The sequence below is a fragment of the Lissotriton vulgaris genome, chromosome 5 (genome assembly GCF_964263255.1).
Source record: "Lissotriton vulgaris chromosome 5, aLisVul1.2, whole genome shotgun sequence".
In the NCBI taxonomy this organism is placed as follows: domain Eukaryota; kingdom Metazoa; phylum Chordata; class Amphibia; order Caudata; family Salamandridae; genus Lissotriton; species Lissotriton vulgaris.
Genome location: NC_141693.1, coordinates 5,487,242 through 5,631,420, shown reverse-complemented (window position 1 = coordinate 5,631,420; position 144,179 = coordinate 5,487,242). Strand labels below are relative to the sequence as shown.

The following is a 144,179-nucleotide window of genomic DNA, read 5'->3' as shown; positions in this document are numbered from 1 at the left end:
AACCGAAAATCCGCAAATTCGCACGCAGCGGATTTTTTTGCTTGGTGATACAATATTGTGGCGTGCGGCGTTCACTTACCGTCATTCAGCGTTTGCCGTGTTGGTTTTCTCGATATTTTGCAAGTGCTGCGCCATTTTGGATCTTGCTGCGGGATCCCTCGGGAGTTTGGAGACGCATCGCGAGAGTTCGCAATTGCGAACATGTAGATGCGGCGGGCAGCAACAATCTCGCACTCGCGAAATTACAAAATGTGCAATTCTGCACAAGAAATCCACCAGCAAACAGCATAAACCTTCGGAAAATGATGATTTTTATCAGAATAACTCCTCAGGTTGACCTTTGCCTGCACTTTTTTGGATTTGAGGCCTTTTTGACTTTCTTTGGATCACTTTTGGATTAGAAATCAACTTTCATAAGTAAGTTTGTTTGGGGCATTACAGTTGCTGTTCTGCAGAAAAACGAGTTTTGCAAAACTGAAAGCACTCAGCAGGTGCAAAAGTTCACTCATCATTAGGAACCATTCCCTGTAGTGCTTCCTGAGGGGCCCCTCCAGAGTTCAGTTGCCTACGTTTGTTTGGGGCATTACAGTTGCTGTTCTGCAGAAAAACGAGTTTTGCAAAACTGAAAGCACTCAGCAGGTACAAAAGTTCAAAGTCATCATTAGTAACCATTCCCTGTAGTGCTTCCTGAGGGGCCCCTCCAGAGTTCAGTTGCCTTCTTGCAACTATTCTATGACCCTGCTCTGACCCTCACAGCAGGCTCATAGAATAGCTACAAGCACTGAAATCAGGCAAAACCGAGGTATTGAGCTTTGGAAAGGACCTCTCTTTTTAGTCCTAAGATTGGTGGCCACCTGAATTCGGCCAACTTCCATCGCCAGTCACAAAGGTAAAGAATCTCGGAGTTAGTTTTGACAGTCAACTGACCTTTGAAGGGCACGTAAATGCAATCACGTCTGCTTCCTTTTTTACCATGAAACTAATAAGATCTTCCCCTTTACACCGAAAGATCTGCAAAAACTGGTAATTTCTGGGTTGGTAATTTAAAAAAATGAGACTACGCAAGTGCTCTATTGAAGAACATTAGAAAGAAAAGTCTCAAAACATTGCAGATCCTACAAAATTCAGCTGCTCGCCTTCTACTTGGAATACCTAAAAGAGAATCAATATCAACTGCCCTCCCGCTTCTCCATTGGTCTCCCATTAAGAAGCGTATACATTTTAAGGCCCTTTGTATCGCTTTCAGAGCACTTCATGGGGAAAGGACCTCAATTTTTTAGGCTAAGTTTTCGCTGATACATCCAGCCACGATCCCTTCGCTCAGAATCAGTGATCTGAAAGAGACAATTAGTTATATATTCCTTACCTTTAGAATTACCCCCAGGCGTCAGACTGGATCCTAAGAATTTTTTCGTCAGCAGCACCCTTGCGCGTCGAAAGGTGGTGTCCGTCGGCTCCGCATTCGCCGTTGGCATCATGGTCGTCGGGATGACATTGCGGTAGCTACTTATATGACACCCTCGCAAGCGGACGTCAGTTCTTTCTTTTTCCGCACCAGCCAGCGCAGATTCAGAGACAGCCGTACCGCCAATCACTTTTTGACTGATCTTTTGCGACTGTTGCCGACCTCCTTTTTTGAGTCTTCGACTCCTGGTTCACTTAGGGATGCCCGGTTTCAAGGCTTGGGAGTCATGACGAAAGCGGAGGTCGGTGATGGATCCGCATTGCATGTGCCTGCGGTGCCTCGAGCGTGACCACGATCTCAAGTCAGTGGGAGGTCGAGGGACTGGTCGCGAAGTCACCACCACTCGTCCTCGAAGTCTTCGCACTCCTCAGGTAAGTCGAAGCACAAGACGTAGAAGAAGCATCATCGCTCTTTGACTTTTCCCCGTCTGTCAGCCGACGAGACGAAGGATGTGGATGGTGCCCATCCCCCGGCTCCGTGTGCGGAGCCCGAAGGGTCGGCTCAGAGTTTCCCTCCCTTTCCAGGACCCGGAGCGACCCCTGCCCAGCTTTGAAGCTATAACGAAGCGATGTGTGCCATCTTTGGGCTGCCCGACTCGGCTGGTGCCCCTTCGGGCCCCACGGACTCCGCTGGGGGGCCTGGGCCTTCGACGCAGGCAGCTTCAGCCTCGGCACCGCAGGGCCCCCTTGTATTCAGAACTGGATCCAGATCGGTGCTGGTCGACCTGATAACACCTCCCCAGGCACCACGTCCGCAGCCAACGCCGGTTGTGACCCCAACCAGCGTCGACCCCGGCCTAAACCCTGACTTGGACACGGAGCCGGACCGACACCGGCTCCGGTGCCGATGGGTACTTTTGTACCCCTGTTCTACCCTGGTGTTCCTCTCAGGCCAGATTGGCAACCAGAGGATGGGTGAAGAGAACTGGGAGGGGTCTGGAGACCCTTTAACTCACCATTTGGAAGAACCGGACTGGGAAGAGGAGTTGGGGGAAGCCGATGGTCTGGATACCTCCCCAGATCTTGGTATGTTGTCTCCTCCTACCACGGATACAGAGGAGGCAGCTTCTTATGCAGTGGTGTTGCGTAGGGTGGCCGAGGCTCTCAACTTTGAGCTACCTACGGTGACAGTCAGGACTAACCTCCTTACAGAGGGGCTTTAAACGGCAGTGAGGTCTTCGGTGCCCCTGCTGCCGTTCAATGAAGCCCTAACTGACATCCTTTTGGGCACGTGGTCCAGGCCCAACACAGGGGCTCCTGTGGATAGGATGATTGCCCAACACCACCACCTGGCTCCAGGCGACCCCACTTTCCTCTACCAACACCCCACCCAAGAGAGATTGGTGCTTGTAATGGCCAGATTTTCTGATTAGATGGGATCAGCCCCTAGGGGCCCCTCCAACCCAGCCAGAACGTAATCACATCCCTCCTCAGGACCAACTATCCAGGCACCTGGGTACCTACCTGAGGATGGGGAACTCGCAATATACAAGCTCATATTATTAAAAACACCACTAAATCTATAGGGATACTAAGAATACTCACTGATTACTAGGGATATCCATACCCTACACCACACTTATATTCACATCAGTTGGTCTCGCGGCCACCCCGACCCAGACCGGTCTACCCTAGGGCAGATATGACACACAATCCTGTGCGTCTACACATGGGCCTGCAGAACCCAATGCTCTCCTTTCCAAACGGTTCGCAATCCGGCAAACCTCCACGCCAGTCTCCCCCCTGACGCTCTCACTTATTCAAGCCACAATCCTGTGGGTATACACGCTGGTCTCCTACCCAACGTTCTCACTAACGCTGCATATCAACGACGACCACATTCCTATGAACACCTATATATATATATATATATATATTGGGAAGTCTCTCTCTCTCTATTCACTAAGGGCTTGCTACTACAATGTTAGGAGTTAGCCAATTAATATAATGTACCTCTTATTCTTGGCATCATAGGTCCACTCACTCCCTATTTATGTGATCACCACTTACCTGATTGGGATTACTCATCCATTCATGTACCTAATAAACACCTAGGAGATACATTTACCTAGATTGAACAAGGATACAAGGCGCATTTTAGTTTGCTACAAACTGGGGGTTTCTTTAATCACAACAATATAGATACATACACAGATCTGTATTATAATTAACACATGTAACTGACAAAGACTATAGATAGAACACACTGCTGAAAGAGAAAAGATTAGCAATGCAAAAGCCTAGGGAATAAAGATAAGATTAAGATGCAAGTGTAAAGTAAATTAATATAACAGGAACGCCTTCACCTGATTAGTGTGAAGTCTTGTTCTAGCTGTCATCTGGGTTCCTCTCTCGTCTGTGCCTTGGCTCATCTCAGACTCTCTCTCTCTCCTGCACTCTTGGGTACACTTCTGCGCTGATCATTTTGCACTGGACTCCTCTCCCCCACGAACTGTCTCCACCTTCCAGCTTCAATCTAATGGTTCCTGCCGCTCTGATCACCGTTCATTCCACTAGCTTGTTCACTCTGCCTCTGCGCCAATGTCCAATTAACTCCCTCTGCTCCCACAGGTTAGTCCACGATCTCTCCTCCGTCTCTTCTAAAAGGCATTACTTCAGACTCCAGCTATTCACACCTCCTCCTGATAAGTAACTGCTTCTGACCGCTTCCTTCAGTTCCAGCTCACTGACTGTCTGTTTGTCTTCTCTCTGTTCTCCTTCAATTCAAGTCAGCTCTCTCTCTAGCTTGAACCCTCTCTGCTCTGCCAACTCCACTCGACTGCTTGGTTCCGCCACCTCCACACGACTGACTGGCTCCGCCTCTGCACTTCACTGATATAGAATGCTGTTTCCTCATGGAAAGTTCCAGCCATCAGCCTGCCGCCCACCAGGTCTCTGCATCACCTCGCATCAAGGACACACACCCAGCCGGCCGGCCTTTTGTTGTGTCTTCCACACAGAGAATAATACAGCCTACCGATAAGGGCTGGCCCAGACCGGTTCTCTCCAAGTGAAAAACAGCCTTAACTATAAACTTTGCCTTTACCCTGAAAAGCCTCTCAGCTTCATCAAGATGGAGTCCCTCTAGCTCTAGGCCTGTAGGCCTGAAAGGGATGAAATGCCCCTTAGCTCTGCCAGAATACCTACATAAACCATACCAATGTGTCAAATATGTCAAAGCCAATATGCAATAGACAGGTTAGAGTCAAGAATAAAGGATCTATCATCATATTAAGCAGCTATCCTCTTCTAGGTCTGGAAAAAAGGGCTTAAAAGGGCCAACACAGGCTAAGAATACCTATCCTAGATGTGAGCAAGACTAATGATCTATATCACTGCTAAATAGAGCCAGAAAACCCTGCCATAACATTCCACCCTTAGATCCTTATCTTGCGAACATCAATAAACAACAACATCCATATAAACAAACATCAACACAATCTATCAACAAATCAAAAACAAAAAAACTCTCTAAAAAGAAAGACAACTTAAGGAAATTCCACCTGAAACTCAATTGTAGGGAATACAAATCTAACAACCAATTGAAAACAAATCAAAGCACCCTTGATTCGAATGCTGAAACATATCTGAGATTGGATCTGATAACAACAGAAACTAACCAAAGCATCCTCAAACTAAATGTGCCTCAACTTCTAGTGATAACTGGTGAAACCTAGTGATGTAGGGACTTATGTGTTGAATGAAAACAGCAAGGGGCCTAAATGGGGCCTACCTACTTCGGACAACTTAAGCCTAAATGAGGCCTACCTACTTCGGACAACTTAAGAACTAAATGTGTTTCAACTTCTAATGAAAAAAACAACAAAGGGCCTAAATGAGGCCTACCTACTATGGTCAACTTAAGCTAATGATGGCTCATGAAATTTAGTGGTGTAGGGGCTTGTTTGTAGAATAAAAATAACAATGGGCCTAAATGAGGCCTACTGACATTTGTCAAGTTAAGGAAACATTTTAGTGAAATCTGAGAAATAGACATGACAAATTATTTTCAAGGTCTGGGCAATCATTAATACATAATCATACTAAAAGACACACCTCCCAGGACAACCTAAAGTCTATGGTAACCACCCATTGATCAATCAAGGTGAAAATGTAATAACAGTAAAAAACAACCCCATTTCTACAAGATAGCTGGTGTAACACCAAGCCTAAAACAGCCATTTTACATCACACTGTGGAACACATGTGTGCACCACCATTAAAAAAAAAAAGTCCTTCATTGGCAAAAACTGTTTTGAAGAAAACAGGAAAACTATAATAGGTGACATGTTTGTGTTTTTTTTTAAAAAAGTGGGGCCTGCTCGTAGTGGTTGGAAACATGGGAATAATGCAGGCCAAGGAATTACGCAACCAAATCCTTTTGCGAATCTGTCACAAATTTAAAAAAAAGTGTCTTAGTTTTTCATCCAAAAAAAAAAAAAAAGTCCAATGTCAATATTGGGTAATCAGTGTAGGTCACCACCCTGCATCTTCGGTATCCGGACACTTCCTCCGATGCGGCCATCCACCACCCTTCCGGTCTGGTCTGGTCTGGTTCCATCTTCCAAAAATAATAAACTAACATAAAAACATGAAAGTAAAAAACTAAAACAATAAAGGGAGTGGGGGGGGGGCGACCCACGCACCGACACCACAACCCAGCAATCCTAGGGACAAGAAAACAAGTATCATTAATCTTGCATGACAAAATTTTCCATTTAAAAAGCACCCCGGGTGCCTTTCATTATTGAAAAGAAAATATCCTAATTAATTAAAAACATTCAAAATCTAACTTTTAAGAATATGTAGCAGGGCCTAACATACCCTAATCCTCTGTGAGACACCCCTCCCTTCAGAGCAGGAGCCAGGCTACAGTATGAAGTAATTTGAATCACTGCCAAATGATGATCTCACAGCAGGAGCAGGGCACTGCAAGCCTCCATTTCCCTGATCAGAGAAGCCCGCCCAGGCCTACTGCCAAGGGCCAAGTGTCTGCAAGAGTCCCTTATCAGCAGGCAATGAAGCTGCCTGCGTCAACAGCCAGGAAGAGCGAGTTCCCCCACCCTTACATAAACAAGCCGTCCGCGGAACAAAATTGGATTATGGCCAATCAAAAACAGGACAGGCTGCAGCCGAAGCCTGCAGAGGAAAAAAAAACTCGTCTTCACAAACCAGCTGGTCTGCCAAGGTCGACAAACAAATTCCTTGTAAGCTTGTTCCCAGGCCTGATTTCACTAACTAACGAAAGCTAGCATTTTAAAAAAAAAACAATTCTATTACAATGTACTGCTACTTAAAAGCTCCAGTTTCTAAAAAGACTTTTGTCTAACTAATGCAGCTAAAGGCAAGACATTAAAATATGGGCATTGATTTATGCATTCTGCATTTGAAAAAACGAATTATCATGGACCATTGTCAGCTGTTGAAAGAGAAATAAGTTTAAAACAACATAAAATGCAGACACATTTCAACATTGTATTATGTTCAACCAGGGGCATCATGTAATTATGCATTACAGTGTAATTAAACATGCAAGCCATTTAATCCAACCTAATAAAAGGGCCACTTTCATACATTAATAAACAGCCAATTATTTTCTAACTGAGTTGGTTAACTGACATATATCGGTGTAGCTGCATACATTCACATTTTAAAAAAAAGTTCAGTTTGCATTTGGGAAAATAATAATGAGAACACACATTTGTTTTCAAAAGCACACGGTTGCCTTTCACTAATTAAAAGCACATGTTACCATGCACTGTCGGGCAAGATTGATTATTCTCAACCTGTGATCATTGCAACCAGCACATTCCTTTCTAAATGGAAAACCCTCAAAGAAATAATTAATGAAAACAGCCCCGTAGCGTGCACTCTAACAGGGCCATCTTTTTAACATTTCACTCATTTTAAATCATGCATTCAAAAGAACACAGCTCTCTCCGTGCAAACCCTTATCTCAATCCGACTGGTTGATTTATAACCGCATCAGTTCCAAGGCAAACCCACACAAATTCGTAGACGCATTTCAAAAAGAATGTGAAATGAACAGAACCCTTCGCAAAGCCCAAGATGTTACCTTTCCGTCAAGAAGCCGACAAAGCACATAGGCAGACCAAGGAATCAATAAAAGTCAAAATCAAACCATCAAATAATCCACTGACTTTTATAGTCAGGTCAGATAACCATGCGTGTTAACAGCATGTGAAAAATAAAGACTGCCATCTCAATTCAAGATATTAACCCTTTGGCAGCTCAAGCACAATCAATTCCCAATGACTGCAGATACATGGGAAAATCATGAACACATCTCTTCACGTTTACAGATAACACGTACACACATTTTCAAAACGTTATCCCCAAGCACCCGAGAGAGATCCAGCTCTCTCCTGCCTAACGTAATGATAACATGCTCCATCCAAGCCATGACCACATGGCGCTATTCACAAGCCATATTTACAAGACAAGCTCTTCACAAACAACACATCCAAGGCGCAATGCACAAGGAACACAGCAAATCAACATAAGGACATGCACCTCACAAGCCACAATAACATGGCGCTATTCACAAGCCATATTTACAAGACAAGCTTTTCACAAACAATATATCCAAGGCGCAATGCACAAGGAACACAGCAGATCAACATGAGAACATGCACCTCACAAGCCACATTAACATGGCGCTATTCACAAGCCATATTTACAAGGAGCTATATTCAAGGAACTCCACAGATCATATAACAATGAACACATTTCACATTGCACAGCATAAGCAGATGCAGCAAGCAATTTAATGGGCAATTTAAAAGCATTTTTTACACACATTTATACAATTGGACCATCACAAAGATGTAACTGGCTCCCTCATGTAATGCCATCCTTCAACCCTGACAGTTTAAACACCAAGATGAAAACCATTCTTTCCACCCTGAATAAACCAAATGCCATGATGTAATGCAATCTCCTCACGCTGCAACTGTTCAAGCCCATAGGTCACTCAGGCTACATAAACTGCAACATTACGCCAGATGGAACCGGCGTTCAGGGCACTCCCTCACAACACATGGGAAAACAATCTAAGCACACGGCCAGGTCACACAGGATTCGTAAGATGACGACTACGCCAAATGTAATGGCCAGATTTTCTGATTAGATGGGATCAGCCCCTAGGGGCCCCTCCAACCCAGCCAGAACGTAATCAAATCCCTCCTCAGGACCAACTATACAGGCACCTGGGTACCTACCTGAGGATGGGGAACTCGCAATATACAAGCTCATATTATTAAAAACACCACTAAATCTATAGGGATACTAAGAATACTCACTGATTACTAGGGATATCCATACCCTACACCACACTTATATTCACATCAGTTGGTCTCGCGGCCACCCCGACCCAGACCGGTCTACCCTAGGGCAGATATGACACACAATCCTGTGCGTCTACACATGGGCCTGCAGAACCCAATGCTCTCCTTTCCAAACGGTTCGCAATCCGGCAAACCTCCACGCCAGTCTCCCCCCTGACGCTCTCACTTATTCAAGCCACAATCCTGTGGGTATACACGCTGGTCTCCTACCCAACGTTCTCACTAACGCCGCATATCAACGACGACCACATTCCTATGAACACCTATATATATATATATATATATATTGGGAAGTCTCTCTCTCTCTATTCACTAAGGGCTTGCTACTACAATATTAGGAGTTAGCCAATTAATATAATGTACCTCTTATTCTTGGCATCATAGGTCCACTCACTCCCTATTTATGTGATCACCACTTACCTGATTGGGATTACTCATCCATTCATGTACCTAATAAACACCTAGGAGATACATTTACCTAGATTGAACAAGGATACAAGGCGCATTTTAGTTTGCTACAAACTGGGGGTTTCTTTAATCACAACAATATAGATACATACACAGATCTGTATTATAATTAACACATGTAACTGACAAAGACTATAGATAGAACACACTGCTGAAAGAGAAAAGATTAGCAATGCAAAAGCCTAGGGAATAAAGATAAGATTAAGATGCAAGTGTAAAGTAAATTAATATAACAGGAACGCCTTCACCTGATTAGTGTGAAGTCTTGTTCTAGCTGTCATCTGGGTTCCTCTCTCGTCTGTGCCTTGGCTCATCTCAGACTCTCTCTCTCTCCTGCACTCTTGGGTACACTTCTGCGCTGATCACTTTGCACTGGACTCCTCTCCCCCACGAACTGTCTCCACCTTCCAGCTTCAATCTAATGGTTCCTGCCGCTCTGATCACCGTTCATTCCACTAGCTTGTTCACTCTGCCTCTGCGCCAATGTCCAATTAACTCCCTCTGCTCCCACAGGTTAGTCCACGATCTCTCCTCCGTCTCTTCTAAAAGGCATTATTTCAGACTCCAGCTATTCACACCTCCTCCTGATAAGTAACTGCTTCTGACTGCTTCCTTCAGTTCCAGCTCACTGACTGGCTGTTTGTCTTCTCTCTGTTCTCCTTCAATTCAAGTCAGCTCTCTCTCTAGCTTGAACCCTCTCTGCTCTGCCAACTCCACTCGACTGCTTGGTTCCGCCACCTCCACACGACTGACTGGCTCCGCCTCTGCACTTCACTGATATAGAATGCTGTTTCCTCATGGAAAGTTCCAGCCATCAGCCTGCCGCCCACCAGGTCTCTGCATCACCTCGCATCAAGGACACACACCCAGCCGGCCGGCCTTTTGTTGTGTCTTCCACACAGAGAATAATACAGCCTACCGATAAGGGCTGGCCCAGACCGGTTCTCTCCAAGTGAAAAACAGCCTTAACTATAAACTTTGCCTTTACCCTGAAAAGCCTCTCAGCTTCATCAAGATGGAGTCCCTCTAGCTCTAGGCCTGTAGGCCTGAAAGGGATGAAATGCCCCTTAGCTCTGCCAGAATACCTACATAAACCATACCAATGTGTCAAATATGTCAAAGCCAATAGGCAATAGACAGGTTAGAGTCAAGAATAAAGGATCTATCATCATATTAAGCAGCTATCCTCTTCTAGGTCTGGAAAAAAGGGCTTAAAAGGGCCAACACAGGCTAAGAATACCTATCCTAGATGTGAGCAAGACTAATGATCTATATCACTGCTAAATAGAGCCAAAAACCCTGCCATAACAGTGCTCCAAGCCTCGACGTGCAAAGGTGCGTTCCCTACTACTCCCCCAGATAGGGACTCCAAGAAATGGAAAATTTTTGGAAGAAGAGTTTTCTCCCTCCAGCTTGGGACTGCGGTCAGGAAACCCCACGTGTCTGTTGGCCCATTACACCCACTACGTGTAGGATACGGTAGCGCAGGTGCTGACCCCAGTGCCCGGAGGAGGCCCGGGCCATGCTCTCCCATGCAGTCGCCGAGGGGAGAGACGCAGCCAAGTTCACCATACGAAGTGGACTGGACACGGCCGACTCGCAAGGCAGAACGATTTCAGCATCGGTAGCCCTTCGACGCTATGCTTGGTTGAGCTCGACTGGCTTTTCCGGGAATGTCCTCGCTACCCTGATAGACATGCCCTTTGATGGCCATCGCCTGTTTGGCGACAAAGCAGACAACACGCTGGAGAGCTTCAAGGACTCTCGGGCTCTGGCCAAGTCCTTGGGTCTCTCCACCACCCGCCCTGTGCAGACTTCTTTTCGCCCTTTCGTGGCTACGGAAGGGTTGCCCCGCCACGTTCCACCGAGAGCCACAGACCGGCGCAAGTTGCTCAGCCCCTGTGCGGCTGGGGATGTGGGACCCACCACCCTGGGGGTCAGCGAGCGGGTCAGTCCACCAGTGACCCCACTGCAGCAGCCTCCAAACCCTCCTAGTACCACCTTTCAGGGCCACTGTACGGGTTCGGGAGTGGTGGAGGAAGCAGGGAGTGAGTCGGAGACTTGAAATAGAGATTTTAAGGATGGCTTTATTTTTAGGTATGCTCTTCGACGTCTATTAGATTGTCTTAACCGGGCAAACTTGTCCGGTTACGTCTTTACGCCTCTAGGGAATACAGGTTCCAGGATGCTTCTGCCACGCAGGGTATGGGAGCCCGCCAGTCCTCTGCTTCTTGTGATGGTTGTCGGGGCGATGGTATCCTCCCGGGCAGCAGGAAGAAAAGGAAAAGAAAAGGAGGAATCAGTCTGGGGTACCTCAGAATTACTCTTAGGGGGCCAGGGAAGTGAAGGACACCAAGTGCTTTAGTGAGTCACGCCTACACACGCTCGGTTCTGTGCCTTACTGTGCTCGTGAGGGAAGGGGTTTGCGGAGACTATACACTATGTACACTGGCCTTTTACACGTTCGGTTGGCCACTACATGCAACCCAGCCCACCACTTTGCCCCGTACCTATGTGAGCCACGCTCCTCCCGCGGGAACGTGGCGGGGCGAGTCGCCTGTCCGTTGGCCTCCTGGCTTGCAGTCCACAGCTGGGCTCGTCAGGATCTCTTCCGGGCAGTACTCCGTCTCCGTTTCAGCTACCGGGTCTCTCGCGCCTTCTCCTCCTCGGGAAACGCCGTCCGACGACTTCCTGATCATGCCTCCTTTTGGCTCCGTGACGAACCAAGGGGGCGGAGCCTCGTCCTCCTTGACGCCGGAATTAAAGGGACCGTGTACCTTCTGTGCTGGATTTCCCCAGTGGGCGTCACTGTCCGTCCGAGGCCAGTCCTCCGGCCAGGAAGTGGCAGGCTGTGTTGCGGAGACAGAAAGGGGTGTAAGGGGGGGAACATCCGACCACCAGTCCACATCATCATTAACGTCCATACTGTGCCGTGACAGCCACCGATCACCAGTGGGCTGCAGAATACGCCATCACCCCCCCAACGGTGCACTATCACGTTGAACAGGTGGGTTTTGCAGATAGTCCGAAGGGGCTACTCCCTCCACTTTGACACTACCCACTCCCCCAGCCATGCCACCTCAGTACCATCGCATGTCGGAGGATCATCTGGCCCTTCTCCAACAGTAAGTTTTGCCTCTCTTGGCCAAGGAAGCCATTGAGTGAGGTCCTGCCCCAGAAGTAGGTCATGGTTGCTATTCCCACTACTTTCTCGTGCCCAAGAAGGACAAAGGCCTGTGTCCTAACTTGGATCTCAGGAACATCAACCGGTTCCTCCAGAAGGAGATGTTCAAAATGTTGACCCTAGCTGAGGTCCTGTCGGCCCTCGGCCTTGTAGACTGGATGGTAGCATTGGACTTGCAGGACGCTTACTTTCACATTCCCGTCCTGCCGGCTCACCGGCATTACCTGCGGTTCACGGTAGGCCACAAGCACTTACAGTTTACCGTGCTGCCCTTTGGCCTTACCAGCCTCCCTCGGGTGTTCACGAAAGTGATGGCGGTGGTCGCAGCACATCTGTGCAGATTAACGGTTCCAACTTCCCCTATCTTGACGACTGGCTGTTGCAGGCGGGCTCATCCCAGGCAGTCGTTTCCCACTTCCAGACTACGGTGGGCCTCCTGCATTCGCTGGGGTTCACTATCAACGTGCCGAAGTCACACCTGACTCCCTCTCAGAAGCTCCTTTTCATCAGAGCAGTTCTGGACACGACGCAGCTTTGGGCTTATCTTCCCGAGCAGCGAGTCTGGGATATTCAGGCTATGATTCCGATCTTTCAGCCTCTATCGTTGGTCAGACTGACCCTGAGGCTGCTGAGCCTCATGGCCTCCTGCGCCTCATGGCCTCCTGCATCCTTCTAGTAGATCATGCCAGGTGGCATATGCGGGCTCTGTAATGGGACCTGAAGTTCCAGTGGGCACAACATCAACGGAATCTGTCCAATTGCGTTTAGATCTCGAAGGGCACTGCACGACAATTGCAGTGGTGGCTAATGAACCAGGATTGGGTCAACGGCAGATCCCTCTCCCTTCCCCAACCGGAGTTCACAATGGTGACGGATGCATCACTTCTAGGGTGGGGCAGCCACATGGGAGAGGTGGAGATCAGAGGCCTCTGGTCTCCTGCAGAGTCTGGGCTCCACCATCAACCTTCTGGAGCTCTGGGCGCTCAGTCTTGCGCTGAAAGCATTCCTTCCCTCCATCCGGGGAACAGTAGTGCAGGTATTCATGTACAACACCACCGCCACAATGTAGTACTGCAACAAACAGGGCGGGGTGGGGTTGTGGACCCTTTGTCAAGAGGCTCTCCGCCTCTGGCCATTCCCATTGCAGTTTGAAGGTGACGGCGGGTCGAGAGACACGGCATCACGGATGATGGCGATATGAAGTAACACCTGTTAATATTGCTAACCCAAGGTGTACCACCTATCATAGTGGTCACCAAAAATTAGAATTTGGATTACATTACAGAATTTGGAACTCTGAAGCCCGAATACGACACGGTTTTCAAGTGACTATGGACTCTTTTAACTAAAGTCAGATAGAAACTGAAAGACTACGTTAAGAAGATTTGTGTTTGTGGACTGAATACATACTGAGTTGAAAGTGTTTTTGGAAGTAATAATCCGAGTACCTCTTTGATCATCACAGGATCTGAGTTATTTGTTGAATGCCCTGAGGAAGCCCTAATCAGGGCGAAACGCGTTGGCTGCACTCTGGGTGTACTATTTATATGTGGTCCAAGAATCCATTAAAGGATCATGCCTAACCGCTTTTGAAGAGTCCAGATTGATTCATCTACTGTGCATTTGTGCATTTTGAAATGTTTATGTTGCTTCTCTGCTTTTTCTTGTGTCTCTGGACATGGCTGGAACATCAGGGCATATCCCTGGTGGTTCAACACCTGGCAGGTTCACTGAACGCCAGCGCAAATTCAGCTGCAGGTGCAGGATGGATCACGAATGGCGTCCTTACTTGGAGGTGGTGCAAGGTCTCTTTCGACAGTGTGGAGAGCCTTGGTTAGATCTATTCGCCACCAAAGAGAACGCGCAATGTCAGTCATTCTGCAGGCTGGAATTTCCTAGGCGACGCTTTTCATCAAGAGTAGAATTGCGGTCTTCTATAAGCCTTTCCGCCGATCCTACTTCTGCCCAGAGTGCTGATGAAGCGTGAGTGGGTCCAAATCATTCTTGTGGCTCCGGATTGGGCACGAAGAGTCTGGTATCCCGCGCTGTTACACATGGCCATCGATCCTCTGATCAGACTGGCTCTTCGGAAGGATCTTCTATCGCAGCAGCAGGGGGCGGTCCTCCACCCGAACCTGTCCAGACTCCACCTCCTTGCATTGAGATTGAGCGGTGATAGTTGACAGCCTTCGTCCTTCCTCCCGAAGTCTGTGATGTTATCTTGGCAGCCAGGCGTCCCTCCACTAAGACGGTATACGCCTGCAGATGGAACAAATTCAAGGCATGGTGCGCAGCAAAGGCTGTGGATCCCCTTTCTGAGGTTCTCTTGTTCCTTTCTTTCGCCCAGCATGGCTCTGCTCTGGGCACTCTTTAGGGCTATCTCTCATTTCAGCCTTTCTTAGGCTTCCTGATCAGCTTTCTCTTTTCAAGTCCCCTGTTGTAAATCGCTTTCTTAAGGGCATTGCTCATCTTTTTCCTCCTGTTCCTTTCGTAATGCCTCAGTGAGACTTTAACTTGGTTGTTACTTTTCTTATGTGAGCTCCCTTTGAGCCGTTCAGACCTGTCCTCTCAGAGTTCTCACTTTAAAGACTACTTTCCTGGTTGGCATCACTTCTGCTCACAGAATGAATGAGCTCCAGGCTCTTTCTTTGAAACCTCCTTTTATGGCGGTTCATCCGGACAAGGTTGTCTTTCGAACTCAACCCTCTTTTCTTCCTAGTGGTTACTTCTTTCCACATTGGTCAAACCATCACTTTGCCCACCTTCTTGCCGTCCCCGCATCCTTCTAAGGAGGAAGAGAGGCTCCACCGTCTGGATCCAAAACGTGCTCTTTCCTTTTATTTGGATCGCACCAAGCTCTTTGTTGGCCCCATGGGCGCCAAAAAAGGTTGAGTCGTGCACAAACGGACCATCTCTAGGTGGGTTGTTTTTGTGCATTAAAACTTGACACTCTATGGCAAAGGAGCCTCCAGTGGGATTGCGCGCCCATTCTACCAGGGTGACGGCAGCTACCACTGCTTTGGGACGGGGAGTCCCCCATCAATGACATCTGTCAAGCAGCTACCTGGGCATCTTTGCACATGTTCAGAAAACACTACTGCCTGGACAGCCAAGTTCGGAGCGACGGCTTCTTCGGGTGTTCTGTTCTCCAGGACTTTCTGGTGTGTACTTTACGTCTGGATCTGCACCTAAGAGGTCGCTCCACCCACGCTCCCTGGCCACAGAATCTGCCTGATTTCCTCGTCTTTGAAGCGCCTCTGCCGAATTGGACTCGGTATCGTACACACAGCGCTCTGGTCACGATAGCATTACACTTAAAAATCATAGCGCATTGAATTGACACAGCGCCGAACCTTGCATGCAAATTCACTTTTGAGCGCAAAGTTGTTTGTTTTAACTGTAACTACTGCCGCCAGTGACCCTATTTATAGTGCAGCTTTACTGTGTGCATTTATTTCAGCAATTCCGCCTTAGAGTAATCTGCCCCCGTTTCTCGTGCCATCCTCAATTTTAGCATCCTGTTTGTTTGTTGTTGACCCCTTGGCCCGCCTACCCTCCCCTGCTACCGCCTCCCAGCTGACCCTCCCACCCACGAATACAGCGCTCACCTCCTCCTGCTCGCAGCTGTGACCGTCTGGATCTGCATCTAAGAGGTCGCTCCACCCACGCGCCCTGGCCACAGAATCTGCCTGATTTCCTCGTCTTTGAAGCGCCTCTGCCGAATTGGACTCGGTATCGTACACACAGCGCTCTGGTCGCAATAGCATTACACTTAAAAATCATAGCGCATTGAATTGACACAGCGCCGAACCTCGCATGCAAATTCACTTTTGAGCGCAAAGTTGTTTGTTTTAACTGTAACTACTGCCGCCAGTGACCCTATTTATAGTGCAGCTTTACTGTGTGCATTTATTTCAGCAATTCCGCCTTAGAGTAATCTGCCCCCGTTTCTCGTGCCATCCTCCATTTTAGCATCCTGTTTGTTTGTTGTTGACCCCTTGGCCCGCCTACCCTCCCCTGCTACCGCCTCCCAGCTGACCCTCCCACCCACGAATACAGCGCTCACCTCCTCCTGCTCGCAGCTGTGACCGTCTGGATCTGCATCTAAGAGGTCGCTCCACCCACGCTCCCTGGCCACAGAATCTGCCTGATTTCCTCGTCTTTGAAGCGCCTCTGCCGAATTGGACTCGGTATCGTACACACAGCGCTCTGGTCGCGATAGCATTACACTTAAAAATCATAGCGCATTGAATTGACACAGCGCTGAACCTCGCATGCAAATTCACTTTTGAGCGCAAAGTTGTTTGTTTTAACTGTAACTACTGCCGCCAGTGACCCTATTTATAGTGCAGCTTTACTGTGTGCATTTATTTCAGCAATTCCGCCTTAGAGTAATCTGCCCCCGTTTCTCGTGCCATCCTCCATTTTAGCATCCTGTTTGTTTGTTGTTGACCCCTTGGCCCGCCTACCCTCCCCTGCTACCGCCTCCCAGCTGACCCTCCCACCCACGAATACAGCGCTCACCTCCTCCTGCTCGCAGCTGTGACCGTCTGGATCTGCATCTAAGAGGTCGCTCCACCCACGCTCCCTGGCCACAGAATCTGCCTGATTTCCTCGTCTTTGAAGCGCCTCTGCCGAATTGGACTCGGTATCGTACACACAGCGCCCTTGATAGCATTACACTTAAAAATCATAGCGCATTGAATTGACACAGCGCCGAACCTCGCATGCAAATTCACTTTTGAGCGCAAAGTTGTTTGTTTTAACTGTAACTACTGCCGCCAGTGACCCTATTTATAGTGCAGCTTTACTGTGTGCATTTATTTCAGCAATTCCGCCTTAGAGTAATCTGCCCCCGTTTCTCGTGCCATCCTCCATTTTAGCATCCTGTTTGTTTGTTGTTGACCCCTTGGCCCGCCTACCCTCCCCTGCTACGGCCTCCCAGCTGACCCTCCCACGCTCCGCCCCCTCCACTGTCCATTTATGTCTGATGTCCACACGCGCAGCGGCCACGCCGAAGGTGCGCCAAAGGTAAGCCCGTCTACGCCCGTCCGCGCCTGGACCGCGCCCAGCGCCAGACCCCCTGGTCCTTGTACCTCCCACCCCACCCGCATTACATACGATGCCACCACCCTCCTAGCCCTTAACCCCGGCCGACTCCCCCACTGCATCCAAGCCACTCCTGGACACACCCATGGCCCCTTCTCCTGCAAATCCTGCAAATTCGACGGCGGAGAGATCAACTCTTCATCCATGGTCACAAACCAGATATCTGACTCCAACTACCTAAAATGCATCCTGCTCAACACCCGCTCAGTCCACAGACACGCCATCGAACTTTGGAATCTACTAGACACCATCTCTCCCGACGTCGCCTTCCTGACAGAAACATGGATGAACGCCTCATCAGCCCCTGACATCAACATTGCCATCCCGGAAGGATACAAGATCATCCGTAAGGATCGCATCAACCAAACAGGAGGAGGCATCGCTATCGTCCATAAGAACTCCATCCGCATCTCAACCAGCTCAGACGTCAACCTCGCTAGCGCCGAACACCTTCACTTCCAAATCCACACCGACCCCAAGACCACACTCAGAGGCACTCTCCTCTACAGGCCTCCAGGACCCCGTGCAACATTCAGCGATGTTATCACTGACTTCATCACCCCACACGCCCTCCCCTCCGAGGAATACATCCTACTGGGAGACCTCAACTTTCACCTGGAAAAGAGCAACGACAGCAACACCACCTCCCTTCGGGACAACCTCGCCAACCTCGGACTCAAACAACTTGTCTCTACGCCCACCCACATCGCAGGTCACACACTCGACCCCATCTTCACCTCCAGCAAACATGTCTCCTTCAGTCACACCACTACCCTCCAGTGGACGGACCACAGCTGCGTACACTTTTTCTACAATAAAACCACCACTCACAACCGACCTCAACCTACTCTACGAAGAAACTGGAACAAAATCACCATCGACCAGATCTCCTCATCGCTTCTTCAAAATCCACCTGCCCACTCCTCAAACCCCGACCAAGCAGCGTTTAACCTCACCCAATGGCTATCCAACAGCGCCGACATCCTAGCACCGCCGAAAAAACGTCAAATCAAACTTGGCAGCAAAAACGCCTCCTGGTTCAATGATGATCTTAAGAAATCGAAGAAACTCTGCCGCTCCCTCGAGAAGGCCTGGAAAAAAGACCCAAACACCAGCACCAGGGACGCCTTCAAAAACGCCACCCGCATACACCACCAACTGATCCGGACTGCCAAGAAAGCTGCATTCAAAGACCAACTAGACAACAACGCCCACAACCGCAAGGAACTATTCAACATCGTCAAAGAATTCACCAACCCCTCAGCCAACTCCAACGACATCACCCCCTCTCAAGCCCTATGCGACTCCCTAGCCTCATTCTTCCACAACAAAATTGCAGACATCCACAACAGCTTCGACATCCAACCCGGAGACCATCCCACCCAATCTTCTGCCGTACCTGCACCCCCCTCGAACATCCTTAACGACTGGAACCCAATCTCCACAGAGGACACCATCCGCCTGATGAACTCCATCCACTCAGAATCCCCCACAGACCCATGTCCTCACCACATTTTCAACAAAGCAGACTCCATCATAGCACCACACCTCCGAGACGTCATCAACTGCTCCCTCAACTCCGCCACCTTCCCGGAAAGCTGGAAACACGCCGAACTCAGCGCCCTTCTGAAAAAACCCACAGCGGACCCCACCGAACTCAAAAACTACCGCCCCATCTCGCTCCTTCCATTCCCGGCCAAAGTCATCGAGAAAGCCGTCAATAACCAGCTCGCCGCCTTCCTCGAAAGCAACAGATCCCTCGACTCCTCACAGTCCGGCTTCCGAGCCAAACACAGCACGGAGACCGCTCTCATCGCAGCAACAGACGACATTCAAACTCTACTAGACAACGGAGACACAGTCGCCCTCATCCTCCTCGACCTCTCCGCAGCCTTCGACACAGTCTGCCATTGCACTCTTCTACAGCGCCTCAAATACATCGGGTTCCAAGGAAAAGCACTGGAATGGATCACCTCATTCCTCACCGGAAGAACCCTGAGAGTTCGCCTCCCACCATTCAAGTCCGAGGCCACTGAAGTCATCTGCGGCGTACCCCAAGGTTCCTCACTCAGCCCCACCCTCTTCAAAGTATACATGAGCCCCCTCGCGACCATCGCTCGCCAACACAACCTCAACATCATCTCCTACGCAGACGACACCCAACTGATCCCATCACTCACCAAAGACCCCAACACCGCCAAAACCAACCTACACGAAGGTATGAAAGAAGTAGCAGAGTGGATGAAGCACAGCCGTCTGAAACTGACCTCAGACAAAACAGAAGTCCTTATCTTAGGCACCTCCCCCTCCGCTTAGGACGACTCTTGGTGGCCAGAGGCCCTTGGAAAAGCACCCATCCCGACGGACCACGCACGAAACCTGGGCGTCATCCTGGACTCCTCTCTCTCGATGAACAGACAAGTCAACGCAGTCTCATCTTCATGCTTCAACATCCTCCGCATGCTCAAAAAAACATTTCGCTGGATCCCCACCGAAACCAGAAAGACAGTCACCCATGCACTGGTTACAAGTCGCCTGGACTACGGAAACACCCTTTACGCCGGTATCACCGCAAAACTCCAGAAAAAACTCCAACGCATCCAGAACGCATCAGCCAGACTCATACTAGACATCCCACGCAAAGACCATATCTCTAGCCACCTGAAAGACCTCCACTGGCTCCCCGTCAATAAGAGGATTACTTTCCGCCTCCTAACCCACGCTCACAAAGCACTCTACGAACTTGGACCCGAATGCCTCAACACACGACTTTCCTTCTACACCCCCCCTCGCCAGCTACGATCTTCCAACCAAGCCCTTGCTACCATTCCTCGCATCAATAAAACCACCATGGGAGGTAGATCCTTCTCCTACCTCGCAGCTAAAACCTGGAACTCACTCCCCACCCACCTACGTCTCACACAGAACCACCTAGCGTTCAGAAAGCAACTTAAAACCTGGATATTCGACAAGTAATTCCCTTCCCCTCCTCAAGCGCCTTGAGACCCTCTGGGTATGTAGCGCGCTATATAAATTTCTGACTTGACTTGACACACCTCCGGGTTTGGTATTGCTGGGTATCTATTCTAAAGGTAAGGAATCTATAACTAATTGTCTCTTTCAGATGAACAAGTTACTTAGCTTCGGTAACAATATATGTGTAAGAGACATAGATAAGTTATAGATTCCTTACCGCCCCACCCATTCTGATAGCTGAATTCTAGGGTCAGTGAATCCCCTTCAGGGCCCTAGTTTTGTGCACCAGTGGTCAGTGTCTTGCATGGCGCTGCGCTTCTGGCGTGGAATGTTGTGTAAAAAGAACGGACATCAGCATGCGAGGGCAGCGTCTCAGTCGCTACTGAGACGTAATTTCGGCAACCACTACGCCACCTTTCAACATGCAGGGGTACTGCTGACGAAAAAATCTCTGGATCCAGTCTGACGCCTGGGGGTAATTCTAAAGGTAAGGAATCTATAACTAATCTGTCTCTTTCAGATATATCGTTACCGAAGGTAAGTAACTTGTTCTGTAACAATATTGTCCCTAGAGCAAAAAGAGCACAATGGGGCGGGAGAAGCTTCATACGTAGCACTTCCTGCAACAGCCTCCTTTACTTTTAGAAAAGGAAACAGACCTCCTCCTCTTCAGGAAAAAAACTGAAAACATGGCTCTTCAAACTATGAGGTGTCCTCTCAGCCTCGGCCAGCCCTGTTAGCAAGCCCATGCGCCTAGACACCCTCGGGTAGTAGTGCACGTTTCTATAAATCATCATTTCATTGAATCACTCAGCAGTGCTATGTTGTTTTTTAATCCTAGCCCAGGGAGGGGCCAATAAAGTTACTTGCAAGCCCTGTAGCTAGTTTTACCCATCACTTTCACTTGCTCTGATATCCTCACCACCCCCAGTTCAAATAGCTGATATTTAGTGTAACTCTCTGTGGGAAAGTGACCCTTTTGCATGGTTGCCCCCTATTTTTTGCCTGATGTTGATGCTATTTGGCTATGTGTGCCCTTGGTTCATGCTAACCAGGCACCCACGGCCTATATTCTTTCCCTAAAACTGTACCTTTGCACCCCCAATTGGCACCTCTCTGGTCACATGTAAGTCCCTTGTAAAAGGTACCATGGGCACTGTGACCAGGGAAGGCCTCTAAGGACTGCAGCACATATTGTGCCCCTCTAAAAGGTCCTAAATAAAATAACACACGCACACAGATAACCCCCCCCCCCTTGCAGGCTGCTTGTTATGGTGCAGAGAAAAGTGAAGAGATGACATGGCACACATGCCTGTGTGCCATGCCTATGACCAATCAATCAACAGCATTTGTAGAGTGTACTACATTCCTGTGAGGTCTCAAGGCGCAGAGGGGGGGGGACTAGGGGGTGCTACTGATCGAACAGCCAGGTAGCCTCCTGAAGGTCAGCAGGTCTTGGGTCTGTCGTAGGGAAAAGGGCCTCCCGCCTGTGGTTTTCCATCGGAAGCGCTGGATGGTGGCGAGTGCGAGGTCGGCGGAATGGAGCTGGCGGTTGGGGGTGTAGAAGGGAGAGCAGTCTGCTGAGGTAGGCTGGGCCCGTCTTGTGGAGTACCTTGTGTGCGTGGGTGAGGAGCTTGAAGGATACTCTCTTGTTTATGGGTAGCCCGTGCTTGTTTCTCCGTTGGTGTGTGATGTGGCCGTGGCGTGGTAGGTCAAGGATCAGTCGTGCTGAGGCGTTTTGGATGCGTTGCAGTCGTTTGATGAGCTTGGTCGGGGCTCCTGCGTAGAGGGTGTTTCCATAGTCGAGTCTGCTACAGACGAGGGCCTGGGTGACTGTTATTCTTGTTTCTGTCGGGATCCACCTGTAGATTTGCGGAGCATGCGGAGGGTGTTGAAACAGGAGGAGATGGCATTCACTTGTTTGGTCATGGAGAGCCCACTGCCTGTGGTATAGGTAAGACACCCCTCTAGCTGAGTGAACTATACCACTGGTGAGGGTACCAGAACAGGTACAGATTGAAGCAAAACAGAAGGTTACTCAGAAAACAAGAGAAGTGCTACTCCAGAAGGTTAAGAGAACTCCCGGCAGGAGAGAAGTCTGTGTGTTGAAACAGTCAACACTTACATCAAAAATAAAGAAATGTATCTTGAGGAGGTGGGAACTCATCGAACAGGAGGAGGACTTCAGAACAGTATTCGTTGACAAACCAATCTTTGCATTATCAAGATCTAAAAATCTTAAGGAATTACTGAAACTGAAAGACAAGGACATTTTGAAAGAAAATACCAAAGGCATGCGAAAATGCTTTAACTGTGGACATTGTGGAAACGTACAGGTGGGAGACACTATTGCACATCCACATACAGGGAAGCAAATAAAACTGAGACACACCTCTGATTGTAACACCAGTTCTGTAATTTATGCCCTTATATGTCCGTGCGGCCTAGTTTATGTAGGCCGCACCACTAGAAAGATCAAGATAAGGATTACAGAACACAAGTCTAACATAAGGCTAGATCAGGAGAAATCTAGTTTGGCTCAACACTGGAAGGAGAGGCAACATACTATTCCCCAGTTAAGATTTACTGTACTGGAGCAGGTGTTAGTTGAACCCCATGTGGATCCTAACATTAGAATAGCTCAGAGAGAAACATTTTGGATGAGATATCTGAATACCGTAAAACCTGGTGGGCTAAATGACAAAATTGAATTTGCGTGTTTTCTGTAATAATTGGTTTAAATAACAGCATCTTTTTAAAATCTGTGGTAACATGTTGAGTTGTCAATACAGGATTGAGCTTATACTGAAGTATCATCAACGATTGAGTACGTAGTGAATTTACAATTAATTTACCTCTCTAGCTTATTTTTCGCAGTAGCGATTAGGAGACACAAACATTGTTCGTTAACAATACAGTGTAGAAGCAGGTAGAAGAATAGCACAAGTTGAAATGGATGAGAGGTAGTTAGATTAGTCCTCTTTCCATAACCATGGAAGGTAGTTGCACGTAACTCATATTATTTTATTTTATTTAAATATCACTTTAAAATAGTGGTTACTGGTGTACATTAGCGTACGTGGTTACATATTTTTGAACTTTCACTCGCAAATGAGCTATTTAGTTACGAGTATTTGAAAAACATTAGTAACCTTCAGGGGGCGGGGACGCCTGTCCCGTATGGATGACGGGTTTAAATAGACCCCGGTTAGACACGTGGCCACATGGCGTTGTCAGTGTTGTTGGAGTGAGCAAGGTGAACAGGGCGTACGCATCAGAAGGAAGGAAAACGGTAAGCGTTAGAACGCGTAGCACCCCAAGACATTGAGTACGCAGTACGTTAAGGTTGTGGAGAGTAAAAGAATTTTTGACAGTGGGTTCCTTTTTGTGCTTTCAGCATTCAGCGCAGTGCACTTAAAAGGCTCAAGACTTACACCAGAATATTTAGAAGTAAGTGATATACTATAGTGATGTTGTAATGAAAAGCGGTTAGAGAGAGTGTGCACTTACGTGAAATCTTGATGTTGGTTTGCAGGACTATTGGCTCAATTCACAGCAGTTGAAGAAAGTACTTGTGCTTGAGTTCAGGGTATGTTTTTTCCCCTTTATTTCATTTTGTAGGTAGTTCAGTACTCATATTATACACGTTGATTATACTTGGTTAAACTCAATAGCATGTATAGGGAATACCACAGTGGAAATGAACATTGCTCAGATAGCTGGTTGTGTTTGATCAAATAACATGTTCAAGAAATAAGTACTGTGTTGTCTTATGATTAAAAATGGTAGTATGCGAGTAGTAGATGAAAAATTGATAATATGGTTTCAATATTCTTATTATTTATTTATGCAGTGATTTCCCCTGACGAAGAAGCGAGTGCATCGAAATGCATTGGGAACCGACACAAGCACAGATGAAAAGGGTTTCCTTTTGTATTAACTTGATATTCGCCACATGGAAATTGTATCAATAGTAATAACCAATTGCTAAATAGTTTGAAATATGCGTTTTGTAGAATGTTGACATGTTTTTATCAACTGAAGTAAAGAATAAGGTGTGAAGATACTTAATTTGTGGTTTTGTTTATATTAACGACACTGGTAGAAAATGTGGTTTGAAAAATAAGCATTTGAAATGTACAATGATTTACTATGTTTGATTACTTATGAACAAGAGTCATACAGAACGGACTGCACCTGAGCAAATTTGAACAGTGCATTCCTGCACGTGACACAATTGTGTCGGTGTGTGCAGTTCGTTTAAAAAACCTGACAGGGGTTAGTCAGGGTAAGCAGGTTTGCACCAATTAGTTTAAGATTAAATTGAACTATGGTTTAGAAAACTAGATGGTGTCCAGGCTACACATGCAGTTGTAGTTTACTCATTTTCCCCACACGTAGACCAGCACCCATACATCAAAGACAATGAATTTTGAGGAGATATCGAATCTAACTGCTAATCAAGCAGAGGTGAAAGGTTACACGGAAGAGCAAGCAACGAGCATTTACGCCCTAATTAAGGAGACGAGGGCTTTTCAAGTAGCCCCAGGCACGACCAGCAAGATTCTTAAGCAATTACAATACACACTTCGAAAAGAAGTTAACCAAAGGCTTCACGCCTCCACGCTCATTCAGTACCACCAGGTTAAGCGGATTCCGCGAGGGCTCAGGATCGCTTTAAAACCCATGCTGTTCAAATTCAATAAGCTGTTCATGGTGAAGTGGTACTCAATTTTAAATAAGTGCTCACTTGATCTTATACTTTTGATAATAGAAGAATTATCGGACATTCTCAAAGAACTGGCAACAGAAATTCAGGATTTAAAACCAAACTTAGAAGCCCAAATGTCTAAAGAAGAGTTGGATCAGGCACTCAAGGACATAAATGAAATAATTGACGCGCATGAAAAGGAGGTACACGAAAGAAAATTGAGGAAGTTTCGTAGAGATACGATTGACTATAAGCTGGATGAGGTGTACACGTGGGCGGAGGTGTACGCCCAAAGACGTCCTTTTAAAAAAACACAGGCCTCATCGGAAGAAAGTGTGGCAACAGAACAAGATACCCTCCCAAACAGACCACCAGTATCAACTACGGGAACTACATCAACGACTGGCAATACAGCATCCACCAGTGGGTCGAGCAGGGAGCTTTTTTTAGAGGCAGGCCAGAGGAGCGACCATCCTCCTCAAGAGGACGAAGCCAGCAGAACAAGCGCGTTAGAAGGGGACAAGGCTCAACAACAACAAAAAAGGTCCAAGCCGAAAGGGAGAAACCGGTAGAGGATCTCGTGGTTAACATTTCGAGCAAGGTATTAACGGAAAACCAAGTGACCTAGTTGTAGGACACCCCCGCGCCGCACGGCCACCAGCTGCTGCGTGTGCCCCCTTGCCTTGACTGCCTCGCTGCCTGCCTCGCTGCCGCTGACCACGCCCCCTCCTCCGAGCGGCGTGGTCCGTGCTCGCCTGCCGGTTTCCCCTTGTGACTGTTTTGTTAGTGCTTTGTTTTTTCCTTCCTTAGTCCCTGTTTTGTAAATCTGTGCTCGTAATTGAGTTTCCTTCCTGCTTGCCCGCTGTCTCGCCGCCCTTAGTACTCCCTCCCCGCTTCCCGCCACCGCCGCTAACCCCGCCCCTTTTTCCCTTCTGTACCCTCCCCGCTCCCGCCTCCCAGCTGCTCCGCCCCCCCGCGCACTTCGCCATATATGGCGACCGTGCGAACGTGCAGCGGTCACGCGCAGCGGGCGCGCCGATTGTGCGCCGAAGGCGCGCCAAAGGTAAGCCCGTCTACGCCTGGACCGCGCCCAGTGCCAGGACCCCTGGCCCTCGAAGACCCCGCCCGACCCACCTGACGTACACCGCCGCCACCCTCAGCGCACTCAACGCCGGTCGACTCCCAGGATGCTACCACGCCACACCACGACGCACCCACGGACCCTTCAGCTGTCACGCCTGCAAGTTCACCTGCATCCGGACCTGCATCGCACCAGCACCCGCCAAGTCGAACTCCAGCAGCACCCACCTCAAGTGCATCCTGCTCAACACCCGCTCCGTCCACAGACACGCCATCGAACTCTGGAACCTCCTCGACACCACAGCCCCTGATGTTGCCTTCCTCACGGAGACCTGGATGAACGCCTCTTCAGCTCCCGACATCGCCATCGCCATCCCAGAGGGCTACAAGATCACCCGGAGGGACCGCACAGCCAACCAGAGGGGAGGAGGCATCGCCATCATCCACAGGAACACCATCCGTATCACGACCAGCACCGACAACACCTCACCACCGCCGAACACCTGCACTTCCAGATCCACACCGACCCGAAGACCACCCTCAGAGGCACCCTGATCTACCGACCTCCGGGACCACGCACCCAATTCAGCGAGGACATCGCCGACTTCGTCAGCCCGCACGCCCTCCCCTCCGCTGACTACATCCTCCTGGGAGACCTCAACTTCCACCTGGAGAACAACAACGACCGCAACACCAGCACCCTGCTCGACAACCTCGCCAACCTTGGACTCAAGCAGCTGGTGTCCACCCCCACCCACCTCGCCGGACACACACTCGACGCAGTCTTCTCATCCAGCAAAGACATCGCCTTCAGCCACGCCACAGAGCTTCAATGGACGGACCACAGCTGCGTCCACTTCACCTTCAAAAGAACGATGACCCACCACCACCAGCAACAGGCTGCCCGCAGAAGCTGGAACAAGATCACAGCCGACCAGCTCGCAACCTCCCTGAGCCAGCACCCTCCTGCCAGCTCAGCGAACCCCAGCCAGGCCGCCGACAACCTCACGAAGTGGATCAGCAACTGCGCGGACGAGCTCGCCCTGCTGAGCACCCCGCCCAGCAGACCCGGCAGCAAGAAAGCCCCATGGTTCACCGACGAACTCAAGAGCTCCAAGAAGAACTGCCGAGCCCTCGAGAAAGTCTGGAGAAGGGAACCAACACCGGACAACATGACCACCTTCAAGCTTGCCACCCGGAAGCACCACCAGCTGATCCGCGCCGCCAAGAAAAGTGCATTCAAGGACTGGCTGGACAACAACGCACACAACTGCAAGGAACTCTTCAACATCGTGAAAGAGCTATCCAACCCCAGCGCAGGAAACAACGACATCACCCCATCGCAAGACCTCTGTGACTCCCTCGCCTCATACTTCCACAACAAGATCGCGGACATACACAACAGCTTCAACAACCAACCAACGCACACCACGACCGAACCACCACCCCCCACCACCACCCTCCGCGCCTGGACTCCGATCGGCACCGAAGACACCGCCCGCACGATGAACTCCATCCACTCCGGATCTCCGACCGACCCTTGCCCCCACCACGTCTTCAACAAGGCCGACGCTGTCATCGCACCCCACCTGCGAGACATCATCAACACATCCTTCGACACCGCCACCTTCCCTGAGAGCTGGAAGCACGCCGAACTCAGCGCTCTACTCAAGAAACCCACAGCGGACCCCACCGAACTCAAGAATTACCGCCCCATCTCACTCCTCCCGTTTCCAGCCAAAGTTATCGAGAAGACCGTCAACAAGCAGCTGGCCGCCTTCCTTGAGACAAATGGATCCCTCGACCCCTCACAGTCTGCCTTCCGAGCCAACCACAGCACCGAGACCGCCCTCATCGCCGCCACCGATGACATCCGAGCCCTGATGGACAACGGAGAAACAGCGGCCCTCATCCTCCTGGACCTCTCCGCGGCATTCGACACTGTCTGCCACTGCACCCTAGTTCAACGCCTCAGCAACGTCGGAATCCAGGAGAAGGCTCTGGAATGGATCATCTCCTTCCTCGATGGAAGAACACAGAGAGTCCGCCTACCACCGTACAAGTCAGAGGCCACCGAAGTCATCTGCGGCGTCCCTCAAGGATCCTCGCTGAGCTCCACCCTCTTCAACGTCTATATGAGCCCCCTCGCGGCCATCGCACGCCAACACAACCTGAACATAATCTCCTACGCCGACGACACCCAGCTGATCCTCTCCCTGACCAACGACCCCGCCGCCGCCAGAGCCAACCTGCACGAAGGGATGAAAGAGGTAGCCGAGTGGATGACGACCAGCCGCCTGAAATTGAACTCAGACAAGACGGAGGTCCTCATCCTGGGCTCCTCCCCCTCCGCCTGGGACGACTCCTGGTGGCCTCCAGCCCTGGGCACCGCACCCAAACCGACAGACCACGCACGGAACCTGGGCTTCATCCTGGACTCCACCCTCTCCATGACCAGGCAAGTCAACAACGTCTCCTCGGCATGCTTCAACATCCTTCGCATGCTACGAAAGATCTTCTGGTGGATCCCCACCGAGACCAGGAAGACCGTCACCCAGGCCCTCGTCACCAGCCGACTGGACTACGGCAACGCCCTCTACGCCGGTACCACCGCCAAGCTCCAGAAGAGACTCCAGCGGATCCAGAACACCTCAGCCAGACTTATCCTCGACATCCCACGAACCAGCCACATCTCCGGACATCTGAGAGACCTGCATTGGCTCCCCGTCAACAAAAGAATCACCTTCCGCCTCCTCACCCACGCACACAAAGCCCTACACGATCGAGGCCCAAGCTACCTCAACAACCGAATCAACTTCTACGCTCCCAAACGCCACCTCCGATCAGCCAACCACGCCCTCGCCGCCGTCCCCCGCATCCGAAGAGCGACGACAGGAGGAAGGTCCTTCTCCTACCTGGCCGCCAAGACCTGGAACTCCCTCCCGACCGACCTGCGCCTGACCCAAGACCACCTCTCCTTCAGGAAGAAGCTGAAGACCTGGCTGTTCGAGCAGTAACGGCACCCCCCTCCCCCCAGCGCCTTGAGACCCTACGGGTAAGTAGTGCGCTCTATAAATGTCTTTGATTGATTGATTGATTGATTGATTGATTGATTGATTTGATTGATTGATTGAAAGTTCTTAACAAAGGGATGTCTTTCGTACCAACATATAATACCAATCCACTGGAAACTGAAATATCTCTGTATAAATTCACAAGGAAACTTCGTTTGAGATGGTTTTTTCATAATATACCACAAGAACCCAACACAGATACCACTACTCGAATGTTTAAACCGAAAAGCACGTTCATTCCTCCAACTTCACATAAGACATTGGACTTATTTGAGCTACTAGTAAAAAAAGATTTGGTGGAGACACATAAAAATGTACCAAAGCACATGAACTTGACGAGAAAGGATTTGACAATTTTAAAGACACTAAGGAGTGATCAGGATTTAACATTTCAAGCGGCAGATAAGGGCGCAGCCCTAGTGGTAATGGACACCACTTACTATAACCAAAAGGTTTCGAACCATGTGGGGGACAACGACACATACATTGCCCTGGATACAGATCCTACTGTGACTTTTCAAACAATACTAAAAGACATCTTAAAGAAAGCCAAAGATTTATGCTGGATTAATGAAAAGACATACAGATACCTAATCACAGAATATCCTAAGAAACCACACATCTACATGTTGCCCAAACTGCATAAAGATGCCAGAGACCCGCCTTTCCGCCCTATTGTGGCAGGATGTGGCTCATTACATGAGCCCATAGGAAAATTTTTGGATCACTATTTGCAACCCTTGGTTCAAGGATGGGTATCGTACATACAGGACACTACGGACTGCCTAAATAAACTTGGCAAAGTCGAAATATCTAATGATTCAGAGACATGGTTGGCCACAATTGATGTAACTGCACTCTATACATCAATCCCCCATGGGGAAGGAATAGAAGCGGTGGAGTGGATGCTGTTAAAAAGTGAATATGAGGAGTCATTGAACATTTTTCTATTAGAAATAGTACAATTTTGCCTGTACCATGGATACTTTTCTTGGGATTCCAAATTTTATCTCCAGAAGACGGGAACATCAATGGGATTCACGGGGGCGCCGGCATACGCGAATATTTTCATGGCAAAGTTTGAATATGAACACATTCTTGAAAATTTGAATTGGACAGAACATCTAAAACTGTATGCCCGGTACATAGATGACATCCTAATAGTATGGCAGGGAACGAAGAAACAGTTGGAAGAGGCAATTGCGGTTTTGAATAGTTGTCATCCCATGATAAAATTCACCAACAATATTGATCAGAACACCATCAATTTCCTGGACATAACAATAAATAAGTCAGGTGATCGAATGACAACGAAAGTGTTCAAGAAACCAACTGATCGGAACAATGCATTACATTACTCGAGTTTTCACTCAATCAGTCTGAAAAACCATCTGCCATTCTCACAGTTTACTAGAATCAAAAGGATCAGTAGTGATGAAACACAGGCCTTGGATGACATAGAAGAAATGTCTCAACAATATAGCAGAAGAGGATATCCAGAACAGGTACTGATTGAAGCAAAACAGAAGGTTACTCAGAAAACAAGAGAAGTGCTACTCCAGAAGGTTAAGAGAACTCCCGGCAGGAGAGAAGTCTGTGTGTTGAAACAGTCAACACTTACATCAAAAATAAAGAAATGTATCTTGAGGAGGTGGGAACTCATCGAACAGGAGGAGGACTTCAGAACAGTATTCGTTGACAAACCAATCTTTGCATTATCAAGATCTAAAAATCTTAAGGAATTACTGAAACTGAAAGACAAGGACATTTTGAAAGAAAATACCAAAGGCATGCGAAAATGCTTTAACTGTGGACATTGTGGAAACGTACAGGTGGGAGACACTATTGCACATCCACATACAGGGAAGCAAATAAAACTGAGACACACCTCTGATTGTAACACCAGTTCTGTAATTTATGCCATTATATGTTCGTGCGGCCTAGTTTATGTAGGCCGCACCACTAGAAAGATCAAGATAAGGATTACAGAACACAAGTCTAACATAAGGCTAGATCAGGAGAAATCTAGTTTGGCTCAACACTGGAAGGAGAGGCAACATACTATTCCCCAGTTAAGATTTACTGTACTGGAGCAGGTGTTAGTTGAACCCCATGTGGATCCTAACATTAGAATAGCTCAGAGAGAAACATTTTGGATGAGATATCTGAATACCGTAAAACCTGGTGGGCTAAATGACAAAATTGAATTTGCGTGTTTTCAGTAATAATTGGTTTAAATAACAGCATCTTTTTAAAATCTGTGGTAACATGTTGAGTTGTCAATACAGGATTGAGCTTATGCTGAAGTATCAACAACGATTGAGTACGTAGTGAATTTACAATTAATTTACCTCTCTAGCTTATTTTTCGCAGTAGCGATTAGGAGACACAAACATTGTTCGTTAACAATACAGTGTAGAAGCAGGTAGAAGAATAGCACAAGTTGAAATGGATGAGAGGTAGTTAGATTAGTCCTCTTTCCATAACCATGGAAGGTAGTTGCACGTAACTCATATTATTTTATTTTATTTAAATATCACTTTAAAATAGTGTTTACTGGTGTACATTAGCGTACGTGGTTACATATTTTTGAACTTTCACTCGCAAATGAGCTATTTAGTTACGAGTATTTGAAAAACATTAGTAACCTTCAGGGGGCGGGGACGCCTGTCCCGTATGGATGACGGGTTTAAATAGACCCCGGTTAGACACGTGGCCACATGGCGTTGTCAGTGTTGTTGGAGTGAGCAAGGTGAACAGGGCGTACGCATCGGAAGGAAGGAAAACGGTAAGCGTTAGAACGCGTAGCACCCCAAGACATTGAGTACGCAGTACGTTAAGGTTGTGGAGAGTAAAAGAATTTTTGACAGTGGGTTCCTTTTTGTGCTTTCAGCATTCAGCGCAGTGCACTTAAAAGGCTCAAGACTTACACCAGAATATTTAGAAGTAAGTGATATACTATAGTGATGTTGTAATGAAAAGCGGTTAGAGAGAGTGTGCACTTACGTGAAATCTTGATGTTGGTTTGCAGGACTATTGGCTCAATTCACAGCAGTTGAAGAAAGTACTTGTGCTTGAGTTCAGGGTATGTTTTTTCCCCTTTATTTCATTTTGTAGGTAGTTCAGTACTCATATTATACACGTTGATTATACTTGGTTAAACTCAATAGCATGTATAGGGAATACCACAGTGGAAATGAACATTGCTCAGATAGCTGGTTGTGTTTGATCAAATAACATGTTCAAGAAATAAGTACTGTGTTGTCTTATGATTAAAAATGGTAGTATGCGAGTAGTAGATGAAAAATTGATAATATGGTTTCAATATTCTTATTATTTATTTATGCAGTGATTTCCCCTGACGAAGATGCGAGTGCATCGAAATGCATTGGGAACCGACACAAGCACAGATGAAAAGGGTTTCCTTTTGTATTAACTTGATATTCGCCACATGGAAATTGTATCAATAGTAATAACCAATTGCTAAATAGTTTGAAATATGCGTTTTGTAGAATGTTGACATGTTTTTATCAACTGAAGTAAAGAATAAGGTGTGAAGATACTTAATTTGTGGTTTCCTTTATATTAACGACACTGGTAGAAAATGTGGTTTGAAAAATAAGCATTTGAAATGTACAATGATTTACTATGTTTGATTACTTATGAACAAGAGTCATACAGAACGGACTGCACCTGAGCAAATTTGAACAGTGCATTCCTGCACGTGACACAATTGTGTCGGTGTGTGCAGTTCGTTTAAAAAACCTGACAGGGGTTAGTCAGGGTAAGCAGGTTTGCACCAATTAGTTTAAGATTAAATTGAACTATGGTTTAGAAAACTAGATGGTGTGCAGGCTACACATGCAGTTGTAAGTCCATTCTTAGACATTGATGCCAGTGTGGGATTTAATGCAAAATGCACTCAGGGGGCATCTTAGAGATGCCTCCCAAAAACATGACCTAACTCTAGTGTCCTGGCTGAGTGGCTGCTCGTCAGCTGCCACCCCCAGAGATGTTTTTGAAACCCTGGGTCGAGAGCCTCCTACTCTTGGGCTCCTGAAACAAAGCATATCCTGTGCAGAGGTGCCAAGCGTCCTACCCTAGAATGGGCAGGGTCCACGAAGGGGAAGCTTCAAAGGCTTGCCCCCTTTGGGAGCTGACCCAGCCATTTGCTGCTACAGAAACTGACCCCACTGGTTCCAACCCCCACTTTGGGAGGGGGAATCACCTGGAAAATCAAGATAGGAGGAGAGGTGTGTCCACCTTTGCCAACTCCACCCCTCAGGTGAAGGAGGCAAGGCACAACTCTCAGTCTCTGCCATCTTGAAGATGGGGGAACCCAGTCAACCAGAGAGAGGCTTATGCCCCCCTCCCACTGGAGGATGGCATAATAGGGGGTGTACCCACCTCAAGGGAGGGACCCATTGGTCCCAACCTGTACCTACCTGAAACGCCACTAAATTTAGTACTTAGGGGCAACCCCAAACCTTGCCTCCTCAGACACGCAAGAAGAAGGACAGAAGAGCTGTGCTGAAGGAAGAAGAGGAGGACACCAACCAACTGGCTTGGACCCAGCCCTACTGGCCTGTCCCGACCTCGACCTGCTCCAGCGGAATCCTGGGGTGTCCTGCAGCCAGAAGCCCCCTGAATCCGGAAGACCTACCTTGCCTTCCCTACAAAGACTGTGTCTCCTGTGAGCACTGGACTTACACAAGAACCAGACTCTGGCTCCTGTCGAATTCGCAAGTCTGCACCACCCTGCACCCGACTCCTACGGCCCAACTTCGAGTGGCCCAACACCACGAGGAGGTCTCCCCAGCGATCCTGACCTGGGATCTGGTGATCCCGGACCTACCTCAAGCCTCCCGAGGACACCTGCAACCTCTATCTGGAGGGTACCCCCGACCAGAGCTGCTAAGGTAACACGACGCCTAAACACCCCTGCACCCCACGGCCTTGGGTGGCCTAACGGACGGTATCCAGGCAATCCCCTGCATCCCAACTTATTTCTCCAACCAGTGGTCACCTCCAGGAAGCCTTCCTGCCCGAACCTGCCGTGTTTGTTCCGACCGGAGATCTCCCATTGAATCCAACAGGGCACCAGACACCAAGTCAGCACACTGCACCCGGTCGCCCCTGTGCCGCTGTGGGTGGACCCTATGTGCTAACTTGGATCCCCCTGTTGCTCTGAGCTTAACTCTAGGAGCTTTGCTCCCTAATCCCTGTGGGTTGCCAGAAAGCAGCCACCAACAGTCAGCTTCCTTGCCCCACATTTGGCTTCAGCACTCTTCACCCGGCTGCCCTAGTGACACTGAGGGTGCTTTTTGAAATCATCATTGACTCAGGGGGAACCCCTGTTCTAACCCCAGGAATTCAACCCTAATGACCGATAGCTTACATGCAAACCGATGATCTAATTTTTCTCTATAGGATTGCATTGACTGTTTTTCCTTTGACAAAGGTTTAAGTGTTGAGTTGTGTTTGTATGGAAACCTAAGCAACTGTGTTTTAATGCAAAACTGTTTTACTTACCTTTTTTCTAGGAAATATCCCAGCGTGATATCTAGGCATATCACACTGAGTAGAAAAAGTAATTTAAAAAGTACTCTAAAGAGTAATCTGAAAAGTAATCACAAATCCCTATTGCCTTTAAATATTTTACAAAACTGTAACAAAGTCAATTTCATCCAGCTTGCTTGTTTTGATCAACCGGTCTTAAAAAGTACAAATCTACTTACCAGCTCCAAGTACCAGTTTAGCATAATATTGCTACCCAAAGCCAGCAGACCCGCCAAGCCCTATTGTAATCAATGAACTAGGACATTACTGGATGCATGGGACGTAACTGCTCTCACAGGGGTCTCATTTCGTACTTATCAGCATACACTCCCATTCATTATAATCCTGAATTTTCAGCGGCCCTACAGGGGGAACTAGGTAAGATGGCAGGAAGGATACTGCTGTAAATTACAAGATCTTTATGATAAATATGAGATAAGATGGTTTGAGAACTGTATGAAAACATACAAGTTCCCAGAAGACAAGAGATGGACACACTACCAAATAAGAAGTTGGGCAATTTGCCTCCCAAAATAACCTAGCTGCAAAAAGGCAGTGGGGGATTCTCAGGAATCAAATGGATCATCCCAACCCTCTATGCCATACTGCAAACACCTTTTCAAACTATAAGCGGCCATTACATGCCATAAGGGGGAACACTCGCTCGTGGTGAGAAAAAAGAGATCATGCTTTCTGGAACACATTCTTGAAGTGTAGAGTGAGAGAGAGAGAGAGTCTGGTATGTCATGCAATGTCTTGGAAAGTGGATTCGAGGAGAGACAGTAGTGATTTTACTCACTAATAAAGAAATTCCTGAAGGGAGCATGATAAAACATTGTAGTTGAACACAATACATAAGAACAAATCGTCCAACATACAGAATCAGCAAACAAAAATGCAAGAGAGTGGTATGTGACACCGGCTGTGATCAGTCTCATGTACAGGGGAGCATTTGACAGATGTTGTCAGAGGTGTGACTGTACAGGTGATCCTATTCATGTCTGGGCATGTGATGCCCTCGAAACACAAAAAAAGACCATAGAAGAAATCTGATGTCAATCAGACAATTTGGATTAGTAGAGCGTGGGTAATCACCCGCAAGGGTATCTAGGCACTAGGCTCTTGCTGGGATCAGTCAAAGAGCCAGGTCTTTCTGAACTCCGGGAGCAAGGATGCTCTCCTGTGGTGAAGAAGGGCGTTCCAGGACTTGGCGGCGAGGTAGGAGAAGGAACATCCTCGGCTTTGGCGGATTTTAGGAGTGTGTGCGAAGGCGAGGGAGGCAGAGCGCAGGTGTCCGGAGGGTTTGTGAAAGTTCAGGTGGTGGTTGACGTATGCTGGTCCTATGTCATGTAGGGCCTTGTAGGTGTCAGCATTTTGATTTGCCATCTTTTCTGGATGAAGAGACAGTGGAGGTAACAGAGTTGGGGTCGATTAGTAAGCTCATTCCAAAGATTCCGTTTTAACCTCTCCACACTTGGGCCGGTTAACAGGCTTCGCACACGGTGGTCCCTCTGATAACTATTTGCGTGTGATCGAACGGAAGGAGAGCCGACTGGCTCAACCTGGACATAAAATAATGAAAAGCAGATGCCTAAAAACACTTGGAACGAAACACTCAACACAATTTACAGAATCTACAGAACCTCCATCAAAAAGGCCAAGAGGGTCACAATGCATCTAGGATACTACTTATGCAACAAAAGAGCTATTCCGAATCTCTAGTGAATTCCTTAATGCTACAAACACTTCAAAAGATGAAAAATAATCATGTACTCTTAAATACCTTGGCAAATTAAATCATCAAGCAAGTCATCCACATCATTACTTTCTCTCAAAATAACTCACATCATCTAAAAGCCTCCATCATCAAATCAAGTTTCTTTCGATTCTCCTACCTGCACCTTGAACATTCAATTTTCTATCATAAAAAGAAGCCATCCATCTAAACAAAGCACATGGCAAGGTCTCCAGCGAGAACTTACCTGCTAAACATTTCTAAATCAATCCTCCTGGAGTCCTGTTCCTGCTCAACGATGAGAGCTCACCAGCTCCTGCCTAGAAAGTGATGAATTCCCAAGAGGCCTGAAAAAATTCACATATTTAATTCTGCAAATATAGGGAATTGACCATGCTGACCCAGCTAATTACCAACCAGTAGCTTCCAAACGGATTTTGGGTCACCTCAATGAAATGACAGCCTTCAACCAGCTATGAACGTTCATTGCAATAATATAATCTAAGACCCAGAGAATTGATTCAGACAAGGAAGGAGTACCGAATCAGTGCTGATCGCCATCAGGGACATTGGTAAGAACGCTTTCAACAGTAATGGGTTTGCAGCCCAAACCCTCCTACTTGAGCTGTCGTCCTCTCCTGACAGACGGCCATCAACTATCAGCCCAAAGGTTATAGGACACCAGGATACAGGGCACAGTAGATCAAATCGATAAAAGCCTTCCTAAAGAAGAGCTCCCAAAATGTCACACTACCACTATTCAATTCTTCAGCAAACTCAGTTCAGAGGTGTCCCCTGGCCTGCACTACTGCACCTCTACTCTTCAACATGTAGCTAGAGCTTAAATGGATGAATTATTTCACCCACACCTGAGATAACTATGCGAATAAAACTCCTGGTGTTAAAACTCAAACTTTTCTAACTGGTCCAAACTTCAAAACTCAGCAGAGACCCGTCGGTTGTGGAACAGTTCATGCAGGAGATACATCTCACACTCGATGCTGAAACAGAAATACTACCCTGTTGATCATGAAAAAACCATAGCCACATATCCTCTTTGTCTCAGGAAACAGGACAGCACCGACCAGGGTGAGAAGCCTCAGAGACTTTGGACCCCACCATCTCTTCTCAACCTTAAGCCAAGAAAGCAACGAGAGACTCTACATTATGAGAATCGTCCCTACCCGGGACTCTTACACCGGATGCTGGCATCACTGCGGATAGCGGTATCAAGACTGGATTATGGAAATGGACTCGGTATTGGTCTCATTCGAAAGTTAATTGTCAAACTATAATGAATACCGAGCATAGCAGCTAGACGAGTCCTAAACCTAAATAGAAAGGACCGTATTACTACTGCCCTCAAAGCACTACACTGGATCCAGTGGCCAGAAGAACATCCATCATAGCCCACTGCATTGCACACAGGTGATCAATGCATTGGGAACTAGCTACTTGCAATCAAAACTCAGGCAATACAACCAACGGAGAAACCTAGGATCACGGCTCCACTGCTCATTCCTACGTAACATAAAAACCCACTGAGAAGGTAGCGGCTTCTCAACCCAGACATGCAAAATATTTAATTAAAAAATCACAGCAATCAACCGCGCAAACCAGAGGAGTCAAAGGTCTGTTTCCTCCTTAACTAGAACTCTATTACCTCTGAGGCCACAATCCTGACTGGTTTGTATAGGCTTCTAGCAAACATATCTTCACAGGCAAAAAAAAAAAAAAACGGAAATCCTATCTCCACTGTACCAATAAGTCCCAAAAAGCCAATTTTTTTTTACTACATGTTCTAGCCAAATCCTCCTTGGATATTTCGTATAGGGACGTCAACCGGCCTGAGTGTGTTGGTGCAACAGTGTCTACCCAAAACTTGCAGATTTGTCTTCTTGCCAAAAGAATTGCGTAAAAAAGAAAGTATCTTGCATGGCCGAAGATATTTTCATCTTTGCCAAAAATAATTAATGGGAGAGTAATATTCAGTGATGTCTTAAGAATAGAGTCCAGCGACGACTTTACTTTCTTCCAAAATAGGAAGATGGGGGGGCAGTCTTTAAACATATGCACATTAGATGCTTCAGGCAGATTACATTTATTGCATGTCTTCCCTAGCTTGAATTTTGATAGCCTTCGGGGAGAAAGGTAGGCACGGTGTGCTGTGAAGAGCTGATTGCGCCTCAGCCATGCTGGTTTAACAATTTTATACAGAAGGGTGAATGAATCCATCCATAACTGTTCACATTGGAGACCCAGCTCCCCCCCACAATTCATCTGGGAGAATGAAATCCCCATCAACTTCCCCCAAAATACTCCAGTACCAAAATGCAACCTCTTTACCACCCCCTTGCCTTACCACCAACTGGTATTCCAAGTTGCTGACTTTCCCCAGGGGGACACCTTTCCTACACAAAGCCTGAGCCCAACTATCAAGCTGCATATGTTTAAACCTAGATAGGCCGGGGCCTACCCTATCCCGTAACTCTCCCCATGACATCATTGAGGCCCCTGCCAGCAGATCTCCCCACCTCGCAATCCCGGCATCCTTCAGGGGAGTCGCCAGACTGTCCTGAAAACAAGATGGTAAACCTGGAGAGTCCCACAAAGGTGCAAGAATTGAAAAGTAAGAAAGCCCTATTTTTTTTTTTTTTTGCACCCATGCTCTAGCCAGAGATTGAAGAATTTTTGTTTTGATTTTTTTAAAGAATTTTTGGTCCCCGAACTTAAACAGAAATCCATCAGTTGGTAGGTCGGCCCCTACTAGCGTGGCCTGAAACATTGTTCCTCTCGGTGAACTGGAGGGTGTTTTCAAAAGCATTCTGGAATGCGACAGCTGAAAGGCCCATGCATGGTACTGCAAGTCAGGAAGTGCCAGCCTAACCTTTTCCCTCCTCCGTCTCAACACATTCCATGCCAATCTAGTGGCTTTATATTTCCAGATAAAAGAGTTAATCTCCCGTTGACTTTTGTCTAGTTGTTTCGCTTCAAAGGCCAAGGGGATGGTGTTAAAAAGAAATATGTATTTAGGAAGAATAGACATCTTCACTAAGTTTATCCTCCCAAGTATGGATAGTGGGAGGTAGGGCCAGGATTTTAGTTTTTTCTGACATTCCTTGAAGACCCAGTCGATATTATTTTGTGCGATTTTCCCAACCTCTTGAGTGATTCGAATTCCGAGATACTGCATGGAGGAGGCCACGTCAAGTTGTGTGTTAGTGATATTCCAGGCCATTATTTCAGTTTTACTTGCGTTTACCTCATACCCAGAGACCCGGCCGAACTCCTCCGCCCGCTTAATAACTGTAGGGAACCCTAAATCCGGGTCAGATGTAAGAATAAGAATATCATCTGCATAGAGGACTACCCGCCTTTCCCACCCTCGAAATTTAAAAGAAGGAATGTTAGCCTCTTCTCTTAAAACCTGAGCAAACTGCTTGATGTACAGATTAAAAAAGAAGGGGGGGAGAGCGGGCAGCCCTGCCTTGTGCCCCTTGTGATCTTAAAGGCCTCCGTCAGAACATTGTTGACAAGCAGTCTAGCTGCTGAGGCCTTCTACATGAGAGCTATAACCCGACAGAAGCTATCTCCAAGATAGGGCCAGTTCACCCTATCAAAGGCCTTGGTTGCGTCTAAAGTAAGGGTGGCCAAAGGAAGAGAGAAGGTAGAGGCGATATCTATGGCCCCAACTAAATCATGCATAAGATCAGCTAACTGATGCCCTTTTATAAAGCCTTTTTGATCTTGATGAATAATTTAGCCCATTACATTCCCCAACCTATTGACATAATGGCGGCAAATATTTTATAGTCATTGTTGAGGAGTGAAATCGGGCGATAAGATCCACACTCAGTCGGATCTTTCCCTCGTTTAGGAATCAAGACTATCGTCGCTTCACTCCCTGACTTTGGAGGGTCCTCCCCCAACAAGAGAATACTGTTAAAAAGGGTCGTCAAAGTTGGAATAATAGCTTCACTTAAAACGCGATAAAGTTCTCCTGGTAGACCGTCGGGGCTTCCCTCGCTTCACTTGTCCGATGGCATTACTCACTTCTGCTTCTGAAATTTCAATCTCCAAGCACCTTCTTTGCTCATGTGAGAGAGTGGGCAAGGAAATTATATTGAGCCAAGAATCCCTTGCGGTATGGTCATCGTGAATATCCTCCTTATAAATAGCCTAGAAAAAATCCTGAAAAGCACTCCCAATATCGGAATTTGAGGTCGGGGCAGATGATTCACCTTCCACCCTTATCTCTCTAATATAGTTTTGTGCTTGATCTGATTTTATTTTCCAAGCCAGAACCCTACCTGCTGCCTCAACAAATTCAAAGTGGGAGATTTTACTCGCCTCCCATCTCCTGGCGACCCTTTCTTGTGAAATACTTTCAAGTTGTTTTTTTAACGCAACCAGCTTCTCTTGATCATCTTTTGAGCCTAAAAGGATGCCGAACTTTTGTTCGATGGAATTCATTTCCATTTCGAGATTGTCAATCTTCTCCCTGTATATCCTCCGTCTATGAGAGGCTCTATTAGCAATGCAGCCTCTCCAGAAGGCTTTCAAAGCATCCCAAACGATCGAGATGTTTGCAGAGTTACGATTAACCTCCAGAAAGAGTTTAGACTCAGCTAATAGGAAAATAGGTTCGGCCTCCTCTAATAAGATAGTCCGGTCAAAAGACCATGAGGCATGTCTAATCTGCTGGCCAGATTTTAAGATGAAAAGGATAGCCGAGTGGTCGGAGAGGTGAGAAGGGAGATATACTATCTCCACCAATGAGTCTTTGAGACAATAACTAAACAGTGCATAGTCAATTCTTGACTTATGCTTGTATTTAAGATTTCGGAATGAGACCCCCAGTTTATTGCCTGCCCTTTCCCTCCATATATCCGCTAGCCCCAACTGTGCCATTATTGACACAAGAATTTGCCTTGATTCAAAGAACACACATGCTCTAGAGTTGGGAGACTTAACAAGTTTAGGATTTAACAGAATATTAAAGTCCCCAACCCAAATAACAGGGTCTTGGGAGGTTACCAGGTGGCTTCGGATAGTATCTAAGTAAGAAGGATCATCCTGGTTAGTAGCCCACCAGTGAGCAAATCGAACCGCCTAATGATACTCTTAGTAGGAGCCATCTCCCACTGTGATCCTCTTTACACTCCAGTATAAGTGGGCCTTTGCTTGTTTTAAAAAAATAAAGAGGACCCCTCTTATATTTGCAGTTTGATCTGTACACACAAATTTATCGATCCATTTCTGTTTTTTTAATAGATCGATATTCTCTGCTTTGAGGAGATGTGTCTCCTGTATGGCAATGACCAAATATGGCAATGATATATATATCAAATATTGAAGGATTCGGTCTCTTCTACCCCTCATGCGCCTGTGGATGTTTGGTGCCTTTACCCCGCCTGCCTTTGCTTTTGGCAGCCTGTTTTTTGCCCATGCGCTTGCAAACATTGGAGGGGGCACCCACAACCCTACTCTCACCGTCCACTTCGCCAGGATAGTCAGGACCGTCCTGGATCAACGCCATGCTTGTCGGGGGCTCAGACCTCCCCTCAGCAGGGGACCAGCCACACGAAAGAAGGTGGAGATTGCAGAGCAGTTTCTGACTGTTGCACTTGTTCTGCCACCGCCGGTATTCCCCCGTAGGAGACCGCGAGCCGCTGCTCTGGGGCCTCGCCTTAGCTCCACGGCTGCTCGTTCCCACCGCGGCACGAAGGAGGGGTGGAGGGGCCGTAATACAACCCCGAAGCACATCAGCGGAGTGAAGAAGACAGACACCCCAAGCTGGTAAAAAGAAAAAAAAAAAAAAAGGTCTCCCAAGTTGTTCCTCTGAAGCGTGTTACTGTGTTGCCATTTCCTAGCAGTAGTTGCGCTATATTTTACATACTAGCTGGTGCAGCAGGGGGCTCTGCAAGGACGTGCGCACCGCTTTAGTCTGCGGGCGCCATGTTTTCCTCCATCTGGCGAGCTCTCATGCCTCAACGATATAGAAATCTTGATGTGCAATGCAATGTGCAGTAGCAATAGTTATGTGTCTGCAACAACGGTTTTGAAGTTTCTGTTCATAATTCTAGCCATATAGTGGTTGAATCTGTAATATGTAATGTTTAAAAAAATAATAGCAGTGGTGTGACTAACCATCAGTCAAGGGACCTTTTCCTCCCAACTATGGATATTAAATATAAGGTAATATGCGGCTCTGCTGTTGGTATTTTACAACATTTAAGTTTCTGTAACTTATAAGAGAACTCCATTAATGTCAGGCATGTTTGACTCTAATGCATATTCTAGATTTCCCCAATATGAAAACATGCCACTATGCATAATTATTCTGAAATAACCTTGCAGGGTAGATTCCTCGGGTCCTGAGAAAAGTATTCGAAGGTACCTGGAACAGACACCCTGGCCAGATCAGAGGCAAATCATTTATTCAGACATTCAAGAGTAAGCATGAGAGCCCGCGACTGTCACCAGTATCACTATGTACATCTTGGTCAGAGGTTTGGTAACAGAGCCGCGGAACGTCCACACCACAAAGATACAGTAGACAGAACCAAAGATGGAGGCGCGGGGTGCAAGGTCTTGCGTTGTTGCACAATCCACAGCCAAAGGAAAGACAGACAGGACTGGAAAGGGGCACATAAAAGTCCTCTGCTCACAGGAGGGATCTGCAATTCATCGGGATCACAACCTCTGGCAGAAGAAATAGAGTAGGACTCTCTTAAGTGGCCGGTCTTTAGTCTGGGGTCAAGCTCCCATTCTCCACACATGGAATGCGAACACCAAACTCTCCCCGTCCCAGAATGCCACGATACATAAACCTAAAGATGGTTTAGCATTCAAGGTCATAAGTTCAGCCATTGGACCTCAGAGCACTCTCCCCGCTGTCTGAACGGAAGGGGGTATTCAGGGTGTTTTACAGTCTGTGCTCTCAGTAACCTTCTCTGGAGCAGTCTGGGTCTTTCCTCCTATTTCTGAACATATCTGTAAAGACAACAACAGAATGACGCTCTCCGGACGTCACGTGGGAAGGAAAGAGGCAGTACAACAAGGTAACACCGGCGAAGAGTAGCAGGACAGGAGACACGTTTTACTGGCATAGAACTATGTTGAGTGGCCGAGGTGGTGGGGCACCCGGGCTCCCTGTCAGTCTCGGAGTATGGTGGTGAGTTCTTCCAGAAAACGCCAACACGTGGAGAACCAGATGCTCACCTATCTTGGAATCATCATTCTCGCAAGTGGTCTTTTGCTGTAGTGTGTTTGTGTAGTGTGGAATGGGAATGTCACTTTCAGGATCACATTCTTGTTGCATAGAGAGGTACTGGCATCTCGTGTAAATTCTTAGAAAGGGGCTTTGGGGAAGCCTGGGTAGTGATTTTACTGGTTCCGAAAGGCTTGCAGCAGTATTCCTGGGAGCGTACCACTGAGGTGATAATATACATCCTTTTTTTGCGAATTTCTGACATTTCATCCAAATTCCTGTAAAGTATGAGCTGCTGCATATTGTGATGTCACTTCCTGGGAGAATGGCGTACACAGTCAGTTTCTGGAAAGCGCCGTTACTGCCACATCAGAAGTTGGGCTTGTGCTTCTTCACTTCTACCATGAGATGGTGAATGTTGATAAGCTCGGAGCGGACCGGCAGATTCTTGAAGGGCGCCTGGGACAGTACCTTATGGAAGCGGTGATAATACTGGATCAGCTGGGTCAGCGCTCCCTGCGAGATGGAGAGAACAAACCACATGTGAGAGAGGGAAGTTTATTAAATCACCATGCACACAGCCAATAGAACCTTCCCTACCCAGCAAAATGACCATCAAGCTGCAGTGGGATACAGACACCAAATGGAGCCCACCCCCTATGTGCTAGATCACCAACAGCGTGTAGAGGGCTAACTGAACGCATCTGCTACCCTTAAGATAGACATCCTGAAGAGGGATAATGGAACCCACCCGCTATCTGTAAGATAATCAACAACCTGCAGGGGGCTAATAGAACCCACCCGCAGGATCACCAACGCCTATAAGAGAGCTACAGACATCCAAAAGAACGCACACTTATCCACAAGACAGCCATTAAGCTATGGTGGGATACACAGAGCAAAGAGAACCTGGGCTTATATCATCAACACAGTGTAGAGGACTAATAGAAGCCGCCCGCTAGACCGAAGATCACCACAACCTTTTACAGGGCAACAGAGAACCAATGGAGCCCACCCCTACATGTAGATCATCAACACCATGTGGAGGGTTAACAGAACCCACATGTTACACGCAAGATCTCCATCAACCTTCTGAGAGCTACGCAGAACCAATGGAGCCCACCCCTACCTGCTAGATCTACACCACCATGTGGAGGGCTAACAGAAGTGTGACTGAGATCTTGCGTGTTCAGGTGGGCTCAGAGTGCTACGCAGAACCAATGGAGCCCACCCCTACCTGCTAGATCATCAACAGCATGTATAGGGCTTTAGAAAACAGTGGTCCAGCACTCCATTTAACAGTAAGAGGTGTATATAGAGACAAATTCTCAAAACCAGAAAAAGCAGGTTGTGATATAGTTCCTTTATTCAAGATTCTTCTTTAAAAAACATTTTGTAGTCATAAAAACATGAAGCAGCCAACGCGTTTTGTCCTTACGGAGCATGTATAGGGCTAACCGACGTGTGACTGAGATCTTGCGTGTTATTGGTGGACTCTGTTAGCCCTCCACATGCTGTTGATGATCTGGCAGGTATTTCCACTGGTTCTCTGTATCGCTCAGAAGTGTGGTTGAGATCTTGCTTTGCTTCCCAATGGCCTTCAACACTGGTCTGGATTCCTTACCATGTCCCTGTGACGGAAACTCAAGGCAAACAATGTTGCACTTTACATTTTTCCGAGGTTTTTATGTTATGTACTCAAAGCACTTTCTGATTCCCTTCCTAAGGAAACAATGTATTAAGAACTGGAGGGATGCACTGAATATGCTTTTTAATTTGGTGGATGAGGAGGAGACCATTCTTTTGGGGGGCTCTGAACAGACGCAGTCGCAAAGTGAACACTTTATAGATCACCAGAATGGTCTTAAAATCGCAGACTTTGTGTTTTATGCACTTTTCGTTGGGAGGGTAATTTTAACGACTGGATGCTTTTATACGCATTTGTTTTTAACATTTTAAATAATCTTTTATTGTATGTACTTAACGGCTTTGCGCTTCACTTTTATGAGTACAACTTGTATTTGAATAAAGTAAATTGATTGATTTTTTTTCCATGTCTCTTTCGGTTCCTAACCCGAGGCCTCGCTATTCCAGAGCATCAAAATAATCACAGAAGTGGACGCTAGACATGGCCGATGGATCAGACCCCGCTCTCCGCCTTTCTTCTACACTGTTCTGCCCTTTTCCCTTGTAACAAGACCCTGAGGCCAGTGAAGCACCACAAGGATGCCTCTGGATGCCTTTCCATCTCTTATTCCTTGAGATGCTGGCGGTTGTGTCACTTTGTTGGGTTGTTCTATTCAGATAAGGAACAGCGCAGACTCCCACTCCTATGGCGCCGATTCATTAACTGTTCTTAGCATTTCTTTTAAGCTGTTGGGTACAAAGATGACTGTATCTTTTTGCAGCGCAGAAATACACCTACTGGTTCTCAATCTGTACTTTTCCTATTTCCAGTTTATTATGTGTGATATCAAGGTTGTCAGATGGAAGAACCTCCGAATTTAGCAAGTCACAAATCTCCTTCCCTATCAAGGCGAGCACCCCCTTGGCTGATACTGGTCTTCCTGGGTACGACTATTTTTAATGAGCGATTCACTCGGTTCATGCATGTATTCACACATTCCATAATTCCATAATGAGTGCTTGCACTCTGCATTCAGCAGCACTTCTGCTCTAGCCCTCTCTCCGGTACACCCAAGGGGGCCTGCTCTCATTGATGAATGGGCAGGTTTACCATCACCTCCTAAATGGCCAGTGTTTCTCTTTTTTTTGTAGAGTGCGACACATCATATAGTGATGCAGATATGAGCAGCTGGTTGTGAGGGAACCTTCTCTCATCACTTGGGATGAGCTCTCTGTACCTCATTCAGAGGAGGAATCCCTCACTGGGGGAAAAATGCAGGCATTCTCGGGCTCCCCACCGCCCCCCTCTCCTCTATCCACTTCAATGGTCCAGTCTCTTATGGCTCTACCACCTATAGGAGTGGCTGCCACAGGTCTGACTTGAAGCAAAGCGTGAGATGAACTCCACACCAGCCAAAGATCATGAGGGCCATCTTGGTTAAACCTTCAAGGGGAAAAACAACAGTTGATGGACATACATTCACCCCAGTCCTGAGATCCGGGCCTAAATCCATTGTTTCTTTGCTCACCATGCCATTCCAGTTTGAACCTAGCTATTTGCAAATCAGTCTGACCCTGTGCCTCATGGGAACAGTCCAGCCCGAACTGCTAGGCCATGTCTTCCCGGGAGTCCTGCGCTCTCAATGCCACTGGAGTCCAGCTATCCCGGCTAATGAGGGCTGAAAGCCCGAAACCGGTCCTAGGATGCTTGAGGACCTTGCTTGGCAGTTCGGGCTGGACTGTTCCCATGGGGCGCAGGGACAAGACTGATTTGCATATGCGTAGGTTCAAACTGGAATGGCATGGTGAGCAAAAAAACGATGGATTTAGGCCCAGATCTCTGTACTGGGGGGGAACGTATGACATTGTTCTGCATTCTGTCCATCAACTGTTGTTTTTGCATTTGTCACCCCGAGTGGGACGGGTATGCTCAGACGTGAGTCCCGTGCTCCCCATGCCACTGGAATCAAGCTATCCTATGCAGTGAGTTAGTTTACCTGCCTTCAAGGGGATGTCTAGGGTGTCCATAAGACCCTCTTCACCCCCTCCAGAGGGCTGTCATCAGGGGGTGCACTGTCAGCACACCTCTGGACAGCTTCTTTACCTTTGCACTGCAAGCTATAATATGACCAGGATGCAGATGCAAAGAGATTCCCTCATTTGCATGAGGCTTCCACCCACCCAAATGAAGGAACGCCCTCGAATGATAACGCTGGTGCCATATGTGCACCTGCACTATCTGTATTACAAAAGGGGCCGCACAAGCTTCAGCGGCCCCTTCTGTAATACCCAAGTGCCAAGGGGTGTGCAAAGCAGGCACAAAACATATTGTGCCCCCGGGAAACTATGAATAATATGGCCTCCGGTGCCTTCTACCTGTCTCTGAATACATGTCTGGGATGGGTGACAGCTGGACCCTGTGCATTCCCACCAGACAGCCACACACAAAGGGAACGTAGGTGTGACTTATGGGCCATCCTGGGCAGGATGGGAGGGAGGAGCTGAAATGTACACCTAAAGGGGCTGGGGTTTGTCCCCACACAAAGGGCTGCAGAACCTCCTGTTGTGAGTCTGAGGCCACAGCAGGAAGGGCAGGGAAGTGGAGGAGACATCAAAGAGAGGGTTTTGAAGAGCAAATTGGCACCACTTGGTATAGGTACTGGACCCTGACACCACCAACACAGTACAGTTCTAGACCTGTGGATACCCTGCCAGGAAGAAGGACTGCTATGCTACTGAAAGGATTGTCACTCTGCTGGAACCATAGTACGGTTTCAGAGGGCCACGACTGATCCCTGTATCTGACCCCCGCTCTATCGTGGTCCTCCTGAACGTTTGGATTTGACCTGGTCTAGCACAACCAGATAGCCCCAATGGGCACTTAATGCTTTTAAGCACTCTGTTTCATGCTATTCTCTAAAAATTCATAACTCTGGATCTACTTATTGGAGTTTTGTTGTTTTGGTCTTGTTTTGTTCATTACATTAAGCTCTATTTTTCTACCCAGGTATGGTATCTTTTTGTGGTGTTTTCACTGTTTTCCTGTTTGAAGTGTTGCACAAATACTTTACACATTGCCTCTTAAGTTAAGCCTGAATGCTCTGTGCCAAGCTACCAGAGGGTGTGAACAGGTTCATTTAGGGTGTACATCTGACTTACCCTCAAAAGGATTGTGGTTCCTGCTTGGACAGGGTGCCAACCAGAAACCCAATTTCTAACAGGCATCCATGCCTGGACAATGACGGTATCCATGACCTGCTCCCCACTGCTCCTGAAACCACAGCTGGAGTGCGGCACCTGTACTAGGGACGGGTGAACACCATCTCCGATCCCTCAATAACAAAGTGCCAGTGCTCAGGGCCCTAACCTGGTTGATACGGGTGCATACAGTCATTATTACCCCCGATCCCTCGAGAACGAGTGCCAGCTCAGCGCACTCACCTGGATGATACTGGTGCACAAATTCACTACTGCCTGCGGTTGCTCGATGACAAGTACCAGCGCGCAGTGCCCTAATCTGGATGATACCGGTGCACACAGTCATTGCTGCCCGCGATCGCTCAAGTACGAGCGCCAGTGCCCTCACCTGGATGATACCGGTGCACACAGTCATTGCTGCCCGCGATCGCTCAAGTACAAGCGCCAGCGCTCAGTGCCCTCACCTGTATTATACCGGTGCATTCATCATTACTGCCTGCAATCCCTCGATAAGTAGTGCCAGTGCTCAGTGCCCTCACCTGGATGATACCGGTGCCATTCTTGAAGTTGGTGAAGGAACGCATCACATCCTGGCTCAGGTTCTCAACTGACTGCTTCCAGGTGGCAGCAAATCCACGGACCAGCTGCACTACGCGGCCTAAGGGAGGTGAGGTGGTGTTACTGTACAAGCAAAATTAGGACTTTTCAAAGCGACATATGATATTATTGTTCAATGGGCTCTTTTCCACTTGGTCCAAAACAGAAGACACAGGGATAGACTATCCCCTACTTAAAAGTAACACAGAGCGTTGCATCAATTCAAGAGAAGGACTGTATTACAGTCCTTCTCTTTTAAAACGAACATGAGCGTTTCAAGAGAAGGATTGGAGCACACCCTCCCCTCCCTAAAAATAACACAGGACATCAGATTTGTTCAAGGGCATACTCTTCCATCCTTAAAACTAACATGGACTGTTTCAAGAGAAGGACAAGGGGCACACCCCTCCCCTCCTTAATCCTAACATAGGACATCACATCCATTCCCCTTAAAAGTAACACAGAGCATTTCAAGGGCAAGACTAGGGCACACTTACCTCTCCTTAGAAATAATAGAGAGCATTTCAAGGTTAGACTTCGACACAGTCATTCTTCTTTAAAACTATCCCAAGGCATGACATCCATTCACAGGAAGGAAGTTGGGCACACACAAACCTTAAAACTAATACAGGGCATTACATCTGACCAAGAGAAAGACATGGATACACTCACCCCTTCCATTCAATGGAGAAACACTGTTAAGAGCTACCTAGGAGCAGACTCCAGAGGTAAATGTTTAAGAAAAGAAAGAGCAGTGGTACTCTATCCACCGACACCACTTGGAGAGAAACAGGATGTTGTATCTTACCCATGATGGAACACGGGGCTGCAGACAACGCGGTTCCTATTTGAAAAAACTGCAGCCCCACCTCTCACCGGACCCTGCAAATCCTTGCTGTACACCACACTCCTTGGAGAAAAGGTGTTATACTTCACCTTTTACACTAGATCTGAAACGCGCCCATCACTTAAGAAGTGTTCCGCCACCTCCCTAACAAACCCAGAAAGCTTCGAGAGAACGAAAAGGTTGCGACTGCTAGACACCCCACAGAACAACCAGCTTCCTGGAACCAACAATGAGGCAGCCGGTCAGTTGCAGGAAGTACTGACAAGTAGCCGGTCAGAAGGTAAGATGGAGCAGACGGACTAGAAGAGGGAAAACCATGGAGTCTTGGGCCCGAATGTGATGTGACCTCACCTTCTTCATTCTTCAATCGGTCAAGCTGCCCCTTCTCAATCAGCGACTCCGACTCCTTCACAAAGGCCATCATTCCACCAAAGGGAGGTGACAGGATCTCTTCGATGAATTCCTGCAGGAGAGCAAACAAGATATTTAGCACTTGACAACCAAAGTCTCCTGCAGAAGGGCATACCAGAAGCTTTCAGCAGAGAATACCACAAGCTTACAGCGAAGCATACATGGGGCTTAGCTTGTGACATCAGAGCATCCCTGCAAAAGAGCATACAAGGAGCATAGCACAGGCGGCCTGCAGGAGAGTATCTAAGGCGCTTAGTATGAGTGTATAAAGGGCCTCGGCACAGGAATTTGGAAGGTCCTGTGCACAAAGATGGAGCTTAGCACAAAGCGCATCCTTCTCCCACCTGGCGGAACACCCCGGAGCAGCTCCATCGCTCCAACAGGTCAGGAGGGACTTGAGACCCGCACGGGTGAAGTGGTCGCGCTATACAAATCCTGGATGATTGAGGGCTCCTTTAAGAGAACCTGCGGGAACCAACACAGGTAAAGAGAACCCTACAGGAGCGCATGCAAGCAGCTCAGCACAGGCCCGTAAACAATTCAGAGCAGCTACCAAATCGATCACACAGGCGGATGGTACAAAACCTCAGAGCCCTCCTGAGGGGAGAGGGCGGGCGAAGGTAAAAAGAGGTTAAGCAGGTAAGAAAGCTACAGGGAAGATCATGCAGAGAGTCTCCAGGAAAGCATCCAAAGAGCTTAATCCAAGAGATCAGAGACGTTCTGGAGAGGCGTTGATGGAGTTTACTCCAGCAGAGACCTTCTGGCCACAGCACTGAGGGGGAGCTCCTGAGCAGAGCACCTGCTGAGTCTAGAGCAGAGAATAACATACATTTATAGATGGGTAAAGTGCTCGTTCACTCTTTTTGCCATCTTGGTAAAGAATACCAGATATATTTATGTGTTCGAGGCATGTGGGCTGCTGAATTCATATCTGTGCATAGATCGCCGCCTAGTGTTGGGTCCGGATGATTGCACATTGTTGTCCTGGAAGAGTCTTTCAAGTATCACGAGATAGGTGGCTTCTCCCCCGGACTACAGTGCGCATGGGCTTCCTCTCCATCCTCAGATTGTTTTTTTCCGCCATTGGGTTCGGATGTACTTTTCTTTACTCAAGTTCGGAAACTTTCTAAAGGCCAAAAGGCCTTAGGGGTCGTCGGTATTGTTTCGATCGGTGCCGAGTTCTTGTTCCAGTTTTCTTGAGCAGGACGTAAAAGAGAGCTGCGCGGCCTTTTCGACACCGGAGGCATGATCGTCGATGGAACGGAGCCCGTTCAAACGATGTCCCCTTTGTAACTCCAAGTACCCGCACATCGATGTACACCCGGTGTGCAACAAGTGCTTATCACCGGAGCATGACGAGAACAACTGTCTAGCTTGTGCTCGATTCAGGTCGAAGAAGATGCTTAGACTCCGACGTGCAGCTAGGCAAACGTTGTCGAAGCCAGCGCCCGACCCGGTGAATATCTTCGATGAAGACGACGATGAGGTCGTCAACGCAGAGGATCCAGAACAGCAGTCGGATCCCGGTTCGGAGCATGGCTCCGACTATTATGAAGAAGACGAAGACAACGCCGAGTTGGAAAACGTCGTCGAGGTAACGGACAACGTATCCCCCATCGGAGCAGTTGATGACGACTCAAGCGATGAAACAGGCCCAACAGTGGGTACAGGGCCCGAAACAGACACTCAAAGACTTTCAAAGGCTCAGGTCGAGGCATCGCCAGAAGGCCTTAGCCGAGATCGTGAAGAACATTCTATAGCCCCGCGTCAAGGCCCGGCTAAGAAAACTGTGGTGATGTCTTCTTTAAGAAGAGAACTTTCTGATGTTTGTGTGACATCATGAAAGATTCTTTTGCAAGCAGTTGAAGCTGAGGGTCACTGAAAGCTGTATCTGAATAAATACTTTTTCAATTTTACCAAGTTTTAAGTGTGATTACTACACTTTTCATGGCGACGAGGACAACTGGATCAAAATTTGTGTCTAATTTTTCTGATCTGGTTGAGCCGATGAGGGCATTGTTGAAAAAAGGTATTGAATTTGAATGGAATCAAGCTTGTGAAGAGGCGTTTAAGAAGGTCAAAGATTCTTTGATTTGTGCTCCTGTGTTGTGCCATTTTGATATTCGTAGAAAAACTGTGTTGACGACAGATGCTAGTAATGTAGGTTTGGGTGCCGTCTTGACACAGTATGCTGATGGAGAGGAGAAAATAATAGGATATGCATCGCGTCGTCTACAAGGTGCTGAGAAATCTTATTCAGCAATAGAAAAGGAAGCATTGGGATGTTGTTGGGCAATGCCTCATTTCAAGTTTTATCTTTGGGGTTTGCCTTTTGTGCTCAGAACTGATCATAAGCCACTATTGTATATATTTAAAGGTGGTAAAGGTCTGGAAGGAAATGTGACTCCTCGAATTTCTAGATGGCTATTATCGGTCATGGACATGAACTTTACAATTGATTTTGTAAGAGGAAAAAAAAATATTGTAGCAGACTGTTTGTCTCGCATGCCGATTGTGGAAGAGGAAAAGATTTCTTCTTTTGTTGAAGTTGATCTTATGGCAGATGGAAATGGAGTGGCCTTGAGTAGTGAGGAGTGGTGTGTGGCTTTGGAAGGTGATGAGTTGTATGAATATTTAAAGAGTGCTATAACTAATGGATGGAGAAATATGTCAGATTTGGATGAAGATCTGAAACTATATGTTAAGGTGAAAGATCAGTTAAGTATCCACTCTGGGAAGGTATTAAGATGCAATAGGGTTGTACCGCCAAAGATGTTGAGACCAAGATTGATTAAACTGGTGCATGAGGGTCATCTTGGCAGGAGTATGTGTAAGAGAAGATTGAGGCAAAGTTTCTGGTGGCCAGAAATGGACAAAGAAGTAGAAATGGTGATTAAAGACTGTTATGCTTGTAGTAACAGTGACAAGTGCAAAGTTATACGTGAGCCACCCTTGGGATGTGTGAAGGTTCCTGACCGTCCATGGGAGAAATTAGCCTTGGATTTTTTGGGTCCTGTGGAAAGATTGGGTTCTAGGAGCAGATTCTTGATGGTCTTAGTAGATTATCATAGTAAGTGGTTCACCATTAAGCCGGTTGAGAATATCACAGCAACAAAAGTAATTGAGTTTTTAAAGGAAGTATTCATGGAAAAAGGGATTCCTAGAACACTGGTTACTGACAATGGAGTGCAATTGGTGTCTAGCATGATGAAAAGATTCCTTGATGATTTTGGGATTGAACATGTTCAAGTAGCACTGTTCAGACCACAGGCTAACAGCCTTGTTGAAAGGGTCAATAGGATTGCAATGGACAATATCCAGTTATCTCTGGCAAACGGTCTAGCTTGGAGGGAAGAATTAAATAAGATGATGTGGGCTCATCGGGTAACTTCTCATTCTGTTACGGGAATTTCTCCTTTCATTGCATTGAAAGGGAGAGAACCAGCCACTAAAGAATCACCAATTTGGCTAAGGAGGAAAGATCAAGTTTGGGTGGATCGTGAGTGCATGGCTGAAAGGATGGAAGATTCTCATGCTAGGAACAAAGAAAGTTATGATAAAAGAAAAGGAGTGAAAGTTGTGGGAATTGAGAATGGTGATTGGGTTGTTGTGAGGAAGTCTGGATTTGTTAAAAAAGGAGAAAGTAAATATTCTCAACCTCAAAAAGTAATTAAGGTCATGGGGTCAGTTGCAAAATTAGACAATGGAAAAATCTGGAGTTTGGGAAGTATATGTAAAATTAATCCTCGTTAATCCTCAAGTTGTATCTTGAACATCTGTTTTATCAAATTGTATGCAATGTTGTTAGTATCATCTTATTATTATGATGATTTAGGAAGTTGTGTATCTTATTTATATTTTATTATGAGGGGGAGATGTGTGGTGATGTCTTCTTTAAGAAGAGAACTTTCTGATGTTTGTGTGACATCATGAAAGATTCTTTTGCAAGCAGTTGAAGCTGAGGGTCACTGAAAGCTGTATCTGAATAAATACTTCTTCAATTTTACCAAGTTTTAAGTGTGATTACTACACAAACATTACATGAGCCATCGGTTCCAATACTCAAAATCGAAACCGAAAGCTATCGAGCCCATGACGAAACCGAAAGTGCTGAAAACAGTCCTCGGATCGAAAACCTCGAACCCATCGGAGTCGACGAAAAGATCAGGTGTCGACAACCCTGCGGGGTCAAATGTAAAGAGTGTCGAACCGAAGATCGGGGCGCTGAAGTCCGCCATTAAATCCAAGCACGTCGAACCGAAGACGTCGACGTCAATGGACAGCAACATCAACAAAGGACTCGAGTCTCGGAAGGGTCTCGATCCGAAGCATCAGGTCGACAGACCCCAGCTTGTCAAAGGCCTCGAGTCGAAAGTCAGAAGCGCCTCGAAGAACTACGTCGAGTCGAGGTCGAAAAAGCGCGCCTCCGACGCCACAAGCACCGAAGTCGGCGCACGCCCAAAAAACTACAGGCGAAAGGGCAAAGTCGGTCGGGCCTACATCGACGCATGCACCGAAGAAGGTCAGTCTGTCTAAAGACACTATCCCACCGATAAAATTCGGACTACCACCGACTGCACGCCCCAAGGCGCTCGATCAGAAACCTAGGGTCGAAACCCCTAAACAGGTGTCATTGGGGAAGAGGAGTCATCCTCCGGAAGAGGACGTTATGTACCAGGAGCCCTCATATGATGACCAGTCCAAGTTACATATAGACTCAGAATCTGGTTAACTTACTATTTATCAGAGGAAAATCAGATCTTGAAATACTTTGGAATTATACAAAATTCCACTCAAAAAGAAAATGGATTCTGCAACTTCACCTGTCCTTTTTGAGACTGTGCGGTACTATGGCCAGGACACTTCGGCATATTCACCCACACCCACTACCGAAGATATTGGTTATGATGATGAGGAACAATATAATTATCCTGTGGACACTGATCAGGATGACCAAACTCTAACCTGGGCAGACCCTGCTGACCAGGGAGAATCACAAACTATTCCTGATACTCCCTCTTATCCTGCAAAAACTTCACCAACTGAAGATACGGCTGCGTTCAACGCTTTAATTGAAAGGGCAGCACTAAATCATGATGTGGTCATGCATGCTGACCCAGTTGAAGAGGACTTCCTGTTTGACACTTTCTCCTCTTCAGAGAAATCTGTAAAAACTTTGCCAATGCTAAAGGGTGTCCTTAAACACGCAATGGACATCTTCAAAGAAACCACTAGAGCAAGGGTTATTAACCCCAGGATTGAAAGGAAATACAGACCGGCGCCTGTGGACCCTACATATATTAAGGGACAGCTGCCGTTAGACTCCTTGGTGGTCTCCAATGCCCGTAAGCGGGCCTACTCACAAACTACGGGTGATGCTCCTCCTCCAGACAAAGAATCTAAAGTACTGGAAGCTTCTGGGAAAAGGGTGGCTGCTCAAGCAGCTAATATCTGGAGGATTTCAAATACACAGGCCCTATTAGCCAGATTCGATAGGGCACATTATGACACTCTAGAGCAATTGCTACAACATTTGCCTGAGGCCTACAAGGAGGGAGCAGAGATGCTAATACGGGAGGGTAAACTCATTACCAACGCATCCATTAAGTGTGCACTAGACGTAGCAGACACTGCAGCAAGGGCCATCAACACAAGCGTCATGCTCAGGAGGCATGCTTGGTTGCGCATCTCGGGATTCAAACCTGAGATCCAGACCACATTACTAAACCAGCCTGTGAACCCAGATTTTCTTTTTGGTCCTGATGTGGACACAATCTTAGAAAAGATTAAAAAAGACACTGACACGGCCAAATCCATGGGTGACCCTGCAGTTGCAACAATGTAGAGGAGGTTCCTTTCGTCGCTCCAGTAACAGAGGACCTACACGAGGCCCGGCATCGCAACAGATCCCATACAATAAAGGGAGCACGCAAACCACCTACAATAAAAATAATAGAGGTGGATACCGTGGCAACAGCAGCAAGGGCAGAGGACGGGGGAATAACAACACCAGATCCTCCGCCAATACTAAACAGTGACGCCTTGTCACTGCCCCCGGTCCATGTAACACCAGTCGGGGGGCGATTACAACAGTTACTGCCAGTCTGGGAGAGCATTACCACAGACAGGTGGGTGAGACAACTTATTCAGTACGGCTATTGTCTAGAGCTAACCTCCACTCCACCCAACATACCCCCAAGACACCGTCCTATGTCAGCAGAGCACATAGACTTATTGCAGCAAGAGGTAATCAGTATGCTGCAAAAAGGGGCCATAGAACTCGTCCCTATACAGGAACAAGGTACAGGGGTATACTCGCTGAACTTCTTAATCCCCAAAAAGGACGGGTCTCTCAGGCCAATACTGGACCTCAGGCCCCTAAACCAATACATCTTGTCAGAACATTTTCACATGCTCACTTTCCAGCAGGTTCCTACCATTGCTCAGTCAGGGAGATTTCCTCGCAACTCTAGACCCAAAAGACGCATACTTCCACATACCAATACATCCTGCACGCAGGAAGTATCTCAGGTTCACCATACAAAACCAGCACTGCCAGTTCAAGGTCCTGCCTTTTGGGGTGACAACAGCACCCAGGGTGTTTACCAAGTGCTTAGCGACAGTGGCGGCGCACCTAAGGAGAAACCATGTCCACGTCTACCCCTATCTGGACGACTGGCTCATCCAGGCAAAGTCGGTCCAGCAATATGCCAGCCACATGTCGCGCACTATTCACCTCCTACACAGCCTCGGATTCTCACTAAACTACGCAAAGTCTCATCTCCAACCCGCTCACGTACAACAGTACCTGGGTGCGACAATACACACTCTGGTAGCAAAAGCACAGCCAAACTCAGCAAGAATCAGCGGTATTCAGTTGCTGATTCAGAAATTCAGGCCCCAACACTCGCTCCCAGCACGGGTGTTTATGCAGTTGATAGGCATGATGGCCTCCTGCATCTTCATAGTCCCTCACGCGAGGCTACACATGCGTCCGCTTCAAGAATGCTTAGCACGGCAGTGGAACCAGGCTCAAGGACAGTTAAAAGACCTAGTGTTGGTGACCGGTCGTGCATACCACTCTCTGCATTGTTGGAACCCACAAAACCTTTGCAGGGGACGACCGTTCCAAGAGCCTGTACCACAAATAGTGCTGACAACGGACGCATCTCTCCTGGGCTGGGGAGCGCATGTCCTCCATTACACGGTGCAGGGACTATGGACTACACAGCAAAGGAAGATGCATATCAACCTGCTGGAACTGATGGCGATCTTCATGGCGATGAAGGCCTTCAAAGTACACCTGTGCAACAAAGTCGTGTTGATCCGGACGGACAACATGACTGCCATGTATTACATACAGAAGCAGGGAGGGACACACTCTCCACAGTTGTCACATCTAGCGCAAAGCATGTGGAAGTGGGCCATTCAGAGGAACATCTTCCTCATGGCGGAACACCTCCCAGGCAGGGACAACCAGATGGCGGATCTGTTCAGCAGACACAAAAAACCAGATGCACGAGTGGGAGATATATCCCTCGGTGCTGCATCCGTACTTCCAGCAGTGGGGTCACCCAGAGATAGACCTGTTCGCCACAAGGGAAAACGCAAAATGCCAAAGCTTCGCCGCCAGGTTTCCACATCCGCAGTCGCTGGGCAATGCGATATGGATGAACTGGTCAGGCAGGTGCGCTTTTCCCCCAGCCCCGCTCATACCACTAGTGGCAAGCAAACTGTGACAACACTCCATAACACTCATCCTAGTTGCTCCAACGTGGGCGAGGCAACCGTGGTACACCACGTTCCTAGAACTTTCCGTGGTGCCTCGTCAAAGGCTGTGATTAACACCCCGTCTTTTAACGCAGAGCCATGGAGACATTCAGCACCAGATCCGCAACAGTTGAACCTTGCGATCTGGCTCCTGCAGTCATAGAGTTTGGTTACCTGAACTTGCCTCCTGACTGTACGAACATTATCAAAGAGGCAAGAAGACCTACGACCAGAGCTTGCTATGCGGCGAAGTGGAAACGATTTGTCATCTATTGTACCAATAATGACATAAATCCGCTAGATGCATCTACTCAAAACATCATATGTTACCTGTTACATTTGGATAGATGCAATCTAGCCTATAGCTCCATATGTATACACTAAGCTGCGGTGGCAGCTTATCTTCAGAACAGGCAACACCTTTCACTCTTCAGAGTACCTGCTATTAAAGCTTTTATGGAGGGACTCAAATGAGTGATTCCGCCAAGACACCCACCTTCACCTGTCTGGAACTTGAATGTGGTTCTAACCACACTAATGGGACCACCTTTTGAACCTCTACACTCGTGTGAGATACAGTTCCTAACGTGGAAAGTGGCTTTCCTAGTGGCGATTACATCACTTAGAAGGGTTAGTGAACTACAAGCCCTAACTATTCAGGAGCCATTCATACAAATTCATGCAAATAGAGTAGTACTGCGTACAAACCCTAAATTTATGCCAAAAGTGGTATCCGAATTTCACATCAATCAAACTATCGAACTGCCAGTGTTCTTCCCAAATCCATATTCAGTGGTAGAAAGAGCTCTACATACCCTGGACATTAAAAGAGCTCTCCTGTACTATATAGACAGGACAAAAACTTTCAGGAAAACTAAACAACTGTTTGTTGCCTTCTCACCACAGCACAAAGGCAACCCCATTTCCAAATCAGGTATAGCCAGATGGATTGTTAAGTGCATACAGATCTGTTATCAAAAAGCTAAACGCACATTAACAGTTCCCCCAAGAGCGCATTCCACACGCAAGTTAGGGGCATCCATGGCTTTCCTGGGAAACATTCCTCTAGAAGACATATGTAGAGCAGCCACATGGACTATCATACATATATTTACCAAACACTACTGCGTAGATGTACACTGCAAGCAGCTGTAGGACAGGCTGTACTCCGGACTCTTTTTCAGGCTGCTGCAGCTGGCACAGGCAACCACCGCTAGGGGGGATACTGCTATACATTCTATGCACAGATATGAATTCAGCAGCCCACATGCCTCGAACGGAATATGCTACTTACCAGTTTGCATCTGTTCTTGGCATGTAGGGCTGCTGACATTCATATCGCCCTCACTCCTCCCCGGTGCCTGTCGCAGCTGTAGCACTCAGAATTATTCTTAGCATGGACATTACTTACTGGATCATACTCCATCCCTGCCATAATGGCGAAAAACAATCGGAGGATGGAGAGGATGCCCATGCGCACTGTAGTCCGGGGGAGGAGCCACCTACCTCGTGATACTTCGAAGACTCTTCCAGGACAACAATGTGCAAACATCCGGACCCAACACTAGGCGGCGATCTATGCACAGATATGAATGTCAGCAGCCTTACATGCCAAGAACAGATGCATACTGGTAAGTAGCATATTTGATATGGTATTCATATAGCACAAACACAGACAAAAGGCAACAGTGCACTGTATGGGGTCAAAAGCAAATATGCAGTCAATGAGTGATTGGAGATGTAGCTGGGTTCTGAGAGTGGAATTAGATTGGTACTCTGTTGTGATGTAGTGGATTTAAGGAGTTTAGGCTTCAGCTCTTTCCTCAATTGCAGCAGCGCTGGGGCGCACATCACACATATGGGGATGCTGTTCCATATTCTGAGTTCACAGATTGTGAAAGTCCTTTGCCTTTTGTCTTTTTTACACTTCTTAGTTTCAAGTCTATGGGGTCCCAGTTCTGGTTGTGTCAAGAGCGACTGGAGGTGGCGAGCAGGTCAACAAGATAGGCAGGGGAAGGATGCTGTGCTGGTGACTTGTAATGATGTATCTGGATCTGAAAATCTTTATTACTAAACTCAATGGCACTAATTTTATCAACCTCAGAAAGATGAAAAGCTGAGTGGACAGGCTGGGAATACAACCTGTGGATAGGAGGTCAAGCACACATTCTTGAACCGATGTGTCACACGCAGGACACAGCTACTGTTATGGAAACAGTGGTTCCGGGACATGCTTAAAACTTGCTGCTAATAGGGGCAATGTCAAATGTACTCCATGAAATCACATACTTTATGTAGGTTTGTAAGGTTATTAGGATTCTCTCTTGTGTCAGGTATCAGTAATTTTATTACATTGTGTGAACCCCCATTTGATTGCAGAACGCCTTATTTTCACATATTCAATCATCACAGAGCTGTTCATTATGCATATATTAATGTAGGAAACTGGGTTTTGTTGCAGTAAACCCCCATTGATTTCCTGGTTCTTGATGCAACTTTGATTGAAGTGTACTGGACTCCTGCTACCCAGGTCCCCAGTCACAGTGTTCTTTACCTAAAACTGTACAGTTGTTTCCCCAATTGGCAAAACCTTTTGCACCCTCTGTAAGTCCCTAGTAAATGGTCCCCTGATTCTAAGACCGGAGGTACTAAAGAGGCTCCCTAGGGGCTGCAGTACCAACTGTGCCACCCTAAGGGACCCCTCACCAAGCACATCCACAAATACCTTTGCAGACTGGGTGTCTTGGTGCTGACAAAAGTAAAAACACAACAGGTCACACTTCCCTGTGTGCCATGTCTCTTACACTGCTTGTGATACTTGTAAGTCACCCCTACAGCAGGCCTGATAGCCCTAAGGCAGGGTGGTTAGTATTACATGTGAGGGCATAACTGCATGAGCAGATATGCGCCTGTGCTGGTCAGTTCCATTACTGGCAGTGCAACTGACCAAGGAAGCCACTTTAGAACACGTGAAAAGGATCTCCCCCAGTTAAATGATGGCTTCACTAAAGATAGGGATGTTTGGTAACAAACATCTCGTATTGGTAAACCCACACTGATGCCAGTGGTAATTTACCTGAACATGCACTCAGAGGGCATCTTAGAGGTGCCCCCTGAAAACCTACCAGCCTCTGGTGGGCTTGCTGACTGGTTTCTGGCAGCCTGCCTCACAAGACGTTGTTTTGACCTCCTAGGATGAGAGCCTCTGCTCTCAGAAGACCGAGAACAAAAGTCTATCAGAGAAGAAGGTGTAACACCCCCTCCTACAGGATGACCTGCTGATTAGTCTCCTTTGGTTCGGCCGGCAAGCTTCAAAGACGCTGCTGCCTTTGGAATGCGAAACTGGCTCCCCTCAAAAGAGAGGAAGGCCTCCCTACCCCCTGTCCAGAGCCCAGTTGACACCTGAAAAGGGGGTGGTGATGAACAGAGTGTCTGAATTAAGCAGACCACTCTTACCCAGTCCAAAGATCAGGGCTTGATCCATCACCGTTATTTATCTCACTGCACCATCCCAGCTCAGAACCTGGCTATATGCAAATCAGTCTGTCCCTGGCCCAGTGCATCATGGGAACAGGGCAGACTAAACTACCAAGCCAATTCTTCACCAGAAAGGAGACAAGCTACCGGGGACCGGTTTCTGGCATTTCAGCCGTCTTCGGCCCGGCTTGCTTGAATCCTGATGGTGCAGTGAGAAAGGGACTCATGTCCGAGTATACCCTGCCACACCTATAGTGGCCAAAAACGATTCAGAAAAGGGGGTGGTGATGAACAGAGTGTCTGAATTAAGCAGACCACTCTTACCCAGTCCAAAGATCAGGGCTTGATCCATCACCGTTATTTATCTCACTGCACCATCCCAGCTCAGAACCTGGCTATATGCAAATCAGTCTGTCCCTGGCCCAGTGCATCATGGGAACAGGGCAGACTAAACTACCAAGCCAATTCTTCACCAGAAAGGAGACAAGCTACCGGGGACCGGTTTCTGGCATTTCAGCCGTCTTCGGCCCGGCTTGCTTGAATCCTGATGGTGCAGTGAGAAAGGGACTCATGTCTGAGTATACCCTGCCACACCTATAGTGGCCAAAAACGATTCAGAAAAGGGGGTGGTGAGGAACAGAGTGTCTGAATTAAGCAGACCACTCTTACCCAGTCCAAAGATCAGGGCTTGATCCATCACCGTTATTTATCTCACTGCACCATCCCAGCTCAGAACCTGGCTATATGCAAATCAGTCTGTCCCTGGCCCAGTGCATCATGGGAACAGGGCAGACTAAACTACCAAGCCAATTCTTCACCAGAAAGGAGACAAGCTACCGGGGACCGGTTTCTGGCATTTCAGCCGTCTTCGGCCCGGCTTGCTTGAATCCTGATGGTGCAGTGAGAAAGGGACTCATGTCTGAGTATACCCTGCCACACCTATAGTGGCCAAAAACGATTCAGAAAAGGGGGTGGTGATGAACAGAGTGTCTGAATTAAGCAGACCACTCTTACCCAGTCCAAAGATCAGGGCTTGATCCATCACCGTTATTTATCTCACTGCACCATCCCAGCTCAGAACCTGGCTATATGCAAATCAGTCTGTCCCTGGCCCAGTGCATCATGGGAACAGGGCAGACTAAACTAAATACTCAGATGTGAGTCCCTTGCTCATTGCACCATCAGGATTCAAGCAAGCCGGGCCGAAGACGGCTGAAATGCCAGAAACCGGTCCCCGGTAGCTTGTTTCCTTCCCAGTATAAGAATTGGCTTGGTAGTTTGGTCTGGCCTCATCAGCCAGGCTAGGGTCTGAACTGGGTCTGAAAAGTTTCAGCGCTCCGTCCATCATCTCCTTGTGTTTGCTCTGATATCTTATGGCTGTTCATGTGTACCAATATAGAGTATGTGGCTGGATTAAGTGCATTTATTATACTGTGTGTCTGGACCCGTAGCAAATTTTAATTAAGTACAGGACCCATTCCCTATATTCAGATTATCCTATGCCCCTGTCTGAACTTCTAGGTGGACCCTCCTTTTTGAGCACAGAAGCCTTAAGAGGCACAGGTGCAGGAGTGAAGTGCCCACAGTAACAGAGGGCCATGTTTACAGGACCTGTGGCCTACTGACAAGCACATGTACAGGGCCTTCGGGCCACAGTTACACATGTACATGTTTGCAAGACCTGCAGGGCCCACAGGCACACAGGTACATGTTTGCAAGACCTGCAGGGCCATAGGCTTAGGACCCACAAGGGCATCAGACACAGGGGCATGAGTACATGAACTGCAGGGGCCACAGAGAGGCAGGGACTTGTTTACAGGACCTGCAGGGGGAGCAGACACACAGAGAGGTGTACAGTACCTGCAGGGTTCACACACACCAATGGGTATAGGTTCAGGTCCCTCGGGGGCATCAGACACACAGGGGCAAGAGTACATGAACAGCAGGGCCACAGAGACATGTACAGGACCTGCAGGGCCCACAGACACACTAGGGCATCAGACACACAGGGGCATGAGTACATGAACTGCAGGGCCACCGACAAACAGACGCGTGCAGGACCTGCAGGGCCCACACACACCCATGGGCATAAGCTCAGGACCCTCAGGGGCATCAGACACGCAGGGGCACAAGTACATGAACTGCAGGGTCCAAAGACAGGGACTTGGTTACAGGATCTGCAGGGGTCCAGACACCAGAGACGTGCACAGGGTCAGCAGGGTCCACAGACACACAGGGGCATAAGCTCAGGGGCATCAGACACACAGAGGCATGAGTACATGAACTGCAGACAGACATGGACTTGTTTAAAGGTCCTACAGGGGGACCAGACACACAGAGAAGTGTACAGGATGTGCAGGGCCCATAGACACACAGGGGCATGAGTACATGAACTACAGGGCAACAGACACCTAGGGGCATGAGCACCTGAATTACAGGGCCACCGACACACAGGGGCGAGTTGGGTAGACTTCTAAGACGGTAATCTGAGACTTGTACTGACCTGGGTGCGAGCGGTGAGCAGCTGCTGGAAGCTCTCCACCTCTTTACTATCATCAGCTGCACGCTCCTGTGGAGGGAAAGCAGAGCATGAGATTAAGACGCGACCCACACAATGAAGCCACAAGAGCGTTGAGATAAACTATAACAAGCCTATCATGACATGAACACGCTAAGGCAGCACGGGCCTTCAGTCAGCATTGAAACGCCACACAGCAGCTCCACTGAGGCGCCCCAGGAACCGTCTACCAAAGCGGGGTGAGCAAGGGGGGTCTCGTAACACCACCTACATACTCTGATTAAGTATGCCAGCCATAGGCACGCTCCCCTTCAGCACTGTCAAATAGGCTTACAAGCAGTCCAACAATTCACATCAGCACCCTCAGTCCACCCCAACCCTGCCAGCACCACTGGATGGAGCCAGCCAATGCCCTTGGACCAAACTCAACACCTGCCCCCACATGTGCCTCACTGCCAGCCTTGAAGGAGACTCTGCACCGCCTCCCCTGGGCAGAAACCTAACTACCAGCCAAGACAAGACTCTTCATGGCCTCCACCCTCCCCTTCAACAACCCTGGCAGACAACTCGGTGCCCAGCACACAAGAACCTTAAGGCAGACTCCACGCCAGCACTTCACACTCACAACATCCCGATTCACTTCGCCCTCCACTTTCCTCCCAACACTTACCATAAGCACACCGAGGAGCATGTCATAGTTATTGATGAGGAAGATGAGCTGCTCCTTCCTGGATGAAAACTCTGCGGCCACTCGGAGGACAAAATTCTCAACCTCCACCTGCAAGAAAGGAGTGAGGGCCATGGAGAGCGCAAGGATGGAAGGAGAGATACGACCAAGCAGGCAGAGGAAGGAGAAATGAGAGAATGTGAGGGGTGGAAGGAGAAATCATTCAGTGAAAGAAAGGTCAGATCAATCAAGGGTGGCAGGAGACATAAGAGTGCCATGGTGGGACAAGAAATAAAGTGTAGAGTGGAAGGAAAGATGAGACAAAGAGAGGGTGGAAGTAGTAAAGAGAGTGATTTGGAAAGAGAAATGAGTGTGAGAGGGGGGAAAAGTTGAGGAAGTGGAAAGGTAGAATGAGAGAGAAGGATAGCAGAATTAAGAGAATGGCGGGTAGAGACAAGAGAGGGAAATCAAGGAGAGATTAGATGTGTGGACAGAAAACAAGCAGCTGGCGTTAGAGATTGAGTTAGACAATTACAGGAGGGAATTAGGTTAAGTACAGAGCACACTTGGGCTCATAGTTGGATATATTCACTCCTCTGCGATGAAGTGCACCCCTTCCAGGCCTCTCATGACCCACTGTCCACCCCTTCGATATCCCCCAATGTTCTCTCACACACCATATCCAACTGAGAGCGCCTATGAACTCTTCCAGCCACTCTCAAGCCCGTGTTCATCACTGTAATGCGGTGCCCCTTCAGGAATGCGCAAACATCCCCTCTGTCTAGCATGCAGCAGACAAAGACCTTTCTGCCTCGTTAGAAGACCCCATGCACACCCTCTGCTCTCACAACGCACCTGAAGTTGAGCCAGCAATGTATTTGTCTTCTCGTTTGGGAATGTCTGGTTGATGCTGACGATAGCTGAGGAGAACTCTGCGTAGCGCCTCGTGATCTACATAAGATGAGAAGAGATAGGTCCAGTCAGGAGGAGACGGAGCCAATACACAGAGATGGAGTGAAGTATTCAGGTGCAGGGAGAGGAGGTGAAGGTACATAGGAAGAAAATAATTGGGTGAGATAAGGTACCGAGAAGTAGAGAGAGGGTGAGGATTTGGAGCGAGGTACAGAGCAAGGAACGAGTAGGAGGGTGTCTGTGTGAGAGGTAGGAAGAAAGAGAAAAGAAAGCAGGCAAGAGAGATAAGGGGGACTCAAAAAGGAGGGTTAAAGCTTGATGAGGTCATGAACCATTTCCATAAAGCAATAGATGGAGCCTAGCCGTCAATGTTATTCATTTAACACTTTTAAAGAACTCTCTCCATTACTAGATATAGAGAGAAGTGTAGCTCCTGCTCCTTCTAGTAACATTGGTAGATCACAAGCACCTCATTGCGGGTACCATGTTCATTTAAGCGGGGAAGGTAACTCCCCATTACCTCTACCTCCAGAGTTACCGGTGCACGTGGTATCACTTCGGGGACAGACAATGCTGGATTCGCAGGGCACTTACAGGAGGACAGCTGGAATGGGACACAAACCCAGTTCCTGGATGCTCAGAGCAAGGATCCCAATACTTGGTTGAACAACTTGGCCAGCCAGGGCATACAGAGTAGATCAGCCCAGTCATCTGTCCAGTGATCCGGATGCTGTATTTTTTCGTGGCAAGGTATTCGATTGAGCTCATCAGGGGATACTCCCCCGCAGTAGAGGACACAAGCGAAAACAATCTCATTGACCCAAATTATGCACTGTTCAAACCCGGAGGACACAATATATTCTCTTCCTTTATCATCTATTAAACTTCATAGGCATCAGGGATGAGACAAATTAATGTAAGACCAGAACCGCAGACCTCAGACCACGAGCCCATCTAAAAAGGATGCCAACCAGGACTAGTCGTTCCTCCAAGAGAGGACAGCGCTGGAGCAGCCGGAACTAGTAAAATAACCTAAAACGCAGGCAGGCAAACCCTTCAAACCAAAGAGCAGTCTCCAGGGTACAGCCTCTTTCAAAGTTAAACAGAGTCCATGCGTTTCTACTGTAAAGAAAACTGTGACTTATACAACATTCACAACTGAAAGACATTGATAAATTTAGATACAGTGTGTTACAAAACAAACAACAGAAATTAAGGAAGAAAAGACATTAGAAGGTCACTTCTAAGAAATAAGATACAAATTAAAATCATAAATGACACCTACTGGTGATCTGAAAAGATAGGTGAGGGAGTGGCAGTGCCCTACCCTAGTGTGAGACGTCACTCTCTACATTGCTGCCAGGCCCAATTTGATCTATGACACAGTCAGCTAATTCTAGCTTTGTAGTTAACAACACTTTGAATGTTCGGATTTTCGAGCCCATAGTAATGAAAAATACAAATCCTAGAAAACAACTTGATGTTGCTTAAAACCCCAGGATAGCTCACTTTCTCAAAGAAGACACTAGAAAACGCACCTCCTATGTTTGTGGGTCAGAAGTACCAGGTATTCGGGAAGAAGTGCATTTCTCTGGTGGGGAGGGGTTGTCTGCTGATGTCACTATTGGGGTCAGGACAGGGCTCTAAGGACCACGGTGTTTACCGGTCACGCTCATGAAAAGTCACCATAGCTATCAGGATTTGTATAGCGTTCTACAGATGACCATGCCAGCAATGCGTGATTCTGTTATTTAAAGGCTCTTTGGCATTCATTCATTAATCCTTTGGCATGTTGCATCAATCCACTCCAGACCTTACCTGAAGTGTCTCAGGGCCTACTCCTCGCTCTGTGGGATGGCATGCAACCACGGGCGCTGCATCAACACCCCGCCCAGATCAAAAACAACTGCACCCCTCTTGATCACGGCCGTCGCTTCCAAAGCAGAGTGCAAGGTAAACCAGGGCAGGAAAGAACCACAGACGGGTGTATATGGCACTAGGAAAGAGGGAGGAGCCGGAGCCAGGGCACAAGGGCGGGGCCACATGAGCTGGGAGGAGTTGCAAAAGCAGGTGGTATGGGTAGGCGGTGTGGGCAAAGTTCGAGAGGCGGTACCATGAGGGTATGACCACGTAGAAGGCGTGACCAGAGTTAGGGCTAGTGACAGTGGGCGGGGCATAGGATCTGTCCCTCCCGGAACCAAGGCCGTTCCTCCACCCACCCCCCCCCCCCCCATTCCATCCTCCCCTTGCCCTGTGAACCCCGGGCAGCGCGGGCAGTCGCGCAGCCAGAGACATTACAGAATTGGGCGGCTGGGCAACACGAATGGGATGGGTCAGATCTGGGCAGCTACCAGCGGGAGCAATCACATGCCCACCTCAGACCAGGGTAGAAGCGCTATACTCTGTGAGATCAGGATACTCTCTGTACTGGGTATGTTTCCAAATGGTTTAATGTGGAAGTCCCAACAGGTGATACGTTAACACATTATTAGCTACAGTTCAGTTGGCATCCGCAGATTTTAGAATGCACATGTTGGAGGAGTGTTTTTTGCATATGTAGCAGTTGAAATGCATTAAAACAAGGCAGGAGTCAATTTCCTGGAAATGCAGGCTAAAGCTCATGATCAATGAAGCCTTCATGCGGCGCAAAAAAAGAAAAACGCCCGCAAGTGGTGCGCGCGCGCCACCGCAAGCCATACGTCTTCAATTATTGCGCCCGTGTCTGGGCACGATAATTGAAGACATGTGGGTTTTGGAGCGCATAACAGACACCAATAGGCCATGGGCGGAGCAATGCGCCCGCCTTTGGCCTATTGCGTGCTCTGTTAAAAAAACACACGCACACAAAGCCCAATAGCGGAACCCAAAAGGAAAAGCACACGCACGAGCTTGTGCGATTCCAGGGTCCGTTTCTAAACCCCCTACAAAACGGCTCGTCTGCGCGAACAATGCTGCACAGTGCATCACAAGGGGCGAGCCCTTAAAAGGAGCCCTGAAGAGCAAGAACGGGGGGATGGCTGGTAGCAAGAAACGGCTACTATAAATACTCCAGTTGCAAAGCATGCCAATATGGCTCCCACAGGACGACATATCATACTGCTTTTAGCGACAGGGTACAGGATATAAAACCGCATCTTACATGTTGGCCGGATTATGCAATCTATGTTTTGCAATGCAGTTGTAACTTAGCATACATAGGAAGCACTAAATTATCTCTTCATAAGCGCATTCTACAATATATAAGAGCTATTAATAATAATGACCCTAGTTACCCCTTAGCAAGACATTTCAAGTCGCATCATGACAGCAGTTGCAACACTTTAAATATTTTGTTATTGATGCTGTCCCGCCTTAAAAAAGAGGCGGGGATCGTGAATTAAAATTGAGGCGCCTGGAAACAAGATATATTATGGAACTTGACACTAAATATCCAGCACATCTTACATAGTGCGGCCGTGTGTCCAGGGAGCCCAGCTTCTGGGGGTCCGTGTTGCGAATGCTTTGGATGTTCAGCTCCAGGATGAGCTCAAACCGGGGCCAGAGTATTTCAAGGAGAGTGTCCCAGTACCTGCGAGGAAAAGGACAAGGTTAGGACTCTGAGCACATGTTCACTAAAGGAGGGAGGGGAGAAGCATTGTATCTCCTCCCAGCTCCTACTTGTAGATGACCAGAGAGTAGGATGCATGTAACAATCTGGCCTGAGGACCACTCATGCAGATTCTCTAAGCAGATTATGAGGAACACACTCACTAACACAGAACCACTCTCATCCCATCCTCTTTGTACCAATCCCTCGCTGCACAGAAGGGAAAGAGTCAGACCATAAAGGAGGGCTCAGAGACACTCACGCCACGTAATTGCACCTTGTGTCTTACTCGCCCAGTACAGAGCACAGCGTCAGGCTGCAGGTCACACTCACTTATCTTCGGCTACAGTCACTCTTGTCATGGGTTCTGTGTACCCAGTGTATCGCTTTTGCCAAGTAATAAGACTAGGGGGCTCACATGCTAATTTGGCGTGGAGTACAGTCACGCTCATCACGTGTTCTGTGTAGCCAGAGTGTCGCTCTTACCCACTAAGGATGGTGCTATTTATTAGGCCGCAGGCTCACACACTTTTGGTGTCAGGGATACTACAGCTATTGCCCTGTATCCTAAAAACATGTACTATTTCTAACCATGCAATTACAGATATGCCACCACTACGGTGCCGTGCCCCAAATATCCATTTGTTGTCCCACCTACTAGGTATAGTGCACATAAGCACACACTCACTTGTCTGCGGCAGGGATGTTCCTTTTGGCCATGATGCCCTTAAACCGCAGAATAATATGAATGCAGAGAAAGATGGCGATGCTATCGTAGCAGTCCGAGACATAGGTATCCATATGTTTCTGAAAGTAAGAGCAAGAAGGTCAGTTTGGAGTCCAAGAGACTAACTACCTTCTACAGGGCTTCAGGGGCGCAGCAGGCCATATAAGGCATGAGATCCTGAGATGCAGCAGATGGCAGCATGGAGGTCTTCTTGAGGCGCAGTGGGCTTATGTGCAGAGTATCATGAGATGCAGTGGGCTAAGCATGCAGGGCATCATGAGACGCAGCTGGCTGAGCATGCAGGGGGATCATGAGGTTATCTAGATTAGCATACAGGGGATCATGAGGCGCAGTGGGTTTAACATACAAGGAATCATGAGGAGCAGTGGGCTTAGTATGCATGGGATCATGAGGCACAGTGGGCTTAGTATGCAGGGGATCATGAGGTGCACCGGGATTAGTATGCAAGGGACTTAGCATACAGGGAATCATGACGCGCAGCAATCTTAGCATGCAGGAGATCATGACGCGCATCTAGCTTAGCATTCATGGGATCATGAGGCACAGCGAGCTTAGCATGCAGGGGATCATGCGGTGCAGCAGTCTTTTCTTGCAGGGGATCGTAAGGCGCAGCGGGCTTAGCATGCAGAGGATCATAAGGTAAAGCATGATTACCATGCTGAGGATCAAGAGGCGCAGTGCTCTCAGCATGCAGGGGATCATGAGGTGTAGAGGGCCTAGCATGCAGGAGACCATGATGCACAGTGGTCTTGGTATGCAGTGGACCATGAGCCGGCATTATTAGCATGCAGAGGATCATGGGGTGCAGTGCTCTTAGCATGCAGGGGGATCGGGAGGTGTAGAGGGCTTAGAATGCAGGAGATCATGAGGAGCAGTGGTGTTGGTATGCAGGGGATCATGGGGCTCAATTGGCTTAGTAAGCAGGGGATCATAAGGCGCAACAGGCTTAGCATACAGGGAATCATGAGGTGCAACGGGCTTAGCATGCATGGGATTATGAAGCACAGTGGGATTAGTATGCAGAGGTCATGAGGTGTAGCGGGCTTAGCATGCAGGGTTTAAGAGGTGTAGAGGGCTTAGGGTGCAGGAGGTCATGAGGCGCAGTAGGATTTGCATGCAGGGGATCATGAGGCGCAGTGGTGTTGGTATGCAGGGGATCATGGGGCTCAATTGGCTTAGTAAGCAGGGGATCATAAGGCGCAACAGGCTTAGCATACAGGGAATCATGAGGTGCAACGGGCTTAGCATGCATGGGATTATGAAGCACAGTGGGATTAGTATGCAGAGGTCATGAGGTGTAGCGGGCTTAGCATGCAGGGTTTAAGAGGTGTAGAGGGCTTAGGGTGCAGGAGATCATGAGGCGCAGTAGGATTTGCATGCAGGGGATCATGAGGAGAGTGGTGTTGGTATGCAGGGGATCATGGGGCTCAATTGGCTTAGTAAGCAGGGGATCATAAGGCGCAACAGGCTTAGCATACAGGGAATCATGAGGTGCAACGGGCTTAGCATGCATGGGATTATGAAGCACAGTGGGATTAGTATGCAGAGGTCATGAGGTGTAGCGGGCTTAGCATGCAGGGTTTAAGAGGTGTAGAGGGCTTAGGGTGCAGGAGATCATGAGGCGCAGTAGGATTTGCATGCAGGGGATCATGAGGCGCAGTGGTGTTGTTATGCAGGGGATCATGAGGCGCAGTAGGATTTTCCTGCAGAGGGATCATGAAGTGGAGCAGGCTTAGCATGCAAGGAATCTGAGGGGGAGCAGACCTCAGCATGCAATCATGAGGTGTAGATAGATTAGCATGCAGAAATCATGAGGTGCAGAGGGCTTAGCACGGAGGGGATCTGAGGTGCAGCAGACCCCAGCATGCAGGGGCAGCCGTCCTCAGCATGCAGGGGGCCTGCGGTGCACAATTCTTAAGGCATAGCATCCATGAGAAAAATGGTTCCAAGATGCAGGCTGCTCAGAGGTGCCGAGATATTGACTCAAAGTTGGGTCCTGAGGCGGCATGCCATCCTTAGAAGCATAAGGAGGTTCAGTGGCACGCATAAGGACGGGGTTCAGGAACAGAAGTGGCTCTGATACAAGGGATGCTCACCAGGAACATAGCCAGGGTTTTGCCCATGATGCAGTTGAAGAGGTCCTGGGCGGAGTTTCCCATCACCAGGAAAAAGTCACACAGGAACAGGTACTCCCTGCAGCTGTTGTCCAGGAGGGCATAGTGCTGGCTGCGAAAGAGGGACTCAAATGGGTACTGTGGATAGAGGGGAAAAATGAAGGAGACGGGTGTTCAAACAGTGATTCACAAGAGGGAGACGCACAGTAACCAAGCCAAACAGAGAAAGTGAAACGCATGCACACACATCTGAGAGTTTGGTTCCCCACACAGACCAGCCTTCTCTATGCCACAACTCACAGTCACGTGGGCAGGATAGGCCTGGTTAGAAACGCCACCATTTACATACTCACATTTCTTGAGCTGCCTTCTCTTTTACACACGGATGACTTTTGACATACATTTGCATGCGTGACAATGCAGGATAACATTTCTACTTTGTAGGCACGCTATCACAACACCTTGAACAATTAGTACAAGGGATGAAGTTCCCTGCACAAATGTCATCATTGTTATTGTCCGGTAGACGACTCCACTATTGAACTAAAATAAAATGGTGGCCTGTCAGGGGTTCAGAGATGGCCACATGAGTGCCGTTTACTATATATACGAAGAATCACTTCCTTGTTGAGGCAGAGGAGCACTCGGCTGACACTGCAAGGTCACTGCATGTCGGAATTCCTTCTTAGCCGATTCCTACAAAACGAGAGATGTCCAGATCTACACCAAGACAGACAGCCTGATGACCCTTACCCGCAGGTAATGAGGAGTTAATCCACCCGGTGGGATGTGGCAGATCAGCCCCCGACAAACTAGGTTAGGGAGTCGTAGGTAGGAGTACACTATAGCACAGTACTTACATGTCCGCATATATTCACCAACTTAGCAAATTGGCGGAGACGTTCATCTTTTTCACAGGTTCTTGTATTGCTAATTACCTAATCTGTTTCATTCTATTGATTATCACAGCACACATTTTATACAAGAATCACAATGCTTCAATAAATCTTGATACGCCTTGCTGACTATTGCTTGTGTACTTCTTTGGGTTTGCATGAGTAACCAAACTAAAGGGTTGTACATCTGCTACCGCGTTTTCTTGGGAGGTCAGAGTTGACATGTTCTAAGGTTTCACACACATTTGTTACCCTAGGTAAGGAGTGCAGATGGTGCACTGTGGCTAGCAGGGATACACATTTCCTGAGGGAGTGCATAGAATCAGTCTGGCACAATCCTGACATTTATTTTGTCCAACTAACACACAGTTTTACCGATCGAGGTACAAGCTGTACAACATCACGAAGCCCAACTCCTGTGAGTACCATCGGAACACTAAAGGATGGTTGGCCCCACTGTACACAGGACAGGCGAAGAAGGCACTCTATATTTCACCTTTCTAATGGTAGACGCTCCCAGTGTTACAAGATTCAAAATACCATAAAACACTGTGCGATGGCATGGGTGTGTGGTACTAGATCTGCTCAAAAATACCTTCTTCTAACATCAAGAGGTTCCAGAAGACGGCAGAATATTAAGATACAGACACTGATTAATGCATAGATTGACTCTCGTCACCCAAAAAAAGAGAGAGCAGTTGCAGGTGCCTGCCAACATGCCCGACACATGAAAGGAAATCCATTGCTTTACCAGGGAACTTTGTGAGGTGGTAGAAAGATGTATGCTGTGAGAGAGGAGAGATTCACAGCAGCCTTGACACACAAAGGTGATGGATCTGCTGAATGCTGCCGCTCTTTCCAGGTCCAGCCATACTAGCTCAGCTAGCATTGACCGCATACCAGGCGTCACTTTACATGCTTGGTGTACCATTCCCCCCCCCCCAATCACACTTGCTCCAGGAGTCCAAGACGGACACTTTGGCACATACAACATTCACAGAACATTATGTCAGAAACACCGTGTAAGACATGCTATTTACAAAAAGCTGGCCTCCCCTGCAAAGCTGAGAGACGGCAAGAAACAAAATCTTTGGGTTACAGGCATGGAACAATTGGTGAAACAAGCCTGTTTTAAAGAGCTCATGGGGATCAAGGAGTCATGTTGACAATGTGAGGCTAGTGGCAAGGAGTCACAAGGATAGGAGCTTGAACAGAGAACCATCTGCCGCTGTACCGGGCTAAACGAATCTTGAGATTCCCAGATGGTGAATGGCACAGCCAAGAATTGTTAAAGTTGTATACACGTTTACAAGGGCATTGAGAAAAGAGGGATCATATGGAAGAATATTAGCCGAATCCATAGCATCTTAAGCACAGTTATACGATAATAAATACGCTACCCATCAAATGAATGAAGGAAAAGATTTGTAAATCACCCAACTACCTACTACTCCTTTTAGCACTAGGAATAAAAGGTTGCACGTCAGAGAAGAAACAGAAAGTAGTTGTGAAGTAAAGGAAGAAGGAAGCAGAGATTTGAGTTTCTTCGAAAGGAAAGCAGGATGCCAGGTCCAGTGTTAAACCGCCAGATAGAAATAAAAAGAGCCTCCAATACTGGTTTACTAAACAGCAAGCTAATTGGCTGCTGATGGCTGCATAGTAAAGACTCTTATACTTCCCTAAAGAAAGGTGCACTGACGTTTAAAGAGTAGTGGAAAAGACAGCCCAAAATAATCTAATGCCTGGGAAAGAATACAAATCATCAACTGACAGATGCACCTAACCTTCTCATCCGAGGAGCATAAAAACAACAACGCCGTGCATAAAACTGAGTAAAACAGTATGAGCAAGGACACAGAGAAAAAAATCCATGAAAAATGAAAGGAGATTATACAGCAGAAAAGAATGTTATTTTTAAGATAAGGCTTGGACACTACAATACAGGCCCTCAACTTCAGTCAAGCGATCAAAAGAACTGTACTTATAAAAGCCCAAAAGATTTGAAACTTGACATGGTCAGCTGTCCAAACAAACAGTTTGAATGGCCCAAACGTTCACTCACTTCATAGGACTGGTGCACACCCTTTCTCTCTTCCCCCCCCTATCTAAAAACGAAGGTCATGCTAATACCGGCCCTAACCCTCTTCACGGCTACCTGTAGCCAAAAGGATCGGTTTATACTTGTGAATGGGGTATAAATGCCTAAAGAAGAAATGCTCCATTATCTGAAGCTCATTGCACCAGCTGCAGTGAGAAGGGGACAGTAGCTTTGCTCTCCTGCCCCTCTCAACCCAATAACTAATTCTCTGCCCAAAGACATTGAATCAAACTCCACCCTCCTGGGCATCAGAGGATCAGCCAGAACACTTACCTTCAGTTACATCTGTGCTCATATTGATGCTCTGTGATGGGCTAGAATTATTGGTTTTATCTTTGCAGCCAGTCTATCCAGAGACATCTCATTTTGTGGTGCGTGCTAAATAAATAAACAATATAAATATTCCTATAGTGAGAACAAAAAAAGGGTTGATACTCCTGGATGGTAGTGGCGCTACACCAAATATCGGCAATATCAATATTAGTTGTTCTATTATCTTAGGCGTTGGGTTCCTCGGTATGGGTCATCATTCCACCCCACAAATGATCCGTAGATCTAAAGATACTTATGAAACACCTATCACACCAACTTAGAACATTCAACAAGAACACAATGTCACAAGTTAAATTCACATGGTCAAAATCAGGTTGAATGAATGCATGAATCTTTTAATCCACAAGGCTTTCTCCAAGTCCAGCCAAACACATGTTTCGTCGTATGGGCAGGTACCCACGACTTCATCAGGGCTGATACTGAATCGGTGGTATACTGTGTGCCTTCTGGCTGGTTATACTTCCGACCCAGCCTCACACAGCTGGGTAGATAAACTTTCAAATCACGGGTCTGTCCTTATTATCACGCTTTAAATTGGTAATGCAATTATACAGCCCGTGAAGCGACCAAGATCAAAAGATTGTATCCGAGACGTAAATGGTATAGGTTTCAATTGTTCCTCACGTGGGTAATAAATATCAATGCCGTCACACCAGCTTCGTATTATGAAGTTCTGGGAAAAACAATCACCGCAACAAGTAGAGCCGGTCTCTCCGTTATTTGGAAGATATAAAATAACGGAGAGACCGGCTCTACTCGGAGAGACCGGCACTACTCGTACTCGTATCGGATACAATCTTTTGATCTTGGTCGCTTCATGGGCTGTATAATTGCATTACCAATTTAAAGCGTGATAATAAGGACAGACCCGTGATTTGAAAGTTTATCTACCCAGCCGTGTGAGACTGGGTCGGAAGTATAACCAGCCAGAAGGCACACAGTATACCACAGATTCAGTATCAGCCCTGATGAAGTCGTGGGTACCTGCCCATACGACGAAACACATGTTTGGCTGGACTTGGAGAAAGCCTTGTGGATTAAAAGATTCATGCATTCATTCAACCTGATTTTGACCTTGTGGATTTAACTTGTGACATTGTGTTCTTGTTGAATGTTCTAAGTTGGTGTGATAGGAATATTTATATTCTTATGAAACACCTATCTGTTCTTAAGGCTACACCACATTTTTTTACAGCTCTCCATCATGTATGTGGCCCAGCCCCTGATCCCCGTGTTGGTGCTGTGCCCAGGGTCCATTTCTGTTCAAAGCTGTGTCGCTGCCACTCCACCTCAAGAGACTCCAGCGCCTCTTGGAGCTGCCTGAAAACTCTCCTGCTGTTTTATCTCCATATGACAAAGTGGCCTCTTCACACTGGGCTTCCAAGTACTTTAAAGGCAACTCAATCAGTGTGAATACCACTGGCGATTGGCTCAGGGCCCTGGTCACACTACATGCTGCCAAACATACAAAAGATGATGGTAGGAATGCATGCAAATAGTCTAACGCTTGCAATCGCTCTGTAGCTTTCCAAACTATTGTGTTTTTAGCCTACCATGCCACCGGGGCTTAGACCCAGCCACATGCAAATCAATCTTGGTCCTCCTCCATAAGAATAGTCCACCACGCCATGTCCTCTCCCAACCAGCCAGTTTTTCCTCTTCAGTCAGGTGTAGCTTGGTCACAGTGGCACAGTGAGTTGTGTCGCAAGTGAGTGAAAATACGGAGGACGATACTGGCCTTGGGCGTGTGGCAGGCAGATGTCCTACTCTCTCCTACTGCTGATGAGAGACTGTGGCCTTCTGAGTAACCCTTCTGATCAGTCACAGTGCTCTGCGTTTATACACCCTTGTTTGGGAGACCGGTCGCTCTTTCATAGGCTCTCGTTGTGGGCCCCCAAGTGCTGGTAAACTGTCTGTGTCAGTGTTGGGAGGTGGCGAGGGTTTGATTCCTACTCCAATCACACTTGACTATCATAGGTATGTTCCTTCTTAAAGGCAAGCACATCTGGCCTGCATAGCCAAGATGCAGTCAGGAAAGGATGCACAACAGAGGCACATTCTCACACACACAACTCACAGCACTTTTGCCAGAACGCTTAACACTGAACCAGGATGGCCCCGGCCCACTTAGTAGGGACACAGTTTTAAATTCCAATATTCCCCTGCAGTTATGAACTCCTATAAAATAGACAGACATTCACTCCAGCTTTCCAATCACTGGCAGAACTTATTATAGATAAATCGCCTATTACTCCTCACAAATTACACATGCAGCTCGTCTTACCTCAGATTCATCCTCCTAACAGTGACCCTCCATTACTGAACAGCAACAACCTGGACAGATTTCTTAAATGCATATTTGGAGGGGCCACTTTGCTACCATTTAACGACTTAATGCCTTTCGGATGGCAGTGCTTGTTTAAATATAGGACACCTTTTTAATAAATATTTATAGACTTTTTATATAGCGCAAACTTGACATGGTATTGGGTATCAGATCGCTTTACATAGCACCAGTTGCGTTACACAAGGACACATTCATTTTTGTTAGGCACGGGGAGATTAAGTGACTCGCCTAGAATCACAGGATGTTCAGCGTCATTGCCGAGACTCGAACCCAATTCCCCAGATTCGAGGGCGACCGCCCTAGCCGTTAGGCCACCTCCTAGAAAAGCGAGAGGCCTGGCAGTCCTTGGGGAGTAATATCTTCAGCTCAAAGAACAGACACGTCAGGTTTCCTGTAAATGGATGCCTAGCCCATCTGTAAGAGACCTCACACAGCGCATATCCGTCAGTGGCTCATGGGCACTTAACTGCAGATTTAGACCGTTTTCAGACTTGTTCTAGATATGTCCGTTTTCTAGGACTTGCTGATGGCTAGCACTACCACTGCTTGCCTGGTTCCTCTTACCTGGGACTGTGTGACTGTACGTTCTGGACACCTTGAGGCATCATCAGGTGCTGCCTCTCCCTGAAGGGACAGGGACGCTTTCATCCCATGGTTTATACTTCAGACTTTCGCACATAGGTTAAGGACACCGCTGCAGGGGCTAGGACCTATTCCTATCGTCTCCACATCCCTTCAATGTAACAGACCCATTCTTACAATCTACGGACATGCATAGCCTCTCTCTGCAGCCTTAACTCTAAGAGGCTGTGCACAGACAGCTCAGCCACAGAACCCTTCAAACTGGTCCTGCATGGATTTTTTCTGGATTTCTCTCCTTCACAAGGATGCCTTTTGATTCACACTCTAATAAACTAAAGAGTGTTTCTTCTACTTTTCATCTCCACACGCAGGAGTTCATTGGATTGTTCCCAGTTCTGGACATTGCAGCAAGGGACGTTAGATGCAATGTCCTAGCTGTGTCTGAAACTGTGCCACCATGGACGTTATGTAGCAAGAAACAAGGCCAAAGAGTAAGAGGACATGGAGGGCAACACCGTGACAGAGAAGAGAGGCTCAGTCACAAAACTAAAACCAGCATCCCTTCAGAATGGGATGAGACTAAGCGGTGACACCGGAGCAGGGAGGAGACCGTGCAAGAGAGGTACCCCATGCAAAAAGACAGAAATCAGGAAGACAGATGAGACAGTCTAGAAAAACAGCACAAGAAACAAAGGAAGTGGTGAATTCTCTCCCATCTATAGACATTGCCACCTGCTCCTAAGCCACCCCATCTTTCTGCAAAGGAACTAGCAGTGTGGTATCTGGAACCAAACAGATCATATAGGGTGGCGCAAGCCTAGGCAGGTTCAAGTCACGCCTTTGTGCTGCACACTGAGCACCACTTTGCCCTTCTATCTTTCCAGCTACCATCCTCGTTCACATAACTCCCTCAGCACACCTCTTTCCCATGCTCTCCATGTCAAAATGCTCCAGGACACAACCACTTTCTCACTCTCCGCCAGAACTGCTTACCCGGACATCGCTTTTTTGCGCAGTGTGGGGCACCAGGATAGGAGCCTCCAGCTCGGTGGAGGAGATCACGTTGCCACGGCTGCCCAGGGTGAAGATGGTATTCCGGTTTTTTAGGGAAGGCTTCGAGAAGAAGCGTCAACCAGTCAAGGAGGAAACAAAAAGGAAAACAGAAAAACCAATGCAGTTTGCAAATTTTTTATGGGGTGTAGATCACTGGGCGGTGACCGTACACTGCGAAGCACTAAACTATGGAAATCTACCTTGCACCCACAGCACCTTCTCTGGAATGAAAAGCTATGGGATGGAGTCTGTGAGAGGACCAGGCAGTTGATAAAATGGAACCCTCGTATAGAAGATGACCCTCTGCTCGAAGGACAAAAAACATACATTCCCCCACTGCCAAAGCACTTCCAGGACGGCCCGGCCCCACTGACAACCTGATGGAGAGCCAAGACCTAGGGAGAAATGGTCCAGTTTAAGGAGGCAGAACAGCGATTCGTAGAGTAGAACCATGCGCTTTCTTGAGGGGCGTTGCTTGTTTAGCCCCATCTACGCACACCTAACAGAAGTGAGTCAAGAACAGAAAAGATAGAGCCTTAGCAGGTAGTGTATAGACTAGACCATATACAGGGAGGCCTTGGTATGTGCACCTGAAGTGACAGAGTCAAGGCAAGCAGAGTAAGTCTCCCACTTAATAACAGTGCACATCTGGCAAGCAGTGGAGAAAGACCAGCTGTCTGAGAGCAGGCGCCCCATACAGTGGACAAGATAGACACGCCTCACAACCAACGTACGCAATTTTACCCTTCCCAGGTGGAATGCTCATTCTAAGAGCCCATCAGCCTGGCTTTTACCCCATCCACAGGCTTTTTTGTTGAGAGAAGTGGAACTCTGGATCAGGGCATGTTAACCCCCAAACACTCTAAGTATTAGTTCCCTTGACTGGTAAGCACCTTCCCATGCAATCTCTTCTCCCCAGGTAGCATTATCTGCAGTCGGCTCCTCACCTCCTTCAGTTAGGACTTCCTCCGCAAGCTCATATGCCCCCCTTTACAAACCCCAATAACACTCTTAAAGGATATCTTTCTTGCCCGTGTCTTCCACTCCCATTAGGTCATCTTTCTCAGCCACCTCTTCATACTGGAGTTAGGGGACAAGAGAGAATCCATTTATTAGCCACGGGCCAGAGTAGCAGATCGCCCCACGCTGCTACACCTCTTCCTGTACCACACATGGGCACTTTCAGTCAGAGGACTTCTATGAAACAGTTAATGGATCATTATACCACCGCCTCTTCCTCACCTGCACTTTCATGAGGCGACTGGTGTAAGACTTGAAATAGGACAGGTAGATCTTGCTCATGGTGTCCACGTACTCGTCTCGGATCTCTTTCGCCACCGAGCGTTCGTTGGCCAGAAGGAACTGATAAAAGAATCTGAGGATAAAACACGGACAATACTCAATGAAGTGAAAAAACTGAAAAGAAGGGCAAGCTTTATAAAGAATTAATAAAGAGTGCTGTAAAAGGGTGACAACACCATATATGAAAGCATTTATGTATCTACTGCTGTCTAAGAATACCTGAAGCCACTGTATCTTAAGATTTACTTACCTGCACCCAAGTCTTGCTAGATTATTTTATTAGGGTGGGGGGGGGACCTTTGTCTTCAACGGAATTTCAGAGCCCGATTCTCAAAGGAATTTCCCCAAAGTACTTCAATCTTCGAAACTGACCCTCCACAAAATGCGAAAAACACAAATGTGTGTCAGAAATTGTGATCAAATTGGCTCCCCCATCATATTGTGAGGGAATACCGGAAACCGCAGCACTATCGAACCAAACCTGAAGACTTTATCAATAAGGTGATGAGCCTGCCTATTGTTAAAACTGCAAAGTGGTGTGTGTTGACTGTATGAGGAGATGATACAACAACAAAATACCCCAAATTGTGGATTGCGCTGGATTTCGTAGTGGCAAAGTGAAATATAGTCAGACGATGGGGGACCCTGGAGGCTCCAGAAGCATCAGAATGGGAAAGAAACATGGACTGGTGCATGCAAGAGGAGAAGGTGGTGTATGTGGGTAGAGGCTGCCCCAAGAAATTGGGGAAAATTTGGTCAGCATGAAAGTTCTATTGGGGGCTCTGACCTGGAGCGGCTCCACTAACTGCCTTGAAGGGAAATACACCAGGTCACATAACCTTAAATGTATAATTGGTAACAGATTTTTACTGTTCTGGTTGTTAAAATCAATAAAGAGATATAAAAAAGCATCTCAATCTATGAAATTGAGGTAAAACTGTCAACGTACAGAGCATGATCAGAGTAATAAAAAGAAAATAGCAGCGTTGAGAAGCAGCAGGGAATACATCATCAAAATAAAGAGAACATGTTATACTGAGAAAGGAACAGCAGCGCAGTTATAGCGGTCAGTTGTATAAACGAGGGAACAACAGCAGTCACACAGACCTGTATTTAAGGAGTGCATTCTGGGGGATTTGGTAATTAGTCATTGGCTTGCGGAATGAGTAAATTTTCTGAAGGATAAATTCTCGAATCTTTGTCACCGCCTAAAAAACAAGACATCAATCAAGTTATGACCAATTGCAACAGAAGGCAGCACTTCAGGATACAATCAACAGAGGAAGAACAAGTTACATTCAGCAACAAGACGTTAGATAGATCAACAGGAAGGGGGCCAGCTTAAATTTAAAAGACAGGTCAGGTAACAGCTAGCGTGGGAGGACAGTTTACAGTGAGCAGGAGATCAGGTTACAGACAGCCAGAGAGAGGCAGGTTACAGACAGCCGGAAAGAGGCAGGTTACAGACAGCCGAAAGAGACAGGTTACAGACAGCCGGAGGGAGGCAGGTTACAGACAGCCGGAGGGAGTCAGCTTACGGACAGCCGGAGGGAGTCAGCTTACGGACAGCCGGAGGGAGTCAGCTTACGGACAGCCGGAGGGAGTCAGCTTACGGACAGCCGGAGGGAGTCAGCTTACGGACAGCCGGAGGGAGTCAGCTTACGGACAGCCGGAGGGAGTCAGCTTACGGACAGCCGGAGGGAGTCAGCTTACGGACAGCCGGAGGGAGTCAGCTTACGGACAGCCGGAGGGAGTCAGGTTACGGACAGCCGGAGGGAGTCAGGTTACGCACAGCCGGAGGGAGTCAGGTTACGCACAGCCGGAGGGAGTCAGGTTACGCACAGCCGGAGGGAGTCAGGTTACGCACAGCCGGAGGGAGTCAGGTTACGCACAGACGGAGGGAGTCAGGTTACGCACAGCCGCAGGGAGTCAGGTTACGCACAGCCGCAGGGAGTCAGGTTACGCACAGCCGCAGGGAGTCAGGTTACGCACAGCCGCAGGGAGTCAGGTTACGCACAGCCGCAGGGAGTCAGGTTACGCACAGCCGCAGGGAGTCAGGTTACGCACAGTCGCAGGGAGTCAGGTTACGCACAGCCGCAGGGAGTCAGGTTACGCACAGCCGCAGGGAGTCAGGTTACGCACAGCCGGAGGGAGTCAGGTTACGGACAGCCGGAGGGAGTCAGGTTACGGACAGCCGGAGGGAGTCAGGTTACGGACAGCCGGAGGGAGTCAGGTTACAGACAGCCGGAGAGAGGCAGGTTACGGACAGCCGGAGAGAGGCAGGTTACGGACAGCCGGAGAGAGGCAGGTTACGGACAGCCGGAGAGAGGCAGGTTACGGACAGCCGGAGAGAGGCAGGTTACAGACAGCCGGAGAGAGGCAGGTTACGGACAGCCGGAGAGAGGCAGGTTACGGACAGCCGGAGAGAGGCAGGTTACAGACAGCCGGAGGGAGTTGGGTTACCCGGAAGGAGTCAGGTAACTGGTAGTGGCAGAATGTCAAGTAACAACCAGGAACAGGAGTTCAGGTTCCATTCAGCAGATCAGTTTACAGACAGCAGAAGGTCAGGTTAAACACAATAGCAGGAGGTCAGATTACACTCTAAAGGTGGTCACATTAGTCAGAGGAGGAGGACACACAAGGACAGATCAGGCTAAGAGCAAGTAAAGTTTTCACACCTTGATTCTGAGCCGGTCTAGGATGTCTTGTACGTCGGCACACGCTGCAGTCTCCCGGAAGGACTGCTCCTTCACATAGTTAATCTTGGTATTCAGCTCATGCAGCTGCTCCAAGAAATCCTGCTCTGTTACGGGTGTGTCCAGGATGGTACTGTGGGGTCGTGGAGAAGGATAAAGGAGGTGCCAGAAATATGGAGAATAAAGAGAAACACATCAGAGTCTGAGCTGGACTCACTCCGATCTACCGACTAACCTCCATCCCTCAAAGCATCATGAACTGCACCCAATCATGGCATTTATAACAATGGACCCACCAAGATCCTGGGCTCCCTTCTAACCAACAGAGCTAAAACGAATTATACTCACATGCACCCATAACGATCTTCATTGAAGAATATAGAAGAATGGTTTCTACTGCCCCCTACACACTGGTGGCCACCGTCCCTGCTGATCCTAATATTATGGGGACAGAAATCCTCGCCTACACAACTGATCACATGGTTGCTTACTTTGCTCTCAGAGCCTGGCATTACAGGGATATGGGCCCACTCCTCACCCACTACTACAGTGTTACCCTTCTCTGGTGCCAGCATTATGGGCCAGAGACGCCGCTTCTTGTGCATCTATGGTGCTGCCCACCTCCACCAAACCTCGAGCTTTAACGCGCAATGACACAGCCCTGACACGCACCTGATCATGGCATTGGGAACCACCAGCTCATCCACCAGTTGGCTAAGCTCGCTGCGTACAGACTGCCGGTTCTTCAGCTTGATGTTCATGGTGATGGACTGCTCCTGCAGGGTCTGGATCTCAGAGCTGATGCTGCTCAGATCGCACTGGAAGGAGCTGAGCATCTGCTCCATGCGCTGCGGGAGAGGGTTGAAGGGCACAATATGAGATCAAGTGCTGCGAACCAGGCAGAAGAATGCATAATAACTTTTTTTTTTTAAAAGCAGGTGCACATGGATAGGAAATTACTAAAGTCTCTGGGCTGCCTATGTACCACTGTACAAGTCTATAACCATTTTAGTGTCTCATTGCAAGGCCCACTCTCCTGGCTTCCACTAGATTTCCCACAGCTTAAAAACGGCCCTATTCCCAGTGCCCAGCCCCTACTGCACCCTCACAGCAGAAAAGCACAAGTTACAATAATACACCAAATACCGGCATTGCACCGACACCCAGGCTGTGCCAGGCGGCCAAGTATCTGGGACATCAAGCTCAGGATCTCCCAAGCTCGTCATGGTTGGTGCTGCTAAGGACAAAGTCTGCAGGGCACGAACATTTGCTGATCTATCAGCACACCAACTTCACAGGGCGCCCAAGCACCCCTGTGGCTCTCCTGAATTTTAGATTTGGGGCCCACACTGAGTCGTCTGCCACCACTCCTGCTTAATTAGCTCTCTTATTTTCATTTTCAAATTTCTATAGCCTACTTATTGTTTGTTTGGATCCATAGTCTGCTTCAGACGCTGCTTTAACGTGCTTCCAATATGAATATGTAGACCTCCACCGGGGGTTTCTGGAAGTATGCGCATCTATCCCCCTTTGCTTAAATGGCACCCTGCTCCTCTTCCATCAAGGTTCCTTGTTGCCAGGTTATAGCCTTCCCAGGATCCACTCAGTGACGTATTTTCAGTCGGTTTAGCCGTAAAGCTTTCCAGTGTCTTGGATGGGTTGTGCCCAGAGTTTCATCTGAAAGTTTTACTGCACCGTACTTTGCAGCTACAGCACCGACTCCTGCTAACTTTCCCCTTGGGTTGCACAATAGATGCTGTTTTATATATCTATGCTGGGGGGTAAACAAAATCCCTATGGGTCATAAGGCAATCCTAGTCTTGTGATAGTAGGATGGCTTATCTTGTGCACATCAGGTAATATGGTGAGAATACGCCCTACTCACGGACTCGCCTCTCATGCCTGGGATCCTTGTGAACCTCCGCTCCGTACTTGACAAGAGGCTTCATGCTTACAGTTCAGTATTTTACACACTACTCTAGACAGCAGCCCTAGGCATGTTTATTACACCTATCCTGATGTACCCATCCTGCTGAAGCTGAAAAAAGGCCTGTTCTCCCAAAGTCTTCAGCTGCTGGAGGCGATTCCACTAAAGACACCCCAAGTTGATAGACAATTAATGGAAAGAAAAGCAATTACAGGTGGCTTGCAAAATGATTGGCTGTTAAACTAGGAAGGACAGAAGGGCCACCTACGCCCTCGAACATTGCACTGTGATGGAGAGAACCAGCCTCGTTTTAGGGGTAGAAAATGGGGAAGCACGAATGACTGTTTAGAGTAAAGCTGGTGATCCGGACAGAAGACATCCATGAGGCCAACCCCTGACAAAAAGAAAGATGTTTATAGGTCATAAAAGAAAACAGAGGTAGTGCAGCAGCCAAGTGATGCGGCCTGTGATATATATATATATATATATATATATATACTAGCAGCCCGTCCCGTCGTTGTCCGGGTATGAATTGCTGCTAGCCAGTAGTATATTATTTTGTAGGATTTTGTTTTGATAGCATTTCTTGTCTGTGACAGGCCTGTGAAACTCTCCGATTCACAGTGCACTGCTGATGCTCTTAAGAGTGCGCGTTCCGTAGTGTGTGAACTCGAGTTTCCCTACTTTATTTTTCCTTGCAATATTATATAGCGCAAACTCGACAACATGGCATGAGCACAATTTACATTACAGAAGAACACATTCATTTGTGGTAGGCACGGGGAGACAAAGCGATTTGCCTGAAATCATAGGATGTTGAGCTGATGCCGAGATTCAAAAGTAGCTCCCCAGCTCTAAAGTTCGCAATTCTAGAACTTGTGGTGGGAGGTGTGTCTAAAAGTGTATGTTGATGCTGGCCATCAATGAGAGAGACCTGTGCATTTTTCAAATGGGTGGTGAAAAAATATGAGTATGTTGCTGGAGATGTGGGCCGCCGTGCCACCAATGTACTTACCGGGGGAGGTAAACACCCATTATTCCGCAACTTTCTTTCCGCATACCATCACTCCGCATATACTTTCATTACGAAAGTACCATGACTCTGCAATGCCATTATAACGCATGGCATTACATTTTATATGCTTTTACCACGCATACATTTACAACGAAATTTGTTGTAAACGCATGAATGGTAAAAGCATGTTTTTTATAATGTTTGGATAAGGTAAGTATGGGTATAGGGGTATATGTTTTGGGGTACTCAGGTATATGTTTTGGGGTGTTTGGGTATTTTAAGTATTCAGATATAGTTTTGGGTTATGGGGTATAGGGGTAGGTTTAGGGTTTAGGGTTTAGGGATAGGTATGGGTTTTGGGGTACAGGGGTATTTTTAGGGTTCAGGGCTAGGTTTGGGTTTGGGGGTATAGGGGTATTTTTAGGGTTCAGGGTAGGTTTGGGGTACAGGGGTATTTTAAGGGTTCGGGGCTAGGTTTGGGTTTTGGGGTACAGGGGTATTTTTAGAGTTCAGGGCTAAGTTTGGGTTTTGGGGTACAGGGGTATTTTAGGGTTCAGGGTAGGTTTGGGTTTTGGGGTACAGGGTTGTTTTTAGGGTTCAGGGCTAGGTTTGGGTTTTGGGGTACAGGGGTATTTTAGGGTTCAGGGGTAGTTTTGGGGTACAGTGGTATTTTTAGGTCTCGCGACCTATCGATGCGCGCAAGCGCATCGAGCGTAGCGAGAATTCATGTCGGCGAAAACATCTTCAAACCAAAGGGCTTTCAGCCCCGCGGTTTTCATGCAGTGCCCGTGTACATGCACGCGCACTCCTCCCACACCAGCAACTCCCCCCTCCCACACCAGCACCTCCCCTCTCTTTCCACGCAATCACAGCCTCCCCCTCCCACACCAGCACCTCCCCCCTCCCACACCAGCACCTCCCCTCTCTCTCCATGCAATCACAGCCTCCCCCTCCCACACCAGCACCTCCCCTCTCTCTCCACGCAATCACAGCCTCCCCCTCCCACACCTCCCCTCTCTCTCCACGCAATCACAGCCATGCACTTCAGTTCCGCCTCCCCCTCCCACACCAGCACCTCCCCTCTCTCTCCACGCAATCACAGCCATGCACTTCAGTTCCGCCCTGAGAGCATGGTATGGCAACATTCGTCGTAGCAGAAGGGCAGTGACAGAGCCGGAGACCTCGCAGCTTGTGGCGGTCCGTCCCTGGTTCAATTTTTCCTCAGTCTTCCCCACTTTTTCTTCTCTCGTGATGTCTGTTGTTTTCTTCGTCGTGCTCTCCTCCCTCCTTTTCTCCAATCATGTATTTGTTCTTCCGGTATCTCTCAGCCTCCCCGCGCGCCCTCCCTCCCTACCTCCGAACAGCAGGCTTCAGTCACAGAGGGCAGACCTCACTTTCTCACCCATGCACGTTCACAGAACATTCAATTATGGCTTTTTCCCCACAGCCTCACACCTCTTCCCACATACCTAACCCGGGCATCGCCGTCTCCTTCCCTCCCAGCGACTGCAAGAGGCTGGGCGGCGCCACAGCTTCCGGGCGGGAAACCTCAGCGACAGAGCCGGAGACCTCGCAGCTTGGGGCGGTCCGGGGTCCAGCGGGTAGGAGATAGACAGGAAACATCGGACCGGATGTCCATATTTATAGTTCAGGGCTACAACATCTATGTGTTTTCATTTCCTTTCCCATCGTCAATATATAGGCATCAACAGATGGTCTATGTACTTTATTTGAATCATCTTAGCCTTGCCGCTGCGCTCATTTTATTTCCTTTCTTCCCTATCAAAATATCTTCCTTTCTCTTTTCCCCTCCATATTTCTCTCCCTGGTTCAATTTTTCCTCAGTCTTCCCCACTTTTTCTTCTCTCGTGATGTCTGTTGTTTTCTTCGTCGTGCTCTCCTCCCTCCTTTTCTCCAATCATGTATTTGTTCTTCCGGTATCTCTCAGCCTCCCCGCGCGCCCTCCCTCCCTACCTCCGAACAGCAGGCTTCAGTCACAGAGGGCAGACCTCACTTTCTCACCCATGCACGTTCACAGAACATTCAATTATGGCTTTTTCCCCACAGCCTCACACCTCTTCCCACATACCTAACCCGGGCATCGCCGTCTCCTTCCCTCCCAGCGACTGCAAGAGGCTGGGCGGCGCCACAGCTTCCGGGCGGGAAACCTCAGCGACAGAGCCGGAGACCTCGCAGCTTGGGGCGGTCCGGGGTCCAGCGGGTAGGAGATAGACAGGAAACATCGGACCGGATGTCCATATTTATAGTTCAGGGCTAAAACATCTATGTGCTTTCCTTTCCTTTCCCATCGTCAATATATAGGCATCAACAGATGGTCTATGTACTTTATTTGAATCATCTTAGCCTTGCCGCTGCGCTCATTTTATTTCCTTTCTTCCCTATCAAAATATCTTCCTTTCTCTTTTCCCCTCCATATTTCTCTCCCTGGTTCAATTTTTCCTCAGTCTTCCCCACTTTTTCTTCTCTCGTGATGTCTGTTGTTTTCTTCGTCGTGCTCTCCTCCCTCCTTTTCTCCAATCATGTATTTGTTCTTCCGGTATCTCTCAGCCTCCCCGCGCGCCCTCCCTCCCTACCTCCGAACAGCAGGCTTCAGTCACAGAGGGCAGACCTCCCTTTCTCACCCATGCACGTTCACAGAACATTCAATTATGGCTTTTTCCCCACAGCCTCACACCTCTTCCCACATACCTAACCCGGGCATCGCCGTCTCCTTCCCTCCCAGCGACTGCAAGAGGCTGGGCGGCGCCACAGCTTCCGGGCGGGAAACCTCAGCGGGGGATCTCGAGGGTGCGAGGGTGGAGGACTGGGACATCATCACCTCCACCTCGCGATCACAGGCACCATCACAACACAAACCGCCAACCCAGTCACCATCAGCCCAACCCAGCCACCATAACCACCCAAATCCCAGCAATTCATCCCATCAGTCACCATCATCACTTCCCCATACCACCACAGCCACCGTTCTCCAGCAAATCCACCAACCGTCACCATCATCAACCCAGCCCAGCCACCATCAACCCAACCACCATAACCACCCAAATCCTAACAATTCATCCCATCAGTCACCATAATCACGTCCACATACCACAACAGCCATAGTTCTCCTGCAAATCCACCAACCGTCACCATCATCAACCCAGCCCAGCCACCATCAACCCAACCCAACCACCATAACCACCCCAATCCTAACAATTCATCCCATCAGTCACCATCATCACTTCCCCATACCACAACAGCCATCGTTCTCCTGCAAATCCACCAACCGTCACCATCATCAACCCAGCCCAGCCCAGCCACCATCAACCCAACCACCCCAATCCTAACAATTCATCCCATCAGTCACCATAATCACTTCCACATACCACTACAGCCATAATTCTCCTGCAAATCCACCAACCGTCACCATCATCAACCCAGCCCAGCCACCATCAACCCAACCACCATAACCACCCCAATCCTAACAATTCATCCCATCAGTCACCATCATCACTTCCCCATACCTCATGTGGCATATGTTGCAAATCCTTAAATATGCAAACAAGCACTGGCGTTGCCAATAGGTCTGCAGCAGGAAAGTTGGAGCTATTACAATTGCAAATAACAATGCCTTTTATTTTTGTTTTCATTTTAAAAACATAAAGGGCTTTGTCATTTACAAAACCAATAGCTCCAACTTTCCTACTGCGAGACCTATTGGCAACGCCAGTGCTTGTTAGGGTTTATGGCTAGGTTTGGGTTTTGGGGTACAGGGGTATTTTTAGAGTTCAGGGTAGGTTTGGGGTACAGGGGTATTTTAAGGGTTCAGGGCTAGGTTTGGGTTTTGGGGTACAGGGGCATTTTTAGAGTTCAGGGCTAAGTTTGGGTTTTGGGGTACAGGGGTATTTTTAGGGTTTAGGGCTAGTTTGGGTTTTGGGGTACAGGGGTATTTTTAGGGTTCAGGGGTAGGTTTGGGTTTTGAGGTACAGTGGTATTAATAGGGTTCAGGGGTAGGTTTGGGTTTTGGGGTACAGGGGTATTTTTAGGGTTTGGGGATAGGTTTGGGTTTTGGGGTACAGGGTATATTTATATGGTTAAGATGGGTTAGTGTTTAAGGGTGTTGGGGTATTTTAAGGAGTAAGGGTGGGTTATGATTATGGGGTGCAGGGGTATTTAAAGGGAGCAGGGTGGGATTAGCACACAATATGAGACATGGCATGAAGGGCGGAACGTACCACAGGCCCCCAGTGTTTGTCACGCCCCCAGCGCACGCCCACAGCACAACACAGACATGCCCACAAGGGACTACTTTGCTGGCACGGTTCTTTTACCTTTTACATGTATATGGTGGGCGTCTGCATAGCCTATGTCCTTCTGCTGCAACTGCCCTTTCCAACGCTGTATTGGGTGTTGTGATTTGTGCTGTGGTTCCTGAGATTTCCTGCCTCAAAGGTTTGGGCTCTCTTTATTATATTAGTATGGATATAGATAAAATCAAAAAAACGAGGGAGTCCAGTCTTACCTCTAGGATGGTGTCACAGGCTGTAATCTGATTGTGCAGCGAGGCGATGTTCTGGCTCTCTTTAATATCTGAGCAACAAACCAAGTTAAGAAGAAAACGGGAAGCCTAAAGAAATCCTCACAAAACAAATACATCAGCCATGTTTCTGTATGCTTCTAACTATCCAGAGGAAAGCGTGCGCAGTTCCAACCAACCAGTGCGTACTACACTCATAGCCATTGTTCATTGCTATATTTGTGAGACTACACTTCAAGGGGAGGTGTGAAAGGGCTTCTAGGTGCGTCTCCTAATGTTGCATACAATAGGGCCAAGTTGTTTGCTAACATGCCACTGTTTTGTGCCTTAACTATATTAAGAGTGAGTACTTCAAGTGTGAAAGTTAGGCTTGCTTCTTTAAATAAAGCGGCTGATAAAATGTGTGCTAGATTTGTTTAAGACTCATGCTAATAAGCCAAGGAAGGAAAACTTACATTATCTGATACTCTTTTACAAACACAGCAGATAAAATACGGCTACATGAAGAAACCATGCAGGTTCTGTTTTGAAGGAAGACAGATGCACTCACTATCATGTGTAACAAAACAATAGCTGGACATGTAGCCTCCTAGCCCTATGGGGCACCATGATCGCGAAAGGTTAAGAAGATGCGGCTGCAGGGCCTAGGACAGACATATGGACCGATTGCTGAAGGGATGCTAACATGTGATGTCATGACTACACCTAGATGGCAAAACAAGGCAGGCGGAAGGCTTTACATGACATGGCATATTACAACAAGCGGACTAATCAATCACTCATTCAATCAGGGGACTTGTAACGCGTGACTACTCACCCGTATGAGTCTCACGGTGATGCTATACAACTATGCTGGTAGACAGCTAGTCATAGCTTAGGTGGAGTGCAGACTAACCAGTGAGGGATGTGATCAAATAGGATTGAGGTTCATCTAACCTTTGCCCTATGTCGAATTATTGCTGAGCTGCTCATAAAATTTACAATTACGCTAACGCACATGGTTTGCAGAGTAAATGTGTAAAATAAATACCCATGTAGTTTAAATGACCAACTACTGTGTGTGCGCTTATTTTGGGGTACGGGCTGGGCTCTATATACCACCTGCAAAAGAGGGGTTCACCTGTAAGTTTTTTCTGAACCCTAACACTCTCACCTCCCTGAACAGAACTCCCGAGTGAAGGAAGGACAGCCACTTGCCAAGTCTCTATTTCTCTGAAACGGCTGCCGTTTATTTTTGGGGCTCGGGTAATCTACTTGGTGGGACCCCAATAATTTGGGCCTAACACGACAAAGGCTTGCAGATTACACTTGCCGCTAGCTAACGTGAGCAAGACTTTCATGGGGAGAATGCCATTTTCCCTAAACATTCACAAAGCGACTAAGTACTTTACTATCAGTGTTGCTTGGAGCTAAGGAAAGTTGCACTTTGAGAAAGTGCTAATTAGAGTCCCTTTGGGCAGCAGAGCAAAATGGAGGACAATCAGGCCCACTTAGAAGCAATCCTTTGTCTACACCAGCACTTTCCACACCTGCTGTTTGGTAAATGTAAGTTCCACAGCAGCTGTCCAGTTCAGCTGTGTTCTGCAAAACCAGCAGTGCATGCGCGCTCAATGGCCTCACTTCCTCTTCCGGGTTTACACGTGTCTTAAGAAACAGATGTAAAGTTTGATAGGCAGCAATAGAACAAAAAATCCTACTAATGACGCCACTGCTGCCACCCAAGCACTTATCTCTCTCACTGACTGGATCAGAGGGGCATCTGATAAAGTGTACAGGAACTGTTAGTTTAAGCCTGAGGGTCTATCTTATGTTTAAGTATTGTAAGTGCATATAATAAGCTGCGATCTGAGAAAGCGTAGGTTGTAGAGCCATCAAAACATCAGGATTCTTCCTGTAAGGACCGCCTTGCATTACCAGGAGTCTTCCACACCCAAATATTTCACTTAAGTGGTTTCAACTTTTGCAAATAGGGTGGAATTTGAGGCCCGATAGGGCTGGACAGGCAGGGCCTGCGAGTATTGTGCCAAAGCCCTCATTAATCTAGCCGTACATTAATAGTCAATCACAGATGATGTCCGGATGTACGTTTTACTATATTTGAACACAATCCCCAGCTCAGGCACAATATCCAGGTAAAGAAAGGATACAATCCTTGATGGACGCATGCTCGATCTGCTGCAGCTCCAGTTCCACCTGCTTGGAGTACTGCCTCAAATCCACGCCCTGCAGGAGGTCAATGAAGGGAAATTCATCAGTCGACAGCCTCACAATGTTCCTTTGAGACAAAACACCCTAATCCTTTGATGTCACACTCAGCAAAAGTGAGGAAGAACTTGGCTAAGGGAGGGTAGCCAACACCACAGCCAGTAATTATGAGCCCAAGTGCAGTACTGAACAAGCTCTACAGTCAGTAGCAATGCAAGCGACACAAGTAGGCACAACTACTGCAGAAGGTAGTGAATAATATCAAAGCCGCAGAGACAAACCAAAAAACAACCATGTTCACCAAATCATGCCCGACAGACAAAGCCACCAAGGCCCTCATTACAAGTGGGCAGTTAAAATTCATGTTACTGCCCCACCCCGGAATTACAATTGCAGAGGGTCACAGTAATTCTGTGCACTGGGAAACAACTATTGATGACGCCAATATTAGAACTCTATTTGAGGTTGTTTAAAAAATGATATGAAAAATCCATGTGTTGATGAACCAGATGGAAATGTTTGCAATATATGACATGGTAATAATCTACACACACTAATGAAGTCAGTGCATATAAAAGTAATTTGGAAAATACATAAGTAAATGAGTGTACGAGAGACTCCATGACATAACAGCAATGTTTATCAGATACTTAATAAATTAGAGGTGATTCAACCTTTGAGGGAACAATTGTTTGTATTCTTTACAATGTCAACCAAAGTATATCCAGCAACACAGCTGCTGAGAGGTTTACAATGAAACAACATCAACCAATGCATATCCAGCAACACAGCTGCTGAGAGGTTTACAATGAAACAACATCAACCAATGCATATCCAGCAACACAGCTGCTGAGAGGTTTACAATGAAACAACATCAACCAATGCATATCCAGCAGCACAACTGCTAAGAGGTTTACAATGAAACAACATCAACCAATGCATATCCAGCAACACACCTGCTAAGAGGTTTACAATGAAACAACATCAACCAATGCATATCCAGCAACACAGCTGCTGAGAGGTTTACAATGAAACAACATCAACCAATGCATATCCAGCAACACAACTGCTAAGAGGTTTACAATGAAACAACATCAACCAATACATATCCAGCAACACAACTGCTGAGAGGTTTACAATGAAACAACATCAACCAATGCATATCCAGCATCACAACTGCTGAGATGTTTACAATGAAACAACATCAACCAATGCATATCCAGCAACACAACTGGTGAGAGGTTTACAATCAAACAACATCAACCAATGCATATCCATCAACACAACTGGTGAGAGGTTTACAATGAAACAACATCAACCAATGCATATCCAGCAACACAACTGCTGAGAGGTTAACAATGAAACAACATCAACCAATGCATATCCAGCAACACAACTGGTGAGAGGTTTACAATCAAACAACATCAACCAATGCATATCCAGCAACACAACTGCTGAGAGGTTTACAATGAAACAACATCAACCAATGCATATCCAGCAACACAGCTGCTGAGAGGTTTACAATGAAACAACATCAACCAATGCATATCCAGCAACACAGCTGCTGAGAGGTTTACAATCAAACAACATCAACCAATGCATATCCAGCAACACAGCTGCTGAGAGGTTTAATCAATGAAACAACATCAACCAATGCATATCCAGCAACACAGCTGCTGAGAGGTTTACATTGAAACAACATCAACCAATGCATATCCAGCAACACAGCTGCTGAGAGGTTTACAATGAAACAACATCAACCAATGCATATCCAGCAACACAGCTGCTGAGAGGTTTACAATCAAACAACATCAACCAATGCATATCCAGCAACACAACTGCTGAGAGGTTACAATGAAACAACATCAACCAATGCATATCCAGCAACACAACTGCTGAGAGGTTAACAATGAAACAACATCAACCAATGCATATCCAGCAACACAACTGGTGAGAGGTTTACAATCAAACAACATCAACCAATGCATATCCAGCAACACAACTGGTGAGAGGTTTACAATCAAACAACATCAACCAATGCATATCCAGCAACACAACTGCTAAGAGGTTACAATGAAACAACATCAACCAATGCATATCCAGCAACACAACTGCTGAGAGGTTTACAATGAAACAACATCAACCAATGCATATCCAGCAACATAACTGCTGAGAGGTTAACAATGAAACAACATCAACCAATGCATATCCAGCAACACAACTGCTAAGAGGTTACAATGAAACAACATCAACCAATGCATATCCAGCAACACAACTGCTGAGAGGTTTACAATGAAACAACATCAACCAATGCATATCCAGCAACACAGCTGCTGAGAGGTTTACAACGAAACAACATCAACCAATGCATATCCAGCAACACAACTGCTAAGAGGTTACAATGAAACAACATCAACCAATGCATATCCAGCAACACAACTGGTGAGAGGTTTACAATCAAACAACATCAACCAATGCATATCCAGCAACACAACTGCTGAGAGGTTAACAATGAAACAACATCAACCAATGCATATCCAGCAACACAACTGCTGAGAGGTTTACAATGAAACAACATCAACCAATGCATATCCAGCAACACAACTGCTGAGAGGTTTAATCAATGAAACAACATCAACCAATGCATATCCAGCAACACAACTGCTGAGAGGTTTAATCAATGAAACAACATCAACCAATGCATATCCAGCAACACAACTGCTGAGAGGTTTACAATGAAACAACATCAACCAATGCATATCCAGCAACACAGCTGCTAAGAGGTTTACAATGAAACAACATCAACCAATGCATATCCAGCAACACAACTGCTGAGAGGTTTAATCAATGAAACAACATCAACCAATGCATATCCAGCAACACAACTGCTAAGAGGTTACAATGAAACTACATCAACCAATGCATATCCAGCAACACAACTGCTGAGAGGTTTAATCAATGAAACAACATCAACCAATGCATATCCAGCAACACAACTGCTAAGAGGTTACAATGAAACAACATCAACCAATGCATATCCAGCAGCACAACTGCTAAGAGGTTTACAATGAAACAACATCAACCAATGCATATCCAGCAACACACCTGCTAAGAGGTTACAATGAAACAACATCAACCAATGCATATCCAGCAACACAACTGCTAAGAGGTTACAATGAAACAACATCAACCAATGCATATCCAGCAACACAGCTGCTGAGAGGTTTAATCAATGAAACAACATCAACCAATGCATATCCATCAACACAGCTGCTGAGAGGTTTAATCAATGAAACAACATCAACCAATGCATATCCAGCAACACAACTGCTGAGAGGTTAACAATGAAACAACATCAACCAATGCATATCCAGCAACACAACTGCTGAGAGGTTAACAATGAAACAACATCAACCAATGCATATCCAGCAACACAACTGCTGAGAGGTTAACAATGAAACAACATCAACCAATACATATCCAGCAACACAACTGCTGAGAGGTTTAATCAATGAAACAACATCAACCAATGCATATCCAGCAACACAACTGGTTAGAGAGTTAACAATGAAAAAACATCAACCAATGCATATCCAGCAACACAGCTGCTGAGAGGTTAACAATGAAACAACATCAACCAATGCATATCCAGCAACACACCTGCTGAGAGGTTAACAATGAAACAACATCAACCAATGCATATCCAGCAACACAGCTGCTGAGAGGTTTACAACGAAACAACATCAACCAATGCATATCCAGCAACACAACTGCTAAGAGGTTACAATGAAACAACATCAACCAATGCATATCCAGCAACACAACTGCTGAGAGGTTTACAATGAAACAACATCAACCAATGCATATCCAGCAACACAACTGCTAAGAGGTTACAATGAAACAACATCAACCAATGCATATCCAGCAACACAACTGCTGAGAGGTTTACAATGAAACAACATCAACCAATGCATATCCAGCAACACAACTGCTGAAAGGTTAACAATGAAACAACATCAACCAATGCATATCCAGCAACACAACTGCTGAGATGTTTACAATGAAACAACATCAACCAATGCATATCCAGCAACACAACTGCTAAGAGGTTTACAATGAAACAACATCAACCAATGCATATCCAGCAACACAACTGCTAAGAGGTTACAATGAAACAACATCAACCAATGCATATCCAGCAACACAACTGCTGAGAGGTTAACAATGAAACAACATCAACCAATGCATATCCAGCAACACAACTGCTGAGAGGTTAACAATGAAACAACATCAACCAATGCATATCCAGCAACACAGCTGCTGAGAGGTTTACAATGAAACAACATCAACCAATGCATATCCAGCAACACAACTGCTAAGAGGTTACAATGAAACAACATCAACCAATGCATATCCAGCAACACAACTGCTGAGAGGTTAACAATGAAACAACATCAACCAATGCATATCCAGCAACACAACTGCTAAGAGGTTACAATGAAACAACATCAACCAATGCATATCCAGCAACACAACTGCTAAGAGGTTACAATGAAACAACATCAACCAATGCATATCCAGCAACACAACTGCTGAGAGGTTAACAATGAAACAACATCAACCAATGCATATCCAGCAACACAACTGCTGAGAGGTTTAATCAATGAAACAACATCAACCAATGCATATCCAGCAACACAGCTGCTGAGAGGTTTACAATGAAACAACATCAACCAATGCATATCCAGCAACACAACTGCTAAGAGGTTACAATGAAACAACATCAACCAATGCATATCCAGCAACACAACTGCTGAGAGGTTAACAATGAAACAACATCAACCAATGCATATCCAGCAACACAACTGCTAAGAGGTTACAATGAAACAACATCAACCAATGCATATCCAGCAACACAACTACTGAGAGGTTTAATCAATGAAACAACATCAACCAATGCATATCCAGCAACACAACTGCTAAGAGGTTACAATGAAACAACATCAACCAATGCCTTTCCAGCAACATAACTGCTGAGAGAGGTTATCAATGAAACACCACCAAACAAAACACAACCAAACACAGCACAGCAGCAACCAAAGGGCATTCAACAACAGCCACCAAGAGACGGATTCACAACGACCACAGCTTACAATCAGCAGCACACCCAAGACTGACAACAGGAACTGCAACGCCAAGATGAGCAGATCCAACAACACAATCACTGAGAACGATAGCAATGAAGCAAGGTACTACCACTGAAAGGGACACCAACACCATCAACTCAAACATATCCAACATTGACACCAACACAGCCAAGATTTAGTGATACTAATGGCACCAACATCAACGCAGGAACAGTCAAAGTTCAGTGACTGAGAGGAATACCAGTGATAACAGTGTTAACCACATAACTTTCATTAGTAACACACCTATCAAGAGTAAAAGCAACAATTGCAAAACTAACCAAAGCACATCAAGCAACAACATCCATAAACAACACAACCAAAAATAAGATACTAACAAAAAACAAATCCTGTGCAACAACATGTGTCCAATGGTCTTAAATGTGAGCACGTCCAGTGCTCGGCTCGGAGAGGGAGCACCTACCGTTTTTAAGGCTTCTTTTACCAGTGCATCCTCCAGGTTCTCCTGAATGTGAACTGTTCATGAAAAGAAAGCAGGCAGTTCAGAGGTCAGACCATCACAAACCCAAAGAGGCTTCATAACTAACTCAACATAGAAAGAACTCACTGTCCACTTCGTCCAGAATGAACTCATCCGACGTGAGGTCCAGGTCCCCCAGATTCAGCTGTAAGGGGTCCTCGCCTAAGTCTCCCAGCACCTGCAGAGATGTACAAAGGAAGGTAATCAGGTAATATACGCCACATTTGGTGTACTCTCTTTCAGCCTCAACATTAGAAACGGAATATGAGCCCTGAGGGAGGCACAGCAGACCATGCACTTTCACGCGTAGCTCCAAGATAAAGGAGCTCAATCCTGGCCTACATCAAGCAAAGACCAGACATTCTTGTATTTCGGAAGTACTTGAAAACAGATCTCTTCAGGCTTTACCCCCTAATTCTTCCCATCTGAAATTCCTTCTTTACACAAAGATATTCTTTCTGTAATGGTCTCAGCTCCTTAAGTTATCTGTAAAGCACTCCAGCGCCTTGTGGCCAGGTCCGCGCTACAGAAATATGTGAAATACATCAAAAATACAACTCCCTCAATTCCATTAAGCATAAAACAAAGATCCTTCTCTGAGAAAGAATATGGGCACAGCCTGGATCTATTGAAACTGGTCGTACAGCATGTATTCCATTTCCAAGCTTCCTGTCCAAAGACCAAACTGCTGAGCGAAAAACATAGTCAGGAATAGGCCTTCACTCTCCCCTAATCGCTACCACTGTCTTCACAGCTTTCCCCACAACAAAGGATTATGGCCTGGTATATAATCCTGCTACAAAGGACTTTCTCTTAAGGGGGTCTCTCTAAATAGCTGCCTTTTTAATCTAGATTAACAATAATACAAAAAAATACAAACCCTTATTAGATAATGTGTGCAACGTGGCTAGGAGAGCGACAATAGACCTTCCGTTCCCCACTTTGTGTGTCATAGTTTTAAAAGCTACTCGCCAGCTTATTCAAAGCAATCTGCCGCTGAGGTTTTTAATAGCTTTAAATGGCCTGTTGAAATGGAGACTCTGTCTATGCTTTGTAAACTGCCCCAAATCCAGTCTGATACATGTTCTTACTGGATAACACCTGGGCATATACTCAATCTACAAAAGGTATCAGAAACGAGGGGAGGGGCGCGCTTGCCCAGGGGGTGAGCTTTCACCAGGAAGTCTTTCTTACAGTTCACAAACCAGTTGGCTTCTTTGCTGGGGCAGTCAATGAGATCTATAAACTGACCCCAAAGCAAGGGCTTTAACAATAAAGACATCAACTCCATCGGAACTACTTATAGGGTTTGAGATTTCTCAGTGGGTTCACGACTCAGTGCATAATCCGCAGCTCAACCCAGTTAACACCAACAGTCAGAAGCAATTATTTTAAATTGTGATGACCTATCAATCATCAGGATGTTTCGCACCAAACAGACAGTGACTTGAGTTCTTTATTAAATACAAAAATGGAGACTCTGCTCAGACCCTGACTCTGGTCCTGAGACTCCTGCCAATGGAAGAGACAGCGGTCACAGATGTGGCACTCGCACAAGACAAAGACTGAGACTGCTCTCAAAGGCGTGCCGCTGATACTAGCCCGTGAACAGTGCTCCATCTTGCGATATTCTTTTAGTGGACTTTCTCCTTTCAATGCGCAGTTCCTCCTGGTAGCTGCTGCTGTCCCCGTTGATGCTGCTGACTCAGAGGTCAGGAGTTTGAGGCCTTCCTCGACTTGCAGGTTCCTGCCTGTGCCGCATCCCTGGTGGTCTAATGGCAGAGCGTCACTCCTCTGCTGTCAGAGCTGCCCTTCTGTCTCTTTTTCTGATTTTTCTGTCTGTTTCTGCTTTTCTCTTTTTACAATTTTCTGCATCTGCCTTTTGGCTTTGTATATCTTTCCCTGTTCCATTTTCTGCCTGTTTTCCCCTATGCAGCGATCCCTGCTGCCCGCCCCCCTCCAGTGTCCCTTCCCGCTCCAGCATTTTCTCACTTCCCAGTTGTCCAGCCCCCTCCGGCAGCACTACTTAACACCTTCGCTGCTAGGTGTTTTCCCCTCCTGTGCTGAAGAATGCAGGATGTCAGTGTTTCATGACGAGCTCAGCTCGTCATCAGCACAGCTCAACCGTGCATCATGACGAGCTGAGCTCGTCATGAGCATGGAAAGGGTTAATGGTGGCTGCTGTGTGTAGGAAAGTGCCCACTTTTGCAAGGTTGCCATGCCTACAGCCACTGTCTCTGGTACAGGTCAGCCACTCCGCTAGCAGGGTGCACTATACCATTGGTGAGGGTACAGGGGCATGAGCCCTGTACCACTACAGTGCCAAAGTCTATTCTTGTGCATTGTAAGGGCAGTAAACCATAAAGAGTATATGGTCTGGGAGTTTGTCATTACGAACTCCAAAGCACCATAATGATTTTACTGAAAACTCAGAAGTTTGATATCAAACTGCTCAGCACATTAAACCCACACTGATGCCAGTGTGGGATTCAATGAAAAATACACTCAGAGCATCTTAGAGATGCCCGCTGAAAAACGACCTAACTCTAGTGTCCTGGCTGAGTGGCTCCTCGCCCCAGCTGCCACCACCAGACATGTTTCTGGACCCCTTGGTCGAGCGCCTTCAGCTCTGGGGGGGCGGGGGGGGTCCTCATCACCTGCAGACTCAGAGGTCAGGTGACACCCATGGCTGAAGGTCTGCGGGGGTCAGTGGGGCTCAAAGCGCCTATGGATCCCATCCCGGAATCGGCGCCCCTATACACTCAGCCCGTGAACCGCTGCGACAAACCCCCGTGGGTCTGAGCGCACACACTCACCGCCCCGTTGTCCGCCTCCTCGGGGGCCCGAAGCCCCAGAACCTCCATCTTGTGGGGGCGGTGACTGAGGTGAACGCTCTTCCGCCAACCGCCCATGACAGTGTAAACAGCTGTCAGATGAGTGACTTCCGCCAACCGAAGGCGTCACCTCCGCCATTACATCCGTCTATTCCGCCCACCACTGTTGTCATTTCCGTCACAACTAACTGCGCCCGGAACCATTCTACTGTTCCCCCAGACTGTGTTCCAGTCGGATGTAAAAAGCCGCGTCCCACCACACCGGAAGTGTCTCCGGTGCTATAAAGTGGCTCGCGCGTCACTTCCGCTTTCTCTTACAGAGGGAACCAGACAGCCCCTGCAGCCATGGTGAGCACCTAGAAGTAGTATCTGTTCCCATCCGCGCCGGAGGAGCGTCGGGGCTTGCGGGGGAAGGGCTGGGCGGGGAGTGGGGGTGCGGGGCTGTGTTAGTGCCGCGCGGCTGGTCGAAGAGGGACGATGGGGCGGGCAGACAGGCGTTGGACTGGGCAGAGGTGCACCCTGTGGCTGTCCGAGCGGCCTGTCCTGTGACGGACCCTCTCTGACCCCCTGCAGGCGTCCGCTGGATGAGTCCTCGGTGTGTGTTACCGCTGTCCCGGTCCGAGCTCCGCCAGGGCCCGCTTGGCCTCGAGTGGGCTCCTCTTCAGCGGTGACACTACCGAGGAGCCTAGGTCTGCCCCGCCGGTCGGGCCCGCCCGGGGTCCAGTGTGCCTCGCCTGCACGGGGCTCCGGTGCTCAGGTGGCCTTGCCCCGGTGTGATCTGTGGGTGGAAGGCCGGGAGCGCGGGTTCTCGGTCAGATCCCGCTTCAGATGCGTCTTCTACGGGTGTCCTCGGTGCAGGCAGCAGCCCTGCACCGACTCATCCGCACTCATGCCGTACCGGTTGGGTCAGTGGAGAGCTGGGCTCGTTGACTCCCTCCCCAGGCCATTGCTGCCGGTTCTGATATGCTGCTCCTTAAATGTGAGTTCAGGGAGCTCCACATGTCTCCTAAGGACTGACTTTGTTGCAGCAACCATCCCAGGCCGCGTACTTGTATTGCATCTTTTATATAGAAATTAGTACTCCTATGTCGGGTGCAGAGGCACTTCCTACATAACAGGCAAAGGTGTGTGATTAGAAAGACTATTGTTTTGTTTAATGCTGTGTGGTAAGAATGTGTTTATATGTTGTCCACCTGAGCAGGCTTAGACTGGTGGAACACAAGGTTAATACATTTGCTAGGATGGCCTCAACTATCATTCCATGTCTGATAGAAGTTGTGAGATGTCAAAAGGCTGTTATAGTATGTAACTAGGTGGGACCCTCAGAAGTGAACTTAAGTCCTCTATTAGCCAACGGTTTGTGGCAGATCTCTTAAGTTCAATGCATTTTCAGGTGGTGTGGATGGCTTATTTGCTGTGGATTGGTATAGTAGTGGGTATTGACATGGCCTATAGCAGTTTTGTTTAATGGGAGTAAAAGATTATTACTGTGTAGTCGGAGTGAACTACATTTAACATGTCCGACCTCTGACTGATATGGTATGTTGTATACATTGTAGTTGCATTTAGCAATTACCCCATAAGAGGTATTGTAGTAGTTTACGTAGGGTAACTTGCTGATCCAGAACACATGGATAAGGATTTCTTTTTGCTTGTAGTTTTGCTCTCTTAAGGGAACCGTATCTTGCACTTACTCCAATTTGTATGCAATATACTTATACTAGGCATGTTTGATCTTTAGTTGAAACGGTGATACGTGAGTTAGTTGGCAGTGCTAATAGATCAGCTACAGGTGGTTAGGTATTTCATTATTTAGGTATGGCATTTACAGGTGAAGTGTTCTTTGAAATGAGGTGTGAAATTTGTAGGAGTACAAGAATGGAGTTTAAGCCAACATGCTGGCTTCTTAAAGTAGCCTGTGTTCAAAGAGGAGACATGCACACACTGAAAAGAGAGGCTTAATTTGGGTGAAAGGGGGAGTTTGCATTAGAGTTAAGTTAGTTTTACTGAAGGTTATTTAGTTATATAATGGAAGATTCTTGAAGTGCATGCAAAACTGTAGAAAAGCAGCCTTATTTGCATGTGTTGGAATAATGTAGTGCACGAGAACAGCAGTGTGTGCACACATCACCGTCACCTGCAGATAAAGACTTTAAAGCGAATATGGCTTCAGTTTCTCATAAATCAGATAGGGAAAAAGCAAATAAGGAATGCTGTACTTTAAATGTTTGTGCTTGATCTTCCACTTTCCGTCTGGTGATCTGGGTGGGATAGAGGATAAGTCTGTTAATTTATGTAAAGTAATGCTTCGCAGGGCACATAGCACTTGGCTGTCTCCAGTCTGAAGCACTCACCACAGTAACTTTGTGGCTTTGGGTCAATCTGTGGGTGTAAATTGCTCATGGCAGTATGTGTATTTCTGCGTTACAACACGCATCAGACTCCTTTCTGCTGTACTGTGTTTTGAATGGACGAGCTCATATCCGTTGAAGAGCCAGGTCCTGCGTCCCTTTCTGAATTACGTGAGGGTGATGTTCCGAAGTGCAGGGAGAGGTCATTCCAGGACTTGATGGTGAGGTAGGAGAATGAGCATCTTAAACTGTTGGTTAAACGGATGTGAGCAGTTAAGGCAGAGCCCTGGTGGCTGGATATTTGGTGGAAGTTCAGATGGTGGTGGATGTATGCTGGTCCATGGTTGTCGCGGGTCTTGTGACCTGGAGAAGTAGGCTGTGTTGAGGAATACGTTCCAATAACTATATCAGGGGTATCCAAGGTTAGGTGGATGCTCCTCGGGGCTGGGGGGCATGCACTGATCCTCCCCATGCAAATTGTGCATGGTTACCAAAGTGTGGGATCTCACCATAGGTTACTGCTGTAGTGGACCCGCTATGTGCTTCACAATGTCATGGGCTTGGATTTAGACGGAGGCAGGTTATGCACCCATGGACTCCCACGTGCAGTACATAACTCCAGATCACGGACTTGTGCAGATGTAGTGAGTTGCAGAAGTAGGACTAAGCATAGTAGACCTGCAAGAGACTGCACAGCTGGATGTTTTGGAAATAAAGCTACCTTACCTAACTCTTTTCTTGTTGCTTGAAGGGGTTGGAGTTTAGGACTCGTGTACATGTGTGCAACTCTCATTGGGGGAGACAAACTTCTGCAATGGTTAAGGCTGATAAATTAAAATTTAAAGCATCTGGATAGGTTTGCTTCAGTGTGGGGAGTATGCCCGAGTTCCCTTCTGATGTGCTTAAAGCTGCTGTGAAACGCTATGTATAAAGTATGCATGTTTGGGCATGATACAGTAGGCACTCTTGCAAATGTTCTAACTGTATAGAAAATCATGGTGCTCTGGGAAGTGTTGCTGCAGTCACTTTATGGCATTGTTTATTTCTTGCAGTCTCTGGTAATTCCCGAAAAGTTCCAGCACATTTTGCGTGTTCTTAACACCAACATTGATGGGCGGAGGAAGATTGCGTTCGCCATCACAGCCATCAAGGTATGTAACCGTTAATCAGTGCCACCAATGTCTGTCCACTCCCTATGCACGCTGGTCACGTCCTTTCTCTAACATGTTTACCATATTGTCCTGTCTACTGCTTACCGTACCAAAGACCTGGGCTGGCAATGATGATTGGCGCAGGGGTACTTACCTCAGCTGGATAATGGGAGCTGAGTGCAGGCTGTATCTTCAGAATGGCTGGCATGTAGTTGGCCTCTGATGGCAGTTTGCATGAGAAAGTCGCCCGTCTGAGCCCCCTCGAGCGGTTCTAAACCTTACTTTTCACTACTTCAAAGGACCATGGCCTAAGCAGTTGCTACGATTTGGCCCTCAAAACTGTGTGCAACTTCAGAACATGTATAGATTGAGCAGATGTACAAGTAATGAATCACAACTTTAATATTAATAAAATGATGAACTTTTCAAAATGCTGTCTTCCTCAAAGATTAAAAATGTTTTAGTTTGACGCATCACTTTTATTTGTGCTCAATGCATGCCCCTTTTTGTCCACGCATACTTGTGCTGAGGATACTAACTTTTTTCTCAGTGCTCTTATTGGTTTTTGTAAAGAATACAGTACATTACCCCACCCCCGTCTGACAACCACAAGTTAAGAAACTTCCCTACTGTATGGGTGTTTGGGAAAGGCTCTACGTAGAGTAGCTAACCTCAGAGCTGCACCTTCCAGTAACTTTAACTATGCCATCTTTGTGTTTGCACCATAGAAACTTTTCACTATCCTGGCTGCTACTTGTTAAAGTATTACTAATCTCTGTACATATTGGTGCCTGGCCATATGAAACAGTGGCATAAGCACTAAACTCTGTTAGAATCTATTTTCGATGTTCTCGAATTGCAGAAAGTTAAACGCTCCGTCCTTTGCTGCTTGCTTTGCGCTGAGAATTAATGTCTATTGTATTACATTTGTTTCTCCTGCCTTAGGGTGTTGGAAGGCGCTATGCACATGTAGTGCTGAGGAAGGCTGATATCGACTTGAGCAAGAGGGCCGGAGAGCTCACAGAGGATGAGGTGAGCAAGGAGCCTTTCTACTGTAATAACACCCCCCCCCTTGTGCTCATTTTCATTTAACTTTTATCTTGCACAAGTTCGAAACAAGACAGTTAAATCTACACTGAATGTGTGTAAGTTGTCTGTATGTTACCATCTCGCAGCCTATTTAGTCTTGCGTAGCGTGAACATGACTTAAGAGGATTTCGGGGCGCTTTATTCGGTTGAGAGAGAAACTGGTATGGTCGATAATAAACAATAACAGTACAAGTAGCAGTACCCTTGTTGGGGTTAAGAACTCTCACTAGTCCAGCATAGCACTGTATAAATGATCAGGGTGAGAAACGGGTAAGGCAGACAAACAACCAATCAATCATAACACTTGTATAGCGCGCTACTCACCCGGAAGGGTCTCAAGGCGCTTGGGGGAGGGGGGCCGCTACTGCTCGAACAGCCAGGTCTTGAGTTGTCTCCTGAAGGCGAGGTGGTCCTGGGTCTGCCGAAGGTGGATGGGGAGGGAGTTCCATGTCTTGGCCGACAGGTAGGAGAAGGATCTGCCTCCGGCGGTGGTTCTTAGGATGCGTGGTGTGGCGAGGGCGAGGCTAGCGGATCGTAGCTGGCGTGTGGAAGGTCAGGTGGTTGTTGAGGTACTTGGGGCCCAGGTTGTGAAGAGACTTGTGGGTGAGGGGCCTGAACGTGATCCTCTTGTTGACGGGGAGCCAGTGCAGGTTCCTCAGGTGGCCAGAGATGTGGCTGCGTCGAGGGATGTCTAGGATGAGTCGGGTGGAGGCGTTCAGTTCAGTGTCTGGTCAGAGGTTGCAGTTGAACAAATCTGGTGTTCACAGGAGAAGCCGCCTTTGGGAGTGAATGCAGGCAGGTCCTCCGGGATTTTTGAGGTTGCTGGCTGCAGGGCGCACCAGGATTTCACAGGAGCAGGTTCGAGGAGAGACTGGCCGGTAGGGCTGGGGAAAAGTCAGTGGGCGTCATCCATGTCAGCTCTGCATGGCTCTTCGGTCGTTATCTATCTTGTCGTTTCTGGCTCGGAGGAAGCAAAGTTCAGGGTGCCCCTCTAAATTCTAGATTTAGGTGTGTTACAGGTAAGTAGAGGGCAGGGACACCCCTATTTCACTATCCAGTGGGAGGTGGCATGAGCCTGTCCCTGGTTGGCTGCGTCCACCCATCCTCAAGATGGCAGAGACTGTTATGCTTCACCTTGCTTCCCCGCCTGATGGGTGGATTTGGAAGAGGTGGGCACACCTCCCGCACTTGTTTTGCCCACCCAAAGTGGCGGTCAGAACCAGTGGTGACCAGTTGCTGAAAGCAGGAAGTGGTCTAGGGAGCAGCTTCCCGTTCATGAACCCTGCCCATCCTGGGGGAGGAGGCTTGGCACCTCGTCCCAGGATTTGCATTGTTTCAGGCTCCCAAGGGCAGCAGGATGTCGACCCAGGGGTCCAGAAACATATCTGTTGGTGGCAGCCTAAGCAGCCACTCGGTCTGGTCACTAGAAGTTGGTCTAGTTTCAGGGGGCATCTCTAAGATGCCCTCTATTGTGCATTTTACAATAAATCCCACACTGGCATCAGTGTGGGTTTAATGTGCTGAGAAGTTTGATACCAAACTTCCCAGTTTTCAGTGTAGCAATCATGGTTTTGTGGAGTTCATAATGACCAACTCCCAGCACCATATAGTCTTAATGGCAGCACCTCATTTACAATGCCTAAGAATGGACTTGGTACTGTGTCCATCCACTGTTTTTTGTTGCGCCAAACTGTAGGCCATCAAAAATGGGTCCCACTGATTCAGTACTAGAGATTCACATGTGTGCCGCACATACATGCGCTCAACATACACTAAGGTCCTCAGGAGGCTTCTGCGTGCTCTTGACAGCTGAGCTTTACACAAGGACTATCAGGAGAAAAGGTTCTGATCCTAGTGAATGTGTGCCAGCGCCACCAGGTTGTGACCCTACCACTATATGCCCCTTCCCCCTCACCCACGAGCATGACTGCTTCCCTATTGCACACAGGTGCTTGCTGTACGTGTGGTTTCTTTTCAGACTCCATAGTGCTTTCTTTTCCATGGACTACTATCCAATTGTGCAATCTTTTGAGATGTGCTGATTTTGATTGTATGCCTTATCTTCCTGTTACCCACTCTTTTTTTTGACTCTGCTGTCTCCATTGAGTTGCTTTCTCACAGAAGCTGGCAATTTCTTGCCTCTCCCGGGTCTTGTTTGTCTTCCCCTGGGGCCACCTGTTCCTTGACATGCCTCTCGCTTCCCAGTCTCATGGTTTCCTTGTCCCTTTGCAGGTGGAGCGTGTTATCACCATAATGCAGAATCCCCGCCAGTACAAAATTCCTGATTGGTTCCTCAACAGGCAGAAGGACATTAAGGATGGAAAGTACAGCCAGGTGTGTATGTGGCTTGGGTGCTGGGGACTCGTGCATGGTTGGCAGCCTGTAGGTGTTCCTCCTCTAATTGCCCTACTTGGAAGCAAGAAGCCAATGCTCTTATCTCTGCATTTGACTATAGGGGTAGGAAACACTTCATAGACTTTTGGCCTTTCATGTGCCCAATGCTGCCCACTGTCTCCTCCATTCTCCAACTCTTTGGTCTATTATCCCCCACGTGAAAGGAATTCCTCTTCGGTGTTCCATAGCTTTTTGGGGAGCATCCCCCTGCTGAAGACTAACCATTGTTCCTCTGCCTTCTCTCCTGCAGGTTCTTGCCAACGGCCTTGATAACAAACTCCGTGAAGATCTGGAGCGTCTGAAGAAGATCCGTGCTCACAGGGGACTGCGCCACTTCTGGGGGTACGTGCATGTTATGGCTTGTGCTCCCATTTTAATTGAGGTGTCTACTGTAGGTCTTGGGGCTACACTAGAATTCTGCATAGCCACATAAAATTCTATACTTTTTTTTTAAAGGAAATTTACTTAGTTATTTTTCCATAAATTGTGTTGGACAGCATCCCATGACAAATGCTGACGCCATAACATCTGTATCAGTGGCTTGTCATTAGGGTATTTGATAGTGTTGTCATGAAAGTTGGCAGTAGTAAAATGAGTGGTTCCTGCTAAGGTGTTTCATCTGGTATGGGATGTAAGCGTGTTTTGGTTGACTTGTAAATTATTTGTGTGGGTTTATTTCTGAACTGCTGCTCACTTTCTTACAGCCTGCGTGTGCGAGGCCAGCACACAAAGACCACCGGACGAAGAGGCCGAACCGTGGGTGTGTCCAAGAAGAAATAAATCCACATTGCTTTTCAATAAACACTTCAAAAAGATCCGACCTGCCTCCCTGTGCCTTGAGTTGTATGTTAACTGGCCTGTGAGTTGTTTGCTGCTTTTAAAGTGTTTTATGCAGCACTTCAGCTGTTCACGATGTGGGGTTGGCCAAGAGGTGATGAAGCGAATGAGTTGCCTGTGAATAGAATGATGGTCTTCAAAATGGTGCTGGCCGGCATTGCACTGTGGTAGAATATGCTCTATACAAGTGATAAAAGGAAAGCATGTGAGATCCATCTTGCTGGATTCTGACCTGGCCATCCTGTCAAAGGGATAAAGACTGCTAAAGCTTTCAGCGCCCCAGTCATCAATATTGGGATTTCAAGAGTGGCAAGTTGTGTGCTCGAAGAGTCATGGGTCGCTTCAGGGTGCAGACACTGGACACTCCAGGGTCTTCCTTTAAGATGATTCAATTTTGTGCCATTGCACATCCACTGAGATTTCTCAAACTCCGATTGCTTGAAGAGGACACATAATACTAAACACATTGAGTACGCCTCCAGTCTATACACCCTACGGGGTGCTCATTGCCTAAGAGTGCAGTGGAGGGCCTCCACTCCCACAATGCCTTTAATCAGCCTTTTCATAACTACACCTGTTGGAAGCCACAATCAACCTAGCAACTCTGATGCCCACTTCCAACCTAACCGGTCAAACGCCCACTGCAGCACCCATGAAGCTGGTCTGAGCACACTGGAATCAGTGCCAGCACCCCGATATCTTTGTTCTGGAGTTCAACAAATTGGATCAAGTCGCTGTGTTGCCTTACTCTGCATGAAGGAGGTGTTTTCTTGCAACACCCATGGATTTTGATGCTGCCCCTATTTGCAAAAGCACATGCTAACCTGGGGCAACATAAAAAATGCATGCCTCCCCAGCTAAGACGTAATGAGGAGATATTTTCATTTCTCCTTGTTTTTCCTCTTTCCGTGTGTGCTGGATCCTGCAGCTCACATAGAAAGATGGCAACGCCTAGGGGTTGTTTGTGAAGGAAGGTGCCCCTTTCTGCACGAACAATCCTGCCTATGTTGCTAGGCAGCAATTTGTGACAACGCAAGGAGGAGGACATGAATGCACTGTATTTCATTAATAAAGTGCATTCCTGCCTTCACATTGGCACAGGGCAGCGCCACAAGAAGACTTGCGGCGCAGCCCTACACTAATACCTCAAATGAGGCCCTTTGACCATTCCCTCACACTGACTGACCTTTTGGTTTGCTAAATAAGGTTTAATATTTCCCCATTGTTGAAATGATTTGTTGGGGGGGGCCTTTATAGTTTTCGAGGACTAAGAGTACCAGGCTCTAGAAATGTTGTCAAGAGGTGGTCCATATGCCCAAGAAACCTTGTATAAGGGGGTCTCTGCCTCAAAATGTTTGACCTCTGCTCTAATGTCTTTATACAAAGCGGTGGTGCGATTGTGGAGTTGCTTGCGCCGCCTCATAGGTATGGTTGACACTTGCACGGCTAGAGTATCAAAAATGATGCTCTTGCGGCGCAAGCCTCTCATAAGCGCCAAATATTCTGTATGTTTTGAAGTCTTTCACCATCAGGTACCTACATATTAAAAAAATCTGGCAGCGTAAATGAAAAATAAATAAAATTAAGTTGTTACAAGGTCTGTGTAACCAGAGAACCACAATTAAATCTTGGTTTGTGCAGTGGAGATTAGTGACTAGGATATTTTTAGTGCTACACGGTCACAGCCTGTGACGGAAAGCACTGAATATATAAGTCCTTAATTTATACTTTCATTACACACAGTGCAAGACTTGTACACAATGTGCAATTTTTTTTTTAATGAAATGGGGATTCCAAAACGGCACTTTTTAGTAATACCAAAGCGTATGTAATGAGGTTTTTTATTTTTTATTACTAAACTATTGCTTCAACGCCTCCTTTTGAGGTACGGAGGGTTGTGTAAATAGTTTTAATTAAAAGCATGCACTTCATAGACCAGTTAACTTTGCACTACCACTCAAACTCAACTCTCTCGTCTCACGGCTTGGAGTGATTCTATCAATTACAGCCAGAAGTGGCTCCCAAGCACCCTTTATGCTTGCCAATTAGTTGATGGTGCATATTTGTATTTCATTCAGGCACCCTGACAGGAAGGTTTTTCACAGCACATGTTCTATATTTGTATAGTGCACGGCTACTCCCAGGAGTGTCCTGGTGCTAAAGAAAAGAATGAGCCCAGATAACATCAAACAATGCCCAACCACAACTCTGAAATTCACAGCTGGAAAAGCCAAGTCTTCAGAATTTACCTGAAAATTAGGTTGGGGCTCTGTGATAGCAAAAGGTAGGTTATTCCACAACCTAGAGGCCACAGCATGAAAAGGTACCTACCTGGGAGAGTTGAACCTTTGGGACTGTAATCAGGTATTTGGGAAGATCTCAAGATGCGCTGTGGGAGGTGAGGTAAGGTTGAAATCTGTCCCGAAGGTAGGGTGCTCTAATCTTGTGGAAGGCTTTAAAAACCAGGGCCTTGAAGTGTATTCTTTTTTCCCACCGGGAGCCAGTGCAGTGAGGACAGAAGCAGAGGTATGGGTTCTGGGCCCAAACCAGAAGTTGGCCCTAGCCTCTGCATTCTGAATCACTTGTAGTCGGCCCAGGAGATAGTCCGGAAAATTGAGATACAAGGAATTCACATAATCCAGTCTGGAGACTACCAATGCCTGGAGAACAGATTTCTTGTAGGGGATGGAGACCAAGGGAAGGAAATTATGCAGCATCCTCAATAGTCCAAAACATGCCACAGTCTGAAGTTGGACTTAATAGAGAGGGTTAAATCCAACTTGACTCCTAGGTTTTTTACAGTGGAGACATGACACTATGGCCACCATGTATGCCAGGCTTCAGAGGGCTGAAAAAGTAATCTTGGATTTCTGAGTTACATTTTATGATTGTGACTAAACCAGTAGAACTTTTGAAAGACTGGAGTTACATTAAACCCAGCGCCCTTCTCACAAGTCAACAGCAACAGGGTGTCGTCTGCATAAGACACTATTTTAGCCCCTAATTCCTCAGCGAGAGGGGCAAGCAACTCCATGTACAAATTAAATAGTGTTGGGCTCCGTATAGAGCTCTGGGGTGACGCCCACATTCATAGGAGGGATCTCTGCGGCAAATGGAGGAGACCAGATGGTTTGGGAGCGGTTGGCCAGAAAAGATATAAACCATCTCCATACCGTACCACCGATACCGCTCTGAGTCTTCGCAGCAATGTATTGTGGGGCACGGTATTGAAAGCTGCAGAGGTCCAGTAAGACCAAGACTGCATTACCGCCTCTGTCCAGCGTAGCTTTCATTGTTTCAGCCACCTCTAGCAAAGCTGTTTCAGTGCTAAAATTAGCTCTGAAACCTGACTGGCCAGGGTGCAGCAAGTAATTGGTTTCCAGAAAGTTTGTTAAAACTCAATTAGCATATTTCTGTACGACCTTCGAGAGGCCAATAGTTGCTGGCTACCTCCGGGTCTGCCGTAGGTTCCTTTAGTAGCGGAAGGATTTTGGCATGTTTCCACGCTTGAGGCATGGAGCCTTCCTGCAAAGCGGTGTTCAAAATTGGGTTCACTATAGGATTGATCACTTCCGCTAAGGCAGACAGAACTTTGGCAGGGCAAGGGTCGGAGGGGGAGCGAGATTTCAGACTCACTAGGGATTGCTCCTGGGAAATCGTGGGTATCTCGGTAAGGGAGGGGGTATGGCGGGAATGCACTGTAGTGTAGTTCCCATTTTCTCAATAGGCCCTGCGCATTGGAATAATGTGAACAGTAGTATGGACGTAGAAGTGCGGATCTTCCAGGCCTCTACTGACTATGCTAAACTTAATTGGGTTTGTTACGAACTAGCTCAGAGGTCACTGGAAACTTTCTTCTCTGAATAGGAAGTGATCAGCTTCCCTGGTACAGACAAGAAGGGATTCAGTTTTCCAACAACCGCATAAACATGACCACTTTGCTCCTTAGAATAAGAGTCAATCTCTAGAGTCGTGTGAAACAATAGACAGTTATTTTACTCAGTCAGTTGTTGTGCAGATTACTTTCACCAAGATGCAGAGAAATAGAGACTGGTGTTTTCAATAAAGGTATTTATTGAACCGTCTTCTCATGCAAGAGAAATGAATTGCCACAATTGCAAGACTAGTTATTATAAAACGTGCGTACACTAATGAGTTGCAGAGGAAGAGATTCTGAAATGTGGCTCTGATCGTGTTAGGCCAGAGACTAGTTTCTGAAATCACTCTTGATCGTTTATGCCATTATAGGGGAATAAATGGATTATAGCCGTATAGGGGCAAAAGGTCACAGTATTGATCGGGGTCCTAGATTAGAACGCGACAGCACATCTAAGTGAGGTTCTCTGAACTCCTCCTGATTAGGCAGCGGGATAGAGAAGGTATCCTGGATGATTAAAAAAATTTTTTATAAAGGAAGCTGGCCATACGCTCAGTCCAATCGCTAGAAGGAGCAAACTGATGAGTAGTCATGGGGGAGGAAAAACTTTTTACAAAGTTAAAGAGATTTACTTTTGTTGGATGCAGTCAATTTTTTTTCACTAGAAAGTTTCTTTTCCTCGCATACTTTTTTTTGTTTTTTTCAGAGCAATTTTATTGTGTAATTTGTTGGAGGAACTGTAGTTCTCAGCCACTCTCTTTTGAGATGTTTACAGGTCCTCTTGCTGACCCTTGGGGCTTCTGTGAACCAAGGTGCAGAGTCACGGGTACGTTTAGCATTCTTGAGGGAAGGGGAGGCCAGTTCCGATGCCTGGCAGCCTAGGCAGTCTTCTAACACCTGAACATCATGTTCCAAGTTGTCACTTGAGGTAATCGGGTGGTGAATCGAAGCACGCTGAATCGTATCAGGTGTCATTTGATGGAATGGCCTGGAACAATGGCTCGTTCTAGCAGTGTCTAAAAATTGGGATCTAATATTGTCTCGAATATTCAATACAACCAAATGATGATCTGACCAACAGCATAAATCTGGTTAGAAGAGAAGACCTGATCCAGAAGGTCCCCTCTATCATGGGTAGGGAGACAGACATAGGGCGTCTGGTTCAAAATGTCAAATGATTTGTGTAGTCTTGTGGAATCAGGATCAAGTGTCTTATCCATCTGGATATTAAAGTCCCCGAGGACCATGCAGTGACTGTATGTAGCCGCAGTAGGGGAAATAATAGGGCTAATAGAGTCTAGGAAACTCTTTGATGATCCGGGGGGTGGGGTGATAAATAACTATTCCTGCCGGTGATTGGTGGACAGATAGTTAGGAGAAAACCTAGGCTATCAGCCCCCTCTATTTCCGTGTTTGCTAAAGGAATACAGGACATGGAACTCTTATAAATTACGGTTAAACCCCACCTCTTCCCACTGGGCGATCTTTCCTTATCTGGTAGCCTTGGGGAACCGCATTAGTTATGGTGGGATTAGAGATGTCCATTAGCCAAGTTTCTGTAATGAATACCAGGTCAGGGGAGGAATCTGCTAACAAATCATACATTTCAAATTCATGTTTCTTTAACACCTTGGCTGCTAGGCGTTTTCCCCATCCTGTGCTGGGAATTACCATTTTGCTGTTTCCATGACGAGCTCAGCTCGTCATCAGCACACGACACCCGTGGGTGATGACGAGCTGAGCTCGTCATCAGCATCGAAAGGGTTAAGGAATGAACATTCAGTAAAAAAGCCCTTCGGGTGCTCCCAAAGACCTCAGGACTAATGTTAGGGGAACTAAAGTCCTTGGTAAGAATATGCTCACTGAGAGTAGTGCAGGCAGTCGTTACATTCTTTGCACCTCTGGGAAAGTATCTTCCCTGTCGTGGTCTACAGACCAAATGTTTGAGGTCTAACAGGGAGTTTCTGTCATAACTGATTATTTTGGAAGGCTCCATGACAAAACTGGCAGCATGCCCTTCCCCCTCCGGGATGCTGACAGGCCAGACTGGCTTGCCTTAGGCACGCCTGCTTCGCGCTAGCACAGCGTCCTGTTTTGAGAGGGCCAGCGTTGAACTAGATCGCATCCTCGTGAAGAAAATGGTGGCGGTCGGGAGCATCCAATAGTGAAGGTTCTATTTTCCCCTCCCTCCAACAAAATTCCTCAGATTAAAATTCCAGAAGAGCAAGATTGCAATAATGTTCCCACACAATGTCACATCAACACAAATTAAAACAGAAATAAAGCTTTAAAGTTTAGAATAAAGTGCATAGCGTGCAGAATGAGCAGCAAAATGGAGCGATGTAGGGGCAGGATTGAAAAGTTTACGGGGTCACACCGTCCCGTTTCGAGAGGGACAGTGTTTAACAACTAGACTGCACCTTCGTGAAGAAAGTGGCTGTCGGGAGCGAGATTAAATTAAGGGAACTTCAGCTGAAGCATGTTAACACCATCACTGCTGCAGCAATCCCCCCTCTGTGCTGCAGATCCTTCTTTCCCATTGTTCATGACGAGCGTCAAAGGGGTTAAAGATCAAAATGAGGATGTTGTCTCTTTTCCAAAGCAAAAGTTTTGGACTCAAGACAAAAGTGATGCTGGTGAATGTGTGACCCCCCCCCTTCCCAGGACTACTGCCACCTTGGGGGTCGTGCCCCACAGGTTGAAGACTGCTACAAAAGTGGAAGATTTCCTTTTTTTAAATCCTATCCAATGCTCGAAGGGGAGCACAATATCTCACTCCTTTAAATGTCCTCTGCATGATGTACCATATGCTAAAAACCTGTTTAAAGCTAGGATAACACCATGCATTGACTAAAAATTATAACGCCGGGCCTTCTGATCCTATATATTACTAGGCAGTTAACTTCTGACTAGTAGTATTTTATGCTAGGAAAAGGGCAAATTCCCAAACCGGGGATGCATCTCCCACAGAGAATTAAATTGATCCCTCTGGGGAAACATGTAGCTGCTCAATGTCAAGTCAGGTCATTTATATAGCGCGCTACATACCCAGAGGGTCTCAAGGCGCTTGAAGAAGGGTGGGGAATTACTTGTCATATCCACGTTTTAAGTTGCTTTCTGAATGCTAGGTGGTTCTGAGTAAGGCGAAGGTGAGTGGGAAGTGAGTTCCAGGTTTTAGCTGCCAGGTAGGAGAAGGATCTACCTCCCATGGTGGTTTTGTTGATGCGAGGTACAGTGGCAAGGGCTTGGTTGGAGGATCGTAGCTGGCGGGAGGGGCGTAGAAGGACAGTTGTGTGTTGAGGCATTCGGGTCCGATTCCGTAGAGTGCTTTGTGTGCGTGGGTTAAGAGCCGGAAAGTAATCCTCTTATTGACGGGGAGCCAGTGGAGGTTTTTCAGGTGACCAGATATGTGTTCTTTACGCGGGATGTCTAATATGAGCCTGGCTGAAGCGTTCTGGATGCGTTGGAGTTTTTTCTGGAGTTTTGCAGTGGTACCGGCGTAGAGGGTGTTTCCGTAGTCCAGTCGGCTCGTGACCAGAGCGTGGGTGACTGTTTTTCTAGTTTCGGTGGGGATCCAGCGAAATGTTTTTTTGAGCATGCGAAGAATGTTGAAGCAAGATGAAGAAACGGCATTGACTTGTCTGTTCATCGAGAGTGAGGAATCCAGGATGTCGCCCAGGTTCCGTGCGTGGTCCGTCGGGATGGGTGCTTTTCCAAGGGCCTCTGGCCACCAGGAGTCGTCCCAGGCGGAGGGGGAGGTGCCTAGGATGAGGACTTCTGTTTTGTCTGAGTTCAGTTTCAGACGGCTGTGCTTCATCCATTCGGCTACTTCTTTCATTCCTTCATGCAGGTTGGTTTTGGCAGTGTTAGGGTCTCTGGTGAGTGATAGGATCAGTTGAGTGTCGTCGGCGTAGGAGATGATGTTGAGGTTGTGTTGGCGTGCGATGGCCGCAAGGGGGCTCATGTATACGTTGAAGAGGGTGGGGCTGAGCGAGGATCCTTGTGGTACGCCGCAGATGACTTCAGTGGCCTCTGACTTGAATGGTGGAAGGCGGACTCTCTGTGTTCTTCCGGTGAGGAACGAGGTGATCCATTCCAGTGCTTTTCCTTGGATTCCGACGTTTCTGAGGCGTTGTAAAAGGGTGCTATGACAGACCGTGTCGAAGGCTGCGGAGAGGTCGAGGAGGATGAGGGCGACTGTGTCACCATTGTCCAGTAGTGTTCGAATGTCGTCTGTTGCTGCGATGAGGGCGGTTTCAGTGCTGTGCTTGGCTCGGAAGCCGGATTGTGAGGAGTCGAGGGATTTGTTGGTTTCGAGGAATGCAGCGAGCTGGTTGTTGACCGCTTTCTCGATGACTTTGGCCGGGAATGGAAGGAGTGAGATAGGGCGGTAGTTTTTGAGTTCGGTGGGGTCAGCTGTGGGTTTCTTCAGGAGGGCGCTGAGTTCGGCATGTTTCCAGCTTTCCGGGAAGGTTGCGGAGTTGAGGGAGCAGTTGATGACGTCTCGGAGTTGCGGTGCTATAATGGAGTCTACTTTGTTAAAGATGTGGTGAGGGCATGGGTCTGTGGGGGATCCTGAGTGGATAGAGTTAATCAGACGGATGGTGTCCTCAGTGGAGATTGGCTTCCAGTCAATGAGGATGTTCAGGGGGGGTGGGGGTCCTGCACGGGGTTCGGTGGGTTGGTCTTCGGGTCGGTTGTCGAAGCTGTTGTGGATGTCTGCAATTTTGTTGTGGAAGAATGAGGCTAGGGAGTCACAGAGGGCTTGAGAGGGGGTGATGTCGCTGGAGTTGGCCGAGGGGTTGGTAAATTCCTTGACGATGTTGAATAATTCCTTGCTGTTGTGGGCGTTGTTATCTAGTCGGTCCTTGAAAGCGGTTTTCTTGGCATTCCGGATCAATTGGTGGTGTAATCAGGTGGCGTTTTTGAAGGCGTCCTTGGTGCTGGTGGTTGGGTCTTTTTTCCAAGCCTTCTCAAGGGAGCGACAGTTTCTTGGATTTCTTAAGCTCATCGTTGAACCAGGAGGTCCTCTTGCTGCCTAGTTTGATTTGACGTTTTTTTCAGTGGTGCTAGGATGTCGGCACTGTTGGATAACCATTGGGTGAGGTTGGTGGCTGCTTGGTCTGGGTTTGAGGAGTGGGCTGGGGGGTTTTGAAGAAGCGATGAGGAGATCTGGTCGATGGTGATTTTGTTCCAGTTTCTTTGCAGAGTGGGTTGGGGGTGGTTGTTGGATGTAGGCTTGTTGTAGGTAAAGTGAACGCAGCTGTGGTCAGTCCAAAGGAGAGGTGTGGTGTGGCTGAAGGAGACATGTTTGCTGGAGGTGAAGATAGGGTCGAGAGTGTGACCTGCGAAGTGGGTGGGGGTAGTGACAAGTTGTTTAAGTCCGAGGTTGTCCAGAAGGGTGGTGGTGTTGCGGTCGTTATTCTTTTCAAGGTGAAAGTTGAGGTCTCCCAAAAGGATGTAATCCTCGGAGGGGAGCGCGTGTTGCAGAGTTGGCGAGATTGACGTCTGAGCTGCTTGAGATGTGGATGGATTTCTTATGGACGATAGCGATGCCTCCTCCTGTGTGGCCGGTACGGTCCTTGCGAATGATCTTATAGCCCTCCGGGATGGCAATGGTGATGTCTGGGGCTGAAGAGGCATTCATCCATGTTTCTGTTAAGAAGGCGACGTCCGGAGAGATGGTGTCTAGTAGATTCCAGAGGTCAATGGCGTGTCTGTGGACCGAGCGGGTGTTGAGCAGGATGCATTGTAAGTGGTTGGGGTCGGATAACTGTTGTGTGTTCGTAGATGAGGAGTTGTTCTTGGTGCCGTCGAACTTGCAGGAAAAGGGTCCATGGGTGTGTCCAGGAGCGGCTTGGACGCAGTTGGGGGAACGGCCGGGGTTAAAGGCTAGGAGGGTGGAGGCGTCATAAGTAATGCGGGAGGGGTGGACAGAACGAGGACCAGGGGCTCTGGCGCTAGGCGCGGTCCAGGCGCGGACGGGCGTAGACGGGCTTACCTTTGGCGCACCTTCGGCGCGGCTGTAGTGCGTGGACGCTGCACGTGGGACCATCTGTCATTAATACACTTTGAAGGGGGAGGGGCAGCAGGGTGGCGGGAGCGGTGCGAGGAGGAAGGGCTCAGGGCAACAACAAACAAAATGGAGGTAGAGACAAGTCGAGTGAGGCTGGGGCACAGATAAAAGTTCACAGGCGCTTTAAACATGCAGATTGAAGTAAACGGGTAGAGCGCAGCTCCGTTTCCGTCGCGCTAATTAAAACGCCTAAATTATGTTGCGCTGCAGAATACCTGAAACGTGTCACAAACTGAGCGGAATGAGAAGTAAATCACAAGCGCTAAAACAGATGCACAATCACAAGCGCTAATGCAGATGCACAAGTACACAGATGGTCTGAGGTAAGGGTAACGATACCGTCAGGAGCCAGGGAGCGTGGGAGCGACCGTGTCTGATCAGCTAATCATTGGCGTATAGCCGACAGCCGGGCATTGTTAGCTATCTATGATAGAGCACACTGGGATGAAATGGATGGTCTTCTCCCACATCTCCCAGAAGAGCCCAGGAAATAGTCAATGACAGAGCTCATTACAATAACTAAATAAGGTCTGCACTAGATGCCACAGACACGGCGGCTAGAGGTATGACTACCAGCCTGCAATCACGTAGACCTGCATGGCTCAGCGTCTAAACCTGAAGTGCGAGAGGCTGTTAATCTCCCATTTGAAAAGGAACTTCTTTTCTGCCCTCAAGTGTACACAGCCCTTTGACAATCAACAAGCATTTACAATGCAATAGGTCTCGCATTAATTACGTTTGAGCTATTGGCATTGCTAAATATTGCAACAAAAGTCTATAAATTGTTGGCCAAAAAATTTGTCTTTTTGTAGGAATGATGGGATGCTGCGCTTTAAATGAATATGTTTAAAAGTAAAGTGCGCCATACTGCGATTGCTACAATAGTTAATTGTGGATGCGTTAATTGATGTGTGCACTGATGGCTGATAATGTGTCTGTAGAAATTGTGCACTGATGCCTGGTAGTGTGTATGCCTGGTGAAAACGCGCACTGACGCTGGTGGAAGCGTGCACTGATGACTGGTGTCTGTGCTTGGTGAAAGTGTGCACTGTCGGTTGGTTCGGTGTGTGCCTGTGGTTGGGTGTGTAGCGTGGTGTGTGTGAAGGTGGAGGGGGAAGATAAGCATAATGTTATCTCTGAGGAGCACACCATTTATGCTCACATTATAAAGCATGTGCTTCCAGACTCCCTGCTCCCCCTTGACGCTCCGTCCGAGTTATACCTTGCACTGCTGTTAAGCCTCAATAAATCCCAGGCACACTTCCGCTTTGCATCTATCGCTGCTGGGAAAAAGCAGTGTACCAGTGCATTGATTAATTGGCCGGCTGATGAGACCCTCTTGTGAAATCTAAAGCATTTAATAAAATAATCCTCGTGTTAGCTCTTAAAGTGACCCTTACATTATATCCTCAAATGACCTTCACGTGAGATAATAAAGTGACCCTCCGGTGAGACCTTAAAGTTAGCCTCTTGAGATCCAAGGGTGATTATACCTGAGACGCCAAAAGAAGCTGCTGTGACATGTCCAGGAGCCACCTAAATTACCCAACTGTATTTACAAAAACTACTGAAATGTGAGAAAATAGTTACGAAATAGGTCATGTGCGAGACCCTGACATGCCGCCCCTACGCTAGATGATTACAAAAGTATGCACAGGTCTATTTCTGAGCTTTTAAACTTCTGACCTAGAATTTGTGGTCTAACTAGAACATTATATCTAGGACCACTGGGATTATGTGGCAGTGATGGAACCAAGTGTGCCGCTAAATTATATGGCAAGAAAAGGCAAATTATGCGACACATTTTGTTATATTACTTAACTATTTTGTCTTTTTTTACTCACGGTAACACCATCTGGGCAAAGATTTCACCTGTTTAACATCCAAATGCACTAATAAACAAATGAAAGATAACTAGTCCACTATTGTAAAAGGTCTTCCACTGTGCTTGAACTCATCGTCTAGCTTTAGTGAGCTAGAAGCATGCAGCGCTAGGAGAAATCAGCTATGTGCAGAGCGAGGCGCTAAGATAGATACATGTACAGAGAAGAGACACCTTGTGCGCAGAGCCATCGGGAAGGAAGCGAGGACTCGTGGCATCACCTTACAGTACACTCTTCGTTTAATGCCGTCCATGTCAGCAGACCAGAGGCCTGTAGAGAGGTCCTGGCAGGCTTGGCTCAGCTCCCTGAATACTGTAGGGGGGGAAGGGAGGAGGAGATGCCTGGCTCTGGCTCAGCCTGAGGTCCCGTTGGCACCTTGAGCCCATGACGAGCTGAGCCTCCATGTGGCATTGCCGGCCCATCTCCCCTTACCCCAGGAAGCGGTGTAATGCAGACCTGCTGACTAGAACTGGGAATCTGGTTCGAGTCACGGAGTCGCTCGACATCCTATAGTTCTGGACAAATAAGCTAATATTCCTGGGACAATAAAAATTAATTTTACCTTGTGTAATGTAACTGGAATGAATGATGCCCCTTAACAGGAGACACGCCCATCCAATACCTGGCCTCTGAAGAAAGCACGCAGCGATGGTCTGCTATGTGCAAGTGTGTTAAGGGGTGCACAGCGCTGAAGGAGGTTACAATGAGTTGAGAGGGGGTGAAGGGTGAAATAACTTACAATACCACCTACCATCGCATCGTCCTGCCCTAACCGCCCCACATAACGCCTTAATTTGCTAAAATGTGAGGAACAGTACAGCAGCAAAAAGTGGATTGAAAGGATAACGTCAGCAGCGTGGGTAATGTAATTAAGGGAGTGGCTTAAATAACATGCAAAAAAATAAAAAAATTGTGCTTAGCTTAGTGGGCTGCCCCACTTGTATTTTCGTTGTTTCTATAATTGCATCCAGAAATATGATAAGAGTAGCAGCATACTGACAATAAGTCTGGTCTATTGGCTTTGTCAATGGTTGTTAGTTGCATAAGATAAATAAGCAGCAGCGATGGCTTGGGCTATATTATGCGGCAGGGTTGGGTATAAAAAAAAGGCCAAATTATGCAGTATAATGCAGCACATTTGGTTGCATGGGGTGACTAAACAGACGCAAGCTGCGGAAAGATAGTGGGAACACAAGTCACTTGGGGGACATTACCTGGCCTGTAGTCACATCACACGGCTGATGTACGCCCATCCAATACCTGGCCTCTCTGAAGAGAGCACACAACGATGGTCAGCTATAGGTACCATGGGTTTGTGAATTCCCATGGAGGCGACCCAGAAATTAGGCAAAATACAGCAAATGTTGGGTTTTTGTGAAAAAATGGGGGAAAAGTGCTTACGAAGAAAGCGTCTTTTTTTTCTCTGCAAATTGTATCAACAAAGGGTTTTTGGTGCTAAAACCACCAGCTTTCAGTAACAGGCAGATGTTTGTCAGAAAACCAAAAAAAATTCTACAGAGTTTTTTCATTTTACTGGTACATTGCCAAATGCCGATAATGGATCCCCAAAAGCTACACATTTCTAAAACAAATTGGACAAAATTCTGTATTTCAGCGAGGGGTCATTTGTGTAGATCCTTCAATGTTTTCCTATAGAAAGTAACAGTTGAAATAAAAAAAAGATTGAGATTTAGTTGAAAGAACTGCCATGTGTGCCTACATTTTCACCTGTAACTTCTTCTAATTATGGTAGATTTTTTAAAACAAAATATTGTTACCTGCGCGGGGCCCTTCTAGTTGCTGGGATATGAGGCCTGTAGGTTCACCAAGAACCCAAGGTACCCAGAGCCAATAACTGAGTTGCACCTTGCAATGGTTTTTCATTATGTCCTGGGTATACAGCAATTCATTTGGTAACATATGAAGAGTGAAACATAGGTACCAAGGAAAACTGTATTTCTGACATCAGAACAAGATATTAGCATGTGAATTAGAGGGTATTGTTCAAAATGACTTTCTTTTTACACACTGTCTAGCATTTGGAAGGCAGAAATGCATATGAAGACAAATGGTAATAACACTTGTTCTACTATTGTGTGCTTCCTTAAGTCTCCTGATAAAAAGGGTACCTCACTTGTGTGGGTAGGCCTTGTGCAATTGACAGGAATGGCCCAAAATGCAAAGTGTACACATCACATAGTTCCTCTGAAAACTGACCCTTTTTTTGCAATTTGTCTAGCTGTGGATTTTGGGCCCTAGTTCAGACTGCACCTAGTGAAACCTAGCAAATCTGTACATTTTTTAAAACTACTAGACACCCAGGGGAACCCAGGATGGGGTGACTTTTGTGCTTCTCACCAGGTTCTGTTACCCAGAATCTCTTGCAAACCTCAACATTTGTAAAAAAAAAAAAAAAAAAAACACATTTCCCTCATTTTGTGTTGGAAAGTTCTGGATTCTGTGGGAGCCACAAACTTCCACCCATCCGGCATTTCCTCAAGTCTGCCAATAAAAATGGTACTTCACTTGGGGCCCGTGGCAGGAAATGGCCCAAAACGCAACGTGGACACCACATTTTTCCAGTGAAAACTTCCAATTTTTGTAGTGTGCTTAGATGTTGATTTTGGACCCTAGCACAGCCGACATCTAGGAAAACCTAGCAAACCTGTACATTTTTGAAAACTATACACCCAGGGAAATCAAGATAGGGTGACTTGTGTGGCTCTCACCAGGTTCTGTTACCCAGAATCCCTTGCAAACCTCTAACTTTATCAAAAAACACATTTCTAAGATGTAAAGTTCTGGAATACGTGGGGAGCCACAAACTTCCACCCACCTGCATTTCCCCCAGCCTCCGGATAAAAATTGTACCTCAATTGTGTGGGTAGGCCTACTGCCCGTGACCGGAAACCACTAAAAATGTACCGTGGAGACTTCAAAATTATTTATCATTAAACAACCTGGTTTTGCAAGGAAGTCGCCTGAATTTTATGGCCCGGCCATCTAGGGAAACCTACCAAACCCAGACATTTCTGGAACCTAGTCACCTGGGGGAGTCCAGGGAGATGTAGCAATTCCGTGCAAACCTCAAATTTAGCTTAAAAACAAATTTTCCTAACATTTCTGTTTGGGAAAGTTGTGGGATCACTGGGTTGACACAAATTTTCTACCACCCAGCGTTCCCCCAGATCTCCTGATAAAAATGGTATCCCACCTGTGTGGCTGGGCCAAGTACCCGCAACATGGAAGGGCCCAAAAAGTATCATAGAACAATCTGGTTGTGCAAAGGGGGCACCTTCGTTTTTGGTACCGGGCCTAGGCGGCCATCTAGGCAAACCTACCAAAGCCATACATATCTGAAACCTAGACACCCAGGGAAGTCCAGGGAGCTCTGGCTTGCATGAATCCCCCACATTTTCCTATCCAGTATCCTCTGCAAACCTTAAATTTAGCTAAAAAGATCATATTTTCCTTAACATTTCTATCTGGGATTACCGTGCCAGCAAAAATTTCCTTTGTAGGTAAAGAAATCCAATTTTCCTAAAGTTTCTGAGTGGGAAAGTTGTGGGATCACCAGGCTTACACAAATTACTTACCACCCAGCGTTCCTTTTGATCTCCTGATAAAAATTATACCTCGCTTGTGTGGGTGTCCGATGCAGAATCGCCTAAAAAATTATATTTTAAAAAATGAGCGCTTAGACCTCTCTGTGCTATCCCCTCAATCTCTATGTTTTTGGCCTTTTCGAGTCGCAGGCCCTTGGCCCACCCTACAAGTGAGGTATTGTTTTACTTGGGATACTGAGGGGAACTCTGGGTGGTAGGTAATCTGTGCTGGTGCGGCGATCCCAGACAGAAATGTGACTTTTTACCTAAATTTGAGGTTTGCAGAAGATACTAGGTAAGAAAACGTTGGGAGTTCCACGCAAGCCACACCTCCCTTAACTCCCCTGGGTGGCTAGTTCTCAGAAATGTCTGGGTTTGGTAGGTTTCCTAAGATAGGTGCCTAGCCTGGGACCAAAAATGCAGGTGCCCCCCTTGCAAAACCAGGTCATTTTGCAATATATATATATAATTCTGATGTCTCCACAATATGTTTTGGGCCCTTCCCTGTCACTGGTACTTGGTCCACCCACACAAGTGAAGTGCCATTTTTATTGGGAGACCTGAGAGAATGCTGGGTGGTAAGAAGTTTGTGTCAGCCTGGTGATCCCACAACTTTCCCCAATCAGAAACTTGAGGAATTGGATTTCTTTAGCCAAATTTGAGGTTTGCGGGTGATTCTGAGTAAGAAAATATTGTGGGATACACACAAGCCATACCTTCCTGGACTCTCCCGGGTGTCTAGTTTTCAGAAATGTTTGGGTTTGGTAGGTTTCCCTTGAAGGCCACCGAGCCCTGGACCAAAAACACAGGTGACCCTTTTACAAAACCAGGTCATTTTGTGATCGATAATTCTAATCCCTTGCAAAACCAGGTTGTTTTGTGATACATTTTTATGTCTCCACAATACATTTTGGGCCATTTCTTGTTGCAGGCAGTAGGCCTACCAGCACAAGTGAGGTATCATTTTTATCTGGAGACCTGGAGAAATGCTGGGTTTGTAGGAAATTAGTGTCAGCCCAGTGATCGCACAACTTTCTCACACAGAAATGTGAGGAAATTTGTCATTTTTAAGCTGAATTTGAGGTTTGAATGGCATTCTGGGTAAGAAAACAGCGGGGATCCACGCAAGGTACACCTCCCTGGACTCCCCCGGGGTGTCTAGTTTTCAGAAATGTCTGGGTTAAATAGGCATCTCTAGATGGCTGTCGAGCCCGGGCCCAAAAATGCAGGCAACTCACTTGCAAAACCAGGTTGTTTTGTGATGAATACTTTTGATGTCTACAAAATAGGTTTTGGGCCGTTTCCCGTTGCAGGCACGTGGCCTACCCACATAAGGAAGATACCATTTTTATCGGGAGACCTGGAGGAACACTGGGTGGTAGGAAATGTATGCCAGTGGGGTGATCCCACAACTTTCCCACACAGAAATGTGAGGAAAACACAATTTTTTTTGCTAAATTTGGGGTTTGCAGGGTATTCTGGGTAAGAAAACATTGGGTGATCCACTCAAGCTCCCCACGTATCTAGTTTTCAGAAATGTCTGTGTTTGGTAGGTTTCCTTGGAAGGCCACCAAGCCCGGGACGAAAAATGCAGGTGGCCCATTTGTAAAACCAGGTTGTTTTGTGATCGATAATTTTGATGCCTCCCAAATACCTTTTGGTCCCTTCCCTGTCGCAGGCTCTTGGCTCACCCACACAAGTGAGGTAGCCTTTTCATCGCGAGACCTGTGTAAATGCTGGTTGGTAGGAAATTTGTGCAGACCCAGTGATTCCACAACTTTCCAACTCGGAAATGTGAAGAAAACGTGATTTTTTTATGTAGCTAAAATTGAGGTTTGCAGGGCATTCTGGGTAACAAACATTGGGGGATCCATGCAAGCCACCCCTCCCTGAACTTCTCTGGATGTCTACTTTTCAGAAATATCTGAGTTTAGTAGGTTTCCCTAAATAGCCGCTGAGCCCTGGCAAACGCAGATATTTCTGAAACCTAGACACCAGAGGGAGTCCAGAGATTTGTGGCTTGTGTGGTTCCTTCAACTTTTTCTTACCCAGAATCCCCTGCAAACTTCAAATTTAGCTAAAAAGTCAAATTTTCCTCACATTTCTGTGTGGGAAGGTTGTGAGATCCCCACGTCGGCACAAATTACTCACCACTCAGCGTTCCCCTCAGTATCCCAATAAAAATGATACCTCAATTGTGTGGGTGCCCAAAGCTGAGTCGGCCTAAAAACGTATTGGAAAAAACTGCCCTTTTGGACCCACTTTGGTTCCGCCTCAGTTTTTGATTTTATAGGTTTTTTTACCTTTTGGACGTCGTGAGTGCTGCCTGCCTCTTGCTCCACATTTCACCTTGTGTCCAGCGTCAGCAAAACCTTCACGCCTCGCGGCCCCCGCTCCGCGGGTGCCGCTCGAAGGCAAGACTCTATCCGTGCACAGGAGCACCAGCGCGATCTGAGAAGAGCAAAAATCAACCCTTCTCCTCGAGGCGGGACTGCGAGGACCAGCGTGCAGCGCGGCGCTGATCGGCCGCAGCTGGTCCTCTTCCCGCCCCCTCCACCGTTAAAGATCAAGCGGTGTGACAGGAGTGTGGGTTTTACCTTTTGGACGTCGTGAGTGCTGCCTGCCTCTTGCTCCACATTTCACCTTGTGTCCAGCGTCAGCAAAACATTCACGCCTCGCGGCCCCCGCTCCGCGGGTGCCGCTCGAAGGCAAGACTCTATCCGTGCACAGGAGCACCAGCGCGATCTGAGAAGAGCAAAAATCAACCCTTCTCCTCGAGGCGGGACTGCGAGGACCAGCGTGCAGCGCGGCGCTGATCGGCCGCAGCTGGTCCTCTTCCCGCCCCCTCCACCGTTAAAGATCAAGCGGTGTGACAGGAGTGTGGGTTTTACCTTTTGGACGTCGTGAGTGCTGCCTGCCTCTTGCTCCACATTTCACCTTGTGTCCAGCGTCAGCAAAACCTTCACGCCTCGCGGCCCCCGCTCCGCGGGTGCCGCTCGAAGGCAAGACTCTATCCGTGCACAGGAGCACCAGCGCGATCTGAGAAGAGCAAAAATCAACCCTTCTCCTCGAGGCGGGACTGCGAGGACCAGCGTGCAGCGCGGTGCTGATCGGCCACAGCTGGTCCTCTTCCCGCCCTCTCCACCTCTCTTGCTCTTCCAATAAAATCTGTGCAGCCCCAACGCGCACGCGGGACGCGCGCGGGGCGACTACCGGGGCGAAGACCGGGCAAAGAGCGGGCCGTTTAAGGCCGTTCAAGGACGGTAGAGGACGGCCCTGGCCCTGAACCCCTGCTCTTTCGCCCCCAATCATCATTAAAGTCTAAGATGTCGGCCATGCGCAATAGAACTAGAAGTTGCGCGAAAAAAGCTACGGCGGCAGCACAGGTGACTGGACCTATAGATCTTTTTATTTCCCGTGTACATGAGACTATTGACCAAAGTATTGTTTTATTGGAAAAGAGAGTCTCTATGGACCTTGCAAATGCTAAGCGCTCATCCTTGGGTTCTCTGGCAAATGTTAAATCACCCGCTTTGCAGTCTTCGAATAATTGTTCCCTACCCCTAACCATGCCCACTAATAGTGCTTCGACTGTACCAAATACTGTTGATTTATCGGTTGCCCCATCAGACTCAGACCCGTCTTTTGTTGACCTGGAGGTTACACCAGATCTAGAAGCCTGTCAGTCATCTGGCAAAGCGGCGCCGAGTCTGAGTGGGTTTAATGATGTGGAAACAGCTCCTGTTCCTAAAGTTCCTCGGGGAAGGGCTTCCAATCTCCCAAAGGCTATATCTAAGGGTAAAAATAAAGTAAAAGCATCAGTTAGGAATCACAATCTGATTTCTCCTACGCCACAAATGACATCAGGTATTCCTTGCTGGGTGCAAAGCATGGTAACAGATTTAAAATTAGATCTTGAAGCCACATTAGCAGCACAAATTAAGCCTTTAATTTCTAAACTGGACAGGCTTACATCTTTAATACACTCTAAATGGCCACACAAAACGAATGGGCAAGGGCCTGATCAGTTACAAGGGATTACAGAAGTAGCCCCTAAATGTCCACAGCCCCCTAAAGATGTATTAAACAACGCTCAAGTAACCGTAGCCCCTGGGAATCCAGTTATATCCCATCTGTCGCAAACAGGGAACAACTCTGTCCAATCCACAACTATACCCACTTCGAAGGTGAGGGCCCCTATTTTGACTCCCCAACACCCTGTTGTTGACAATAATACCACCACTACTCAAGTAAAAGAGGTTGCAGGGAAATCTAATACACCTTCAGTACCTCTTTCTACGAACAAACCTGAAGGTCCTAAGCCAAAGCAGGCACGTTTTAGGTCAATTAATCTACCACCAGAGGTTTCCCCTTTTGTGGTTGTGTTGACAGCAGTCCCCCCGTTGAAGGAGGGAGTAAAAGAAACTTTCACTGAGCTTAGAAATAAATGTGCTCAATGGCTCCACTTACATAAACCTCTTCCTAACAACATGAACGGTGAAATTCTTACCGTGCGTAGAGGGGACTGGGTGGGCAGAAGTAAGAAAACAATAGTTGGGGATGTAATTACAGTTAATTTTAGGGATGTAGGGGCAGCAAGCTACATATGTAATGCACCCAATAGTGGTCCTGCGACTCAAATTAACCCACTTCCTTTGTCTTATTTTTTACCGATGTCTTCACGACCAAACCCTCCTTGTTCCACTTTTCAAAGTAATAGAGGATCTGTGTACCCCCAGCAACATGCTGCCAAACCTTGGCAGCAACCACTACACCCGTCTCCTTTTCTTCCACATTATGTTAATTTTCAGCAGCAGCCATTAAATGCTCCATCTTTTCCCCTGCACCATGTTAATTCTCATTGGCAACATCTCCCCCATTTTCCACCACCCCTACTTCAGCCTGCCCATCAGTGGCAGCAACCCTTTCAGCCACTACAACCAGTTAAACACCAGTGGCAACAAACGTGGCAGGACTTGCCCCCTTCCCAAGATCCCCTGTTTTCACAACTCGCCCATCCAAACAGATATGCTGTGTTAGACGAGGTAGATTGACTCGGCCCTACTGAAACTCTGGATTCAAACATCTCTACGTCCCATTTAGATATGGCGAGTTCTTCCCTAGTCACACCTTTAGCCGCACTTCTTGAACCCGTAATGGAGTCATCGCAAATACCCCCCCACGTATAGAAAATAGGGGTAGCCTTGATGCATGTACAGCTAATGTTAGCCCTAGATTAAGCCCAGATACCATTTCTTGGGAAGATGGTCCTGCTCTATTACCAGCAATTCAGCCAGAGTCGTCTGTTGTTGGCGATTCTGGTAAACCAGCAGGACTCTCTCTTGTTTCATGGAACATTGCTGGCCTTGCCAGCAAATTAGGTACACCCTTCTGGACCAGCTTTTTGGGGGAGGGATTGGACCTAATTTTATTGCAGGAAACTTGGTGTCTGGACCCTATTAATATTGAAGGGTACGCATCTTACTGTCTTAGAGCAACCAAATCTAGCTCGGGTAGGGCTAAGGGGGGCCTTTTGCTGCTTTTATCTACCAAGCTGTGTGATTGTACGGTCAAATACAGTACGACTGTGGGGACTCACAGCCAAGTTATAAGGGTGGAGTGCAGGAAGAATATTGATTTAGTCGTAGTAAATTTCTACAATAATATTTTTGATGCTACCAGAGGGGATATTCTACTGCCTCTAGAAAGGGAAATTGTCAAGGCCCTTGGTATCTCGAAAAGAAAGGCCGAGGTTGTCTGGGCAGGGGATTTTAACCTGCAGCCCTGCCATTTGTCTAACGGGAACATCTGCGGCTTTGGTGCAGCAACGAGTAGCCATTGGGGGGGCCTGGGGGCGAGGGAGGATTCTCCTCACTTCCAACATTGCAGTTATGGTTCAACATTAAATAATATGCTAGTCACACTAGATATGACCCTGTTAAACTGCAACACAAACAACCAGGCAATAACATGCCCTACATTTACGGGCAGAGATGCAGGAACATTTATAGATCACATTTTGTTGTCTAGCAGTGGAGACTTTACTGATCTGCATGTAAATGAAGAAAGTCTCAGTGACCATAACAGCCTTCGTGTTACCCTCTTGGGGCATGGTACCTCATTAGTTTCAGGTGGAAAATGTTCAACCGACTTAGTACCTACTAGACCAAAGGGTCTAAGGATTAAATGGACTGGATTAAACTCTAAAGTTAAGCAGAAGGAGGTTCTCACTTTATGTAAGAATCAAATTAGTTCCTGCTTGGATGATGAATGTGATTCTGGTTGCCTAATAGCTCATTTTGTTTCCATGAATAGTATTATTGATGGTATTTTTACTAAGGCCCCGTTAGCCAATAGTGGTCCGAAGCAGGGGTGGTTTGATAAGACCTGTATAGTCGCCCTCCGTGATCTAAAGATTGCTTTAGGCACTAAACCACGCGTTAAGACGGATATACAATACTTTAGGGCTAGATATAAAATAGCAATTAACACTAGGAAAAGGGTATTACAGAATGAGGCGTGGGATAAGTTGAAGGAAGCAGCCGAGACTAAAAACTGCAAACTGTATTGGGAAACAATTAACAGCCCGTTTCTCAAAAAAGAAAATGTTCCAGAACTAACTTCTTATGTGGCTTGCAGCGAATGGGTTAGACATTTTTCCAAAATATTTAATCCAGAAGGGCTATCCTCTGAGCCACTATCACCTGAGCCTACTTCATGGCTACCCCTCCCGTTGGGAATAACATTAGAAGAAAGCCATGAAGCAATTTCTTTAAGCAAAGGAGGCAAGGCCCCTGGCCCCGATGGGGTCCCGCTGGATCTATACAAAGATGAAACGGCTTTATGGGCTCCCATCTTGGCGAGGATTTTTAATTGCGCGGCAGAAACTAATTTTCCACCCACTTGGGGCCAATCGGTCATTATTCCTTTACATAAGAAAGGTGATAAATCAGAGGCCTCTAACTACCGTCCAATTTCATTATTGGACGCCTCTGTAAAGGTGATGAGTAGGATTTTGCTCAAGAGGCTGGAAGACTGGGCAACTGATTTTAACATCTTAACTAGAGTCCAATATGGCTTTCGGAAAGGCCTGGGCACATTGGACCAATGTGTAAATCTGGACCTTTTAATCAATAAATATACTGTGGCTAAAAATGGCAACCTCTTTTTATGTTTTGCTGATTTGAGCAGCGCTTTTGATTTGGTTAACCATAACATTCTTTGGGAGGTTTTGCTTGATGCAGGGGCCCCAAGGGAAATAGTTCATTTTTTGGCTAGACTCTACGAAAAACTCTCCTGTAAAGTCCGCTATGGCACCCTTGGTGAATGTACCCCGTTTTTTAAAGTGGCTCGGGGTATACGTCAGGGATGTGTTTTGGCCCCGCTTTTATTTTCCCTCTTTATTAATGACGTCGACCGTTCCTTGGTTGACATCCCAGCAGATGCCCCCCTGATTGGTGGTAAACCTGTTCCGCTGTTACTTTACGCGGATGACGCTGTTCTTTTATCCCGAACACAGATGGGTCTTCAGCGCCTAATCGATAATTTTATGCAGTTTATTCAAGTTAGGCGGCTTCGTGTGAACAAAACCAAGACTATGTAATGTCATGCGGTCAGGCAGCTAAGCAGGTAAAGCATACCTTTTTTCTGGATAAGGAAAAGTTGACTCCTGTCAAGTCCTTTTGTTATCTAGGAATTACATACAACAATAGTGGGTCCTGGACCCCGGAATTTGATTCTATCAGACTAAAAATGCTGCGGTCTACTAGCAGTATTTTTCGTTTCGCATCTAAACTTGGCTCACGAAGCATTTTAGACATGATGAACATATATAATGTATGCTGTGTCTCCTCTGCTCTGTATGGGGCAGGGGTGTGGGGACATAGCGAGGGCATATCCCTGCAGAAGGAGGAAAACAAGTTTTTAAGGAGGTTGTTATGTGTTCCCCCTTCTGCCTCCATCCAGTTGATCCATGAAGAAGTTGGGATTGAGTTCATTTCTGTCTTAGCAGCAGTCCGGCCACTTTTATTGTGGCGTTCTATTTGGGCTAAGCCAGAGACTCGATTCACTCAGGATATTATTCTTGATTGTATAGGCCTGGACCACTCTTCACGCATATTGTGGTTGAGTTACATTCACCGCTGGTATCTCCTTCTTTTTAATATTGATGTGTTCCGTGAGCCTGAAGAGGTTGTTTCTATCTCAAAAAAAGAAATCAAGACAACGTTCCTAAACTTCCGAAAGGCAGAACGAGATAAAATTTCTGGCAATCTTGTTACTGTGAAATTTTATAAAGATTTAAATCTAACTTCGGGATTCCAATCCTATCTTGTGTATGTGACTCGTCCCTCTCATCAGTATGTTTTAACACGTGTCAGATTGGGCATTGTTCACCATCTGGTTGCTTTTCCAAATATAAGAACCAGTTCAGACATACCCTGTCCGTGTGACAGTATTTCGCGGCAGAGTAGTTGCCACTTCTTACTTTTCTGTAAATTTTTTCATTTTTTCAGGTTAAAATACCTTAAGCCAATTTTTATTAAATATAATATTCGTACTACAGAAACAGCACTGATATTTTTATCCTCATTAGAGAACGAGGAGATTTGCTTTTTTCTGGCTACTTTTATTTTGAAATGTACAGCTGCCAGGAAAAGTATTGTTCTATAATATATTTTTATACTTACCTGTCTGTACTTATGTTATACAGCTGCCAGGAATTGCTTTATGTTGCTATTACTGTTTATATTCCTGTCTGTATATATACGCCTTCAAATCTTATATAAATTTTGTAATTAAGGTATTATTCATATTTGTAGATGTCCACAGTATATTATGATTATTTATTTAAAAATGTTTGTTGTACAGCTGCCAGGCAAGGCCTATTGAGTAGATTCCTACTGATCTCCTGTCTATTCATTTATGAATGTCTTGTATTTTATAATAGTATGTTGACTTATTGAGACAAGATCACTTATTAATTGTGGCACTCTAACCTTTTGTACATTGTCTTACCATCTTTTCCTATTAGAGTTCATATGGTGATTTTAAATATTTTAACTATGTACTTCTTTTTGCTTGTATGATTTGTATGCACAAATCGAATAAAAGCTTTTGAAATTGAATTGATTTTATATGTGTGAGAAAGTGTCATCTTTCTTGCATGGTATGCCCCCACTTTTGCTGAATTGCTGATGTACTTTAACTGAGTGTGCCCTGGGCTCCTGCCAACCAGGTACCCAGGGTCTGTGCTCCTTCCCTAAAACTGAATTAAAACCTAAACCCAATTGGCATCTCTGGCCACAGGTCAGCCCCTGGTAAATGGTACCCTAGGTACCCAGGGCACTGTGACCAGAGAAGACCCCTAAGGGCTGCAGCCCTTATTGTGCCACCCTTAGGGGCCCTGTACCCTGACACACACACACTGCCTTTGCAGGCTGAGTGTCTTGGTGCAGAACTAAACAGAGAGTCGACATGGAACACATCACTGTGTGCCATGCCCACAAACACACCACCCTGTCATACCTCAGTCACCCCTCTAGCTGGGTGCACTATGCCTGTGGTGTGGGCACAGGTGCATGAGCTCTGCGCCCCTACAGTACCCAGGGCCGTTCCTGGGCACTGTGATTGCAGTGATGCCATTAAGAGTACATGGTGCTGGGTAGTTCTCATTACGAACTCCACAGCACCACAATGGCTACACTGAAGACTGAAAAGTTTGATACCAAACTTCTCAGCCCATTAAACCCTTACTGATGCCAGTGTGGGATTTAATGGCAAATGCACGACAGAGGGCATCTTAGAGATGCCCCCTGAAACCTAACCAACTCCCAGTGTCCTGCCGAGGCTGCCACCTCCAGACATGTTTCTGGACCCCTGGGTCGAGCGCTTGCCTCTCTCGGGGGCCTGAAACAATGCGCATCCTGGGACGAGGTGCCAAGCCTCCGCCCCCAGGATGGGCAGGGGAAGCTTCAAAGGCATGCCGCCTTTGTCAGCTTCTCCAGGCCACTTGCTGTACTCAGCAACTGGTTCCCACCAATTCTGACCCCCACTCTGGCGGGAAGACAGGCGGGAAACCCTAAGTGAGGAAAGGGGGTGTGCCAGCCTCTGCCAACTACACCCCTCAGGTGGGAGAGGCGAGGTGAAGCACAACACCGGGCTGCCGCCATCTTGAGGATGGGGAGCCCTAGCCAATCAGAGATAGGCCCCTGCCCCCCTCCCACAGGAGAGGAGCAGCATAAGGGGTGTACTCACCCCTGTACAGGAACCCATTGGTCCCTGCCCTTGCCCTACTTGTAAGGCCCCTAAATGTAGTATTTAGGGGCACCCTGAACCTTCCTTCCTCTAATTCCAATTTGAGAACAAGAAGAAGACCTGCCGTGCAGCTGCTAACAAGAGGATGACACCAACTGACTTGGCCCCAGCCCTACCGGCCTGTTGATCATTGAACCAGCTCCTGCTAAAACCCCGGTGTCTCCTACGGACAGCAACCTCGAAAACCCTGGAGGACCTGCCTGCCTTGCTCATATAAAAGACTGAGACTCCCATGAGCAGTGGTTCTGCTCAAACAGCAACACCCCTGGTGCCAGCCAGGAACCGCGAATCCAGCACACTCTGCACCCGCCCAGCCCAGCCTGTGCCTCAGTGAACAAAGACCACAATGACATCCCCCCGGCAATTGTGACCACAAATCCAGTGCCCAAGGCCCCCCTCGACGATCCTGACGACCCATGCAGCCTCAATACCAGGGACCTCTTTAACCGCGACCAGCAGAGGGTAAGATTTCCCGACGTCAAAAGACACCCCTGCACCCGCCACCCCACAGCCCCTGTGCCCAACTCCTGGGTGTCTACCTATCCTCCAAGATCCCAACTTACCTCTCGAAAGTGGTGGTCGCACCTGAAAAATCTCCTTCCCCGAGCCTGCAGCCTTTGTTCAACTTCCAGCTTTCCCTTTGACAAGCATTGGGCGCCAGAGGGCCCAAAAGCACCCTACACCCAGCCGCCCGAGTCCCACTGGATGTGCAGCAACTACCCTACCTTACTTCCCCACTTGCCCTTTGTAAGTGACCCGGAGCTCAGCTCCCACAGCCGTATGGTCTGCCTGCTAATAGCCACCAACTGAAGGCCCCTTATCCTCCAGATGATAATATTGGGCCTACTCACTCTGCACCCGGCTGCCCCTGTGCCGCTGAGGGTATAACAACTGTACTTACCTGACCCTGGGGGACCCCTGAGTCTACCCCCAGAACCGTAACTCTACCAGCCAAGTACTTACCCAAAGACTGATAACGTGATTTTCTCCATAGGGTAACATTGGCTGGTTTCACTTGGAAATTCTTCGAAGTGTTGATTGCCACAACTTTCAAATATTCTTTAAAAATCGTCCGAGTACCAAAACAAAATTACTCACCTGCAATCAGGAGAGATCACAGTGCTGCATCTTTGAGCCCAGCACTGAACCTGAAAAGTAATTATAACCGTGATTAATTGCTAACTCAATGTTCCTCCATAGGAACCTATTGTCTGGTTTCCACCAGAAATTCTTTTAAGTGTCAATTTTCTAAACTTACAAATATTTCTTAAAAATCGCCTGTGTGGAGGAGCCAAGATGGCGATCGGGGCAGACGTGTAAGCCCTCGGCTCCGCCAGCCCTTGAGCCCCGCGTCGATATCCTGTCCACTATCCGGCTACATTTCGAAGGTGGCGTGGTCTGCAGGTTGCGCTGACTCGGTCCGCGTTTTCCCGGTATTTCTACCTGCCCGGTGACTGGATTTGCCGACGAGATCGTCCCGCGGCTCTGGCCCCAGCTTGTGACGCTGTTCACCGCCGGCCCGGGAGGGACGACGGGTGGCTGTACAGTGGGGTTTGGTGCCGGCGGCTGGGAAATGCCGTCTCCTGCTGGTTGCGGACCGGACCGCGTCGCCCTGCTGGGAGTTTGGAACACTGTGCCTGCTGCATGATTGCGAGGACGGGGCATGAGATTTGGTGGCTTCCTATGCGCGGTGCTGGAGGCGTGCTGACTAGCCTCCATTGCCGTCCTAGCCCGTCCCCGGAGAGCAGATCCTTTGTCTCCCGTCCTCATAACTAAGCCACGCACGCTTCCATTAACGGACGGCCGGCTGCGGCTTGTTTTGCACGACCAGTGGCTCGGACTGTGGCTTTTCACTGTCGCACCCGCCCCAGCTTCTTTGTTGCATCCCTAACAAGATGGCGGTGCTTTGTTACTCCCGAGATGGTCTACCCTCGTCCCGTGAGCACCGGAATCTGGCTGAGCTGGCGCACGGATCCCGGGAACCTTTTCACAAATTCGAGGCGGAGGCTCTACACTTCATTCCTACCTATGGAACCGTCCTCGCTGCCCTTCGGGACCTGCGATCTGTGATGGAACTGGGCTCCTGCAGACTGGGTGAGAAACTCGATGGCGTTTTACTTGAGCTGGGGCGGGAGCGGGGGACCGGCTCCCGGCAACGCATGGACTTGCCTTCCCTGCCGGCGGCCGGGATTACAGTATCTGCACAGGCTTCTAACACTGGAGGGGACGCTCTTGACGGTACGGGCGCACGCAGTTTGCCATCCGCCGGCACTATGCCTGATACCTTGTTTCCCCTCCCTCTAAGGACTGCAACTTTGTCTCCTTTCCCACCGCATCGTATTTGGGTGCCATCTGTGTGGCCTCCATCCCTCCTGCCTAAAGCCTCTCGGGGGCCTCCGTTCTCTAGACTGTGCAAAGTGTGCCCTTATACTATCCTGGAGTCACCCCTCACGGGGGATGACGGATTCCGTGAGGACTGGAGACGTCCATTTTGTGCTTCCGGGCCCCCCTCCTCCTACCTGGGTCCATTTTGTCTCATCGTACTAGATGGGATCGACTTTCCTCGGAGGGTGTGTTTTGGGGGCCATCCCAAATCGGGCCAGGGCTAGGTGCCTAACCTTGCAATTATGACTCACTGGCAGACGGATACTGGGACTAGACTGTTTTGCAATACTTCAGACGCGCCATAGTAGATGACTCTCCCACTCGGAGCTGTGGATATGCCTAATGTGACCCTACCGTTCGGGACGGGGTTGAAGATCCTTCCTTCACTGATATCGACTGGTTGTGACCCCGGACTAAAACTCCTGTGGATGCATTGATTGCGTATTACATGTGGTTCTTATCCATTTCGGATTGTATTATTTGTTTAGCTGGGGAGAGCTGGATTGCACCATTCAATGGCGTAGGGGTTGAGAGTGGCTGGGGGTTCGGGGGATTTGATACTACGAGGGCTCCTCCCCGCCTTCTTCTTTTTGGGAGTGGTAGACTAGCTTGTTCTTTTCTTCCTCCCTATACTCAAGTGTGGATCTTCTTCATTATTATCACCCTTTATCTCTTTTCCTGTTTTCTTGCTTATTCTCGCCTTTTTTTCTTTCTTTTTCTCTTCTTGCTATATTTCGGGTTTACGGGGCGACAGACACTCTGCTAGGGGGGGGGGTAGGCCATAGCCTCTGCATGTGTGTAGGGTGGGGGGTTATATTTCTTTTTTGTTAGTTTCTATGGGACCTATTTTTTGCCTCTTTTATAATTTTTCCTTTTCTTGGCCCGTGTTCAGGCATACTGGGTGTGGGGTGGCGGTGGCGATACAAATGGGATGGTGGGATTGCTGCCTTGTAACGTGGACTTGTGTGGCCATCCAGCCTGGTCGGGACTGGCATGTTCTAGATGTGGATTGACCGAAACTGTGACCACTGTCATGTCCCACCTGCACGGTCCTTGTTCTCCTTTTATTATTTTCTGAGTACAGAACAATACGACCTGAACTTACTAGTTGCGACTAAAACTTAAAAATCTTTAACCTTCACTGATTCTCTCCCTAGCGACGTGCTTCCGATCAGTGTAACTGCTGTTAATTGTTGCTATAGTGCCTGACGAAGCTGGGAAACCGTATTGCTTGCATCTGTGCTTAACAGTATTGTGGCCGGCCTGGCGGTTGTAGGCCCGTATTTGTATCATTTTTCATGCACAATAAAGGTTTTCAAAAATTTAAAAAAAAAAAAAAAAAATCGCCTGTGTAACAAAAACGCTTTCAACTGTTTACAGGAAATGCACCAGGGCTGAATCCTGGATCCAGCCCAAGTGATTTTAATTTATTTTACTAAAAACTACCCATTGAGCTCAATGTTATTTTGTGTTTAAACTTGTGTGGCATATTCCAACAACTGTAATCATTGCATTCAAAAGTCTATTGCTATTTGAGGTTTGCAGGAGATTCTGTGTAATAAAACGCTGGAGGAGCCAGGCTAACCACACCGCCAGCCAAGTCCCACCCATGCACGCAACCAGCCAAGCGCCATCCACACACACTGTCAGCAAAGCACCATCCAAGCACATCACTAGCCAAGTGAGTCCATGCACACTGACAGACATGTACCATCCATGCAGACCGCTAGCCAAGTGACAGTCCACGCAAGCTGCCAGCTAAGCGCAAGTCACACACGCTGCCAGAAAAATGCAGGTTCACACATAGCCAGCCAAACGCCAGCCAAACGCCAGTATACACACGCTGTCAGACAAACTCCAGCTCACACAGACACAGAAACTTTCACTAGTGTCTAGTTGTTTTCTGCCTCCCTTGGTGGCAGATGAGCCTAAAAATATGGCTGATCTGCCCCCATGGTGGCAGAAATTGCCAACATGTGTGCACAAAAAAAAGGGGAGCGACCCTTGCCTAAGGGGCCGCTCCCTCATAAGCCCAGAAACATATCTCTGGTTCTTAGTGGGTTTCTGCCCTCCTGGAGGGCAGATCGGGGGCTTTTGCCCCCCAAGTGCCCCCAGAGGGGACGGAAAGTCTGTGGAAATTTTGTGGGGCTAGCAGTTGTGGGGGTATTCCCATTCCCATTCTGGGCATCCCCGACCCCATACCGACTAAAAACAAATTGTCCCTGGCTTCCAAGTGGGTTCTCTGCCCCCCACTTGTGGCAGATCGGGGGCTATTGCTCCCATATGCCCACAAGTGGGGCAGAAAGAATGTCCATTTGTTTTTGAGTGGGATGGAGGCATTAGCATGCCCACTCTGGGCAGCGCCCATTCCTACTCTAGCTAAAGAAAATATCCCCTACTGCTTAGAGGGCTTGCTGCCCCTCCCGGAGGCCGAAAGACTGTGGATATTTTGGGGGGAGTGGGGGAATTGGCATGCCCATTCAGGTCAGCCCCACCCCTAAATTTACATTAAAATAAACCCCTTTTACAAGTGGGCTTTCTGTCCTCCCGTTGGGGCAGATCGGGGCTATTCCCCCCATCTGCCCCTGGGGCAGAAAGACTTTGCCTATTTGTGGGTGGGATAGGGGCGTTACAATGCCCATCATGGCAGTCAACACTCATAAATTTAAATTAAAAAAATCCCTGGTTCCTACTGGGCTTTCTTTCCCCTGAGAAAGGGGGGCGGGTAGATTGGGGGGTTATTGCTCCCAAGTGGGGAGGGGGAGGGCAGAAAGACTTGGTGGGGGTGGTTGCATGCCCATTCTGGTCAGCCCCCACCCCTAAATTTACTTACAACTGTAATCCCTGGCTCCTAGTGGACTTTCTGCCCCCCTCGCCCCCCACCCCCCCCCCCCCCCACCCCAGAGGCAGATCAGGGGCTCGCAGAAGACTAATCTTCTGTTTATCCCATGTACAAAAAAGGTGGGGCGGTTCAGCTTGTTCACTGCTGGTGGCCAAACCCCAGAATCAATTTCCTTTTCTCCTCAGATGTCTACCAGACATAAAGCTGTTCCGCAAGCAACTGAAAACCCACCTGTTTCAGAATAGATTGTCACTGACCTCGATATTTGCTGCATGCCTAGCGCTGTGATACTTGAGTAATAGCCGTATGCTCTATAAATCACCTCCGTTCATTCTATTGCCTCCATCTGCCCCAAAGACTGTCCCTTTAGTGTTTGGTGGGGTGGGGACATTGGCATGCCCATTTTAGGCAGTCCCCACACCTACATATTCAAAACATAAAAATTCTGTGGTGTGGTTTCTGCCGCCCCACCGAGAGGTGGGGGGACACAGAAAGACTGGCACTTTAGTTTTTTGGACGGTGGGGGCATTGGCATGCCTATTTTAGGCAGCCCCACTCCTACATATTAAAATAAAAATAATCCCTGGTGCATAGTGTGCTCTTTGCCCCCCACCACTCCCAGGGGCGGTGGGCAGAAAAACTGGACATGCCAAAAATAGTTGGGAAGCTCAAGGGCCCGCTGCCTCCTCCGCGGTGTTTAGTGGTGGCTCCCTGCTTGGGGATCGCCTTCCTGCAGCAACCCCCAAGCAGGAGAGGGTGATCCCCAAGTGGGGAAAGATACCACTGGAAAGGGGAGATTCTCCTATTTCCAATGGTACCTCTCCCGTCTGCCTATGTGCTCAGGGGCTGAGATAGCCCCATGAGCGCATAGGAAGTGAAAGTGAAATGAGCCAGTCGACTCATTTCACTTTTAGTGTAATCACGTTGGCGTGCCAGCGGTGATCGTCATTAAAAAGCATCGGGCAGCTGAGGAAGCTCTTGCCATTTCTCCCAAGGCTGAAGAAGTACAAAAATTGATTTCTGTATGGTGTGCCTTGGACCAGAGGTTACGCCCTCGGCACCGAAGCACCACAACCGACGATGTAACCGTTATGTCCAGGGCACCGAAGGGGTTAAGTAGTAAAGAAATAGAAGCATAATCCTTGCCTCCGATGTCCATAATAGAATGAAAAGCTTGACATGTGAGGTTAAAAGTTTTTCATAATTAGCACCATGTCCTTGATTGAATTGAAAATTCTTAACGCAACAGCTAGAAATTGTGTTACTCCTTGGCACAGTCTCTCAGGCCAATCGACTGTCCTGACAAGTACCACGCATCAGGAGTTAGACTAACGCATTTCAGTGTGGTGCTCTGCCTCACTGCACTGAAATACATTGTCACGCATAATGCCTGACCTGTCACTTAAGCTAGAGCTGCCTAAAACTAAACTGGAGTGGCAGCTAGCAGCACGCTGTGGCATGTGCCCACTGCTCCAACAGGCTAGGAGGATGCTGGCTGAGGTAGTATCAGCTGCTGCAGGCAGTACTACAATGTATTTCATCAGAAAAGGAGATTAATTTTATGCCGCGGCGTGGGTGACGTCACATCCTGCAGCCGGAGTTGGGGAGAACGTCTTCGCAACAGAGAGGCGACCCAGGCCGGTTTTCTTTCTTTATCCCTCAATCCCCGCACAAGTTGGTTCCACGCAATCGATTCATGCCATGTCGATTCCTGTGCCAAAGACCATGATTTGTGTCCTGTGAAATGACCTTAGGCTTCACGGCAATGAGGTAACGCATGTGTCAATTTATATCAGTGTGACTAAAACCATACGAGTTGCTTTATGCTTCGCTCACCCGAAAAGTGCTAGCATGGGCTCTGCATGTTGTAAATACGGCCAGCTGCAATGTCCTAACTGAGCTGCATCCATACAAAGCTACCAGCAGAGAAACACTTACGGAAAGCATGATCTGTTGTCCACGGCAGGTCTCATGTTTGTTCCCCTGACCGCTGTATATATAGTGTTAAGAGGTGTTCTTTCCTGAATTAAGTTAGAACGAAATGCGATCCGGACCGTGGACAGTGAAAGACATTTTAATTCAGCAAAAACTGAATAGTGGGGACGGGAATACATGTATTTATTGGCAGCGAGGTGCTTTTTGCGCAGATTAAAAGTACTGGATGCATTGCATATATGGAAATACAGCTGCATATTAATTTCATGTAACTGCATTCTAAGGGTTTATTATACAGCGCTCTGATACCCATAGGGTCTTGTTCGTGCTAAAGAAAATAGCAAAGAAGAATAAACGTGCAACTTGGAGACTGAACCTGAGAATACTAAACTTAAACACCAGGAGGCCTGCTTCACTAGATAGCTGGAGGCCTGCTGAGCATCAAAAGCCTTAAACTGGAGCTAACAGTCAGAGACAGGGGTCTTGTGCATGCAGAGACCGGGCCATGGGGCTGGATGCCAAATCTGAGGAGTTTGAGGCCTGGGCGCATTGTATGTAGACTGAAACTTGCTAAACACAGACATCCAGCTGCATGTAGGCCGAGTCTGAGAGATGAGGTTTGAGCATGCTATCTAAGGTCTGCTGCACCCAGACGCAAGCCTCCTGCACCCATACAGCATAGCGCACAGTACACTGTGCACACAGGCACAAGCCTCCTGCATGCACATAGCATCGCACACAGCTACACTGTGCACACAGATGCAAGCCTCCTGCACCCATACAGCATAGCGCACAGTACACTGTGTACACAGACGCAAGCCTCCTGCATGCGCATAGCATCGCACACAGCTGCACTGTGCACACAAACGCAAGCCTTCTACACCCATGCAGCATAGCGCACACCTACTCTGTGCATACAAAGACAAGCCTACTGCATCCATATAGTATAGTTCACAGCTACACTGGGCACACAGTTTCAAGCCTCCTGCATGCACATAGCATTGTGTACAGCTACACTGTACACACAGATGCAAGCCACCTGCACGCAAACAGCATCACATGGCTGTAGACTCTGTGGTGCCCGCTGCTACACTCAGATTGAACCTGCAGTTTATCATACAGACATTAAGGCCTGCTGCCAAAAGGCTTTATTTTGCTCACAAGAAAGTGTCACTCATAGTCGTTGAATGTCACACAAAATTACACTTGAAATTATGAAAATGTGACACACAAGCAATCTGAAACCTTGGCAGCTATAAACAGACTCGATTCCAACGGGAGACTCCGGAATTTTCAAGCCATAAATGGCTTTATTTTAGCTGGTCCCACTGAAAATGACATCTTCTTTTATAGAAGTCAATAGGGAAATTACTTTCTCCTGATTTTTCTTTCAAAATCTCCCTCTTCATCCCTGTCCTAAAATGTTGGTATGTATGCAACCCGACAAAATAACTTTGTTGGTGCTTTCATGTCAAAGGCAGTAAAATAATCCTGGAGATCAGCAGATTACATTTTTTTGAAATATAAAATCATTCAA

At 47.4% G+C, this 144,179-nt stretch overlaps 2 protein-coding genes and 1 non-coding gene across 5 annotated transcripts; 2 read left to right on the top strand and 1 right to left on the bottom strand.

Moving 5' to 3' along the window:
- Positions 1 to 43,150: 43,150 nt before the first annotated feature.
- On the bottom strand, positions 43,151 to 102,047 carry VPS52 (VPS52 subunit of GARP complex). The gene is made up of 20 exons (XM_086920631.1): positions 101,886 to 102,047; positions 99,157 to 99,247; positions 99,013 to 99,065; positions 93,345 to 93,420; positions 91,183 to 91,250; positions 84,391 to 84,566; positions 83,701 to 83,851; positions 82,130 to 82,230; positions 80,963 to 81,095; positions 80,743 to 80,800; positions 79,661 to 79,794; positions 72,394 to 72,549; positions 70,238 to 70,356; positions 69,408 to 69,531; positions 65,907 to 66,002; positions 65,055 to 65,162; positions 64,370 to 64,435; positions 50,560 to 50,671; positions 49,304 to 49,422; positions 43,151 to 44,456 (listed from the first exon to the last, which is right to left on the bottom strand). The coding sequence occupies exons 1-20, from the start codon at positions 101,979 to 101,981 to the stop codon at positions 44,310 to 44,312; spliced, it is 2,184 nt and encodes a 727-aa protein (XP_086776757.1). The 5' UTR covers positions 101,982 to 102,047; the 3' UTR covers positions 43,151 to 44,309.
- Positions 102,048 to 102,136: 89 nt separating this feature from the next.
- Positions 102,137 to 109,703, top strand: RPS18 (ribosomal protein S18). 3 transcript variants are annotated; one of them, XM_086920632.1, is made up of 7 exons: positions 102,231 to 102,251; positions 104,380 to 104,475; positions 105,307 to 105,405; positions 106,351 to 106,437; positions 108,727 to 108,828; positions 109,139 to 109,230; positions 109,593 to 109,703. In XM_086920632.1, exons 1-7 carry the CDS (start codon positions 102,249 to 102,251, stop codon positions 109,666 to 109,668), a joined length of 555 nt encoding a protein of 184 aa, XP_086776758.1. In that variant the 5' UTR covers positions 102,231 to 102,248; the 3' UTR covers positions 109,669 to 109,703. The 3 variants fall into 3 exon arrangements, with proteins under 3 accessions (XP_086776760.1, XP_086776758.1, XP_086776759.1); XM_086920634.1 differs by lacking the exon at positions 104,380 to 104,475 and having other exon boundaries at positions 102,137 to 102,251; XM_086920633.1 differs by lacking the exons at positions 102,231 to 102,251; positions 104,380 to 104,475 and adding an exon at positions 102,314 to 102,882.
- On the top strand, positions 105,528 to 105,665 carry LOC147709966 (small nucleolar RNA SNORD94). The gene has a single exon (XR_015296203.1). It is a non-coding gene; the product is annotated as a small nucleolar RNA SNORD94 (small nucleolar RNA).
- Positions 109,704 to 144,179: the final 34,476 nt, after the last annotated feature.

Bases quoted from the DNA above. Each gene is read 5' to 3' on its own strand.
- VPS52 (XM_086920631.1), bottom strand. From the start codon at position 101,981: ATGGGCGGTTGGCGGAAGAGCGTTCACCTCAGTCACCGCCCCCACAAG. The intron at 99,066-99,156 runs GTGAGTTCTTTC...TTTCATGAACAG, and splicing joins CATTCTGGACGAAGTGGACA to TTCACATTCAGGAGAACCTG. The intron at 91,251-93,344 runs GTATCCTTTCTT...TTTGTTGCTCAG, and splicing joins GCATGCGTCCATCAAGGATT to ATATTAAAGAGAGCCAGAAC.
- RPS18 (XM_086920632.1), top strand. The intron at 104,476-105,306 runs GTGAGGTAGGAG...TATTTCTTGCAG, and splicing joins GGTCATTCCAGGACTTGATG to TCTCTGGTAATTCCCGAAAA. The intron at 105,406-106,350 runs GTATGTAACCGT...CTCCTGCCTTAG, and splicing joins TCGCCATCACAGCCATCAAG to GGTGTTGGAAGGCGCTATGC.